Source organism: Rhinopithecus roxellana, chromosome 8 (assembly GCF_007565055.1).
Source record: "Rhinopithecus roxellana isolate Shanxi Qingling chromosome 8, ASM756505v1, whole genome shotgun sequence".
Taxonomy (NCBI): Eukaryota; Metazoa; Chordata; class Mammalia; order Primates; family Cercopithecidae; genus Rhinopithecus; species Rhinopithecus roxellana.
The window spans coordinates 90,993,679-91,137,857 of record NC_044556.1 but is presented as its reverse complement, the minus strand read 5'-3'; the positions used below and the strand labels follow the sequence as shown (position 1 = coordinate 91,137,857).

Here is a 144,179-nt window from a genome sequence, read left to right as displayed (position 1 = left end):
TCTTTTCTTCTTTATTAGTCTTGCTAGCGGTCTGTCAATTTTGTTGATCTTTTCAAAAAACCAACTCCTGGATTCATTGATTTTTTGGAGGGTTTTTTGTGTCTCTATCTCCTTCAGTTCTGCTCTGATCTTAGTTATTTCTTGCCTTCTGCTAGCTTTTGAATGTGTTTGCTCTTGCCTCTCTAGTTCTTTTAATTGTGATGTTAGAGTGTCAATTTTAGATCTTTCCTGCTTTCTCTTGTGGGCATTTAGTGCTATAAATTTCCCTCTACACACTGCTTTAAATGTGTCCCAGAGATTCTGGTATGTTTTATCTTTGTTCTCATTGGTTTCAAAGAACATCTTTATTTCTGCTTTCATTTTGTTATGTACCCAGTAGTCATTCAGGAGCAGGTTGTTCAGTTTCCATGTAGCTGAGCGGTTTTGATTGAGTTTCTTAGTCCTGAGTTCTAGTTTGATTGCACTGTGGTCTGAGACACAGTTTGTTATAATTTCTGTTCTTTTACATTTGCTGAAGAGTGCTTTACTTCCAATTATGTGGTCAATTTTGGAATAAGTGTGATGTGGTGCTGAGAAGAATGTATATTCTGTTGATTTGGGGTGGAGAGTTCTATAGATGTCTATTAGGTCTGCTTGCTGCAAAGCTGAGTTCAATTCCTGGATATCCTTGTGAACTTTCTGTCTTGTTGATCTGTCTAATGTTGACAGTGGAGTGTTGAAGTCTCCCATTATTATTGTATGGGAGTCTAAGTCTCTTTGTAAGTCTCTAAGGACTTGCTTTATGAATCTGGGTGCTCCTGTATTGGGTGCATATATATTTAGGATAGTTAGCTCTTCCTGTTGAATTGATCCCTTTACCATTATGTAATGGCCCTCTTTGTCTCTTTTGATCTTTGATGGTTTAAAGTGTGTTTTATCAGAGACTAGGATTGCAACCCCTGCTTTTTTTTGTTCTCCATTTTCTTGGTAGATCTTCCTCCATCCCTTTATTTTGAGCCTATGTATGTCTCTGCATGTGAGATGGGTCTCCTGAATACAGCAGACTGATTGGTCTTAACTCTTTATCCAGTTTGCCAGTCTGTGTCTTTTTATTGGACCATTTAGTCCATTTACATTTAAGGTTAATATTGTTATGTGTGAACTTGATCCTGCCATTATGATATTAACTGGTTATTTTGCTCGTTAGTTGATGCAGTTTCTTCCTAGCCTTGATGGTCTTAACATTTTGGCATGTTTTTGCAATGGCTGGTACCGGTTGTTCCTTTCCATGTTTAGGGCTTCCTTCAGGGTCTCTTGTAAGACAGGCCTGGTGGTGACAAAATCTCTAAGCATTTGCTTATCTGTAAAGGATTTTATTTCTCCTTCACTGATGAAAGTTAGTTTGGCTGGATATGAAATTCTGGGTTGAAAATTCTTTTCTTTAAGAATGTTGAATATTGGCCCCCACTCTCTTCTGGCTTGGAGAGTTTCTGCTGAGAGATCTGCTGTTAATCTGATGGGCTTCCCTTTGTGGTAACCTTTCTCTCTGGCTGCCCTTAAGATTTTTTCCTTCATTTCAATTTTGGTGAATCTGGCAATTATGTGTCTTGGAGTTGCTCTTCTGGAGGAGTATCTTTGTGGGGTTCTCTGTATTTCCTGAATTTGAATGTTGGCCTGCCCTACTAGGTTGGGGAAGTTCTCCTGGATGATATCCTGAAGAGTGTTTTCCAACTTGGTTCCATTTTCCCCCTCACTTTCAGGCACCCCAATCAGACGTAGATTTGGTCTTTTTACATAATCCCATACTTCTTGCAGGCTTTGTTCATTTCTTTTTCTTCTTTTTTCTTTTGGTTTCTCTTCTTGCTTCATTTCATTCATTTGATCCTCAATCGCTGATACTCTTTCTTCCAGTTGATCGAGTCGGTTACTGAAGCTTGTGCATCTGTCACGTATTTCTCGTGTCATGGCTTTCATCTCTGTCATTTCGTTTACGACCTTCTCTGCCTTAATTATTCTAGTTATCAATTCTTCCACTCTTTTTTCAAGATTTTTAGTTTCTTTGCACTGGGTACATAATTCCTCCTTTAGCTCTGAGAAGTTTGATGGACTGAAGCCTTCTCTCATCTCATCAAAATCATTCTCCGTCCAGCTTTGATCCATTGCTGGTGATGAGCCGCACTCCTTTGCAGGGGGAGAGGTGCTCTTATTTTTTGAATTTCCAGCTTTTCTGCCCTGCTTTTTCCCCATCTTTGTGGTTTTATCTGCCTCTGGTCGTTGATGATGATGACATACTGATGGGGTTTTGGTGTAGGTGTCCTTCCTGTTTGATAGTTTTACTTCTAACAGTCAGGACCCTCAGCTGTAGGTCTGTTAGAGATTGCTTGAGGTCCACTTCATACCCTGTTTGCCTGGGTATCAGCAGCAGAGGCTGCAGAAGTTAGAATATTGCTGAACAGCGAGTTTACCTGTCTGATTCTTACTTTGGAAGCTTCCTCTCAGGGGTGTACTCCACAGTGTGAGGTGTGGGGTGTCAGTCTGCCCCTAGTGGGGGATGTCTCTCAGTTAGGCTACTCAGGGGTCTGGGACCCACTTGAGCAGGCAGTCTGTCCTTTCTCAGAGCTCAACCTCCGTGTTGGGAGATCCACTGCTCTCTTGTAAGCTGTCAGACAGAGTCGTTTGCATCTGCAGAGGTTTTTGCTGCTTTTTGTTGTTGTTGTTGTTGTTGTTTAGCTGTGCCCTGTCCCCAGAGGTGGAGTCTACAGAGACAGGCAGGCTTCCTTGAGCTGCTGTGATCTCCACCCAGTTCGAGCTTCCCAGCGGCTTTGTTTACCTACTTAAGCCTCAGCAATGGCGGGTGCCCCTCCCCCAGCCTTGCTGCTGCCTTGCAGTTAGATCGCAGACTGCTGTGCTAGCAATGAAGGAGGCTCCATGGGCGGCTCCGTGGGCATGGGACCCTCCCGGCCAGGTGTGGGATATAATCTCCTGGTGTGCCCGTTTGCTTAAAGTGCAGTATTGGGGTGGGAGTTACCCAATTTTCCAGGTGTTGTGTGTCTCAGTTCCCCTGGCTAGAAAAAGGGATTCCCTTCCCCCTTGCATTTCCCAGGTGAGGCGATGCCTCACCCTGCTTCAGCTCTTGATGGTCGGGGTGCAGCAGCTGACCAGCACCGATTGTCCGTCACTCCTTAGTGAGATGAACCCAGTACCTCAGTTGAAAATGCAGAAATCACCTGTCTTCTGTGTCGCTTGCGCTGGGAGTTGGAGACTGGAGCTGTTCCTATTCGGCCATCTTGCTCCGCCCCTGTCTACTAACTTTTAATGATGGTTCACACTATGCTGAACATCTGTCTGCCACAGCTTATTTATATACATTCTTCAGTAAGGGATAGTTAAATTTTTCCCAATTATTTATTCTTGCAAATAATATTGCTATAAATAATGTTACACATGTGCACTTGAACAAAGGTGAGGGCAACTCTCTAAGGGATGTATTATCTAGAAGTGGAATTGCATCTTCAACTTTTCTGTGAGTGACCAAATAGCTCTAAAGTTAGTAAACCATTTTATACTCCAATATTCAGTGTATTCTTATAATTTTAACACTTTCTTTTACAAATTTTGAGACTTTTATGAGGTACATGAGTGCATATAAATGTATAACTATTATGTTCTTGGAAATGGGATCTTTTATCATTTTGAAGTGACCTTCTCTGTAATAATTACTTTTATCTTAAAATTAATGTGTTTGTGATACAATTATAAAGATTTTTTAAATTAGTATTTGCCTGGTATTTCTATCTTTCTGCTTTCAAACAGTCTATATCCTTATGCAGGAGGAGTGACTCTCATAAACAGCCTACAACTAGGTTCTTTTAATCCAAATTTTTCATTTTCAAAGACTACCCTTTTCTAAGATGGCAAATTTTACTTCTTTATATTTGCGATTACTGATATACTTGAATATATTTCTAATATTTCTGCATTGCTATTATCCCCTTTCCCATGTATTTTCTTGCAAGTTTTAGATTGATCATTTCCTTTATGTACTTTTTTTAGAAATTATAAATTCTATTGCTACCCTTTAGTGGTTATTCTTAAAGTTTATTTTATTATGTATGCTCAAAACATTCTAAAGTTTATTTCCATGTTTTCACTCCTACTGAATAATACATCTACTGTAGAAACCTCCTGTCTTACATCTTAGCATGATTTTGGTCTTTGTTTTGATTTTTTTTTTTTTTTTTTTTCTGAAATAAGGTCTAGCTATGTTGCCCAGGCTTGGGTGCAGTGGCATAATCAGAGCTCACTGCAGCCTCTAACTCTGGACTGAAGCCTTCCAAGTAGCTGGGACCACAGACACACGCCACCATGCCTGGCTAATTTTTTAAAAAGATTCGTTTTGTTGTAAAGATGAGGTCTCCCTGTGTTGGCCAGGCTGTTTTCAAACTCCTGGGTTCAACAACCCTCCCACCTCATCCTCCCAAAGTGCTAGGATTACAGGCTTGCGAGACCATGCCTGGCCAATATTTTGAATTTGAATACTGGTCTTAGCTCAAGCTACTGTCACAGGATCTTTAGGGTGTTGCTTTGCCAGCCAGAAACCTCTGTGGCCCACGGCACCTCTGCTTGGGTTGTGGTTGTGCCCACTGGGCTCACTCTGCACACTTGGCCCAGCAGTCTGCGCTCGGCTTGCACTGCCAGCCTGGATCCCACACCTACCAAGGGTGAGCCAGGTACAGAGCAATGAGAGGTGTGTGAGCAAGTGAGGGTGGGGTCCAGACATTGTGCATAGCCAGGCATGCTGGCTGTGGTGGAGTGGACAGGTCCAGGCACCGGCACAGGTGCTGGCTCTGTATGAGGCAGCGGCTGGACCAGACATACTGCAAGCAGCATCTGGGGCAGGCACCAGTGTCTGGAAAAGTGGAACACAGTGGCATCTGAAAGCTCACAGATGCCAGGAACCACAGAGCCCCACAGATGGTGTTATAACATGTCACAGCCCTGGCTCAGGGATCTCTGAGGTCTGGGCTCCCAGTAGGGCCATAGCTCTTCTCTCATCACCCACAATGTGATGAGTGGGTGACGAGGAGAGAAGAGCTGCGGCCTCAGAAGGGCCTTCTGGGAGTCGGGGACGTGTTTCAGTTTTGTGTTACAGCTCTTTCAGTCTCACTATTCAGTGGGTCCTGAGTTCTTGTCCTGCGCCCCGGAAGAATGAGGTAAGCAGGCAACGGGAGAATGAGCAAGGTGGAGAGGAGCTTCAGAACAGCAACAGAACAGCTGTCAGGAGACCTGAAGTGGGTAACTCCTTTCTGCAGGAAGGTCATCCCAATAAGCATTCAGCTCTCAGTGGAGAGGAGACCCATGATGAGTAGTTCCTTTCCACAGGCAGGTTGTCCCAAGAGTCAAGGAGACAGCAGCTGGTAGTCCTGAGGTCTGTCTGACTCTGTCTGAGTCCATAATTTTTATGGGCTCAGAAGGGAGGAAGTGCATGCTGATTGGTCCATGAGTGGCTATGGGCAGGCCTGGAAAAAGCACCATCCGATTGGCTGAACACTGACCAATGAAGTTCTCACTCCTGGCCACAGACTTCCCCCAGAACTGGCCGCCTGGCCCACAGGCATCAGGCCCTCTCTGGCTTGAAGGTGAGGTTTCACTGAGGAACAGTCCCTTTCCACCTAGGAGCCTGTGTGGCTCCTGCCACCATCAACATGTCATTCATGGTGCCCATGCGGTTCATCGTGAGGGGTGCCTGAACATCTGTGCCCAGCCATCCTCAGTTCCCCAGCCTCCTACCTGTGCTTGTCAGTGCTCAAAGTCTGGAAGGGACCAAGGCAGCAGTTGAGGGGTTGCTCTATCAGCACTGTCCAGAGCATGCACACACCTGGCCTGGTTGTGACAGTGCCTGGACTGGGCTACAACTTTGCTCTGCACCAGAGTGGGCATCAGGAGTAGGGAGAGGCCAAGGAGTGGGGCCAGCCACTTCTTAGCCTGCAGGGGCAGTGGAGGTTTCCGGGGCCTCTGAGAGTGCAGAGATGCATAGGTCTGGAGCCGTGGCTGGGTGGCTGCAGCTGCACCTGGGAGTGGAGTGCTCCCATGTGTTCTCCCCTGTTGGCTCTTTGGAGCATACAGCCCCAGCCACACCTCCTCTGCTGCAGCTGGCATCCCTGCAGCAGCTGCTCCAAATGGGCCACCGCCACCATCACTGCTGTAACAAAATACTATACACTGAGTGGCTACCCACAACAGAAGTTTATTTCTCACAGTTATGAAGGCTGGAAATCTGATATCAGGGTTCCTGCATGGTCTGGTTCTCATGAGGGCCCTTTTCTGGGTTGTGGACTGCCTGTCCTCACATAGTAGAAGCAAAATCCTCTGATCTCCTTAGCTCCTAACAATAAGGGCACTGATTCTATTCATGAGGGCCCCATACTCATGACCTTATCACCTTCTAAAGGAGCTACCTCCTAATACCACATCACATTGGTGGTTGGGATTTCAACATGTGAATTTGGGGAGAAAACAAACATTCAGTCCACTGCAATGCTCAATAAAGAGTCATTAATATTTTAAATAATTAGTATGGTTTAGCTTTACATGCCTGTTTAACAATTTATTTACTTTCCATACTCATTTATGTATCTGGTTTTCCAAGGATCTGCTGGCATAAATTGTTTTTATTTGATTGAAAATGACTATGTTTCTCATCCGTTGTTGAACAAAAGTCTAAGAATTCAATTAGATATATAATATACTTATTATCCTCTTTATGTCTTTTAACTGCTGTTTATCATTTCCATCTGTTGCACTCAATATAATTTTTAAAAATCAATAATCTCTTCAGCTATCTGTTTAATAAAACCATTTGACTTTTTGTCATGTATTTGACTGTCAGAAATTTATTCCCTTCCCAATTCCATTTAATTTTTGATATGATGTTATTTTTTACTCATGCTTTTTATGCTTGTTTAAAAATGTTTTGGGGATTTATATAGTTTACTTTATCTGAGAAATCATTGTCTTACATTTTTTGGAAGTCTAGTTCTGCTATTGTGGTTTCTCCTGTCTCCCATTCATTGCTCTTGTTTCCCTGTGTGTTTCTGGGATTTAAAATCCTGAGCTTACATTTGGTAGTCTTAAACTGTTAAAATCTTGTAACTCCTAGTTTAAGGGTGAGTCCCTCCTGACTGCGTTTGTGTTTGCTTTTTCGAGGCACTCTGGCATGCTATCAATCAAAGGCTTGTTTTAGATTGGTTTGTTGCCTTAGTATTTTCTGGACAGGCATGTGTTTTAAGTCTAAACTTCAAACTTGAGGGAAGAATTGTGGTTATAAACTCTTAAGGGGAATGCTTTTCCTAGCCAGCAATTACTCCAAAATTGTTAAATGTCCCAAGCACCAACTTTTGCCAAAGATAGATTATTTCCAGTCTCCAATTTCATTTTGAACCTAATCTTTTTAGGATCTCAGCATTATAGTGGGATGGGATTTTATCTTGACCTAAAACCTGAATGCACAGCTTATCTCTCCTTTTCCCTGACCCCATTAAATACCATCTTGAGATTACCAATACTGGCAAACACCTTGCAGATGTTGCATTCTTAACATGAGTTTACCACTTTGGCTTTCAGCTGCATTTTTGTTTTTTGAATCTTGAGGGTTACTTTTACTTTTTTTTACAAGTTTAGATGATTGTTGTTCACTTCATTTTATCCAGCGTAATAGGTGTTTTTTACGGGGCCTTTCCCCCACCCCAGGATATGGAGTGTGTACCATGTTGTCAGAAATGAAAGTAACTATATGTATAATTTTAAAGATGTAAAAAAAAATATTTTTAGTGAATGTTCACAGTCATCAGGAAAAATTTCCTGAATTTTCTTTGCAGTTCAACAAAACATGATGTACTTTTCCCTCTAGTTTGAATAAACACAATCTATTTTCACATATTGCAAAGAATTTAGAAATAGTTCATTTTGGGCAACATATAAATATGTATAATTGATTAAATAATAAAGGTCAAATATTAGCTCTTTAGATTTTTATCTTAGTCATCTTGGACTGCCACAAAAGACCACAACTTGGTGGCTTAAACAATAGAAATGAACTTTCCCATAATTCTGAAGTCTAGAAGTCCAAACTCAAGATGCTAGCATAATTTGTTTCTGGGCTCTTTTCTGGATTGTAGATGGCCACCTTCTCACTCTGTTCTCACAGGATGGGCAGGAATGGAGGGGAGTGAGAAAGTGAGAAAGTTCTCTGGTGCATCTTCTTATAAGGGCACTAATTTCATCATTCCCTGAAACCTCATCTAAACCTTATTATCTCCCAAAGGCCCTATATCCAAATATTGTCACACTTCAGGTTACGGCTTCAATATGTAAATTTTAGGGAAATACAATTCAGACCTAGCAATGTTTGAATGTATTTCATAAGTTCAACATATACTTCTTATTAAATAAGACTAGAAAAATATTTTCTTAAGCTAATACAATGTATTTATCTCAAAACAAATGTCAACATCATGTTTAATACCAAAACAATAAAATAATTTCAATTGTAGATAGAAACAGAAAAACAGGCTGGGCGCAGTGATGCATGCCTATAATCCCAGCACTTTGGAGGGCTGAGATGGGTGGATCACCTGAGGTCACGAGTTCGAGACCAGCCTGGCCAACATGGTGAAACCCCATCTCTACCAAAAATAGAAAAATCAGCTGGACACGATGGCAGATGCCTGTAATCCCAACTACTTGGGAGGCTGAGGCAGGAGAATCACTTGAACCTGGGAGGGAGAGGTTGCAGTGAGCCAAGATCATGCCATTGCACTCCAGCCTGGGCAACAAGAGTTAAACTCAGCCTCAAACAAACAAACAAAAAAAAAAACAAAACAAAACAAAACAAAACAAAAAAAAAAGAAAGAAAAACTGTATTTAATGTCACCATGTTTTTTTCAAATAAATAATTTATATAAAGAAAATGCTCATCTTTTAAGTTCAAGATGTGACAAATATATACACCTGTTTCAATCTTTTGTCCTCTACTATTTGCTTTCCAGCTTCCAAAATTTTTTATCTTGTCTATCCTTCCTATACCTGATTTCTATCCCTGTGGATTTATGCACTTCTAAAATTATCATTTACTCTAAGTTTATTGAGGACAAAGAAAAGATGAAAGCAGATGTGTTTGCTCAATCCACCATCTTTACTTGAAAGTTTCCTGGGAAAGATTTCTAAAAGGATCTAACTCTACTTATGTATCAATTACCATTTGGAACCAAATAAACTAACCTCTAATCTAAAGGCTTAAAACAACAACCATTTATTTAGGTTATGATTCTGTAGGTCATTGCCTTCTCTTCCCTGAAACTTCCTCTTGCTCCTATAGTAGAATCTGTCAGTGGTTGGTCCTGTCTTAGGCTGTTCTCTGCCAAACCCTTGCCTGACACTGGCAGCCACCTCGGTGGTGTGCCTCTCATTTCTTAAGTTCTGGTCTTAAAAATAAAATGTAGAAAGAAAACTGTTTTTTTTTCTCATATACTTCATAATAATATATTTGTATGTGTTTTAAAAATGTAAGTTTAATTAAAAATATGAATCAAATTCTTTATAACCAATCCCAGCAACTCCAAGCAACTTCTGACCTAAACACGTACAATTACCTTTTCCATTTCACATTTTTGAAAAACTGTGAAATATTTGAGGAGCTCATAGTTGCCAAGAGTGTTAATATTTTCCAAATAAGCAGCATATCTGAGAAATGTGAAAGGCAGCCCTGTCCTAAAGCTTCATTGGATAAGGCAACTCTTGAGTTTCCACAGCTGCTGGCTTCAGCCTACCCAGAGAAATAGTTTTAGAGATATATTAATTTCTGAGAAATCCACAGTAATTCATAGAATGCTTGCACAGTGATTCAAGCAGCATGTGTAAAATTTATTTAGTGTTTGGCCAGGAAGAGTTTTAATTATGTGAAAGTCTTCAGAATGAGCAGAAGGTGACTAAAGATGTTTGACTAAATCAGTTATGGAGGACCTGGATTCTCCCAGACCTCCCTCCAATTTTGTTTTATTTCTGCAAACCTCAAACCATAAATGCAAAGCTCTAATGGAATTGGATGATGGCACTGTTAGAACCAAGATGCAACTAGTAGAAACGTCATCCAAGACAGGAGATAAGAACAGCAGCAGTCTTGAGCCCTCCAGTGTAGCAAAAAGGTCGAGTGTCCAGTGGTGGGTTATCTACAACCAGGGTAGGCTCAGAGGTGAAAAATTATGGGATTTTTGAAAACCCAAGAGGCAGGATGCAAGATGCGTCCATCAAAAACCTCAAGTAAGTGCAAGGTGGAGTGTGACTACCTGCTGGTCAGCTCACACTTTCTGAGTTCCTGGCATAGTGTGGTGTTGAACTTGAAGTAGCACCTGCAAGTGGAGAGAGGGCCAGGGTCCATTTCTGAGGATGATACAGGCATGGGGACTGGGCCTTGCAGGAAGAAGAGTTGAGCCAACCCTATTGGGCTTAAAAATGGTTAATAATCAGAAGCCACAAGATGCACCTAGACTGATGGAACAGTTAGAAAACCGCAGTTATCTTTAAGGATGACTTTTCATCCTCTAGATTTTGTCCATGGATATTAGGACCCCAGCACAAGACTTGGGGCAGGGGCTTTTGTCCCAGGAGACTGTATGTGTCAGAACCTCAGAAAGGGGACAAGAATTTTCAGAGACAATCAAAAGCCAGTCCTGTGAGGTAGAGCACAGAAGCTGGAGTGAGGCTGCAAGGTTCTCATAATCATCCCCAGACTGACCCACAGCATGAAGGTCAGGGGGAGCTGCTGAAGTATTTACTCCCTCAAGTCACACAAGCCTGGGCACCAAAGTAGGCTTTTCCTAGCTGAGAGGAGTATGGAAGGGAACCAGACCGACCTGACCTGGAGTTCAAAACACTGAGGTTGAGGCGATGATGTGAGTAGGAGTCTCCACCTGGGTTTCCCAGAGATCCCATCAGCACCAACATGTCCTAAATTTATTCCCCCTGCTCCCCTGTTTTCTTTTCTCTATACTGTTTATAGTACCCTGAGCCTCCCAATCACTCAGGCTGAAGCTCATTATGGGTCCTTCATCTTCTCTGCCCTGAAAATTCTACCTCATACCTTTCTAACTCTCTATCCCCACTGTCACTCCCCTAACTCAGAAATTTCTCCCGTTTCTTCCCACTATTGTTCCCCAATCTCATATGGTGGTGGCAGGCTGAACATTCAGGAACAGGGTTCTAATAATGTCATTGCTCTGTTCTAAAATCATAGAAGTATTCACATCACCTGGAATAAAATTCAAATTAAGCCTGTACATCAAAGCCCTTCCTGAGTTTTTTTCAATCTACCTTTCCAATGTCAGGCAAACAAAACCACTCTCTTCTCTGTACACTTTTTACTCTGTTCTACCTTTGCATTTTGCTCTGCATGGAATGCATTGCTCTGCATCACTGCATTTCTGAATCTTACCCATCCTTCAAGATCACCTCCTGCATGAATGTTCTCTGATTTTTCTCTGCAGGCAGCTCTTTTGGACTCCTGGAACCACATGTCCTATTTTTTTACATTTAAAAACAAGATATGCTACTAACATTTTTTCATTAAGTGATAAGCTCCTTGGAAATAAGGGCCTTGCATCAAATTCACCTTTATGGAGGCATAGGGAGAGCCAAGAACACTGAATTTGACCAGTTCGTAAGAAATGTAAAGAAGTTTGGTGGAATAACTTTGAAAAGGTAGATTGGAGTCGTATTGTGACTCCAGAGTCATAGCTAAAGGTGGTTGGGAATAATCAGCAGAAGTATAGAAATAGATGCGGTAACCCTGAGAAAGAATATCAAATATGAAGGGAAAAGATCTACGGCTGGAAGCTCAGGGAACATCACCCTGCAAGTGTTGGATGGAGAATGAAGAATCCCTTATGCAGACTGGCAAACAATGATTGTATAGGATAAAAGACAGTCACAATACTCATACTACACTGGGCATGAAAAATAATTCAGCCCTATTGGTCCGTCACACCAATATGTGCATGGATAAGTCTGATGAAAATGTGTGTTTTTTTTTCTCTAGAATTGCACATAGGGCAGAATTGCAAATATGGAAGGACACCCTAACAGACTTTTAAACCCTTAATTCAGAACATTAGAAAAATTGATTTTAGCATGGGCAACATGGCAAGGTCCTGTCTCTACAATTTTTTTTTCTTTAATTTATAGAGTATGGTGGCATGTGCCTGCAGTACCAGCTAGCTGGGAGCCTAAGGCAGGAGGATTGCTTTAGCCCAGGAATTTGAGGTTCCAGTGAACTATGATGGCACCACTGCACTCCAGTCAGAGCAACAGAGATCCTGTCTTAAGAAAAAAAACTGATTCACTCATTGCCATAATTTTCCTAACAAATGGAACCTCCCAAGCCCAGTAAACCTGAGACATCTACAAATATGAAAATGTCACACATAAAAAAAATAAAAAGCCTCACAAGAAGGAACACACAAATGGGAATGAGAAGGACTCCTGGTGGTCTGATTTTGTGTTGGCCTCCCAGTTCCAGAAATTATTTTAAAGTTGAACATAATTATTAAAACCAGAATATAAGCACAGAGACCCTGAGGCAGTAAATAGGGGTTGAATGGGGGCTTAAAAATCCTGACTACAGGGAACCTGAAAGACTAGGTAAGCCTTTCACAGAGCTGGATAGAGAAGTTCTAGGTGGGCCGAGCGTGGTGGCTCAAGCCTGTAATCCCAGCACTTTGGGAGGCCGAGGCGGGTGGATCACGAGGTCACGAGATAGAGACCACGGTGAAACCCCATCTCTACTAAAAAATACAAAAAACTAGCCGGGCGAGGTGGCGGGCGCCTGTAGTCCCAGCTACTCGGGAGGCTGAGGCAGGAGAATGGCGTGAACCCGGGAGGCGGAGCTTGCAGTGAGCTGAGATCTTGCCACTGCACTCCAGCCTGAGCGACAGAGCGAGACTCCATCTCAAAAAAAAAAAAAAAAAAAGAAAAGTTCTAGGTGAGGGGTGTCCAATCCTTACTGGATAGGAACTGTGTAGACTCTTGGGACAGTGAGCAGGGGAACTACTGCCACTGACACACAGGACCTCCTCTGTGTCAGCTAAATTTAATTCTGTGCAGACAAACTGCTGAGCTCCTGGGAGGTAAAAAGCCCTCAGCCAGGCAGACATTTACCTGATCAAAGCAAGGAAGCCCCCTGAAGCCCAGCCTGGTAAAGGTCCTACCTGAGACCATAATAATCTTACACTTCATTCCAATACAATGGAGGCCAAACTACTTGTTTAAATGGTTCTACAAATATTTGGTTGAAATTACATTTTATTCTTTATTCAGATTTATTAAGGTATAATTGCCAAATTACAATTATATATACTTGTGGTGTACAATGTGATATTTTAAATTTCAGCTTTTATTAAATCAGGGGGATACATGTGTAGGACTGTTACATGGGTATATTGGGCCCACATAGTGAGCATGGCACCCACAGGTAGTCTTTCAACACATGTCCATCTCTCTTCCTACTCTCCTAGGAATCCACAGTGCCTATTCATTTAGCTTCCACTTCTAAGTGAGAACACGTGGTATTTGGTTTTCTGTTCCAGAGTTAATCTGCTTTAGATTATGGCTTGCAGCCATATGTTGCTGCTGAGAACATGATTTTATTTTTTTATAGCTTTATAGTATTCCATGGTGTAAATGTACATTTTCTTAGTGCAATCCAGCATTGACAGGCACCTAGATTGATTTCGCTTCTCTGCAACTGTGAGTACTCCAGTGATGAGTATATGAGTGCATGTGTCTTCTTAGTATAATTTATTTTCATTTTGGTATATACCCAATTATGGTATTGCTGGGTCAAATGGTAACTGTGTTTTAAGTTCTTTGAGAAATCTCCAAACTGCTTTCCACAGTGGCTGAACTAATTTACATTCCCACCAACAGCGTATGGGTTTTTAAAATCTGCAGCCTTGCTAGCATGTGTTGTAGTATTTCATTGTGGTTTTAATGTGCATTTCTCTGGGGATTTGTGATGAGTATTTCTTGATATGTTCATTGGTCACTTGTATGTCTTACTTTGAAAAGTGTCTGTTCATATCTTTTGCTCACTTTTGTATGGCACTATTCATTCTCTAGTTACTGACTTAAGTTTCTTATAGATTCAGGGTATTAGACCTTTGTTGGATGCACAGTTTGTGAATATTTTTTCCCATTATGTAAGTTGTTTGTTTACTCTGTTGGTGTTTTTTCTTTTTTCCACTTTGCAGAAAATCTTTAGTTTAATCAGGTCCCATTTGTTAACTTGTGGTTTTGTTGCAATTGCTTCTGGGGGCTTGGTCTTAAATTCTTTGCCAAAGTCGATGTTGAGTAGGATAATTTCTAGGTTTTCTTTCAGGATTTTTATATTTTGCAATCTTACGTTTAAGTCTTTAATCCAAATAAGAGAACAGAATAGAAAACTTGGAAATAAGGCCATACACCTACAACCATCTGATCTTTAAGAAGGCTGACAAAAACAAGCAATGAAGAAAGGACTTTCTATTCAATAAATGGTGTTGGCATAACTGCCTGGCAATATGCAGAAGAATACAACTAGATCCTTACCTTTCACCATATACAAAAATTTAACTCAAAGTAGATTAAAAATTCAAATTATATTTTAAACATATTTTTAAAACTGTGAACACAGTCAAGTGTTTGATGCCAAATGTGAACTCTTGTAGACCCCAGTGGTTTACATAAGCCACAGGTTCATGTACTCATGCCCAACTCAGAATAAATGTTCTCCTGCCAAAACCATGAATGTATTTGAACACGAGAGACCAGCTGTGAATCAGAAAACATCTGAAGACACTCTATCCAGCTTGGCATTTTATCTTTACAATGATGGACCATATATGTGTGTGGACTGTTACAAATTTTACTGAGAATGTTTGCTAGTCATAATTAATGGAATTTGTTTTTAGCTGCAATACCAAAGCAGATCAAAACACATTTTAATAAATGTAATATCTTCAGAACCTTTATAAGCCTGATACTAGTTTTAATTCAACTTTGGTTGAATTATGTTTAATTATAGAAATTAAATTGTTAATTATAGAACTGGTATCAACAGGTTAAACTATTATCAAACCTATGGATATATTCACAATTTAGTAGCTACATAATTGTCCCAAAACTTCAGGCATATGATTTCTTCCTGGGGAATACAAAACACTTTTACTCAAATATCTACACTGTTAGAGCTACCGTTTAGTGTTCTGAATCTCCTGAGGTTTCCCTTTCAAGAGTTGCAACAGAAACTTTAAAAAATAAATTGAGGGGGGGCGGAGCAAGATGGCCGAATAGGAACAGCTCCAGTCTCCAATTCCCAGCGCGAGCGACACACAAGACCGGTGATTTCTGTATTTTCAACTGGGCAAACAGGGTCTGGAGTGGACCTCAATCAATCTCCAACAGACCTGCAGCTGAGGGTCCTGACTGTTAGAAGGAAAACTATCAAACAGGAAGGACACCTATACCAAAACCCCATCAGTACATCACCATCATCAAAGACCAGAGGCAGATAAAACCACAAAGATGGGGAAAAAGTAGGGCAGAAAAGCTGGAAATTCAAAAAATAAGAGCACATCTCCCCCTGCAAAGGAGCGCAGCTCATCGCCAGCAACGGATCGAAGCTGGTCAGAGAATGACTTTGACGAGATGAGAGAAGAAGGCTTCAGTCCATCAAACTTCTCAGAGCTAAAGGAGGAATTACGTACCCAGCGCAAAGAAACTAAAAATCTGGAAAAAAGAGTGGAAGAATTGACAGCTAGAATAATCAATGCAGAGAAGGTCATAAACGAAATGACAGAGATGAAAACCATGACACGAGAAATATGTGACAGATGCACAAGCTTCAGTAACCGACTCGATCAACTGGAAGAAAGAGTATCAGCGATTGAGGATCAAATGAATGAAATGAAGCGAGAAGAGAAACCAAAAGAAAAAAGAAGAAAAAGAAATGAACAAAGCCTGCAAGAAGTATGGGATTATGTAAAAAGACCAAATCTACGTCTGATTGGGGTGCCTGAAAGTGAGGGGGAAAATGGAACCAAGTTGGAAAACACTCTTCAGGATATCATCCAGGAGAACTTCCCCAACCTAGTAGGGCAGGCCAACATTCAAATTCAGGAAATACAGAGAACCCCACAAAGATACTCCTCCAGAAGAGCAACTCCAAGACACATAATTGCCAGATTCACCAAAATTGAAATGAAGGAAAAAACCTTAAGGGCAGCCAGAGAGAAAGGTCAGGTTACCCACAAAGGGAAGCCCATCAGACTAACAGCAGATCTCTCGGCAGAAACTCTCCAAGCCAGAAGAGAGTGGGGGCCAATATTCAACGTTCTTAAAGAAAATAATTTTCAACCCAGAATTTCATATCCAGCCAAACTAACTTTCATAAGTGAAGGAGAAATAAAATCCTTTACAGATAAGCAAATGCTTAGAGATTTTGTCACCACCAGGCCTGCCTTACAAGAGACCCTGAAGGAAGCCCTAAACATGGAAAGGAACAACCGGTACCAGCCATTGCAAAAACATGCCAAAATGTTAAGACCATCGAGGCTAGGAAGAAACTGCATCAACTAATGAGCAAAATAACCAGTTAATATCATAATGGCAGGATCAACTTCACACATAACAATATTAACCTTAAATGTAAATGGACTAAATGGTCCAATTAAAAGACACAGACTGGCAAACTGGATAAAGAGTCAAGACCCCTCAGTCTGCTGTATTCAGGAGACCCATCTCACATGCAGAGACATACATAGGCTCAAAATAAAGGGATGGAGGAAGATCTACCAAGAAAATGGAGAACAAAAAAAAAGCAGGGGTTGCTATCCTAGTCTCTGATAAAACAGACTTTAAACCATCAAAGATCAAAAGAGACAAAGAGGGCCATTACATAATGGTAAAGGGATCAATTCAACAGGAAGAGCTAACTATCCTAAATATATACGCACCCAATACAGGAGCACCCAGATTCATAAAGCAAGTCCTTAGAGACTTACAAAGAGACTTAGACTCCCATACAATAATAATGGGAGACTTCAACACTCCACTGTCAACATTAGACAGATCAACGAGTCAGAAAGTTCACAAGGATATCCAGGAATTGAACTTATCTCTGCACCAAGCGGACCTAATAGACATCTATAGAACTCTCCACCCCAAATCAACAGAATATACATTCTTCTCAGCACCACATCGCACTTATTCCAAAATTGACCACATAATTGGAAGTAAAGCACTCCTTAGCAAATGTAAAAGAACAGAAATTATAACAAACTGTCTCTCAGACCACAGGGAAATCAAACTAGAACTCAGGACTAAGAAACTCAATCAAAACCGCTTAACTACATGGAAACTGAACAACCTGCTCCTGAATGACTACTGGGTACATAACGAAATGAAGGCAGAAATAAAGATGTTCTTTGAAACCAATGAGAACAAAGGTACAACATACCAGAATCTCTGGGACACATCTAAAGCAGTGTGTAGAGGGAAATTTATAGCACTAAATGCCCACAAGAGAAAGCTGGAAAGATCTAAAATGGACACTCTAACATCACAATTAAAAGAACTAGAGAAGCAAGAGCAAACACATTCAAAAGCTAGCAGAAGGCAAGAAATAACTAAGATCAGAGCAGAACTGAAGGAGATAGAGACACAAAAAACCCTCCAAAAAATCAATGAATCCAGGAGTTGGTTTTTTGAAAAGATCAACAAAATTGACAGACCGCTAGCAAGACTAATAAAGAAGAAAAGAGAGAAGAATCAAATAGATGCAATAAAAAATGATAAAGGGGATATCACCTCCAACCCCACAGAAATACAAACTACCATCAGAGAATACTATAAACACCTCTATGCAAATCAACTAGAAAATCTAGAAGAAATGGATAATTTCCTGGACACTTACACTCTTCCAAGACTAAACCAGGAAGAAGTTGAATCCCTAAATAGACCAATAGTAGACTCTGAAATTGAGGCAATAATTAATAGCCTACCAACCAAAAAAAGTCCAGGACCAGATGGATTCACAGCTGAATTCTACCAGAGGTACGAGGAGGAGCTGGTACCATTCCTTCTGAAACTATTCCAATCAATAGAAAAAGAGGGACTCCTCCCTAACTCATTTTATGAGGCCAACATCATACTGATACCAAAGCCTGGCAGAGACACAACAAAAAAAGAGAATTTTAGACCAATAGCCCTGATGAACATCGATGCAAAAATCCTCAATAAAATACTGGCAAACCGGATTCAGCAGCACATCAAAAAGCTTATCCACCATGATCAAGTGGGCTTCATCCCTGGGATGCAAGGCTGGTTCAACATTCGCAAATCAGTAAACGTAATCCAGCATATAAACAGAACCAAAGACAAGAACCACATGATTATCTCAATAGATGCAGAAAAGGCTTTTGACAAAATTCAACAGCCCTTCATGCCAAAAACGCTCAATAAATTTGGTATTGATGGAACGTACCTCAAAATAATAAGAGCTATTTATGACAAACCCACAGCCAATTTCATACTGAATGGGCAAAAACTGGAAAAATTCCCTTTGAAAACTGGCACAAGACAGGGATGCCCTCTCTCACCACTCCTACTCAACATTGTGTTGGAAGTTCTGGCTAGGGCAATCAGGCAAGAGAAAGAAATCAAGAGTATTCAGTTAGGAAAAGAAGAAGTCAAATTGTCCCTGTTTGCAGATGACATGATTGTATATTTAGAAAACCCCATTGTCTCAGCCCAAAATCTCCTTAAGCTGATAAGCAACTTCAGCAAAGTCTCAGGTTACAAAATTAACGTGCAAAAATTACAAGCATTCTTATACACCAGTAACAGACAAACAGAGAGCCAAATCATGAATGAACTTCCATTCACAATTGCTTCAAAGAAAATAAAATACCTAGGAATCCAACTTACAAGGGATGTCAAGGACCTCTTCAAGGAGAACTACAAACCACTGCTCAGTGAAATAAAAGAGGACACAAACAAATGGAAGAACATACCATGCTCATGGATAGGAAGAATCAATATCGTGAAAATGGCCATACTGCCCAAGGTTATTTATAGATTCAATGCCATCCCCATCAAGCTACCAATGAGTTTCTTCACAGAACTGGACAAAACGGCTTTAAAGTTCATATGGAACCAAAAAAGAGCCTGCATTGCCAAGACAATCCTAAGTCAAAAGAACAAAGCTGGACGAATCATGCTACCTGACTTCAAACTATACTGCAAGGCTGCAGTAACCCAAACAGCATGGTACTGGTACCAAAACAGAGATATAGACCAATGGAACAGAACAGAGTCCTCAGAAATAATACCACACATCTACAGCCATCTGATCTTTGACAAACCTGAGAGAAACAAGAAATGGGGAAAGGATTCCCTATTTAATAAATAGTGCTGGGAAAATTGGCTAGCCATAAGTAGAAGGCTGAAACTGGATCCTTTCCTTACCCCTTATACGAAAATTAATTCAAGATGGATTAGAGACTTAAATGTTAGACCTAATACCATAAAAACCCTAGAAGAAAACCTAGGTAGTACCATTCAGGACATAGGCATGGGCAAGGACTTCATGTCTAAAACACCAAAAGCAACAGCAGCAAAAGCCAAAATTGACAAATGGGATCTAATTAAACTAAAGAGCTTCTGCACAGCAAAAGAAACTACCATCAGAGTGAACAGGCAACCTACAGAATGGGAGAAAATTTTTGCAATCTACTTATCTGACAAAGGGCTGATATCCAGAACCTACAAGAACTCAAAAAAATTTACAAGAAAAAAACAAACAACCTCATCAAAAAGTGGGCAAAGGATATGAACAGACATTTCTCAAAAGAAGACATTCATTCAGCCAACAAACACATGAGAAAATGCTCATCATCACTGGCCATCAGAGAAATGCAAATCAAAACCACAAAGAGATACCAGCTCACACCAGTTAGAATGGCAATCATTAAAAAGTTAGGAAACAACAGGTGCTGGAGAGGATGTGGAGAAATAGGAACACTTTTACACTGTTGGTGGGATTGTAAACTAGTTCAACCATTATGGAAAACAGTATGGTGATTCCTCAAGGATCTAGAACTAGATGTACCATATGACCCAGCCATCCCACTACTGGGTATATACCCAAAGGATTATAAATCATGCTGCTATAAAGACACATGCACACGTATGTTTATTGCGGCACTATTCACAATAGCAAAGACTTGGAATCAACCCAAATGTCCATCTGTGACAGACTGGATTAAGAAAATGCGGCACATATACACCATGGAATACTATGCAGCCATAAAAAAGGATGAGTTTGCATCCTTTGTAGGGACATGGATGCAGCTGGAAACCATCATTCTTAGCAAACTATCACAAGAACAGAAAACCAAACACCGCATGTTCTCACTCATAGGTGGGAACTGAACAATGAGATCACTTGGACTCGGGAAGGGGAACATCACACACCGGGGCCTATCATGGCGGGGGAAGAGGGGAGGGATTGCATTAGGAGTTATACCTGATATAAATGACAAATAAATGGGTGCTGACGAGTTGATGGGTGCAGCACACCAACATGGCACAAGTATATATATGTAACAAACCTGCACATTATGCACATGTACCCTAGAACTTAAAGTATAATAATAAAAAAAAATAAATAAATAAATTGAGAGTTTCTTCAAAATATCTAAATGTTCCATAAATCTGTATTCCTAATAAACTCAGGGCAGTGGGATAAAGAAAAGTACACCCATTTGAATCTGAATACCTTAGCTTTTCTCAATAAATTAGACATCCTTTTTTCTTCCCTATAATATCATGGTTAATGTGTTCATATGTTTCATCACATTATTAAAGATATAAAATTCTCTCACCCATTAGGAGCCTGATAAATAAGTTTGGGGTATATTTATTTCCCAAAATAATTGATAGTAAACCTCTCTGACTACATTAAATACAACAAACTTATATTTTCTGCTTCAAGTTATTAAAGTATCCCTCAAACAAGAACTGATAGGTCATAGTTCTGAGAAATATTTGATCTTGCTTACTTTCTTTATCTAATTATGTGAGAAAACAGCTATTAACATTCCCAGGAGAAAGTTCCTGGAGAGGAGATTAATGGAAGCTAGGGTCACCAATCTCCTTGTCTTCTCAGCAAAATTGTAGATGCCACTTCTACTTTTAATTGTAGTGGCTTGTCTGTAGCCTGTGAACCAAGTTTTTCCAAGGTATTTATATATCAACAGGGGGAAAGAGCAAGGCCCAGTAGCTATTATCGCAGAATCAAATAACACATTGACTGAGATATAGAGTAGACCTTTTTTTATCTTTTTCTGTTCTCAGTGGGGCGTGATGTCTCATGACTGAAATCCTAGCACTTTGAGAGGCCAAGGCGGGGGGATCGCTTGAGGTCAGGAATTTGAGACCAGCGTGGGAAACATGGCAAAACCCTGTCTCTACAAAAAATTAGCTGGGTGTGCTGGCATGCACCTGTAGTCTCAGCTACTTGGGGGGCTACTAAGGAAGGAGGATCGCTTGAGCCCAGGAGGTCGAGACTGCAGTGAACCAAAATCGCTCCACTGCACCCCAGCCTAAGTGATGAAATGAGTCTCTGTTTAAAAAAAAAAAAGAGGAGAGGCTGGGCATGGTGGCTTATGCCTGTAATCCCAGCACTTTGGGAGGCTGAGGTGGGTGAATCATCTGAGGTCTGGAGTTCAAGACCAACTGACCAATATGGTGAAACTCCATCTCTACTAAAAATACAAAAAATTAACTGGCCATGGTGGTGCATGCCTGTAATCCCAGTTACTTGGGAGGCTGAGGTAAGAGATTCACTTGAACCCGGGAGGCGGAGGTTGAGGGAGCCAAGATCCTGCCATTGTACTCCAGCCTGGGCAAAAAGAGTAAAACTCCATCTCAAAAAAAAAAAAAAGAAAAAAGAGGGTGGATGCTTTACAGTAGCACAAGGGAAAGGAGAAATTAAGGGATGCTTTTCAAGCCTGCAGTTCATGAGCAGGATATTCCCTGTCCAACCGCAGCAAGGCCTCCTCAAGGAGAAGTTGCAAGGGCACATACCTGTCACTGAGCATAAGAAACTTTGAAAAATATTTCCCCTAAGCCACAAGCCAAGGCTGCCCTGTGTAATTTATGGCCTGTTTGATTCCAGTTACCTCAGTCAAGCTTGTTAAATAACAGTTTAGTTCTCAGAGGATTCATTAGTGAACGGTGACTACAGAACTTTCACAACTTTTATAAAAAATGACTCAGATATGAATATGTAAATAGTATCCAGGCACAATAGATTAATGCAGCTCAAAAGTCAGGATGGGGCCTTTAGTAAAATTCCATTAGATAATACTGTCAGTGATAAATTTGAAGATAGACTTTTTATCTTTTTGGGCTCCCTTTTTTGTTTACCCTCTTTAGCTTAATAATCAGTCTAGCACAATTATGCCAAGATGAGTATACATTAATGAGGCAAATCCTCCAATATTCCTGTGTTCTCTCTTGCCAAAGAGAAGCATTTACCATTTCAGAAGTATCTGACTTAATAGTGCAATATACAGCAGATAATTTCTGATCTTCTGATTTAAGATGGCTGACAGGTCATCTGTGGCAAGCTTTCTTTACCACAAATTCTTAGAAAGAATAACTCACTCTGAAATACAAGATGTATCCTCACTGAACTAGAAGTCAGGAAAAATCATTAAAACATGAAATATAGATAGGACTGGATTGAAGAAGAAAACCACAGCCAAATGGCATACAGGATAAGGGAGCTACAAAAAGTGAGGCAAACCCGACCAGGCACACCCTCCCAGGAGAGAGCAGTTGCCTAGAGGATAATGGGACCCTGGATTAAATAATAATCACAAGATTATTAACTAGAAAAAGATAACCTACAAAATAGAAAAATTGGCAAAACATATGTTGTAGTTCACAAAAAATGTTAATAGCTTTACATACATAAAATATGCTCAGGCTTAGTCATGACATAACTGTCTAATTCATATTTTGACATCTTAAAGCTGAGGAAATGGGAGGCAATTATATTGTAAGGCTGAAGCCCACATAATTGGATTTACTGGCTTTATGAAATAATTCTTAAAGAGCTCTCTCTTACTCTCTTTGCCAGGTAAGTGTACAACCTTAAGTCTCCAGCCTACAACTTGAGAGCCCTCACCAAAACTCAATTATGCCAGACTCTGGTCTCCAGCCTGAGGTGAAATAGAAGTGATATCCCATTGTCTTTGTTGAATTCTGTTGGTCAGAAGTAAGTCATTAGTCTCACAGTGCTCTGAGCTTTTGTGGATGCTGCACACCACATGATATGCAGCACAAGGGTCTGATTTTACATATAATGGAAAGTCATTGGAATGTGTAATTAGTAGGAAGATGGCAATATTTGGATTTTAACCTCTTACTAATTCAGAATGAAAAATGAGGCCCAGAGAAGTGACTTTCCAAAACCACACTGCTGGTTCCAGGTCTGAGTTGTATTCCATGCTACCTCCCACCCATTCTTGTAATTCTTTCATCTCTAAATTTGTGCATTATCTTCATGTGACACTATGCCATGAGTTTTGTCTCATTTGTACCTGATGCATTTTCTAGAAGATGCTGGTATAATCCCCATTGGGTAGGTTAGGAGGCTGGTAGGCACCAAAATACACAATGACTTCTAGGTTCACATAACTGGTTAGAAAAAAGTAGTTCTGATCCAGCTGTGTCACCACAAACCTGGGGCCCTGACTGCGTCCAGTCTCTGTAGGGGACTGAGAGGCTGTGCCTGCATAACTGTGTATAGGCAAGGAGTTGACATTGTGGGGAGCATGAGAAATCAGTATCCTCAGTAGGGCCTTTGGGTAAGTCTTATGGAAGGAAGGGGTCCTGGGGCTAGAACCCTGAAGTGACCTTACTTTCTCAGTGACAGACCCCAAGATAACTTAGAACCCTGGTAACCAGGCACCTACATTCTAGAGACAGCCCCAGTAGTCAACTCACTCAGTAGGAAATGCTCAAGAGAGCAAGATATTCTTTTGCTATATCCTGACTTTCCAAGGCTCTTGATTTAGTAAGGCCTGACATGAGAATGCTTTTCAACAATGCAGGAATTGGCTCAACTCTCATCACTGATGTCTCTGGCCATTTGGCAGAGGGCATGCAAAGGTAACACAGGGCATCTCAGGAGAGGCCCATGCAGGTGAGGCCTCACCTGTGATCCTATTAAATAAGACTCACATGTCTTTCTGACACCATGTGTTGGGGAAAGCAAGTGCTGAGGAGGCTATTTCTGGACAGGAGCAGATCATCAAGTGTTGGAAGCCTTAGTGAGTTGGTCAGGTTCATAACTGAGGGCATGACAGGACAGGGAGGTGAGTGTTGAAAAACAATTTTGTCTTCTTGGATGTGAACCCTAAGACTTCAAACCATGATCTGGTTTCCTCCCTGGCTGAAGGTCTATGGGAATTCTCTTTTATGCCTGATATAGGGATAATTACTTTTGTTTTTTATCTAGGGTCTCACTTTTGTCTTGCAGGCTGAAGTGCAGCTGTGTAATCATAAATGAAGCCTCAACCTTTGGAGAACTTTTAATGGAAGTGTTCCCCTGTGATGACAACCAGGCAACCACTGATGCCCCCTGGTCTAGCTGCAAGGCACTCTCTTTGCAGAGCTCCATGCAGGAGATCAATAAAAAGCTGTTTGATGGGTCCAGCTACTCCATCTCTTTGGATAAAGGGCAGGTATACCATGCCACCAACCATATCTAGCTCTGGGCTTGGGTGGGAGTGGGCACAGAGAGGTCTTTGCAGACAGGGATCAGAAGAGACAAAAGTGGGCCCAGGACCAAGAACCGAGTATGTAGGCACCCTGGGATCTGTCCTAGGGCTTTCCCACTAGGGTAACTCACCATTCTTTCCCAAAGGAGTCTGGCTTTCATGAATCCTAAATGGCAAATGGTTAGGCACAAATCCCTGTTCACATACTTATAGGAATATCAGAGAAGACATTTTTCTGTTGCTTTTACTTCATACTAGGCCATGAGTATCTTTGCATGCTGCTGTTTTTATTAAATAACTGCACCCAGGTATCTCTTATAGCAGGCAGCTCCACTGCCCTGCCAGACTTTCTCTATACCTTACACACCAGTACTTTTATGAGGGAAGTGTTTACAAAAGGGGAGCTGGGGGTTAACCCAAAAAGGTTAAGGTATCCTATGCATTTCTCTGCAACGTGTCATCTCAGAGAACTCATGCCTACAGTCCCATCAGGGCAGGAGCTCTGCCCTTACATGTCTTGATATCATGTCTTTATGTTATTTCATAATCAAAGCTGTTTCCCACAGTGGCTCAGCCTTTCAATGCTGGTGGAACCTGGCATGAAGAAATTTTATTTCCACTTCAGTCGTGCTGCAGGAAACATTTTGTATGTGTCCTAACAGACTGTAACGGTTTGCTACGCTGTCATAACACAGTATCACAAACTCAAGGCTTTAATAACAGAATTTTTTCTCACAATTCTGGAGGCTAGGAATCTGACATCAAGCTATGGCTGGGGGGTTTTTTCTGAGGCCATTTTCCTTGACTTGTAGATGGCTGTCTTCCATTGCTGTGTTCACAGGATCTTCTGTTTCTGTACCTTTACCATCACTTCTTACAAAGGCCCCCGTCATATTGGATTAGGGCTCACTCCAATAAACTCACTTAACCTTAATTACCTCTATAAAAATCATATGTCCAAATATACTCCCATTCTGAGGCACTGGCTATTAAAACATGTGAACACATACATTTTTGGGAGAAAATGCAATTCAGCCCATAATATATAGTAATCACCTGCAGAAAGGGGTAACCTGGTGAAAGAATATGCATGGGTAAAACTTTAATAGGTACAGCCAGATTACTTTCCAAAAGGACTGTGGCAAGTATAATGTCCCCAGCAGTCTCTCAATATCGCTGGTTCCCTACATCCAGCCTCCCTTGAATGTTAAGATTTAATTTTTTGCCAATCTGGTGTCTGTGTGACAAAGAAATTCATGTAATTCCTTGCATTTCCAGTTGTTTAACAGATAAGTTTGAGTCACCTTTCAGTTATTTAATACTTATTTGGGGTTTCTCTTCCCTGCATCATCTGCTTCCATTATTGGCCCTGCAGTTTCCCAGCCTTTTTCTCTTTGCCAGGTGAGAAACTGCTGTAGCTGTTACTTAAGACTACCCTTAAAGAAAACAAGTATGTGCATTAGGTCAAAAGGGTTATTGTAAATCATCTTGCTCTATGTATTCTTTCCAAACAAAGAAAAAAATAAACCTTCTCCAAGGCTCTTTTCCTCCACATGACAGCAAACAGAACTTCAGGTAGCTTACAAGAAAATTCATACCACTCTCACTCTGTACGTTCTCAATTCTGAACCACATGCTTTGAGTAGCCATTTGATGTGCAAAAGCCTGTGTTTTCTCATCTCTACAATGAGTACGTTTTTCAGGATCCACAGTAGTCTCTTAATACAGGCTATTAATACAGATGTGTGCTGTTGCTCCACAGCTGACAAATACCATAGAAATGTCTTGAAAGTATTAATGTTTGAATCAATCCCCAACCTCCACATCCAGTTTTACTTTGGAAGCCTAGAACCTTCTCCATAAATACTCATGCCCTCCACATGCACTGATGTACTGGGATTTCCTGGTCTGAATTTCAATCCCCAAAACACCTGAGGCTCATGCTGCTATTACTGACTGTAGTTCCCTCCTTGTCCCCTGCGTAGTATAAAAATGAGTCTAAGCTGAATCTAGAGTAAATCTGCATGATGTGGACCACCAGGCTAGGGAGAAGGGAGATGCTGGTGGAGTTCCTGACTTCAGCTTTGCAGGCTGGGACCATCTTTTCCTTCACCATTTTCCTAGGCTCCTAACCAGGACTTCACCACAGCACCATAGTTCCTGGTGTAGCTGTTCAGAAGCTCAATGTTTGTCCCTTCTAAGACACACTGATGACTGCCACCTATTGGCTGTGTCTTGGAGATGTCCCCAATGTTCCTGCAGCTCTCTGAGCTGAACTTTTCTTTTCTGAAAATGGGCGAAAAGAAGATAAACCTCATAGGGTTCTTGTAGGGACTCATGTCTTGAGACATGGAAAGCAGGTCAACCATGCCTGGCTCCATAAAAAGGCTCCTGCACATGCTGTGGCTGTTCATATTTATTATTTTTTTCTGAATTTTACTGAAACTCTCTGTAACATGCCCCAATGACTCATGTCCCTTATTGTTGGGAAAACCATATCAAAAGCAAGTCCATTTTTGCATTTGTAAATGCGGTTTGATATTTCTTTTGCCTAGTCTTTGTTCTTGACATAGACCAAACAGGGGTCCCCTGCTGGTAAAAAAAAAAAAAAAAAAAAAAAATATCTGAGACGGTTCTGGTTGAGATTTATTTAGTCAACACACACATTAAGCATCTAATCTGACTTGGCATTATTCAATGAACAAAGCAGTTGAGAGTTTCTGGGCCTCAATTTCATTTAGGGAGTCAGAAACTTACAGTAGACATTATCAGCAGTAGACATTATATGTCACGAGAATGTAACATATGATGCCTTCATGTCCTCCTCTAGGTATAGATGTATCCTCCTAGATTCTGACAAAGATGAAGGATCTCAGAACCAATTATAACTTTTTTTTATTTTTTATTTATTTTTATTTTTATTTTTATTTTTTTGAGACGGAGTCTCGCTCTGTCGCCCAGGCTGGAGTGCAGTGGCCGGATCTCAGCTCACTGCAAGCTCCGCCTCCCGGGTTTACGCCATTCTCCTGCCTCAGCCTCCCGAGGAGCTGGGACCACAGGCACCGCCACCACGCCCGGCTAGTTTTTTGTATTTTTTAGTAGAGACGGGGTTTCACCATGTTAGCCAGGATGGTCTCGATCTCCTGACCTCGTGATCCGCCCGTCTCGGCCTCCCAAAGTGCTGGGATTACAGGCTTGAGCCACCGCGCCCGGCCTCAATTATAACTTTTAAGTGAATGCAGAAAAAGAATTTTAGAAAATTCAACATTATGACAAAATTTCAAAACAAATTACATATAGAACATACATACCTCAAGCCAATAAAGGCCATATATGATAAATGGATATCTGACATCATGCTAAACCTTCAAAAGTTGTAAGCCTTTTTTTAAAGAGGCAAAGATAGTAGATCGATAGTAAGGCAAAGATACCTAATTACATCACTCTTCTTTAACATGCTACAGAATTTCCAAGCCAGAGCAATTAGAGAACAAAACCAAAGACAGCCAAATTGGAAAGAAAGAAAATAATTGTCCCTGTTTGCAGATATCATAGTCTTATGAATAGAAAACTTTAAAAACATTTAGAATAAATTCACTAAAGTTGCAGGACACAAAATCAAGATATAAGAGTGAGTAGCATTTCTATATATTAACAACAAACTATCTGAAAAAGAAATAAAGAAAACAATTGACACCTGTAATAGTTACAAAAAGTTTACTTCCCAATAAAATTATTCAAAAATGTTAAAGATCTCTACATTAAAAGCTAAAGAAAATTGAGGTATAAAATTAAACACAAATAAATGAAAAGTTATCCCTTATTCATAATTGGCCAAATTAATATTGCTAAAAAGTCTATGTTACACAAAATGATGTATATATTTAACATAGTGTCTATAAAATATCAATAGAATTTTTCACAAACACAAAAAAACCTAAAATTCATATAGTACAGCAAAAGATTCTGAAAGCTGGAAGCATTGTACTACTTGACAGTCGAATATACTGAAAGCTACAGTAACTAAAACAGTCCAATACTGGCATTAAAAATAGACAAATAGACCAATGAGCAGAACACAGAAAGATGAATACCTCACAGTCTCACTCATGTGGAATCTAAACAAGTTGATCTCATTAGAGACTAGGAAGAAGGTTAAGAGATGCTGAAGTTTTAGGAGAAAGGGGCTTAGAGAATTATCTGTTAAATGATAAACAATGCCTGTTAAGCTAGGAGGAATTAGTTCAAGAGACCTATTGTAGTGCAGAGTGACTACAGTTACTGAGAATATATTGTATTTTTTTTTAAAGTGCCAAGACAGTGTTGAACATTCTCACAATAAAAATAACTATTGAGGTAAAGTGTTTTTAATTAGCTAGAATCAAGCATTTCAAACATCATGTGTTACAAGATATGTATATATATAATTATGTGTATATATGTCATTATAATTACATATATAATTATGTATATATGTATATATATAATTTTGCCAATTTAAAAATAATTTTTAAACACATCATGGAGCGAAAGCAATGCTCCAAATACCAAGTCTGCATCTTTTTCATAAACTTAGCTGAACTATATAGAAAATATAGTTTTTATGATTTTTAAAAATGTCCACTTATCAGCCATAAGCATAGAAACTCTAATATTCACCAGCATGTTCTAGAACCAGCACAGAACATGGGAGTCACCAATGAACTCTACGGCTTTCACTTTAAGTTTGGGACACCTGGAGTTTCTGGTGCTGATGCTAATCACATGGACAACATTAAAGAAGCAGGTGGTGCTAACAGTCCCATCTCTGGTCATGGTGTGAACACAGAAATCAGGTTTGCATTCAAAATCACCAAGGAAATACTTCAATCCAAAAGCTCTCTAGATCTCCGAGTTTTTTAATACAGAAAATGACTAAGGAATTGGCGAGTTATGTGATTATTTATATAAACTCTGCAATGTAAGCTGCACCCATTTAAATAAAACATATTGTGATATGAGTAAGAAACTTCCCAAGAGTCCAGTATCAATGGGGAAGAAAAGATTATTCCAAAATTTAAATCCACAGAAGCATTTAAAAATTTAAATTAAATTCAAAAAAATTAAATGTAAATGTAAACATAAATGTAAATGTTTATTATCTAATATATTACATAAACACTAAAAACTAAAAAATTCTACATGTACACATAAAGTGTGCTATATGTAATTTATAAAAAACTAAATTTAAACTTTTTTGCTTGCCATTAAGTATCTTTAAGATTTCTAAGATATATTTTTGCTTAAGGGGTTTCCAAATTCTGATGTTTCTTTATATAGTGATTATGATATATAGCCTACCATTATTAATGCTTTACCTATTCTAACTGATTTCATGTTTACCACATTTTGTGGTAGAATCTAATAACATTTCTTTCATACAAACATTACTAACTCACTAATTTAATTCTATAAACTGTGTAGAGTACATTCCAATTATGCCAATTAAATTATTCAAATGGTGCATTTATAACTTAAAAATGTCCTCAAACTCTCCAGTTCAATCCAATTTTTCACTATATTAAAAATTTCAAATTTCTTATCACAACCTACAAAATACTATGTGAAATTACATGGGCTGCAGAGAACAGTGAGAAATCTGTAGCCATAATAAGCAAAGAAGGGAAAGGGCTATGACTAAATATAGATGGGGGTGAAAATAAAATAATAGTGAAGTACTGGAGATAACTATGAAATAAACACAATTCCTCTTAATTTCAGAGGCAGTTGTACACCCTGGGTATACATGTGTTTTCTTTACATGCAGAGTTAATGCCATCTCTTCATGTTGAATATTTCTAATCTTACTTGTAGCCAAAAAGTGACTTCAACAAGAGTATTTACTGCTAATTATAGAGCATCTATTATACCCCCAGGAACCTAGCACGTTCCTGTGTTTGTTCACCTCATTTATATGTCAAAACAACTTTGTGAATTATGAAGCCTTCCCAGTGCACATCTAAACAAATTGGCTCAATAAAGTAAATAAATTCAATTAGGTAAAATATTAAAATGGAAACAAAAACCAAGTAAAAATTGTCTGAAATAAGGTCTTCCAATTGAAATACAAAAATAGAATGTATTCATTAAATAAAATGTAGCAACACATACATTGTAGAATTACATCTTAAAATTATCTTGTGAACATTAATAAATTTTATGAAGGTTATTCTTGGAATTTCTCAGGAATATAGAGAAAATTTCATGAACTTTGGAATGAGAAAACTATACATTAGGTTTAGGATGGTCAACAGACAAGAAAAAAACAGGATCTGCATGAGAAGATTCTGAGCCAGGAGCCATAAGATTTTTCAGAAGTAAATTCAATACAAATCAGAGAATAAATATTTACTTTCAGAATCTTTGAGATTCCTAGTTTGCTAGTAAATTACCAATACTTTTAAAATTACGTTTTGTTCCAATATTTTTGTTTTGTTCTCAAAAAAGTACACACCTATACTCAAACACAATTACATGCTCCATAATTCTCTTAAAGTTAACACTTATGTTTAGAGTGATAGACTTATAAAATTAACTCCACGTTAATCAAAACTAAATGTATGTATGTGTTTTTACAGGCCAGAGAGGTCACAGGCTCAAAGAAAAATGTAGTATGACATTTTGTAAATAGTCATTCAGGATTCAAAATACATGGCTTTTCATTATACTCCTTTATAATTATCATCATAGTGGGCAATTATAATGGTTATATTGAAGATTATATAAGAGTATCATTGTCCAGTATTTACAAAAGAAAAAAATTAAAATATAACCTATGGTATGTTAGTCCATTTTGTGCTGCTAGAAGGGAATACTTAACACTGGCAAATTAAAAAGAGGTTTATTAGCCTCAGTTCTGTTGGCTATACAAACATGACATCAGCATCTGCTTAACTTCTGATGAGGCCGCAGGGAGCTTTTACTCATGATAAAAGGCAAAGGGGTATCATGGCAAAAGACAAAGCAAGAGGAATATCAGCTTTTTTTTTTTCCTTTTTTTAACAACCAGCTTTCACATGAACTGACATAGGACTCACTAACTGCAGTGGAAAGAACACCAATCTATTCATGAGGAATCTACACCCATGACCTAAACACCTTCCACTAGACCCTGCCTTCACCATGAGGAAACACATTTCAACATGAGGGTAAGGTACAAAAAACCCAAAGCATATCATATAAAAAAAATTTCCCAAGTTGTTTGAAATTAAAAGCCACTGGGAAAAGAGACTACTAGAGGTATCCTTTCACTGTTACCCAGTAGTGTATTGTTACTATCTGTTACCTACAACTTTGGGTAAAGTGGTATAGGTTAATTATTATGGCAAGATGTACTTCATTCAAGGCAAAATATTCTTAACACATTAAAAATCATTTTGTTTTATTAAAAGAAACTGCATTCTAAAAATAACATTTCAAAAGCTACTGTATTTTATTATCTTAATGTGCAACTCATAAAACAATTTACTACTAAAATTCAAAATGTTTCTCTATTACTATAATGCAAAATACTTCTCTGAATACCTGTGTTACTTAAAACACTGTTATATATCAACAAAAAGCATTTCTACTTATATTTTCCTTATAAATGTTACATTTCAGTGCCCTTAATCACTCATGAAAAAGCATATAAATGATGGTCATCTAATATAGAAGAACTTCTCATAGCTCTTATGCAGCAACAAATGACCACATGCTTTAATGTAAACAATAAATATAATAAAATCAAGTTATCTGAAATTTGAATTACATCAATATTAAAATATATAATAAAAAATATAAAAACTTTTAATGTGAAAAAGTATAACATGAATGTAACTACTTCAAAAAGACATCATCTCTTGACTCATTTAAATTTACATACAACTAAATTATCTATTTAAACTTTGAATTATTCTCGACAATCAACACTGCTTTAAAGTAACATCTGAAACTGTTAGTGCCTTAGTACTTTCTATAGTAAATTATGTAATGTTTTATTTAGACTTAATTTTGGACATTTGTTTGTATTCACTGTATTTGTAAAATATATTCTACTATATTATAAACTCTGGTGTTTTCTAAGGTATATATCTTGAAAAAATGTTTTTCCACATTTGTAGGAGGTTTTTTCCCCCATAAAATCCTCTAAAGTTGAATAAAGTCTGAATAATTGTTTAAGGGTTTTCCTCTGGTACAGATTCTATTTACAGGATGATCTTTGAAATAAACAAAGGTATTGTAACATTCTATATTTATACATTTCATTCAGTATAGTTTGTGCACCATGAAGCTTATATTTTGTGAAACATCCTTAAACAGTCATGATGCTCATACAACTTTTATTCAGTATGAAATTACTGAAGCCATGTATAATGTAAGCAGTTTTTAAAGACTGCCACATTTTTCACATTTGTCAGGTTCCTCTCCAGTATAAGTTCTCTTATACTTACTATGGATTGAGGATTGGTAAAACCCTTTTCCACATTCTTTACATGTGTAGGGTTTCTCTCCAGTATGAATTCTTTTATGACGAGTAAGGCTTGAGAACTGGTTAAAGGCTTTGCCACATTCTTCACATTTGTAGGGTTTCTCTTCAGTGTGAATTCTCTTATGCTTACTAAGGATTGAGGACTGGTAAAAAGCTTTGCCACATTCTTTACATTTGTAGGGTTTCTCTCCAGTATGAATTCTCTTATGGCTAGTTAGGTGTGAGCACTGTTTAAAAACTTTGCCACATTCTTCACATTTGTAGGGTTTCATTCCAGTATGAATTCTCTTATGTTGAGTAAGGCTTGAGAACTTGTTAAATGCTTTGCCACATTCTTTGCATTTGTAGGGTTTCTCTCCAGTATGAATTCTTTTATGCTGAGTGAGGTTTGAGAATTGAGTAAAGGTTCTGCCACACTCTTCACATTTGTAGGGTTTCTCTCCAGTATGAATTCTCTTATGGCTACTTAGATGTGAACACCGATTAAAAGTTTTGCCACATTCTTCACATTGGTAGGGTTTTTCTCCAGTATGAATTCTTTTATGACGAGTAAGGCTTGCAAACTGTGTAAAGGCTTTGCCACATTCTTCACATTTGTAGGGTTTCTCTCCAGTATGAATTCTCCTATGTCTAGTTAGGTGTGAGCACTCATTGAAAAAGTTGCCACATTCTTCACACTTGTAGGGTTTCTCTCCAGTATGAATTTTCTTATGTTGAGTAAGGTTTGAGAACTTGTTAAAGGCTTTGCAACATTCTTTGCATTTGTAGGGTTTCTCTCCAGTATGAATTCTCTTATGTTGCATAAGGTTTGAGAACTGGGTAAAGGCTTTGCCACATTCTTCACATGTATATGGTTTCTCTCCACTATGAATTTTCTTATGGCTAGTTAGCTGTGACCACCAATTAAAAACTTTGCCACATTCGTCACATTTGTAGGGTTTCTCTCCACTATGAATTTTCTTATGGTTAGTTAGTTGTGACCACCAATTAAAAACTTTGCCACATTCGTCACATTTGTAGGGTTTTCCTCCAGTATGAATTCTTTTATGTTTGGTTAGGTTTGAACATCGATTGAAAACTTTGCCACATTCTTCACATTTGTATGGTTTCTCTCCAGTATGAATTCTCTTATGTTCAGTAAGGATTGACCTCCGGCTAAAATTTTTGCCACATTCAATACATTGAAAGATTTTGCTTTTAGTTGATGAACAGTGAGTAAGTCTATTATAACATTCTTTCTGCCCCTTACCCTCATTCACAGTTCTCCAGTCTTTCACTAAGTGCAAATTGTCAAGGCCCCAGCTTCTATGTCTTGTCAGTGTCACTTTTTGGCATAAATCTTTCATATCCTGCTCTGGCAAAAGGTCTTGAATGGAATAAGATAAAATAGCTGAAAGAAATAAAAATAAAAAGTTATTCGGCTTACTAATCTCGAGTAAATACACTTTACAAATCTAATAAATATAATTATATCAAAGACATTAACAAGATGGCATAATAAAATACCACCGGCCCTGATTCCTTTTTGAACATATAAACTTAACAAAAATATACTGACCAAAATGCCTTTCTGAAAACTATAAAATCTAGTTAAGAGTTTGCAACACCCTAGGTGAGCACAATTGCAAAATCCACATAGAATAGAAAGTAAAGTTTGTTACATTTATACATACAACCTTTCCTCCACCCCAATACAGCATGGTGTCTTTAAGAGTAAACTTCAAACTCCTGGCTTCTCCCTCAAAGCAAAAAAACAGAAAAACAAAACATTGTACATGTGCCCATACTTCTGGCTTTTGGGGGCTTTCCAAAGACTGGTTTCTGTCTCCCATAACAAAGACTGTTGAAAGAAATGGCGGTATGCTTTGAATGACAGCTTTGGTCTGCTAAGAAAAAGGTAAATAATTGTTACTGCAGCAGGGAGAGCACAGTGCCACAGACAGACACCAGGTGTAGCACATGATTACAGGTTTTTACAAAGAAACATCAACAAATCACTTTAGCTGAACAGTAAACACACAATTCCAGAGAACACAAATCATAAGAAGAGGTTTGAGAGGCTACAAGGATCTCCAGCCTGGCAAATAGCTAGTAGCCTCCTCCAGGACAAAGCCACTTATAAAGAGTGTGACAGGTGGCATTTTATTAATGCCCAAATATGAACCAAAGATTACAACATATGCAAAGTTATCAGGGTAACATGGTCCAATCAAGGAAATAAAATAAATAAAAAATTAATTCTAAGAAAATAAATATGTATAAATTATCTAAAAAATTCAAATGACTCAGTAAGTGAAATGGGAACAAAGACAACTAAATACAATCAGGAAATGTGAGTATCAACAAAATAATAAAATGTATAGCAAGAAACAAAGTGTGGGACTAAAGAATACAAGAAAATAACAGAAATGTTTATACAAAAGATGTAAAAAAATCAAGAATAAACACAAAAAGACCCATAAGAAGACACATTATAAGCAAGATTTTGAAATCACAGAGAGGAATAAGATGTTGAAAGCAGCAAGAGAAAAGTGATATATCATTTATAAGCATTCTCCTATGGGATTACCTGTGAATTTATCAACAGAAACCTAGCAGGGAAAAAGGAAGTTAAGTGATATATTCAGGGTGTTGAAAGAAAAAACAAAAACTTTCAAGCAAGAATACTATTAACAGTAAAACTGTCCTTCACAATTAAGAGAAGATGAAGACTTTCCAAGACAGCCAAATGCAGAAAAACTAAATCACCAGTACAACTGACCCACAGAAAATGTAAAATGGACTCCGGTCCATTGAAAATAAAATGCGTCGTTAAACAAAAAAATTATATACAAATACATAACTCTCTGGGAAAGATGTACACATACACAAAAATAAAATTCTATAGTTTTATAATGATGGTGCTGAAAACACTTTTACTTATGCTCTACAATTTGAAAAATGCATGAGAACAATAATAAACATCTGTTGATGTCTATATAATATGAAAAATATAATTAGTGATATCAATAATATGAAGTTTAAGGTAAATATAATGAAAAAAAATTCTGTATGCAACTGAAATTAAGCTATTACCAGTTCATTATATGTTGTTGTAACTTTGGAGGTTTTATAATTCTCATGGCAACCACAAAGAAAATACCTATAGAGATACATATAAACACACACAGAAGAAGAGAGTAGAAGCATGTTGCTAAGCTCAGAAAACATACTGGAAGACAGAGAGAAAAGGAGGAAAAAATGGCTACAAGAATCCGATAAAACAATAAATGACAATAGTAAGTAATTATGTATTAGACAGCTATTTAAATATTCATCAACAAAACATCCCAATCAAAAGACTGAATAAAGAGATTTAGAAAAAATTTTAAAAACCACAAACTATGTCTTGTCTCCAAGAGACTAACTTTAGACGACTGGCATAATAGACTAAAAGTGGGAGGAAGAAAAAAGATTCCATGCAAATGGTAACCAAATGACAGTTGGAAAGGTAACAATTATATTGGGAAAAGTACATTATATGTCAACAACTGTTATATTTCACAAAGTATACTTTAAGCCAAACTTGTCACAAGAGAAAATATGAACATCAAGTAATAATAAAAGTGTTCATTTATTGGAAACATATAATTTATAAGCACGCATGAATACATATAAGATTTAATGAGAACATAGATTCCCCACCAGGTTTCTCAAATACATATGTTTATTTAAAAATCCCACACAAATTTGAAATGCAAAGAGAAAAATAAACGGAAGTGCAACTATATAGGAAGAATAAAATCAGCAAGTTGTTGGAACAGGAGGTCCTCTTCTTGTATATCTCCCAAAGCAACAAAAACTTATCAACCATCTATGGACATAAGTGCCTTTGTGAGAGAGCCGGGCACCAAGGCTCATATTTGTAATTCCAGCTATTTGAGAGGGTGAGGCAGAAGGATTACTTCAGGCCAGGTGTTTGAGACCAGCCTGGGTAATAGAGCAAGACCCTGTCACACAAAAAGTACATTTATGATTGCTTTGTGATTCAGGGAGGGAGTTGTAATACCCTGCCAAAAGCACAAGACCAAGGAAAGCCTTTTTCAGAAAGCAAGTTTACCTTCAGATGGCAAACTTGAGGACCGCTGGTCTTGGCTACAGATGAGGAAATGGCCCATTTAACATGATTCCACTTAGAATTCTGAAGTAACACCTGTAACTGTCATTAACTCCTTCCAGCCACAGTCAAGAAGAGGTCCTGCCCATTCAGAGAGCTAGGGTCAGATGCTCATTCATGGCCATAGATGCAGAACTGCAGACCTTGACATTTACTGTGGTCTCTGAAGCAGGTGAATAACTCAGTTCTAGACCTTTAAGCTATATTCCATGGCCAGTCCTGCCAACCTAGAGACCTGTGACCTGGTAAAAACCTTGCAAGTATTGGGTGGGAGCCTCACACATACAAACACTTGGTATTAGGCCAAGTGTCTGCCCTACAGATCAAAGTGCTTAAGGCAACTCAGTTGGCCAAGTAATAAGACAGAATTCATAAGCACACAAGCCCCTGGTAATAAGCCCACTAAAGATAGACCCCATTGTGGACCCTGCAACAACCTTAGGACTCAGGTATATCCCCTCTCTACTGTGAACCCAGAAAAGATCTCATCAGCTGGGGACCCAATAGGATAAAATCTTTACCTGTATAAACCAGTTTATAAAAACTGGTAGAGGTATTTGCTCCTTCAAATGCACAGACACCAGTGCAAAGTGATATTGTGCCCATTATCAATGCTTCTATTTTAACATAGTCCTGGAAGTCCTAGACAGAACAATTAGGCAAGAAAATTTTTTAAAAGCCATAAAAATTGAAAAGAAATAAGTAAAAATATTGCTGTTTGTTGATGACATCGTCTTATATGTAGAAAGCCTAAGAAATAAACCAAAAATCTTAGTAAATTAGCAGAATATAAAAGGTTATACAAATAGCAGTTTTGTTCTAGTACACTAACTACAAACCAGTTAATAAAAAAACTCATTTACAGTAACATCTAAATTTCCTAGCAAAAAATTTAAACAATGACATGAAAAATCTTTACATTGGGAAAGAAAATATTGATAAAAGAAACAAGAAAAAACAAATAAATGTAAAGATACCCAATGTTTATGAATTGGAAGACTAATTATTGTAAAGTGCCATATTATCCAAAGCAATCAAGAGATTCAATAAACTTCCTATCAAAATTACAATGGCATTTTAAAAAATAATAGAATAAAATTTTAAAATTTATATAGCATTACAAGACATTGAATTGTGAAAGCAATCTTGAGAAATAATAACAAAGCTGGGGGCATCATACTTTCCGATTCAAAGCTCTATTTGAAAACTATGGTAATAAGAGTAGGATGGCATAAATACGAAAACTGATACAAAAATGGAACAAAATAGAGAGCTCAGATATAAACCCATGCATATAAGGTCAATGAATCTTTAACAAGGGCGTCAAGAATACACAGTGTACAAAAGATCGTCTCTTCAATAATTGATGCTGGGCAAAAAGAATATCTACATGCAAGTGAAATTAGACCATTTTTTTCTTACACAATACCAAGAAATTAACTCAAAATAAAGACTTAAATGTCAGACAGAAAGACTTAAAAATCTTAAAAGAAAATATATTTTAAAAACTACTTGATATTGGTTGTGGTAATGATTTTTTGGATATGACATCAAAAGTACAGGCAACAAAAGCAAGTATTAACAAGTTGGACTTCATGAAACTAAAAAGCATCTGCACAGCAAGAAAAACAATAAAATAAGAAAATCTGCAGGATGGGAGAAAATATTTGCAATCCATAAATCAAATAAAAGGTAGATATCAACAATATATGAGGAACTCATAGAAATCAAAAGGAGCACAATAATAATGATAATATTAATAATAAAATTGAAAAACAGGCAAAAGACCAATAGATACTGTTTCAATGAAGACATACAAATGCCAACAGATATATCAGAGGGCTATCACCAATCATCAGGCAATCACAAATCAAAACCATGATGAAATATCACTTCACACTTAAGATGACTAATACATAATATATTAAAAAGTGAGATAATGGTTTGACAATAATGTGAAGAACGGGGCTAAGAGCAGTGGCTCATGTCTATAATCCCAGCACTTTAGGAGGCTGAGGTGGGCAGATCACCTGAGATCAGGAGTTTGAGACCAGCCTGGCCAACATGGTGAAATCCCGTCTCTTCTAAAAATACAAACTTAGCTGGGTATGGTGGCACATGCCTGTAATCTTGGCTACCTGGGAGGCTGAGGCAGGAGAATTGCTTGAACCTGGGAGGTGGAGGTCATAGTGAGCTGAGATCGTGCTATTGCACTCCAGCCTGGGCCACAAGAGCAAAACTCCATCTCAAACAAAACAAAACAAAACAAAACAAAACAAAACACAACAAAACACACAATGTGAAGAAACAGAAATCCTGTACTGTACACTTTAAAAGTTGTAAATTGGTGAAGTCATTATAAAAATTGGTATGAAGGCTCTTAGAAAAAGATACAAGTATAAAATTCAGCAATCCCAGTTCTGTGTATATAACCAAAGGAAATGAAATCAGTATCTCAAAGAAATATCTGCATCCTCATATTTATTACAGTATCATTCACAATTGCCAAGATATTATAATAACCTAAATGTTTTTAGACACTAGATGGATAAATATGGTTTACATACATAATAAAATATTATTTGGTCATAAAAATAATTTAATTCTGCCATTTAAACAACATGGATGGACTGGAAAGACATTATGCTAAGTAAAATAAGCCAGACACCAAAAGGCAAATACTGTATGATCTCACTTGTATAGAGAATCCAAAATGGTGAAACTCACAGAAGCAGAGAGTACAGAGGGAGTTGGCAGGGCCTAGAAGTGAAGAAATTGGGAAGGTGTTTTTCAGTTTTGTTTTTTTGAGACGGAGTCTTGCTCTGTCAGCCAGGCTGGAGTGCAATGGCAGGATCTGGAGTGCAGTGGCTGCTCGCTGCAGCCTCCACTTCCCAGATTCAAGCAAATTCTCCTGCCGCTGCTTCCCGAGTAGCTGGGATTACAGGCACCCGCCACCATGCCCAGTTAATTTTAGTTTTTTTAAGTAGAGATGGGGTTTCATTATGTTGGCCAGGCTGGTCTTGAACTCCTGACCTCAAGTGATCCGCCCACCTTGGCCTCCCAAAGTGCTGGAATTGTTGTTTGGTTTTAAGATGAACAAATTTAAAAGATCGAATGTGTAATTTCATGAATACAGTTAATAATGTCTTGTAGGCTTAAAATTTGCTAAGGTAGTAGACATTAGGAATTCACACTCCAAATCAATTTGAGTGTGTTAATTATAGTACAATGTGTACACATCAAATTTTTATGTTGGACATTCATAATTTTTATTTGTAAAAGAGTTGTTACACACACAAATAAATATATATGCATGTATGTATATGTATGTATACCCCAGTAAGCTTTATAGTAAATAAAAACAAATTTAAAATATAGTTATTTAAAAATAAGGTAAAAGGTGGGAGTTTAATATATGCTCAGCAATCTTCCAAGCTCCCTAATAAAATAGTATTTTTTTTAAATGTAGGGAGTAGATATATTAAATTATATTACTGTTGATACTGTAACAATGTGGGCATAGAGTTTAAATTACCAATCTCAGTTTTTACTTAGATAATAAAATTTTGAAGTAAAATAAGTTTAGATTTTCCTATATTTAGTGTTCTGATAAAATCACTGAGTATGAGCTTCTGTAAAATCACATTTGAAACCTCCATAGGATAGAAAATCATAAAGCTGAAAACACAACATATGTTTGTGGTGTTCCTGGGATTTCTGAACCAAATGCCAATATACCACTACTCTCACAAATTTCAGACAAGATGCAAAAACAGAATTAAATGGTATAAAATAGAGTTCCTCAAAAATATGTAGATATTCCTATGTTCCACAAAGCAATGGAAAAGCAGTCAGATTATATAGTGCCTTATAAACCATGAAGAGGACTTTGCTTCACTCTGTAACCTCAAAGGAAAATCACTTCATGGTAGTGGAATCCTTAGAGAACTTAAGAGCATGGGGCAGAAGATGCTCCTGTGAGAGGAAGACAAAGAAACTCAGGCTTTTCTGAAGCAGAGCTGCCCAAACCACATTTTCATTTCCGGCTTTCTCCTTGACATTTGGGCCTCTAACCTGTGTCATCTGCTTTATTTACTCCTACCTGCCTTGAAATTTGGCTACTATCACCTGTCTCTTCAAACTCCCAGGCTGTTTTCTTTGCTCTAGACAGGTGATCAGGTCTGGATTAGACATAGCAAGACCTGTTTCATTAGAAAAAATAACATGACTCTTGCTGGCATGCTCCAATTACCAACCTAGTACGGTGCTTGGTAGGAAAACAATTTTTTAGAAGGTTCTAGAAAATTACTCCCAAAATACTATTTTCTGACATTAACTATACAGTATTTAGAAAGGACTTTAAATGTATAGGTTCTTTTTGTTTGTTTGTTTGTTGAGACGGCGTTTAGCTCTTGTTGCCCAAGCTGGAGTGCAATGGCATGATCTCGGTTCACTGCAACCTCTGCCTCTCAGGTTCAAGTGATTTTCCTGCTTCAGCCTCCCAAGTAGCTGGGATTACAGGCACATGCCACCATGCCCATCTAATTTTTGTTTTTTGTATTTTTAGTAGAAATGGGGTTTCACCATGTTAGCCAGGCTGGTCTTGAACTCCTGACCTCAGGTGATCTGCCCACCTCGGTCTCCCAAAAATGTATAGGTTCTTAGCTCCACTACCCAATACTACTGAATCAAAACTTGGTAGTGTAATTAGATTTTGGGGTGTGGGCAACAGTATCTTATACCACTAAAGTTCTGGAATTACCAGTCATCTAGACTGAAGAATTTAGATCACCTTAAAATTTATGTCAAGATGAAACATTTTGAAGATTTTATTTTCTACACCAACAAGTTCCCAAGTTTTCCTTAGAAGCAGAGATCAAAAACTCATTCATGCAAATGACAAACTCTCAGGTAACATTTCAGGAGTGAAAAATATGAAATCCATAGTATGAAATATAAATTGTGTATTGAAGTTATCCTCACCCAGGGAGACCAGGTTTCTGTAGTTCTCGAACATCACATCCCTATACAAATTTCGCTGGGCAGCGTCCAGACATGCCCACTCCTCTGGAGAGAATTCTATGACCACATCACTGAATGCCAATAGTCCCTGGGGGGAAAAAATACACACACATTTACAAAATGTGCCATGGGCAGAGTTCTTAATTTGACTCCAACTGAATTGAAGAGAGTAAAGTGAACTTTTTCTGGCATAAATTGTCCAGTAAGATACTGTTTAAAACACAAAGATTCTCATTTGCATTCTGTAACTCTAAGGAAAGAGGATGGCATAAGATTTACAAAACCAGTGGAGATGCTATACATTTGTTAAGTGTTATAGTATAAAAATAAGGGTGCCAATACAGGCATTACATATTGGACAGCTATATTTACATTACACAAGATAAGTTGGATAAATTTCTCAGAAGGAAAAATCATCTGAAGTGCCTCTCAGATTTTAATGCATATGACAAGAAATTGGAAATCTGTTTAAAATGTAGATTGTGATTCAGAAGGTCTGGGCTGAAACCTGACTTTCTGAATTTTGAACAAGTTCACCTGTGATGCTAATGCTTCTGAACCAAGGAGAATATTCTGCCAAACATTAAGTGGCAGAGCCTGCATTTATCTCAGTTCATTTGACCATTAAATAAGAGCCTTCATTTTCCAAGGTCAAATAATCTAAGAAGGAGAACTTCCAAATTAAATGTGATGGTTCATGCCCATCAGTTATTAAATCTCCCCAATGTACTTAATAATACAGAGAAAACTAATTTGCTTTATAGTGAAGAAATCTGTCAGAAAGCATCTTAACCTAGTGAATAAAATTAACACCAACTGTAACACAAAAAACTGGTATCACGTGTAAAAATGCACAGGAGGAGGTTACAACATCATTGCTATAATAGCATAGGTCAAGAAGGCAAATCTGAATCTAATCATAAAGAAACATCAGTTTCATGCAAAATTCCATCAACTTTCTTTTAACTAATCCAAGGACTCAAATCCATCTCCAGTGGGAATCTTGGGCATCCACACCTTCCCATGTTCAACAGATACAAAAGAAACATTCCTTTTGCAGGTCAAAAATTTATAGTAAAGATTGCTTATGGCACTTAAAAAGCCTGAATGGATATAAAACATTGATATATAGGAAATAAATATTTTTCAGAGCCTCTTGACTATCATAAGAAGAAAAATTTAAAAAGTACTTGAAATAAATTTATTAGGCAGAAACATTACAAATATATAAATAAAAGTCTGCAAGTTTTAAACACATGACATTTCTGGAGAAACAGCTGATCCAGCCCCTGACCTAGTACTCATTTACCCGAGAACCAGCCATTTCTTACTCTTTTTCTGATTTCTGTTCAGATGAGATTATCTGGACAAATCACACATCTTGAGAATATGCCTTTAGAGATGTCAGCACAACTCCTTCACCTGCTATGACCACACACACAGGCAGAAGGACCTTGAAATGCAGAAAAAGCTACTCTCCTGTTTCTTCATCGTACAAGACAGGAACAGTGAGCTCCTACATAAAGGTCAAAATGTGAGTTTTCATTTTCCTGCCATCAAGTGCCCTTCTCTCCCATGGAAGCCAGCAATTTTGGCTACAATAATAAAAATATTGGCTGCACTGACTTGACCACACCAAACCAAAGGAGAGCAGGCCCTGTGACCTTCCTCTGGAACAAAGGCTGAACTCAACTCTCACAAATGTATCTAAGGGCCCTCATGCTTGACCCTGGCCTTACCTTAGGATCACGTGGGGTATGAAACTAAAACACCACCAATGTTCTTACCCAGACCAACAGACAGAACCTGTGGGGTGGGTACAAGTGAGAGTATTTATTTAAACTGGCCATGTGATCCTAATTGGAAGCTTGGGCTGAGAGCCACTTAGCTAAGCATTGCTTCTGAAACTTCAATGTGCATATATCATTTGCTATTCTGAGCCCCACTTTAAGTAATGTGATTCTGTAGGTTTGGAAGAGCTCTATTAACTGGCTCCTGTAAGAAATCCCTGTTCATGTTAATGTTGCTCCTCCTAGGTCCATCATGAGTAGCACTTAGGTAGAAAACTACAGGCACAACAAACAGAGTCCCTTTACACAATACTCTTAGCCCAATACAAATATTTTTGGTCCAAAGTGAAGACCACCAATCACAATTCTGAAACATGGCATTGTCTTGCTAGCCCTTTAAAGTTTAAAGAGGACCACAATGTCTAAGCAAATCTCCATTTGGGAAACAACTTGTGCATATACATTAATGCAATGTTTATGGAGCACGTACTATGTGCTGAGAAGTACATTACAAAACAGTATGTGGGGAACCTCACATTATGTGAGTTTATCTTCATAAAACCCTGGGGGGTAGATGCGAAGTGTCTCATAATTGCCAGGATGTGAATACAGGGCATACCCTTTCTATTTCTTTTTCCATTTATCTATCACTGATTTTAAAAATAAAACGTATAGGCCGGGTGTGGTGCCTGTAATCCTAGTACTTTGGGAGGCTGAGGCGGGCGGACCACCTGAGGTGCAGAGTTCGAGACCAACCTGGCCAACAAGGCGAAACCCTGTCTCTACTAAAAATACAAAAAATTAACTGGGCATGGTGGTGGGAACCTGTAATCCTACACTTGGGAGACTGAGGCAGGAGAATCGCTTGAACCCAGGAGGCAGGGGTTGCAGTGAGCCAAGACTGTGCCACTGCACTCCAGCCTGGGTGACAGAGCAAGACTCCGTCTCAAAAAAAAAAAAAAAAAAAGAAAAGAAAAAAAAAAAAGGAATAAAATAAAGCTAAATATAGATGGAAAACACACAGAAATAAGTGTGGCATATAGGTTAGAGGAATTTTTTATTGTTGTATTTATATTTACTGTTTTATAACTTGGAGAACAACTACTAGATCCGAAGAAATAGAGAACAGGTTACTGAGTAAAATGTTTTTAGAAACACAGACTTTAATTAAAAAATAAAAATTAAGGCCCCAAAATATAGTCTTTGGCTCCCATTTATCTGTTTGGATTTGGGGAAATTGTGGGAACCAGGTTTGGGGAGGCAGCAAGAGCAGCTACTGAAAACTCTGATCTCTCCTAATCAGTTCTGTGAGGGCAAATTCCAGGGTGGAAACATATTTAGACAAGGTTTCGAAGAGCGTGAATCTGGGCAGGGCTGGGACCCTGGGCTTCACACCTTTATACCACTAGCTGATTTTCAGTTATGTCTTTCCTAAGGTTGCCCATGAGAAACTTGACTTTCACAGTTTATGTGATTTCAATTGTTTAAGCCAATTCTCTATTCTGTAATGTAACAACAAATAATTAGAAGCTAAATATTTTATTCCTAAGAAGGTAAAAGCATCTACTGCCACCACCACTGCTGTACTACTACTACTACTACTACTACTAACTCCTTCTCCTCCTCCTCCTCCTACTAATAATTCTGTTCAAGAATGGCCATTCAGGCCAGGTGCGGTGGCTCACGCCAGTAATCCCAGCACTTTCGGAGGCCGAGGTGGGCGGATCACGAGGTCAGGAGATTGAGACCATTCTGGCTAACAAGGTGAAACCCCATCTCTACTAAAAATACAAAAAAATTAGCCGGGCATGGTGGCGGGCACCTGTAGTCCCAGCTACTTGGGAGGCTGATGCAGGAGAATGGCGTAAACCCGGGAGGCAGAGCTTGCAGCTTGCAGTGAGCTGAGATCCTGCTACTGCACGCCAGCCTGGGCAACAGAGCAAGACTCCGTCGCAAAAAAAACAAACAAACAAAAAAAAAAAAGAATGGCCATTCAGGTAGTGACATCAGAACTCACAATAACAGGGAAGTAAGGAGCTCAAATGAAGCCCAAGTTCCCTGTGCACCTATATCTCTACTTTTTAAAAAAACTGGCCACATACTTCCAAATTCAAGCATTTACCTACATTTTCTAGACTGAAAGTTCATGCATGATGGAGCCATGACAGCTCCATTTGCTTTTCTAATAGCCATACCAAATGGAGGCAATTGGTCTATATATTAGTTTGCATCTCCAGATCGCCTCTTGGTTCTTCATCCAAGTACCAGAAAACTGAAGAAACCCCCATCAAGGTACCAACCAAGAAGATTCATTCTGTGAGGGGAGAAACAAACCCTAGATGCCTTATTTCTCTTCCACTGAGATGAAAGCAGAATACCCCATCAACAGTCTTCACAGGACATCCCTAAATGTCTCATAGAATCTCGGATGCTGATGAGACGGGTTCCAGTAAGCCTAGGCTGATGTCCCCATGATGAATCAGGCAGGACCAATTCAAGGTACTTCTATGAGGCCAGGAAAGTAAATTAAACTGCCCTTGTAAAGCAGCCAACCATGTTGGATACTACCTATCTCTGATCAGCTAACTCTTGGGTAAGAGGAAAGATAAAACTATCCTACTCCAGTAAGAGTTCACAGGTGAGGTGTAGTTGTGGTCATGACTGGATGTTTTGTGGTGCTGACCTCTCATTGCTAAGGTACTTGTTTATACTTACAGATTCTTCCAGGTTTTGCTGAAGGTAGGCTTTACTCTCCAAAAGAAACTCTGAGACAGGGTGCTCTACTTTTTGCTATTTGTACAACTGCAGCAGATCACTGGACAAAAATCTACAAACATGGAGAAACCCACTCCAAAAGAGGGACTTTACAAAGTCTATGTTGATGTCTCACAAGGTAGATTTCTCCCCTGAGTTTTCTATCCATCCTCAGTTCAAAGTCTAGCCCTTTATTTTGCATCTTAGGCAAATGACAGCCCCTCTGTGTGGACTCTAGGCAGAGTTAACCTGGTTTACTATTTCTGGGAGCTACAGAATGGGGAGAAAATCTAGAGGAGATATGCCCTCATGGAGGCTTCTCTAACAGGTGCTGAAGAACCCCAGGACCTAGATTCAAAAGTTTAAGCTACAGATTTAGGTCTCTGAGGGGCAGGAATGTGACAGGTGCCCTCTGCAGATTCCTGGGCATTTGGACAGCAGGAGAAGGAATGAAGTTGAGGGTCTTAACACCTACTCAATGCACAGATGTGAGCCCAGTTGTTTCTGGGCCCCATTATCTCTGACTCAGTTTTGGGTCTGAAGATAGCAGGGGCATTAAAAGAAAGAACTGGAATATCTGGTTGTTGTTTTGTGAAGTTATTTTTGTAGAAATATGGTCTACTTGCTCTGAAAGAACTGTAGATTCCAAATAGAGAGACCCTTCTATCTAAACATTGTGCAATATTTTGCCGTACAATTGCGAGATGTGACTAGACGCTCAAAAAAAGAAAGGCCCTTTACAGTGAAGCTTTGTGGGTAACTTATATGTTTATATCATGTTTGGTAATTCTGGACAGCGTTTAAAAAGCAACTAAAAACAAAATTATTTTCAACTCCAGAAAAACTCTCCACAATGGTAGAACAAAGAGAAAACTGTTGCTTTTTTTTTTTTTTTTTTAATAAAATTGAATCACAATGTGACATATATCACAGGTCATCTGCTAACAGACTGCAAAAACAAAAATAAAAGTAATGAAAACTAGTCCTCAAGAAGAAGACAGAAACTTTTTAAAAATATATATTGTTCAAGCTGACCCCATTTTAGGCCTCAGCCCACCTGCACCCAGGCGCTCATTAAAACAGCATGTTGCTCCACACTGCCTTGTGTGTTTGCACACTCTTGGGGTTCCAACCAATACAAGAACCTTACATTTGGTGCTGAGACCCAGGAGGGGCTCAGGTCTGCGTCCCCTGTGGACCCTACCCCTCTATCCTGGAGAGCAGGCCATAGTAGCCGGACAAAGGAAGCTCCTCAGCTTCCAATCGCCTCTCTCTGCATGCACATCGGTCACTGATCTCACCTACTGGTAAGCTTCCCGGGAGCCCAGTTAGCAGGGGAAACTCTGCATGGCCTCTCTTGGTTTCTCCGGTCTGAAAATCCAATGTTGGTCCAAGAAGGCTCTGGCATGTGCCAGGTACTCGCTGATCATCTGGTCTCAGGAGGACGCCTCCAGGTCATTTGATCCCATTCCAGGACAAAAAAGGCAGCGGTGAGGACCGCTCCTTTTATCATCTCCCTCCAGCCATCCAGGATGGTCTCCTTTTCCCTGCTCTCCCAAGCCTACCCTCCATTATGGGAAACTCCCAGTCCTCCATTCCAAAAAACAGCCCTCTAGGCTGCCTCATAAAAAACCTGCAAACCTTAGGCCTCAGTCAAGATATCTGCCCTAAGCGCCTTGTCTTTTTTGCAATGCAGCCTGGCCGCAGTACGAATTAGATAATGGGTCCAAATGGCCTGCAAATAGAACGTTCAACTTAACAATTTTAACTGACGTAAGCAACTATTGTCGACAACTGGAAAAATTGGAAGAAATTCCTTATGTCTAGGCCTTTTTGCACTCAGATTACAACCCGACCTCTGCAATTTTTGCTCACCTGTTCAAATCCTTCTCCTTCATTCTTGCCGCCTTGATCACCTTTCTCCTCCCAATCCTACCTCTTTTTCCTTGTTAGATCCAGCAGACTGCTGTCCACCCCTCCCAGCCCCTACCTCTTCCTCTCAGCCGTCTTCTTTAACCCCCCAAGCCTCCTCATTGTCTTCTCAGCCACCTTCCCAGTCAGCTGTATCTACTTCTTTTCCTACACCATCCTCTCCTCAGAACAATTCTAGCATTGCCTGTACTCATTCTCCTTTCTCACCGCCCTCTCCTGAAGCCTGTAAACCCATCCCACCACCTTATGCCCCTATCTATCCTCCACTGCCTGTTAACTCAACCCCCGTTTCCCCTTCACATCCTCAGCAGGAACTGCTTCCAGGTTCTTCCTTCTCTCCTGCCCATACTCGCTCAGGCACCAACTTTGGCATGCCCCAACCTTACTTCAGCACCTGTGCTAGAATGCCCCCTTCAGGAAGTAGCAGGAACCAAAGGTATTATTAGAGTTCATGTTCCCTTCTCCCTCACTGATCTCTCTCAAATTAACAAAAGACTCGGTTCATTTCCAGAAGGCCCTGCCTCTTATATTAGGGAGTTTCAGTATTTTACCCAGTCTTAAGAAGTAACCTGGCATGACCTCTATGTTATCCTCTCTTCCACCCTCACCCCAGAAGACTGGGACTGTTATTTGCACCCTAGCTCAGGCGCATACTGATACAATTCATCACCAAGCTCCTGCCCAGCCTACTGGTGCAGAGGCAGTCCCCAAGCAGGACCCTCACTGGGATTATCAAGACGGGGCCTCTGGACGCCGCATTTGAGACATGATTGTGTGTCTCCTTGCAGCATTCAAAAAGGGTGCCCATAAAGTGGTAAACTATGAAAATCTTTCAGAAATCACCCAAGGTCCTGACGAAAACCCAGCCCTTTTTCTCCCTTGTTTAACTGAAGCCATGAGAAAATATACCAACCTAGACCCATCCAGGTGAGAAGGAACCACTATTTTAAACCTTCAGTTCATCTCCCAATCCAACCTTGATATTTGGTGCAAGCTTCAGAAGCTTGATGATGGCCCTCAAACCCTACGGTGAGATCTTCTTAATTTACCCTTCAAAGTCTTTAACAATCATGATGAGTAAAGTAAAAGGCAAAAACAGGCAGAGTTTCAAAGGCTTGCCTCCGCCATCAGGGGCCCCCTGCTGGCCCACGGGGCGGCAGCTCCACACAGAAGCCTCCTAGCAATTCACCTCCTACCTGGCACCTGTTTCAAGTGCGGCAACGAAGGCCACTGGTCCAGACAATGCCCACACCCAGGTAAGCCCACAAGGCTGTGCCCCTCTGCAGAGGACCCCAATGGAAGTCGCACTATGAGTGGCCCCAGCAAGGACTGCCCCCATCCCTTCCCAAGCAGGCCAAAACCTCCTGCTTGGATCTCATTGGCCTTGCCACTGAAGACTGATGGTGCCCTGGAAAGGACATCCCGGAAACTACCATCGCTTCATCTGAGCCAAGTGGTAACCCTGATGGTGGCAAGTATGCCAGTGTGATTTTTAAATTAATACTGGGTAGTCTACTCTGCTTTACCTAATTTTTCAGGACCCACCCAGTCCTCCCAAGTCTCTGTTGTGGGAATTGGTTGACAAGTCTCCAAACCCTGAGTAACCGCTCCACTCTTCTGCTCCCTACACACCTTTTCCTTCACTCACTCTTTCTTAGTCCTGCCCTCATGCCCAACTCCGCTCCTAGGCAGAGACATCCTTTCAAAACTCATTACTCTCCACTTCCACGTTCCCCATAGTACCCAAGACATCACCTAGATCCCTCTGGCACTTCTAACTCTCTTCTACTTCTCCAACCTCCCACGTTAAAACATGCAAGTTTTCCTTATCCCCCATCTGTAGTTAACCCCGCTGTTTAGGCGCAAAACACCACATCCCCGTCCGCATTACCCTTAAAGAGCCCACCCAGTTTCTATCACAGAAGCAGTATCCCATCCCCCAAGCAGCTCTTTAGGCCTAATCGTTTCTCACCTCCGCGCCAGTCACCCATCCGCCCAACAAACTCCCCTTTTAACACACCAGTTCTACCTGTTAAAAAGCCAGGAGCTCATCACTTAGTCCAGGACCTCAGGCTCATTAACCAAGCTTTCCAGCAGTTCCTAACCCATATACTTCACTTTCCGCAATTCCCTCCAATACCACCCATTTTTCTGTTCTAAACCTAAAGGATGCTTTTTTCTCCCACAATTCCTTTAGACTCTGATTCCCAAAACCTCTTTGCCTTTACGTGGGAAAACGCTGACACCCACCTTTCACGTCAGCTCACCTGGTGTGTACTACCTCAATGTTTCAGAGACAGCACCCACCTTTTTGGACATGTCCTTTGCTCATGACCTCTCTACCTTATCCCTAAAACCGTCCACTCTCCTTCAATATGCTAATAATCTGCTCCTGTGTAGCCCCTCTCAAAGAGACTGCAATGCCCATACTCTCTCTCTCTTTTAAACTTCTTGGCAGAATAGGGGTATTGGGTCTCCCCTAAGAAAGCACAAATATGCACCCCCTCAGTCACCTATTTAGGCCTAGCTCTTAGCCCGTGAACCCGAGGGCTCACAACTGACTGCACATCCCTCCTCTAGTGCCTCCTGCCTCTGTAAACTAAGCAAGAAATTCTCTTTTCAAGAACTAGTGGGATATTTTAGGCTCTGGGTTCTCTCCTTCGCTTTACTTGCCAAACCGTTATACCAAGCTGCTAAAGACCCTCTCCATGAGCCTTTAAAACCTGCACAGCCTACTCCTTATACGAAGATTAATTCAAGATGGATTAGAGACTTAAATGTTAGACCTAATACCATAAAAACCCTAGAAGAAAATCTAGGTAGTACCATTCAGGACATAGGCATGGGCAAGGACTTCATGTCTAAAACACCAAAAGCAATGGCAGCAAAAGCCAAAATTGACAAATGGGATCTCATTAAACTAAAGAGCTTCTGCACAGCAAAAGAAACTACCATCGGAGTGAACAGGCAACCTACAGAATGGGAGAAAATTTTTGCAATCTACTCATCTGACAAAGGGCTGATATCCAGAATCTACAAAGAACTCAAACAAATATACAAGAAAAAAACAAACAACCCCATCAAAAAGTGGGCAAAGGATATGAACAGACATTTCTCAAAAGAAGACATTCATACAGCCAACAGACACATGAAAAAATGCTCATCATCACTCGCCATCAGAGAAATGCAAATCAAAACCACAATGAGATACCATCTCACACCAGTTAGAATGGCAATCATTAAAAAATCAGGAAACAACAGTTGTTGGAGAGGATGTGGAGAAATAGGAACACTTTTACACTGTTGGTGGGATTGTAAACCAGTTCAACCATTATGGAAAACAGTATGGCAATTCCTCAAGGATCTAGAACTAGATGTACCATATGACCCAGCCATCCCACTACTGGGTATATACCCAAAGGATTATAAATCATGCTGCTATAAAGACACATGCACACGTATGTTTATTGCGGCACTATTCACAATAGCAAAGACTTGGAATCAACCCAAATGTCCATCTGTGACAGACTGGATTAAGAAAATGTGGCACACATACACCACGGAATACTATGCAGCCATAAAAAAGGATGAGTTTGCGTCCTTTGTAGGGACATGGATGCAGCTGGAAACCATCATTCTTAGCAAACTATCACAAGAAGAGAAAACCAAACACCGCATGTTCTCACTCATAGGTGGGAACTGAACAATGAGATCACTTGAACTCGGGAAGGGGAACATCACACACTGGGGCCTATCATGGGGAGGGGGGAGGGGGGAGGGATTGCATTGGGGAGTTATACATGATATAAATGATGAATTGATGGGTGCTGACGAGTTGATGGGTGCAGCACACCAACATGGCACAAATATACATATGTAACAAACCTGCACGTTATGCACATGTACCCTAGAACTTAAAGTATAATAAAAAAAAAAAAAACAACAATAAAAAAAAAAAAAAACCTGCACAGCCTATTACCCAACCTTTCCATCTACTCCAAAAGGCTCTCATTTCAGCCCCCGTCCTCACTCTTCCAGACCTCACCAAACCTTTCTCCCTCTATACCGATGAACAGCATGGAGTTGCACTAGGTGTTCTAACCCAGTCTAAGGGATCCACCCTCCAGGTTGTTGCCTACCTCTCTAAACAGCTTGAAGCCACAGTTCTCAGATGGCCTGCCTGCCTCCAAGCATTGGCAGCAGCTGCTGTCCTCACCCTTGAAAGTCTAAAACTATCTCTCCATGCCAACCTAACCGTTTATTCAATCAATAACATCAAAGACATGCTAGTTCACCGCAGTGTACTAAGTCTCATCTCTGCCTCATGGCTCCTCCAACTGTATTCTCTATTCATAGAAACCCCCCAAATCACTGTGCTAACCAGCTTCCGTCTAAACACAGTCATGGTCTTACCTGAAGCTACAACTGCCCAAGACCCTTCAAACTTCAGTGTGAACACTGTTCAAACCTTTCTTATACCTTTTCCAAGCCTAACAGACCAACCCCTTCCAGATGCCTCCTTTACTTGGTTGGTAAATGGCAGCTCCTTACTACATCAAGGACGCTGGCATGCTGGCTACACTACAGTGTCACCACCCCCCAGACACTATTAAAGCCAATCCACTCCTTCTAGGCACCACCTCCCAAAAAGCTGAACTCATCGCCCTCACTTGAGCTCTCACTCTAGCAGCCAGAAAACAGATCAACATATATTCAAATTCTTGTTATGCGTTCCACATAGTGCACTCACACACATTCATGTGGAAAGAATGGGGTTTATCTGCCAACCCGACCCTCACCAAAAGCTACAACCAAAGTGGACAGGCCCCTACACTGTGATATTCAGCACACCAACTGCAGTGAGAGTCCAAAGACTCCCCCACTGGGTCCATCGCACCAGGGTCAAGCTCACCCCAAGGCTACTCCTTCCTCCAAAACATTAACAGCGGGCAGCACCTTTGGAGTCCCTGTATATAATAATCTAAACAAAGAAAAACTATCCTTAAAGGTAGGAGAAAGCCAAAAAATGGCAAAGGGACAAATGACCTCCGCAATGGATCATCGAATGTTAGGTCTTGCCACTTGGGCTGAGGATGGTTCATAGGGTTATTGTACATCTATATATATGCTAAATAGAATAACTAGACTACAGACTGTTCTAGAAATAATCACTAACCAAACTGCCTCAGCCCCGGAAATGCTCAGCGCCACAAAACCAAATGTGTGCAGCAATTTATCAAAACAGGCTAGCACGAAACTACTTATTAGCAGAAGAGAGTGGAGTCTGTGGTAAGTTTAATATCTCTAAATCGCCATCTTAACACAGATGATAAGGGAAAAGAGGTTCTAGAAATCGCTTCTAACATCAGAAAAGTAGCCCATGTACCAGTCCAAACCTGGAAGGGATGGGACCCAACAAACCTTCTAGGAGGATGGTTTTCTAATTTAGGAGGATTTAAAACACTGGTAGGGGCAGTAATCTTCATCAACGGGCCCCTCCTGTTTCTCTGGTGTGTTATCCTACTGATAATAAAAGCCACTGAAACTCTTGTTGAAACCACAGTTAATCGCCAGACAATCCAGACAATGCTCCTGCTACAATGACATGATGGATACCAACCCGTCTCTTCAGAATAACCCCAAAATTAAGTTTTTCTTTGTCCAAGGTGCCCACGCCACCCCTATGTCACGCCCGAAGTAGTTGTTGAGAAAGTCGTCTGTTTTCCCTTTTCTATAACCAAATAGACAGGAATGTAAGATTCTTCCCCCAGGCCTGAAAGCTTAAGGAGATGAATAACTCCTCCCTTCTCAGGCCCAGTCCCAAGGTGCAAGGCTACCTGCACCAGCAGCGTGTGCCAGCAAGATAGCAGAAGCAGCAAGAGAGCCTGCCAGAAGACACGTACCCCTGAAGATCTAGAGAGGCCATCCGGGTACAACAACATAGCAGTTATGTCAGACTAGGACACTTCCTGCTGATAGGAGACTATAAAACCTTTGCCCCACCCTCACTTGGTGCTGACTCCATTTCACGCCTCAGCCTACCTGCACCCAGGTGCTCATTAAAACAGCATGTTGCTACACACAAACACACACACACACATGCACACACACACGTTCACCCTAAATTCACCTGGTAACTGGGGAGGCCATCTGTGTTTTGTCTGTAGTCAACGGAAAATTGAATTGCCTACATTCAAAAGAAATACAAATTTTCTATTTCTTCATGACATAAGATAGTTTTGGAACTTGGAGCCAGGTCCTGCTGAAGGTAGGCTCTACTCTCCAAAAGAAATTCTGGAATAGGATGCTCTACCTTTTGCTACTGGTATTTCAAAACAATGATTTCCAGGTTTACAATAAAGGTACACCTGAGTCAAATGAAACGACAAAAGACATATTTAGCTTTTTAAATGATGTGCATACATTTCGAAGAAAATAATTACATATAAAAGTTTTCTAAATTAAGTGCTTTATAAAAAGGGAGGAGAGCATAATCTCTTCACTTACATATTCAACTTGGAGAATTAAGATTTTTTTTTTCTTTTTTGATCACCAGGCAGATACTCTTGTTCTCTTCCCTCACTTTCTCCAAAACAAACAGAGTCTCTGCCTCTGGGCTGAGCTCCCTGGAGCTGGAGGAAGGGTGACACAAGCACCCCTGTGGCCAAAATGACTAGAAATGCAGTGGCTCAGACATGAAGCCAGCAAAGCACTGAGTCTCACCCAAAGCCTGTTGGAACCACTCCCTGGCTACTACCACCGATGTTTTCTCAAAGCCCTGGGGTTCTAAAATTAGCAGGTACCCAAACTGGGACTCATTCTTCAGGGCAGGGTGTTTCCCTTTTCCCAAGGGAAGGTCCAGAAATGCCATACAAGAACCAAGTCTGGAATCAGGGACCTCAAAATTTCACTTGGTGCTATATTTCCCTGTGGCCAAGCTGGTGCTTCACATGCACGACAAAATCCTCTTTACTTTTTCCTCTGCTTTTCTCAAGCAGAAGTATCACCCTGTAGCCACCACACCTGGGAATGTGCTGAGTCTCACCTGAAGCCAGCAAGTCTCAAAAAGTGTCACCTAAAGTCCTCAGTATAGTAACTGGGAATCACTGATAGTTATTCAGGACCCAAGGGCTCTTTAGTTAGCAGGTAAATTCTGCAAGGACTGGGTCTTTCCCTTCAAGGCAGTAGGTTTCCCTCTGGCCCAGGGTGTGTATAGAAATGTCATGACAGAGCTAGGGTTTGTAAAGGGAGCCTCATGACTATGACCACTGCCCTATTCTGCTGTGGCTGAGCTGGTATACAAAAATGCAAGACAAAGTCGTCCCTGTTTTTCCTTCTCCTCACCTCAAGTGGAAGGAAAGGGTCTCTTTTTGGAGACATGAGCTGTGAAGCCTGGGGTTAGGGGATGGGTGATGTCAGCATTCCCTTAGCTGCCCTAGCTCATGTATCAGTGGGCCATGTGCCCCACTAGTCCACTGGTTCTGGGCCCAGTTCAGCACTAGAACTCACCTAGGAGTTGTAGTCTTTGTGGCCTAGACTGCTTCAAATTTGTTTAGGGTCCCAGAGCACTTTAGCCCACAGCCGCAAGGCTTCTGGGAACTCAAGTTCTGACTAATGGGATCAGAAATTCCCCTCTGGCTAGGGCTTGTTTAAATGCTCACTCCATGGGTGGATGTCTGCTGAGTTTGGTTTGGTTTGGTTTTCTGCTGTAACAGGGCAGCACTGAGTTCAATGCCTCACAATTGCTGTACTCTGCCTCTCTGTGAGAGACAGGACTAGCTGGATTTCCTAGGCCAATGAAGAATTTCTAAGCCTAGCTAAGGAAGGTGACTGCACCCACCTTTAAACACGGTACTTGTAACTCAGCTCACACCCGACCAATCAGGTAGTAAAGAGAGCTCACTAAAATACCAATTAGGCTAAAAGTGAAAGGTAGAGAAATAGTCAATCATCTATTGTGTGAGAGCACAGGGGGAGAGACAACAATTGGGATATAAACCCAGGCATTTGAGCTGGCAGTGGCAACCCCCTTTGGGTCCCCTCCCATTGTATGGGAGCTCTGTTTTCACTCAAATCTTGCAACTGCACACTCTTCTGGTCCATGTTTGTTCCGATTCAAGATGAGCTTTCTCTTGCCGTCCACCACTGCTGATTGCTGTGCCAGGCCCGCCGCTGACTTCCACCCCTCTGGATCTGGCAGGGTGTCCGCCACACTTCTGATCCAGCGAGGTGCCAATTGCCATTCCTTATTGGGTTAGAGGCTCACCATTGTTCCTGCATGGCTAAGTGCCTGGGTTTGTCCTAATCAAGCTGAACACTAGTTTCTGGGTTCCACGGTTCTCTTCCATGACCCACAGCTTCTAATAGAGCTATAACACACATTGCATGGCCCAAGGTTCCATTCCTTGGAATCCATGAGGCCAAGAACCCCCGGTCAGAGAATAAAAGGCTTACTGCCATCTTGGGAGCGGCCCGCCACCATCTTGGGAGCTCTAAGAACAAAGACCCGCCGGTAACATTTGGTGGCCCGTACGGGGATTCTCCAAAGCGGTGAGTAATATTGGACCATTTTCACTTGCTATTCTGTCCTATCCTTCCTTAGAATCAGAGGAAAATATCGGGCACCTGTCGACCAGTTAAAAATGAATAGCATAGCTGCTGGACTTAAGACCCAGTGTTAAGCTTTCTGGGAAAAGGCTTTCTAACAACCCCCAACCCTTCTGGGTTGGGAGTATTGGTTTCCCTGGCACCAGCTTCCACTTTCTTTTTCTTTTTTCTTTTTTTTTTTTTTTTTACATTTCTGCAATTTATTTTATTTTTCCATTAGCATAATTGAAAATAGCTCCTAGCGACACAATCTTGGCTCATATGAGTCACAAAAGAGTTAAAATAAGTATCTTATGAACTAGTTTCTGCACAAAAACCAGGGTGAAATGACAGGAGTATGCACCCTGCTTGTTTTCCTGTGCTCATTCTGATGCTATTCTCCGAGTTTGGTGGAAAAATAAAGACCCATTGTCTACTGTGTTAGCAGCACAGCACTGACGCTTCAGTTCTTTTCTGTCTATTTCTTGATAATTGGGTCACCAACCATATGGTTAGGCCAACCATTTAGCATACAAAAAAAATATATCACCATAGTGACAGGAAGCAGCATGTAAACTATATATGGAAAAGCCCAGAGTTCCTCTCCACAGAATACAATAAAGGAGAATAGATTAACCTTTACCTTTCAGATTATTTCCATTAAAGTCCCTAAAGGCTCTCCTTCCTAGTCTAGTTCTCTCTGTGTCTCATTTCTCATGTTATGTTCCATACATCGGTTTAATCTACTCCTATCATCAGTACCAAACAGTTACTTTCTCCTCTTTCCTCCAAGAATCTATGTGAATTTTTTTTTTTTTGTCAGTTGATGTTGCAAGTTTTCCACTGGTTTCTCATTTATTAAAGTTTCCCTGTGATATCTTTTTTTTATTATTATTATTATACTTTAAGTTCTAGGGTACATGTGCATAACGTGCAGGTTTCTTACATATGTATACTTGTGCCATGTTGGTGTGCTGCACCCATCAACTCGTCAGCACCCATCAATTCATCATTTATATCAGGTATAACTCCCAATGCAATCCATCCCCCCTCCCCCCTCCCCATGATAGGCCCCAATGTGTGATGTTCCCCTTCCCGAGTCCAAGTGATCTCATTGTTCAGTTCCCACCTATGAGTGAGAACATGCAGTGTTTGGTTTTCTGTCTTGTGATAGTTTGCTAAGAATGATGGTTTCCAGCTGCATCCATGTCCCTACAAAGGACGCAAATTCATCCTTTTTTATGGCTGCATAATATTCCATGGTGTATATGTGCCACATTTTCTTAATCCAGTCTGTCACAGATGGACATTTGGGTTGATTCCAAGTCTTTGCTATTGTGAATAGTGCCGCAATAAACATACGTGTGCATGTGTCTTTGTAGTAGAATAATTTATAATCCTTTGGGTATATACGCAGTAGTGGGATGGCTGGGTCATATGGTACATCTAGTTCTAGATCCTTGAGGAATCACCATACTGTTTTCCATAATGGTTGAACTAGTTTACAATCCCACCAACAGTGTAAAAGTGTTCCTATTTCTCCACATCCTCTCCAGCACCTGTTGTTTCCTGACTTTTTAATGATTGCCATTCTAACTGGTGTGAGCTGGTATCTCATTGTGGTTTTGATTTGCATTTCTCTGATGGCCAGTGATGATGAGCATTTTTTCATGTGTCTTTTGGCTGTAAGAATGTCTTCTTTTGAGAAATGTCTGTTCATATCCTTTGCCCACTTTCTGATGGGGTTGTTTGTTTTTTTCTTGTACATTTGTTTGAGTTCTTTGCAGGTTCTGGATATTAGCCCTTTGTCAGATGAGTAGATTGCAAAAATTTTCTCCCATTCTGTAGGTTGCCTGTTCACTCTGATGGTAGTTTCTTTTGCTCTTTAGTTTAATTAGATCCCATTTGTCAATTTTTGCTTTTGTTGCTGTTGCTTTTGGTGTTTTAGACATGAAGTCCTTGCCCATGCCTATGTCCTGAATGGTACTACCTAGGTTTTCTTCTAGGGTTTTGATGGTATTAGGTCTAACATTTAAGTCTCTAATCCATCTTGAATTAATTTTCTTATAAGGAGTAAGGAAAGGATCCAGTTTCAGCTTTTTACTTATGGCTAGCCAATTTTCCCAGCACCATTTATTAAAGAGGGAATCCTTTCCCCATTTCTTGTTTCCCTCAGGTTTGTCAAAGATCAGATGGCTGTAGATGTGTGGTATTATTTCTGAGGACTCTGTTCTGTTCCATTGGTCTATAGCTCTGTTTTGGTACCAGTACCATGCTGTTTTGGTTACTGTAGCCTTGTAGTACAGTTTGAAGTCAGGTAGTGTGATGCCTCCAGCTTTGTTCTTTTGACTTAGGATAGTCTTGGCAATGCGGGCTCTTTTTTGGTTCCATATGAACTTTAAAGCCGTTTTTTCCAATTCTGTGAAGAAACTCATTGGTAGCTTGATGGGGATGGCATTGAATCTATAAATAACCTTGGGGAGTATGGCCATTTTCACGATATTGATTCTTCCTATCCATGAGCATGGTATGTTCTTCCATTTGTTTGTGTCCTCTTTTATTTCACTGAGCAGTGGTTTGTAGCTCTCCTTGAAGAGGTCCTTTACATCCCTTCTAAGTTGGATTCCTAGGTATTTTATTCTCTTTGAAGCAATTGTGAATGGAAGTTCATTCATGATTTGGCTCTCTGTTTGTCTGTTACTGGTGTATAAGAATGCTTGTGATTTTTGCACATTAATTTTGTATCCTGAGACTTTGCTGAAGTTGCTTATCAGCTTAAGGAGATTTTGGGCTGAGACAATGGGGTTTTCTAAATATACAATCATGTCATCTGCAAACAGGGACAATTTGACTTCTTCTTTTCCTAACTGGATACCCTTTCTTTCTTTCTCTTGCCTGATTGCCCTAGCCAGAACTTCCAACACTATGTTGAATAGGAGTGGTGAGAGAGGGCATCCCTGTCTTGTGCCAGTTTTCAAAGGGAATTTTTCCAGTTTTTGCCCATTCAGTATGATATTGGCTGTGGGTTTGTCATAAATAGCTCTTATTATTTTGAGGTACGTTCCAAAAGCGTTTTTAGCATGAAGCGCTGTTGAATTTTGTCAAAAGCCTTTTCTGCATCTATTGAGATAATCATGTGGTTCTTGTCTTTGGTTCTGTTTATATGCTGGATTATGTTTATTGATTTGCGAATGTTGAACCAGCCTTGCATCCCAGGGATGAAGCCCACTTGATCATGGTGGATAAGCTTTTTGATGTGCTGCTGAATCCGGTTTGCCAGTATTTTATTGAGGATTTTTGCTTCGATGTTCATCACGGATATTGGTCTAAAATTTTCTTTTTTTGTTGTGTCTCTGCCAGGCTTTGGTATCAGAATGATGTTGGTCTCATAAAATGAGTTAGGGAGGATTCCCTCTTTTTCTATTGATTGGAATAGTTTCAGAAGGAATGGTACCAGCTCCTCCTTGTACCTCTGGTAGAATTCAGCTGTGAATCCATCTGGTCCTGGACTTTTTCTGGTTGGTAGGCTATTAATTATTGCCTCAATTTCAGAGCCTGCTATTAGTCTATTCAGGGATTTTACTTTTTCCTGGTTTAGTCTTGCAAGAGTGTAAGTGTCCAGGAAATTATCCATTTCTTCTAGATTTTCTAGTTGATTTGCATAGAGGTGTTTATAGTATTCTCTGATGGTAGTTTGTATTTCTGTGGGGTTGGAGGTGATATCCCCTTTATCATTTTTTATTGCGTCTATTTGATTCTTCTCTCTTTTCTTCTTTATTAGTCTTGCTAGCGGTCTGTCAATTTTGTTGATCTTTTCAAAAAACCAACTCCTGGATTCATTGATTTTTTGGAGGGTTTTTTGTGTCTCTATCTCCTTTAGTTCTGCTCTGATCTTAGTTATTTCTTACCTTCTGCTAGCTTTTGAATGTGTTTGCTCTTGCTTCTCTAGTTCTTTTAATTGTGATGTTAGAGTGTCCATTTGAGATCTTTCCAGCTTTCTCTTGTGGGCATTTAGTGCTATAAATTTCCCTCTACACACTGCTTTAAATGTGTCTCAGAGATTCTGGTATGTTGTATCTTTGTTCTCATTGGTTTCAAAGAACATCTTTATTTCTGCCTTCATTTCGTTATGTACCCAGTAGTCATTCAGGAGCAGGTTGTTCAGTTTCTATGTAGTTGAGCGGTTTTGATTGAGTTTCTTAGTCCTGAGTTCTAGTTTGATTGCACTGCGGTCTGAGAGACAGGTTGTTATAATTTCTGTTCTTTTACATTTGCTAAGGAGTGCTTTACTTCCAATTATGTGGTCAATTTTGGAATAAGTGCAATGTGGTGCTGAGAAGAATGTATATTCTGTTGATTTGGGGTGGAGAGTTCTATAGATGTCTATTAGATCCGCTTGGTGCAGAGATGAGTTCAATTCCTGGATATCCTTGTGAACTTTCTGTCTCGTTGATCTGTCTAATGTTGACAGTGGAGTGTTGAAGTCTCCCATTATTATTGTATGGGAGTCTAAGTCTCTTTGTAAGTCTCTAAGGACTTGCTTCATGAATTTGAGTGCTCCTGTATTGGGTGCATATATATTTAGGAGAGTTAGCTCTTCCTGTTGAATTGATCCCTTTACCATTATGTAATGGGCTTCTTTGTCTCTTTTGATCTTTGATGGTTTAAAGTCTGTTTTATCAGAGACTAGGATTGCAACCCCTGCTTTTTTTTGTTCTCCATTTTCTTGGTAGATCTTCCTCCATCCCTTTATTTTGAGCCTATGTATGTCTCTGCATGTGAGATGGGTCTCCTGAATACAGCAGACTGATGGGTCTTGACTCTTTATCCAATTTGCCAGTCTGTGTCTTTTAATTGGAGCATTTAGTCCATTTACATTTAAGGTTAATATTGTTATGTGTGAACTTGATCCTGCCATTATGATATTAACTGGTTATTTTGCTCATTAGTTGATGCAGTTTCTTCCTAGCCTCCATGGTCTTTACATTTTGGCATGTTTTTGCAATGGCTGGTACCAGTTGTTCCTTTCCATGTTTATGGCTTCCTTCAGGGTCTCTTGTAAGACAGGCCTGGTGGTGACAAAATCTCTAAGCATTTGCTTATCTGTAAAGGATTTTATTTCTCCTTCACTGATGAAACTTAGTTTGGCTAAATATGAAATTCTGGGTTTAAAATTCTTTTCTTTAAGAATGTTGAATATTGGCCCCCACTCTCTTCTGGCTTGGAGAGTTTCTGCTGAGAGGTCTGCTGTTATTCTGATGGGCTTCCCTTTGTGGGTAACCCGACCTTTCTCTCTGGCTGCCCTTAACATTTTTTCCTTCATTTCAACTTTGGTGAATCTGGCAATTATGTGTCTTGGAGTTGCTCTTCTGGAGGAGTATCTTTGTGGCGTTCTCTGTATTTCCTGAATTTGAATGTTGGCCTGCCCTACTAGGTTGGGGAAGTTCTCCTGGATGATATCCTGAAGAGTGTTTTCCAACTTGGTTCCATTTTCCCCCTCACTTTCAGGCACCCCAATCAGACGTAGATTTGGTCTTTTTACATAATCACACATTTCTTGCAGGCTTTGTTGATTTCTTTTTCTTCTTTTTTCTTTTGGTTTCTCTTCTCGCTTCGTTTCATTTATTTGATCCTCAATCGCTGATACTCTTTCTTCCAGTTGATCGAGTCGGTTACTGACCAGCTTCCACTTTCACAATGTTCCTGGGGGAAGCCGAGGACCAACTAGAGGCAGAAAGCTGTTGTCCCGAACTCCTGGCATTCGCCAGTCAAGATCATGGTATAGCCAGAAGCCTCTACTCAACAGTCGCCCATGGGTGCACCCCTACCTGTCCTAGTGACCCATACCTCCTGGGTCCCAACCATTGCTCTCTTGAAAGTGTACCCCCAAATTCTCCTTACCTCTGAATCTACTTCCTCTGATCCCTGCCTCCTAGGTACTAATGCTTCACACTTTCACTTCCTCTCCCACGTATTAGAGCAATTTGTATCTCCAAAGGGATCCAAGAAAGCTCTACGCTGCATCCTTAGGCACTAGGCTATGAACCCAGGGAGTCTTTCCCCTGGTAGCCCTCCCAATTTAGGTACACAGCTCTTGACATAGGCAGTTATGTGGGCCCAATTCCCCAATACCCTTGCCAGGGTCCCAAGTTTGTAAATGGCTAGGCAGATTGCTCTCCCATTGTGTAAGATGCTCTACTTCCCCAATTTCTACCCAGCTTACCCCCCCCTGCAATACAATCTCCAAGTCTTGGCTCCTTGGCCAGGGCCTTAGAACTGATGATCCAGTACTTTAACAACTGGAACTGGGTCTACAACAACATATCAGGATGAAAATGAATTGAGTAAATTAAAGTGAGGTGCACATTCCTATAGTGGCAAATGAGGGCAATGAGCAAACATCCTTCTGCTGTGTTTCCAAAATCCATGAGCAAACGTCCTTCCACTGTGTTCCCAAAATCCATCTGCCAAGAGAGGAATTATCTCTCTCACAGCTTTGCCTAGGGATCCTACATAAGTCAATACTATTGGAAGTATCCTTCCAATATTATTGGAAGGATAACATAGTGCCCAGAAGTTTAACAACTGGACTTCAGCACATAAAAACCAGCAAGCCCATGTTTTTCTCCTCATTCTCCTTCTCGCAGGAAAAAGGCACATAGGATAAATAGGATCCATCTCTCATATTTCATACCCAAAAGGATTTAATCCAGGGGAAAAAAAAGTTTAATATCAATAATTAGAGCATATTCCTACAAAGGAAAAGAAGGACAAAGGCCCTAGTCGGCAAAAACTTTGTCTCAATCCTGACTCAAAAGGTTACCTACATCCTCTCTGAAATGAATTTGCATAGGAACTGTTGTTTATGGGAATGAACCTTGATGGGACAATTGGGTTGTTATGAAATACTCATGAACCCAGCTGAGATCTAGAACTCATCCCTGAGTGCAAAGGCAATTTTGGGCACACTGGTAAAGGACCATTAGAATCCAGCAGCCCGGATCCCTTTCTTTGTGGTCAAGAAAGGCAGGAAAATGGGTGCAGGACTGTTACATTGGTGAGCATAACTAATTCGATAAGCAGAGGTCCATGGGTGGTTATGCACCCTGGAAAGGAATAAGCATTAAGAACCATAGAGTACACTCTAGGACTAATGCTCATCAGAAAATGACTAGGGGTGCTGGCATCCCTATGTCCTTTTTTCAGATGGGAAATCTTGCCTCCAAACATTAGGGCCAAAAATGCCCCTAAGATGTATTCTGGAGAATTGGGACAATTTGACCCTCAGACGCTAAGAAAGAGACAACTTATATTCTTCTGCAGCACTGCCTGGCCACAATATCCTCTTCAAGGGGGAGAAACCTGGCCTCCTGAGGGAAGTATAAATTATACCACCATCTTACAGCTAACCTTTTTTGTAGAAAAGAGGGCAAATGGAGTGAAGTGCCATATGTTCAAACTTTCTTTTCATTAAGAGACAACTCGCAATTATGTAAAAAGTGTAATTTATGCCCTTCAGGAAGCCCTCAGAGTCTATCTCCTTATCCCAGCGTTCCCCTGGCTCCTTCCCCAACTAATAAGGACCCCCTTCAACCCAAACAGTCCAAAAGGAGATAAACAAAGGGGTAAACAATGAACCAAAGAGTGCCAATATTCTGAAATTATGTCCCCTCCAAGTGGTGGGAGGAGAATTCGACCCAGTCAGAGTGCATGTACTTTTTTCCCTCTCAGACTTGAAACAAATTAAAACAGACCTAGGAAAATTCTCAGATAACCCTGATGGCTAACAAGGGTTAGGACAATCCTTTGATCTGACATGGAGAGATATAATGTTACTGCTAAATCAGACACTAACCCCAAATGAGAGAAGTGCCACCGTAACTGCAGCCTGAGAGTTTGGTGATCTCTGGTATCTCAGTCAGGTCAATGACAGGATGACAACAGAGGAAAGAGAACAATTCTCCCAAAGGCCAGCAGGCAGTTCCCAGTGTAGACCCTCACTGGGACGCAGAATCAGAACATGGATATTGGTGCTGCAGACATTTGCTAACTTGCGTGCTAGAAGACTAAGGAAAACTAGGAAGAAGCCTATGAATTATTCAATGATGTCCACTATAATACAGGGAAAGGAAGAAAATCCTACTGCCTTTCTGGAGAGTCTAGGGAGGCACTGAGGAAGCATACCTCACTGTCACCTTACTCTATTGAAGCCCAACTAATCTTAAAGGATAAGTTTATCACTAAGTCAGCTGCAGACATTAGAAAAAAACTTCAAAAGTTTGCCTTAGGCCCGGAGCAAAACTTAGAAACCTTAGTGAACTTGGCAAACTTGGTTTTTTGTAATAGAGATCAGGAGAAGCAGACAGAATGGGACAAACAGGATTAAAAAAAAAAAAAAAAGGCCATCACTTTAGTCATGGCCCTCAGGCAAGCAGAATTTGGTGGCTCTGGAAAAGGGAAAGGCTGGGAAATCAAATGCCTAATAGGGCTTGCTTCCAGTGCGGTCTACAAGGACACTTTAAAAAGACTGTCCAAATAAAAATAAGCCACCCCCTTGTCCATGCCCCTTATGTCAAGGGAATCACTGGAAGGCCCACTGCACTCCAGGGTATGAAGGTCCTCTGAGTCAGAAGCCACTAACCAGATGATCCAGCAGCAGGACTGAGGGTGCCCAAGCGCCGGCCCATGCCATTACCCTCACAGTAAGGACGTAGGTAAGGTAATTTGCTTTGTCATATTGAGAGGCAGGACTTTACTGGTGTGAGCCTAGACACAGTGAATAAAAATAGACCGTGTGGCACAGATATCAGCACTATTCCACCAAAGGGAGGCACCCCACAGTGCCTGACCATGAATTTTCCAGTTTGTGACCACCAAACAGTGATTACCCATTAGTGATGGCCTTAGAATTGGTGAAGATGTGGGTTTCAGACTGGCCTTGCATGGCAGACTGCTCACCAGCCAGGAGGATGAAAAGATAACCAAGAGGAAGAGGTAAGATGGGCCCTCACTTTGAGAACCAACCTCATGACCTAGTGGAAATGGGCCATCAGTTCTGCATACTGAGTGGTCCTTTTTCTGCAGCTGGAAGGGTTTATCTGACACTGGATGATAGATGTTGCCCATCCAGATGTGACTTGGGCACCTCTGCATGTCCATCAATAAAGTAGGTACACCCCTGTTGCAGCAGTGCAGTAGCTTTCCAGCTGTTGGAAAGGACCCAGCTAGCTAAAGGCAAAATGGTCTCTGGTTGTTGATCATCTTCTGGCATGCTGGAGGAACAGAAACTGACAGTCTTGTGAAGTACAGAAACACCTGAAACTCCAGGCTTGTCTGAGTTCTGCAAGTATTCCTTCCATTTGACAAGAGATGCTTGGTAGCCGCACCTGGTTTTCTAGAATAGGGTTCTTAGATCAAAGGCACAATGTACATCTCTGTTTTCAGTAGATGAATTAAAATCCTGTCAGTGTCTTGGTCTCAGGGAGAACTAGATAAACTGCAACCAACTGTGTCTTGAGAAGCATATATTAACCACAGGCATACACTAAAAGCCCACTGGGAGTCAAGAGCCACAGTGAGTAGTCTAAAGACTCCATGAGTCAAGAAGTATTATTATTGAAACCTATTACCTACCATTGCAAGTCCTTTCCCCATGGGACTAGTGGAAGAGCCTCCTGGACGAACCACTGGGTAACTCTTACAGCTTCTTCTTGAGAAGAACACAGATGAAGGTGCATGTCTTGTGAGCGGCCTGATGCATCTTAGAAAGCATTAGAGGTGATGAATGTGTTATCTCAGTAAGACACAAATGCCAACAATGTGCTGGGCCTCTTTGGCCAAGAAAAGAACCCTGTGAGTGAGAAGTTTCAGGGATGCTGATTGTGAAGTTTCTCTGCCTTCCTTACTCTAAATATAGCCCCCAAAATTGATGGAGATGGCAGGCCCTTGTATCTTGTGTAAGGTGATGGCCCATCCCCATGGGTCATGAGGTTGGTTCTCAATATAAGGGTCAATTTTACCTCTACCTTTGGGTTATCACCCAGAAGGGCACCACCCACATAATGCCACAGGTGGAAGTCAGAGGGCAGCTAGGTCCTCTCTACACAGATCATGAGCCAGTGGCGGACTACTGAGGTAGCCTATTGGAAGCTTTATAAAAATGTATCTTTGGCCTTTAAATGTAAAAGTGAACTGCACCTGAATTTCTCTACAAATTGAGACAAAACAAAACAAGTTTGCCAGGTCAATAACAGTAAACCAAGTTGCAGAGGAATTCTGAACTTCTTCCAAGATGGTGATAATGTCTGATGTAAAGAGATTTAATAAGTATAGCATTGATGAAGTTGTGGTAATCAGCAGTAAGCCTCCATTCCTTTCCCTGGCCTTGAAAAAGGGCCAGACTGGGAAGTTAAAAGGTAAGATAGTGATTTCAGAAAACCCCCTTCTATCCTGTCATATGTAACAGGATGAATCCCTTCTATGCCCTACTTGAGTTGATATTATAGGGTGTTGATCACCTTAGAGGGATTTGGAAAGCTGTACTGGTTTCTTGTTGGATTGTATAGTCATCAGTACAAAAGACTTGGCCTTGGTCCAGGTGGGGATCCAAAGTGGGGATCCAAAGTGCCAGAATGTCCAGGCCAATGACAGGAAATACTCACTGAGAGGTGAGCAAGAGTAACACCAGGGCTTGTGAAAAAATGATGGGTCCTCCCTTAATGATGATGATGACCCTGGCAGGTATTCTAAAGACTTGTTCTTCTCGAAGTACATTCATGGGCACAACAAGACTGGTGAACTACACTGGGTATGTGTAAATCAGAGTAACCTATGATCAGTGTGAAATTAGGCCATAAATGCCCATGAGTTTTGAGGCACACACTTCTGGATTTAAAACTACACTAACAAAGCTATAGTAATCAAAACAGTATGGTATTGGGAAAAAAAAATATATATATATGGGGAAAAAATAGGGAGCACACAAATAAATCTAAAAATATATGGTAAATGAATTTTTGACAAGGGCACCAAAAGGATACAATGCAGATAGGATAGTCTCTTTAGTAAATGGTGCCGGGGAAAAAAAATTAGCCAGGTGTGGTGGTGTGTGCCTGTAATCCCAGCTACTCGGGAGGCTGAGGCAGGAGAGTCACTTGAACCTCGGAGGCGGAGGTTGCAGTAAGCTGAGATCACACCACTGCACCCCAGCCAGGGCGACAGAGTGAGACTCCATCTCAAAAAAATAAGTAAATTAATTAATTTAAAAAATAGTAAATGGTGCTAGGAAATTTGGATTTCCACATTTAAAACAATGAAATTGAACCCATATCTTACACTATACACAAAATCAACATAAAATTGATAAAAGCTCTAAATGTAAAACCTGAAACTATAAAACTCCTACAAGAGAACATAGGGGAAATGCTTCTTCACATTAGCCTTGGCAATAATCTTTTGGCTGTCACACTAAAAGTCAAAATATCAAACCAAAAATAAATAGGACTATGTAAAACTAAAAAGCTTCTGCACAGCAAAGGGAACAATCAACAAACTTAAAAGGCAATCTACGGATTAGGAAAAAGTAAATGCAAACCACATATCTGGTAAGAGGTTAATATCAAAATTTACAAAGAACTCTTCCAACTCAATAGTAGAATTAACAATCCAATTTAAGAAATGAGCAAAGGATCTGAATAGGTATTTCTCCAAAGAAGAAACAAAAAATGGCCAACAGGTATAGGAAAAAGTTCTTGACATCATTAATTATCAGGGAAATACAAATTAAAAGCACTATGAGATATCACCTCTCACGTGTAAGAATGATTATTTTAAAAAGACAAGATATAACCAATGTAGGAGAGGATGTGGAGGAACGGAAATCCTAGCAATCCTGTTGGTGGGAAAATGTAGCCTGGTATAGCCATTATAAAAAACAGGATGGAGGTTCGTAAAACATTAAAACTAGAACTACCATATGACCCAGCAATCCTTCTTCTGGGTATACCTAAAAGGGAGAAAATCATCACATAGTTAAGGTATCTGCACTGGCATATTAACTGCAGTATCACTCATCTTAGCTAAATATGGAATAAACTTAAGTGTCCATCAAAGGATGAATACAGAAAATACTATATTTGTGAATATTATTCAGCCTTAAAAAAAGGAATTCAATTCTGCTATTTGTCATAACATAGATGAAACTGAAGAACATTATGCTAAGTAAAAGCCAGACACAGAAAAAAATATGCAAAATATCTTAAAATCTCTCAAATATGCAGAGATAGGAAATGAAACAGTGCTTACCAAGGGAAGGAGAATGAAGAAAAAGAAAATTGGGAGATGTCTGTAAAAGAATACAAAATAGCAAATATGTAGAATGAACAAGTTTAGAGATCTAATATCCAACATGAGGACTAAAGTAAATAAAATTGTATGGTATTAGAGATTTTTTATAAAATAAGTATACTGTGCATACTCTTGTCACAAAAACTATATGAGATGATGAATATGTTAATCTGATTCTCTATAGTAACCATTTTACTATCTGTAGGTATCCTACAACATTTTGTAAAACTCAAATGTGCACAATTAAGTTTATTTTAAAAATGTCACTAAAAATCACATGTAATGCTAAAGCTTTTAAAATAGAAATAAAATAAAGTACTACGATATATAACCTGGGTTTTAACCTTTCATAACAAAATTTTAAGACGTGACCGTATAGGTTATTTTGTTTTATTCCGTTGCAATTAATGCCGATAAAAAGGTTTTTGTTTATCTTGTTTTCTGGCTACCACAAAAGTATGTGGAAATATTATTCTGTGCTATTTATAAAATCCTTGTAATGTTATTGACCAACTTAGTGATGATAGGGGCTGGAAATATTCACCATGAGCTTAAATATATTTATTAGCAGTATGTCAGGTTTTCTATTTTTAGGGGACAGTCTCCATTTGAAAAAGTAGAATAAGAGCTCCCTAGGTCTTCTGTATAAACTCATAAGTACTAGAACACTCTGTATGTTACTTTGTGCGAGACTTGTTTTCTAAAGAGATAAAAACTTTTTAAAAAGTGAAAGAGGGTCAGGCGTGGTGGCTCATGCCTGTAATCCCAGCACTTTGGCAAGTGGAGGCGGGCAGATCACGAGGTCAGGAAATTGAGACCATCCTGGCTAACATGGTGAATTCCTGTCTCTACTAAAAACACAAAAAATTAGCTGGGCATGGGGGCGTGCACCTGTAGTCCCAGCTACTCAGGAGGCTGAGGCAGGAGAATCGCTTGAAGCCAGGAAGCAGAAGTTGCAGTGAGCCGAGATCTTGCCACTGCACTGCAGTCTGGGTGACAGAGCGAGGCTCTGATTAAAAAAAAAGGAAGGAAATAATGTTCCATTCAAAGAAAATCCTGTTAGTATTTTTGCTGTTTAAAGGTTTCAAATATTGATGCTGGATTAAAACATATATTCAAAAAAAGTCACAAGTAAATTTTAATGTAATTATTGAATCATCATAAATTTTATGGTAAAATCAGCATTCAATAAACCTATTGTTATGAAGTATCTACGTGTCTTAAAACAGAGGGGAGAAACACATATTGGAGCCTATTGGAGGGTGAAGAGTTGGAGGAGGGAAAGGATTTAAATAAGTAACTAATGTGTACTAGCCATCTGTATTCATATTTCTATTTCATTGTCCATCTGTAATGCATTTTGGCAGCTAAATCTTACAGTTCACTAATCCTCTCATTAACTTATTTTAATGTTTTGCCTGTGCATTGTATAGTAACTTTATTATATTTTTCAAATGTTTATATTTGATTTAGTTCTTTTCCAAATATGGCTTATAAAGTTTGTTGTTCCTTGATCTTTATGCATTAATGTTTTGACTGTGCATTGTATATTAACTTTATTTTATTTTTCAAATGTTTACATTTGGTTTAGTTCTTTTCCAAGTATGGCTTATAAAGTTTGTTCCTCCTTGATCTTTATATATCACTTCAATTTCCCATTTTTTCCTTTTTATACATTTAAATATTTTAAAAATTTTAGTATTTGACATTTTGGAAATATCTAGTTTATCTGAACCTTTATTCTGGTGGTTTATTTCCTATGTAACTTATAAATTCTAATTTGGAGGGGTGCCCAAGATGGCCGAATAGGAACAGCTCCAGTCTCCAGCTCCCAGCATGAGCAACACAGAAGATGGGTGATTTCTGCATTTTCAACTGAGGTACCAGGTTCATCTCACTGGGGTGTGTCGGACAGTAGGTGCTGGTCAGCGGCTGCAGCCCAACCAGCAAGAACTGAAGCAAGGCGAGGCATCTCCTTACCTGGGAAGTGCAAGGAGGAAGGGAATTCCTTTTCCTAGCCAAGGGAAACTGAGACATACAACACCTGGAAAATCAGGTAACTCCCACCCTAATACTGCACTTTACCAAGAGTCTTAGCAAACGGCACACCAGGAGATTAGGCATCTGGCCCACGGAGCCTCCCTCATTGCTAGCACAGCAGTCTGAAATCTAACTGCAGGGAGCAGTGAGGCTGGGGGAGGGGCGCCCGCCATTGGGGAGGCTTAAGTAGGTCCGGGAAGCTTGAATTCGGTGGAGCCCACTACACTCAAGGAGGCCTGCCTGCCTCTGTAGACTCCACCTCTGGGGACAGGGCATAGCTAAACAAAAAGCAGCAGAAACCTCTGCAGATGTAAATGTCCCTGTCTGACAGCTTTGAAGAGAGCAGTAGTTCTCCCAGCACGGAGGTTGAGATCTGAGAACGGACAGACTGCCTGCTCAAGTGGGTCCCTGACCCTTGAGTAGCCTAGTTGGGAGACATTCCCCACTAGGTGCAGACTGACACCTCACACCTCACACGGCTGGGTACACCTCTGAGACGAAGCTTCCAGAGCAAGAATTAGACAGCAACACTCGCTGTTCAGCAATATTCTATCTTCTGCAGCCTCCACTGCTGATACCCAGGCAAACAGGGTCTGGAGTGGACCTCAAGCAAACTCCAACAGACCTACAGCTGAGGGTCCTGACTGTTAGAAGGAAAACTAACAAAGAGAAAGCACACCCACACCAAAACTCCATCAGTACGTCACCATCATCAAAGACCAAAGGCAGATAAAACCACCAAGATGGGGAAAAAGCAGTGCAGAAAAGTTGGAAATTCAAAAAATCAGAGCACCTCTCCCCCTCCAAAGGAACGCAGCTCATTGCCAGCAATGAAACAAAGCTGAACGGAGAATGACTTTGACGAGTTGAGAGAAGGTGGATCCAGTCAATCAAACTTCTCAGAGCTAAAGGAGGAACTATGTAATCAGAGCAAAGGAACTAAAAACCTTGAAAAAAGAATGGGTGAATGGATAACTAGAACAATCAATGCAGAGAAGACCATAAAAGAACTGATAGAGATGAAAACCATGACATCAGAACTATGTGACAAATGCACAAGCTTCAGTAACCGATTCGATCAACTGGAAGAAAGAGTATCAGCGACTGAAGATCAAATGAATGAAATGAAGCGAGAAGAGAAGTGTAGAGAAAAAAAGTAAAAAGAAATGAACAAAGCCTCCAAGAAATATGGGTTTATGTGAAAAGACCAAATCTACATCTGATTGGTGTGCCTGAAACTGACGGGGAAAATGAACCAAGTTGGAAAACTCGCTGCAGGATATCATCCAGGAGAACTTCCCCAACCTAGTAAGGCAGGCCAACATTCAAATTCAGGAAATACAGAGAAAGCCACAAAGATACTCCTCGAGAAGAGCAACTCCAAGACACATAATTGCCAGATTCACCAAAGTTGAAATGAAGGAAAAAATCTTAAGGGCAGCCAGAGAGAAAGGTCGGGTTACACACAAATGGAAGCCCATCAGACTAACAGCAGATCTCTTGGCAGAAACTCTCCAAGTCAGAAGAGAGTGGGGGCCAATATTCAACATTCTTAAAGAATTTTCAACCCAGAATTTCATATCCAGCCGAACTAAGTTTCATAAGTGAAGGAGAAATAAAATCCTTTACAGATAAGCAAATGCTTAGAGACTTTGTCACCACCAGGCCTGCCCTAAAAGAGATCCTCAAGGATGCACTAAACATGGAAAGGAACAACCAGTACCAGCCATTGCAAAAACATGCCAAAATGTAAAGACCATCGATGCTAGGAAGAAACTGCATCAAATAACGAGCAAAATAACCAGCTAATATCATAATGACAGGATCAAGTTCACACATAACAATATTAACCTTAAATGTAAATGGACTAAATGATCCCATTAAAAGACACAGACTGGCAAATTGGATAAAGACTCAAGACACATCATTTTGCTGTATTCAGGAGACCCATCTCACATGCAGAGACATACATAGGCTCAAAATAAAGGGATGGAGGAAGATCTACCAAGCAAATGGAAAACAAAAAAAAGCAGGGGTTGCAATCCTAGTCTCTGATAAAACAGACTTTAAACCATCAAAGATCAAAAGAGACAAACAAGGCCATTACATAATGGTAAAGGGATCAATTCAACAAGAAGAGCAAACTATTCTAAATATGTATGCACCCAATACAAGAGGACCCAGATTCATAAAGCAAGTCCTTAGAGACTTACAAAGAGACTTAGACTCTCATACAAGAGTTATGGGAGATTTCAACACCCCACCGTCAACATTAGATCAATGAGACAGAAAGTTAACAAGGATCTCCAGGAATGGAACTCAACTCTGCACCAAGCTGACCTAATAGACATCTATAGAACTCCTCACCCCAAATCAACAGAATATACATTCTTCTCAGCATCACATCGCACTTATTCCAAAATTGACCACATAGTTGGAAGTAAAGCACTCCGCAGCAAATGTAAAAGAACAGAAATTATAACAAACTGTCTCTCAGACCACAGGGAAATCAAACTAGAACTCAGGACTAAGAAACTCAATCAAAACCGCTCACCTACATGGATACTGAACAACCTGCTCCTGAATGACTACTGGGTACATAACGAAATGAAGGCAGAAATAAAGATGTTCTTTGAAACCAATGAGAACAAAGATACAACATACCAGAATCTCTGGGACACATTTAAAGCAGTGTGTAGAGGGAAATTTATAGGACTAAATGCCCACAAGAGAAAGCAGGAAAGATCTAACATTGACACCCTAACATCACAATTAAAAGAACTAGAGAAGCAAGAGCAAACACATTCAAAAGCTAGCAGAAGGCAAGAAATAACTAAGATCAGAGCAGAACTGAAGGAGATAGAGACACAAAAAACCCTCCAAAAAATCAATGAATCCAGGAGCTGGTTTTTTGAAGAGATCTACAAAATTGATAGACCACTAGCAAGACTAATAAAGAAGAAAAGAGAGAAGAATCAAATAGACGCAATAAAAAATGATAAAGGGGATATCACCACTGACCCCACAGAAATACAAACTACCATCAGAGAATACTATAAACACCTCTACACAAATAAACTAGAAAACCTAGAAGAAATGGATAATTTCCCGGACACTTACACTCTCCCAAGACTAAACCAGGAAGAAGTTGAATCCCTGAATAGACCAATAGCAGGCTCTGAAATTGAGGCAATAATTAACAGCTTACCAACCAAAAAAAGTCCAGGACCAGATGGATTCACAGCCGAATTCTACCAGAGGTACAAGGAGAGCTGGTACCATTCCTTCTGAAACTATTCCAATCAATAGAAAAAGAGAGAATCCTTCCTAACTCATTTTATGAGGCCAACATCCTGATACCAAAGCTTGACAGAGATACAACATCGTTGCAAAAGTCCTCAATAAAATACTGGCAAACCGAATCCAGCAGCACATCAAAAAGCTTATCCATCATGACCAAGTGGGCTTCATCCCTGGGATGCAAGGCTGGTTCAACATATGCAAATCAATAAACGTAATCCAGCATGTAAACAGAACCAAAGACAAAAACCACATGATCATCTCAATAGATGCAGAAAAGGCCTTTGACAAAATTCAACAGCATTGCATGTTAAAAACTCTCAATAAATTCGGTATTGATGGAACGTATCTTAAAATAATAAGAGCTATTTATGAGAAACCCATAGCCAATATCATACTGAATGGGAAAACTGGAAGCATTCCCTTTGAAAACTGACACAACACAGGGATGCCCTCTCTCACCACTCCTGTTCAACATAGTGTTGGAAGTTCTGGCTAGGGCAATCAGGCAAGAGAAAGAAATAAAGGTACTCAGTTAGGAAAACAAGAAGTCAAATTGTCCCTGTTTGCAGATGACATGATTGTATATTTAGAAAACCCCATTGTCTCAGCCCAAAATCTCCTTAAGCTGATAAGCAACTTCAACAAAGTCTCAGGATACAAAATCAATGTGCAAAAATCACAAGCATTCTTATACACCAGTAACAGACAGAGAGCCAAATCATGAATGAACTTCCATTCACAATTGCTTCAAAGAGAATAAAATACCTAGGAATCCAACTTACAAGGGATGTCAAGGACCTCTTCAAGGAGAACTACAAACCACTGCTCAGTGAAATCAAAGAGGACACAAATCAATGGAAGAACATACCATGATCATGGATAGGAAGAATCAATATCATAAAAATGGCCATACTGCCCAAAGTACATCCCCACTAAGCTACCAATGGCTTTCTTCAGAGAATTGGAAAAAACTGCTTTAAAGTTCACATGGAACCAAAAAAGAGCCCGCATTGCCAAGACAATCCTAAGCCAAAAGAACAAAGCTGGAAGCATCACGCTAGCTGACTTCAAACTATACTACAAGGCTACGGTAACCAAAACAGCATGACACTGGTACCAAAACAGAGATATAGACCAATGGAACAGAACAGAGCCCTCAGAAATAATAACACACAGCTACAACCATCTGATCTTTGACAAACCTGACAAAAACAAAAAATGGGGAAAGGATTCCCTATTTAATAAATGGTGCTGGGAAAATTGGCTAGCCATAAGTAGGAAGCTGAAACTCGATCCTTTCCTTACTCCTTATACGAAAATTAATTCAAGATGGATTAAAGACTTAAATGTTAGACCTACAACCATAAAAACCCTAGAAGAAAACCTAGGTAATACCATTCAGGACATAGGCATGGGCAAGGACTTCATGTCTAAAACATCAAAAACAAGGGCAACAAAAGCCAAAATTGACAAATGGGATCTAATTAAACTAAAGAGCTTTTGCACAGCAAAAGAAACTACCAGCAGAGTGAACAGGCAACCTACAGAATGGGAGAAAATTTTTGCAATCTACTCATCTGACAAAGGGCTAATATCCAGAACCTACAAAGAACTCAAACAAATGTACAAGAAAAAAACAAACAACCCCATCAAAAAGTGGGGAAAGGATAGGAACAGACACTTCTCAAAAGAAGACATTCACATAGCTAACAGACACATGAAAAAATGGTCAGCATCACTCGCCATCAGAGAAATGCAAATCAAAACCACAATGAGATACCATTTCATACCAGTTAGAATGGCAATCATTAAAAAATCAGGAAACAACAGGTGCTGGAGAGGATGTGGAGAAATAGGAACACTTTTACACTGTTGGTGGGACTGTAAACTAGTTCAACCATTGTGGAAAACAGTGTGGTGATTCCTCAAGGATCTAGAACTAGAAATACCATTCAACCCAATCATCCCATTACTGGGGATACACCCAAAGGATTATAAACCATGCTGCTATAAAGACACATGCACACGTATGTTTATTGCGGCACTATTCACAATAGTAAAGACTTGGAATCAACCCAAATGTCCATCAGTGACAGACTGGATTAAGAAAATGTGGCACATACACACCATGGAATACTATGCAGCCATAAAAAAGGATGAGTTCATGTCCTTTGTAGGGACATGGATGCAGCTGGAAACCATCATTCTCAGCAAACTGTCGCAAGAACAGAAAACCAAATACCGCATGTTCTCACTCATAGGTGGGAACTGAAAAATGAGATCACTTGGACCCAGGAAGGGGAGCATCACACACCAGGTCCTACTGCGGTGAGCAGGGAGCGGGGAGGGATGGCATTAGGAGATATACCTAATGTAAATGACGAGTTAATGGGTGCAGCACACCAACATGGCACATGTATACATATGTAACAAACCTGCACGTTGTGCACATATACCCTAGAATTTAAAGTATAAAAAAAAAATTCTAATTTGGAATACCTTAATTCTTGTCAAGAGTCTAGTTTTTATGTGTCTTTGTTTATTCAAATTTACCTGAGGGCAAGTCTGAGGACCCATACAGGTTTGATGATCACAAAATTATCAACTGCCCTGAGGGCAGTAACTGCATCTCTGTTTCATTCCTTTTCTAGATCCTTCTCTAGATTTACTTTTCTTTCTTGAAGTTTCTGCATTTTTCTTTCAACTCTACTAGGCATTTTAAGCACTCTTGAAACTTCCTGAGCATTTTCAGCTGTTGCCTCAGAAGAAACTTGCTGTTATATAGAATATTATTTCCAAAAATACATAAGTAGCTGACAATAGTGCTTCATGAGAAATCTACGGTTTCTTATTCCAGAATAGCTTCTGATCCCAACAGTGTACCATATATTAGTAATAATTTGTAGAATTTGATGATTTTTAATATGTAAATAATAACTTTATGTGTTTAAGACATTTCTATACATATTCACCAAATAATTTTCAACATTAAAAAAATAATTTTATGTGTTGAATAAATTTGTAAAGATATCAGTCTCTACTGAATATGATCCAAATGAGTATTTATTTACCTATTTTAAGACAGCTTTGTTGAAATAATTGGATTCCAATCACCATGCTTCCTTCTTAGTACTTACCTAAATCCTTAAAAAAAAATCAGTTTGAATTTTGTACCTAACCCAAATGCTATTTTAAATAACCTCAAATTATATTTGCATGTGGCTAGATGGCTAGACAATACTTTTCGGTTACAGTTTACAATTTTAACTGGTAGATTTTATTGTTATTCACAGAAAATGCAACCTGTAGGAGTTCTGCTTTCATAACATTATTTATACTTTTGGAGCCTTAAACCTTAAAGTTTTAAGATTTTTTTTTTTAATAACCAAACATAATCTGTATACCCTGGTTTCCACAGTAATTGTTGTTCACGTGTCTATCTTTCTAACTAATCAATGTTTCTAATAAAGTTAGTTAACATTTGTTGTTAATTTTTCCTATATACTAAAACAAATTATTTTATAGTTTTAATGCCCCCTATGAAAACTGTAAAATCTGCCAATTTATTTTCTAAATGAACCTATGTGCTATACATAAATGTGTATTTGAATATATAACTAATATAGCATATGTAAATTAAATATAGAATATATAATAAATGTATATTATAAAATAGATAAAATATATATTATAAAATATAAATATATTTAAATATATAACTATTTAAAATTATATATAGTTCCTTTAAATAGCTATATATTTAAGACATACATGTACATGGCTTGGAAATATACATACTCTGTGCTACATAAGTGTTAACCAGTGAGTCATCAAATGATCAACAACTGATACCATTCTTTACTTACAATGTTATTTTGTATTTTTCTCATTACAAGTTACATTTTCTGTGTTATCTAAATACTGACACAAAAGAGGACAGTAGGCTGCCAGCCAACATTTGATAAAACTTAAAGTCAAACGACATAATCTTCTAGTTTATTTTAGGTGCACTTTTGTCTTATGCAAAATGACATGTCTGAGTGGTAGGTATGAAGTTGTAGCCTTGTTTTATTTTCTACAAAGACCCTCAGAAAGACGGTATTAACAGACAGCTCAAAACCTCATTTTTCACATTATTTTAAAATATCAACTGCCATGAGAATCTAGAGATACAGAACACTAGAAATTATAAACAAATATATATATGAAGACGAAAATTACAAAAACAAATTCTAGACAAAATAGGATGTGTTAATAGACTTCTAACAAATAAAGAGATTAAATCAATTAAAAATCTTCATGTATAGAGTATCTCAGATCTGGATGGCATCACTGATGTATTCTGCCAAATTTTTTTGAGAATTAATATCGATCCTTCCCAAATATTTTCTGTGGGGAAAAGAGAGATCAGATTGTTACTGTGTCTATGTAGAAAAGGAAAACATAAGAAACTCCATTTTTATCTGTACCAAGAAAAACTATTCTGCTTTGAGGTGCTATTAATCTATAACTTTAGCCCCAACCCTGTGCTCACAGAAGCATGTGCTGTACTGAATCAAGGTTTAAGGGATTTAGGGCTGTGCAGGATGTGCCTTGTTAACAATATGTCTGCAGACACTATGCTTGGTAAAAGTCATCGCCATTCTCCATTCTCTATTAACCAGGGACACGATGCACTGCAGAAAACCGCAGGTACCTCTGCCCAAGAAAGGCTGGGTATTGTCCAAGGTTTCCCCCCACTGAGACAGCCTGAGATACAGCCTCATGGGAAGGGAAAGACTTTACCGTTCCCCAGCCCAACACCCATAAGGGGTCTGTGCTGAGGATGGTTAGTAAAAGAGGAAGGCTTCTTTGGTTAAGAGGAAGGCCTCTGCTTCCCACATGTCCCTGGGAAGGCAATGTCTCGGTGTAAAGCCAACCATTTGTTCTATTCTGAAATAGGAGAAAAACTGCCCTGTGGCTGGAGGCGAAATATGCTAGTGGTGATACTGCTCTGTTACTCTTTGCTACACTGAGATGTTTGGGTAAAGAGAAACATAAATCTAGCCTATGTGCACATCTGGGCACAGTACCTTCCCTTGAACTTATTTATGATGCAGATTACTTTACTGACATGTTTTCCTGATCTTCTCCCACCATCACCCTGTTCACCCTGTTCTCCTGCTGCACTCCCCTTGCAGAGATAGTGAAAATAGTAATCAATAAATACTGAGGGAACTCAGAGACCAGCACTGGTACAGGTCCTCACATGCTGAGTTTGCTGGTCCCCTGGGCCCACTGTTCTTTCTCTATACTTTGTCTCTGTGTCTTATTTCTTTTTCAGTCTCTTGTCCCACCTGATGAGAAATATCTACAGGCGTGGAGGGGCAAGCCCCTGCACTTTCAATAAAAAGGAGATAATAAATAACATATAAAAAGAGTTATACACAAGTGGGATTGTTTCAAAAACATGTAGTTTTGAGAGGTGACAACATGCTAGCAGCCCTTGCTCTCGGCACCTCCTCTGCCTTGGCGTCCACTCTGGTGGCGCTTGAGGAGCCCTTCAGCCCATCAGAGCACTGTGGGAGCCCCTCTCTGGGCTGGCCAAGGCTGGAGGCGGCTCCCTCTGCTTGCGGGCAGGTGCGGAGGGAGAGGTGCAGGTGGGAACCAGGGCTGTGCTATAGGTGCTCACAGGCCAGCGTGAGTTCCGCGGGCACAGGCGCGGGCTTGGCGGGCTCCTCACTCCAAGCGGCTGGCTGGCCCTGCCGGCCCAGGGCAGTGAGGGGCTTAGCACCTGGGCCAGCAGCTGCAGTGGGTGCGCCAGGTTCCCCAGCAGTGCCGGCTGGCTGGTGCTGCAGTCGAGTTCTCACCGGGCCTCAGCTGCCTCCCCGCTGGGCAGGGCTCGGGACCTGCAGCCCGCCATGCCCGAACTCCCCTGTGGTGGGCTCCTGCGTGGCCTGAGCCTCCCCGACGAGTGCCGCCCCCTGCTCTGCAGCACTGGATCCCATCAACCACCCACAGGATGAGGAGTACAGGTGCAAGGTGCAGGATTGGCAGGCAGCTCCGCCTGCGGCCCTGGTGCGGGATCCACTAGGTGAAGCCAGCTGGCTTCCTCAGTCTAGTGGGGACTGGGAGAACTTTTATGTCTAGCTAAGGGATTGTAAACACATCAATCAGCACTCTGTATCTAGTTCAGGGTTTGTAAATACATCAATCAACACTCTGTGTCTAGCTCAAGGTTTGTAAATACACCAATCAGTACTCTGTATCTAGCTAACCTAGTTGGGACTTGGAGCACTTTTATGTCTAGCTAGGGGATTATAAATGCACCAATCAGCACTCTGTGTCTAGCTCAGGGATTATAAATGCACCAATCAGCACTCTGTAAAACGGACCAATCAGCTATCTGTAAAATGGACCAATCAGCAGGATGTGGGTGGGGCCAGATAAGGGAATAAAAGCAGCCTGCCCCAGCCAGCCAGCCAGCGCAACTGGGTCCCCTTCCACACTGTGGACGCTTTGTTCTTTTGCTCTTTGCAATAAGTCTTGCTGCTGCTCACTCTTTGGGTCCACGCTGCCTTTATGGACTGTAACACTCACCGTGAAGTTCTGCAGCTTCACTCCTGTTAGTGAGCCCACGATCCCACCAGAAGGAGGAAGCACCAGACGCATCTGAACATCTGAAGGAACAAACTCCAGACACACCATCTTTAAGAACTGTAACACTCACTGCGAGGGTCCCTGGCTTCATTCTTGAAGTCAACGAGACCAAGAACCCACCAATTTGGGACACAGTTTTAACATCTAGAGAACAATTAATTTATCCATTTATGCTTACACTTCCACAAGTTTCCCCATTTGTGTGTGTGTGTGTTTTATAAGTACACTTAACATGGCTATATTTATTATTCTCATAGTGGTGAAGTGTCACAGGAATATATCCAATCTCATGAAATTGAGTATGTTGAGCTTGAACTTTTTCGTATATCAAATATTTTAATAAAGCTGTTAATATCCATAAAATATATCACAATAAAATAAAGATCAAGATGTGATAATATCATTGACAGAAAAAAATTTTGGCTAAATGTACTTTATGATTGTAATCCTGAACAAACTAGGAGTTGAGGAGAACGTCCACAACCTGTTAAAGGGCATCTATATAAAATGTGCAATAATTATTACTTAGTGAAAAAAAGTTTTCTCCATAACATTGGGAACAAGACAAATATTCACTTTTGCCACAACTATTAAATATTATTCTGGAAAATTTAGCTTTAAAAGTCATATATGAAAAGATAAAGAAGGTGTCTCTACATTGTCTTAGAGTAAAATTCTTTTAATTTCTGAGACATTATTTCATATATGAAAGAAATCTTGCGGAACTGTCTAAAAACTCAAATAAATTTAGCAATGTTGCAGACTATGAGATGAAGATCCAAATATTAATTGTATTTCTGTACACTAGCTATGAACTTTCTGAAAATACAACAAAGAAAACCAACCATTCAAAATAAAAATGAATGAAAACTCCCACAAGAAAAAACTTTTTTAAAAAGTGCTGGCTGGGCGCGGTGGCTCAAGCCTGTAATCCCAGCACTTTGGGAGGCCGAGGCGGGGGGATCACGAGGTCAGGAGATCGAGACCCTCCTGGCTAACACGGTGAAACCCCGTCTCTACTAAAAATACAAAAAACTAGCCGGGCGTGGTGGCGGGCGCCTGTAGCCCCAGCTACTCGGAGGCTGAGGTGGGAGAATGGCGGGAACCCGGCAGGCGGAGCTTGCAGTGAGCCGAGATCGCGCCACTGCACTCCAGCCTGGGCGACACAGCGAGACTCCGTCTCAAAAAAAAAAAAAAAAAAAAAAAAAAAAAGTGCTAACTGGGTCAGGCGTGGTGGCTCACACCTGTAATCCCAGCACTTCGGGAGGCTGAGGCGGGCAGATCACGGGGTTAGGAGTGCAAGACCATCCTGGCTAACATGGTGAAACCCCGTCTCTACTAAAAATAGAAGACATTAGCTGAGTGTGGTGGTGGGCCCCTGTAGTCCCAGCTACTTGGGAGGCTGAGGCAAGAGAAAGGCGTGAACCCTGCAGGCGGAGCTTGCCGTGAGCGGAGGTTGCGCCTCTGCACTCCAGTCTGGGTGACAGAGCGAACCTCCATTTAAAAAAAAAAAAAAAAAAAAAAGGTGCTAACTGAACAAAAATGGTAATAAAAAGATAAAAACTACGCTTAACATTAGTCATCAGAAAAATGCTAATCAAAACCTCAGGGAGGCCGGGTGCAGTGACTCATGCGTTTAAGCCCGGCACTTTGAGAGGCAGAGGTGGGTGGATCACTTGAGCCCAGGAATTTGAGATCAGCTGTGCAACATGGTGAAACCCCATCTCTACTGAAAAACACAAAAATTAGGTGAGCATGGTGGGTGGTACATCCTGTAGTCCCAGCTACTCAGGTGGCTGAGGCAGGAGGATCATTTGAGATTGGGAGGTGGAGGCAGCAGTAAGCCATGAGCATGCCATTGCACTCCAGCCTGGGTCCCCAAGTGATATCCTGTCTCAAAAACATAACCCTCAGGGAGATACCCCTTCTTATGTAGTATAATGATTTAACAACAAACAAAAGTAAGTGTTGGCAGAGACATAAACATAGAATCCTCACAAACTGCTGATAAACCTGTAAAACAGCATATCCGCTTTACAAAACAATTTGGTAGTTTCTTGAAATGTTTAACATAGGTTTACCATATTGGTGCATCAGCTCCACTCTCACTTATGTGCCCCAAAGATATGAAAATGTTGGTTCACACAAAGGCTCATTGGAACATTGTTTGTTATAACCACATATGAAAAATGGAAACACTCAAATGCCAACCAGTTAATATAAGGAAAAACAATTAAGTATATTTTATATTGGAATACTATTTGGCAATCAAAATGAAATAAATAATGCTACATGCTACAACGGATATGAACCTCAAACAAACTAAACTAATAGAAACCAGAAGCAAAAGACTGATAATGTATGGTTTCAATTATACAAGACATGTCCAGAAAGTGAATGTCTACAGATAGAATGGAGATTAATGGTTGTGTAACACTGAGATAAGAATGAGAAATAGCCTCAAATTGCATTAAGTTTTGGGGGAGTTAATGGAATTGGACTTCTAAGAGGCACTTGAAGTCCACTGAATACATCCTGGAAGTTCAAGGTTAGTGGCTGCCACTTACTGCTTTGTCAACAGACCTGGAGCACCTGCAAGAGCTCAAGTGGACAAGGCACCAGCTCCGCATCCTCCCACAGCTGGCATGAAGCAGCAGAAGGGGGCTGGGTTGGGGTGCCAAGACCCTGGAGCCCAAGAGCAATGGTGGATGAGGAATCAGATGACTTCCTACATACCAGTAGGACTGCAGCACCTGGAGTGGGACTCAGTGGGTCACACTGGGGTGGCCAGATACACCTGGGGCTGCCAAGTACACTTTCCCAAGTCAGCAGCCCTCCTCTCTGCTGGTGGCAAATAGTATCTACATGCCAAGTTTGAAAGTGAACCCTCATTGTATGGTAGTAAAACAAGTAACACAGTGGCAGGGCATCTGAGTACCCCATACAAATAAAGGCAGACCACCTAGTACTTCCCCCAACCTGGCAACAGAAAATAGCAAAATAGATTCATCCTTTCAGGGATTGTACCTGATTCCTCTGAAAACACAATGCAACATTCCCCCGGCACCATGCCCATCATGACGTGGGAGGAACAGATTTGGAGCTCTGGAGACAATTAGCTGCCTGTGGAGCTGCTCTTTCTCCCCACAAAGCCTGAGACTTCATCCACACGTGGAGATGCTGAGGCAGCCAGGCAGTACCTGCAAAAGGGAACCCGGCACAACCAGCAGCCCATTCCAGGAAGATGCACATGCATGTATGGGTCACAGGTTATGTTTTATTTTCCCTCCCCTCCAGGAGATCTTGGTATGTTGCCTCAGGCTGAGGCTCAGTGGCTACTCACAGGTACAATCATCACACATTATAGCCTTGAACTCCTGAGCTCAAGCAATTCTCATACCTCAGCCTATGAAGAAGCTGGAATTACAGGCACATGCAACTGTGCCTGGATCAAAAAGCATTCTTTAAAGTGCAACCAACAAGTACTATTCAGCCATATGCAAACTTCATTTATGACCTTTTTAAGTTAACACCTGGTTTAAATGAAATATTCAAACTGATATTTTTACACAGTCAGGAAAGTGCTAGGAGGAAGAAGGATGTTTGGAGCCCAAATACCTAAAATAATTCTACCAATTCTAGCCTTGTGTTATAAGCAAACAGTAATTCTGGCTATAGTCAGATACTATTTCTGCAGTGAAGCACTATTATTTCAAAAATTTATGCAAAACATAAAATAAATTTTCAAGTATTAAAAATAATTGCACTCTACAAATTACTGTTATCTTATGGTATATGGGACAGGGTGTGTGGTCCAAATAAGAGACTTGAGATCTCTGATGAAACACTACTGTCCGTCAAAAAAGAATTGTGAAATATTTTACTTATGTGTACAATGTGGATAACTGTGCTTCTGAAAAGTACTGTATATTACACAAATCCTTAATGCATACAACTAAAAATTCTCAAAAATTTACTTGTCACAGTAAATATAAATTTTAACTGATAAGTAATTTGAAACTTTCAGAGAAAACAGCAGGATTTTTATTTTAATAATCTGGCAAATTGGGCCTGGCGCGGTGGCTCAAGCCTGTAACCCCAGCACTTTGGGAGGCCGAGACGGGTGGATCACGAGGTCAGGAGATCGAGACCATCCTGGCTAACACAGTGAAACCCCGTCTCTACTAAAAAAAAAACCAAAAAACTAGCAGGGCGAGGTGGCGGGCGCCTGTAGTCCCAGCTACTCGGGAGGCTGAGGCAGGAGAATGGCGTAAACCCGGGAGGCGGAGCTTGCAATGAGCTGAGATCCGGCCACTGCACTCCAGCCTGGGCGACAGAGCGAGACTCCATCTCAAAAAAAAAAAAAAAAAAAAAATCTGGCAAATTATCAAATTTAGCATTATCTCATTACTAATCTGTCTCAGCCAAACTGATATGCAGAAAACTTTATAAGTTTTTGTTTTGTTATTGAAAACCAGCAGAAGACAAGGATGCTCTCTCACCACTCCTATTCAACATAGTATTGGAAGTCCTGGCCAAAGCATTAAGCAAGAGAAAGAAATAAGAGCATCCAAGTAAGAAGAGAGGAAGTCATGTTATCCCTGTTTGCAGATGGTATGATTCTATATCTAGAAAACCCCATAGCCTTGACTCAGAAGCTCCTTAAGGTTATAAACAACTTTAGCAAAGTCTCAAAACACAAAATCAATGTACAAAAATTACTAGCATTTCTATACACCAAAAATTATAAAGCCAAGCCAGGCATGGCGACTCACACCTGTAATCCCAGCACTTAGGGAGGCTGAGGCAGGCAGATCATGAGATCAAGAGTTCAAGACTAGCCTGACCAACATGGTGAAACCTGTCTCTACTAAAAATACAAAAATTAGCCAGGCGTGGTGGCACGTGCATGTAATCCCAGCTACTCAGGAGGCTGAGGCAGGAGAATCGCTTGAACCCGGGAGGTGGAGGTTGCAATGAGCTGAGATTACACCACTGCACTCCAGCCTGGCCAACAGAGTGAGACTCAGTCTCAAAAAATAAAAATAAATAAATAAATAAATAAATAAATAAATAAATAAATAAATAAATAAAATTATAAAGCCAACAGCCAAATCAGGAATGGAATCCCATTCACAACTGTCACAAGAAAAAGAAAAGAAAAAAGAAAGAAAAACCTAGAAATACAGCTAACCAAGAAGGTGAAGGTGAAAGAGCTCTACAATAAGAGCTACAAACACTGCTCAAATAAATCAGAGATGACACAAACAAATTTAAAAAACTCCAAGGTCATGCATTTAACAAATCAGTATTATTAAAATGGCCACACTCGTGGTGGTTCAGGCCTGTAATCCCAGCACTTTGGGAGGCCGAGATGGGCGGATCACGAGGTCAGGAGATCGAGACCATCCTGGCCAACACGGTGAAACCCCATCTCTATTAAAAAATACAAAAAACTAGCCGGGCGAGGTGGCGGGCGCCTGTAGTCCCAGCTACTCAGGAGGCTGAGGCAGGAGAATGGCGTAAAACCCGGGAGGCAGAGCTTGCAGTGAGCCAAGATCCGGCCACTGTACTCCAGCTTGGGTGACAGAGCGAGACTCCGTCTCAAAAAAAAAAAAAAAAAAAAAAAAAAAAAAAGAAAAAGGCCATACTACCCAAAGCAATTTACAGATTCAATGCTATTCCTAACAAACTAACAAAGTTCTTCACAGAACTTTTTAAAAAAAGACTGAATAGCCATGAAAATCCAAAGCAAACAGAACAACGCTGGAAGTATCACACTACCTGACTTCAAACTATACTATAGTATAGACTTCAAACTATACTATAGTAATCAAAGTGGCATGGTATTGATACAAAAACAGAAACACAGGCAAGTGAAACAGCATAGAGAGTCCAGACACCTACAACCATCTGATCTTTGACAAAGCTTAACAAAACATGCAATGAATAAAGAACTTCCAATTTAATACATGGTGCTGGAAGAACTGGCTAGCCATATGCAGAAGATTGAAACTGGACTCCTTCCTTACACCATATACAAAACTCAAGATGAATCAAAGACTTAAATGTAAATTCCATAACTAAACCCTGGTATACAACCTAGGCAATATCATTCTGGACATAGAGAGAGGCAAAGATTTCATGACGAAGATGCCAAAAGCAATTGCAATGAAAGCAAAAATTGGCAAATGGGGTCTAATTAAACTAAAGAGCTTCTGTAAAGCAAAAGATACTACTGACAGAGTAAACAGACAACATACAGAATGGGAGAAAATTTCTGCAAACTATGTATCTGACAAAGGTCTAATATTCAGAATCTATATGGAACTTAAATCTACAAGAAAAAAACAACTCCATTAAAAAGTGGGCAAAGGAGATGAACACTTTTCAAAAAAAAAAAAAAGATATACATGCAGCCAACAATCATTTTTAAAAAGCTCAACATAACTGATCATTAGAGAAATGCAAATCAAAACCACAATGAAATATCATCTTACACCAGTTGGAATGGCTATTACTAAAAAGTCTGAAAATAACAAAACAAAACGCTTATACACTGTTGGTGGGAGTGTAAACTTGTTCAAACATTGTGGAACACAATGTGGTGATTTCACAAAGACTGAAAAACAGAACTGCCATTTGACCCAGCAATCCCATTACTGGGTAAATACCCAAAGAAATATAAATCATTCTATCATAAAGACACATGCACACATATGTTCACTGCAGCACTATTTACAATAGCAAAGACATGGAATCAACCTAAATGTCCATAAATAGTAGACTGGATAAAGAAAATTAGTAACCTATATGCCATGTATTATGATGCAGCCATAAAAAAAATGAGATCATGTCCTTCACAGAAGCATGGGTGGAGCTGGAGGCCATTATCGTTATCTGCTAATGCAGGAACAGAAAACCAAATATTGCATTTCCCTAAGTGGGAACTAAATGAGAACACATGGACACACAGAGGGGAAAAACAGAGTGGGGTGCCTGCTGGACAGTAGACAGCAAAAGGATGGAGAGAATCAGAAAAATAACTAATGTGTACTAAGCTTAATACCTGGGTAAATAATCTGTACAACCAACCAACCCCCATTACACGAGTTTACCTATATAAAACCTGCACATGTACCCCTGCACTTGAAATAAAAAAAAGAAAAAATAATAAAGCTGAATTTATTTTTAAGAAGGTATATAAAAATCATGCTGGATATTAAAGCAACATTCATGTATGGTGCTTATTAATTCTTCAAAGATTCGATAAACAGCAAAAAGTTCTATTTTCAGATATGTGGCAGCCAGGAAAAAAATTTCTCTCATAGCAACTACTATGGCATAATAAAACTAAATGGTCTTCATAGTAATCTAAAATCTAATTAATATAAAATGTAAAATAATCTCATATTTTGACATAATTTTAATCAGTCTTAAAATATAATACATAAAGTGCCTCTAAACTTTAAAAAAAAGAAGCATAACTCAGTCATTCTGAATTTAGATATCTGTTGCTTTCAAAGATAAAATTCAACGTAATTACATACAGTATTTAAAAGAAAATTATAGGGGGAAGTGACAGGAGGACCTGCAGCAGGCCCGCTTTGGCCTTCTCTCCGGCCTGGTTTCCCTCTGTGTGTGACTGTGCGCTCAGCCCAGCACCATGGGGAAGTGGGACAATCACGTGGTACTGCCAAAATTATGACATGACACCAAGGGAATTAGAATGAGATCAATATTGTTAAAAACAAAAACCTGAAACCAGTTAAATTTAACAAAGGTTATTTGAACAAGAAAATGATTCTAGAACTGGAGGAAGATGTTCTACATCCTGGACTACATGAACCCAATAGCAATGGCGAGATCAAGGGGTCCAATCCAGTCTTCAGGGCCAACAATACCGGATTACTTGAATCGACCAAGGCCTACCTGGGAAGAAAAGAGCAACTAGAAGAGGAAAAGAAAGGCTCCAAGACTTTGGCTGAATTTGAAGAAAAAATGAATGAGAACTGGAAGAAAGAACTAGAAAAACACAGGGAGAAATTGCTAGGTGGAAGTGAGAGCTCATCAAAAACAAACAAACAAAAAAAACAAACAAAAAAAAACAAAAAACAAAAAAAACAAAGAAAAAAGAAAAGAATAAATCTGGCAGGTATTCATCTTCTTCATCAAGCTCTAATTCTTCCAGCAGTTCTTCTGATTCTGAAGATGAGGATAAGAAACAAGGAAAATAGAGAAAGAAAAAGAACCGTTCACATAAATCTTCTGAAAGCTCCATGTAATAAACTGAATCAGACAGTAAGAATAGTTTAAAAAAGAAAAAGAAGTCAAAAGATGCAACTGAGAAAGAAAAGGACATTAAAGGACTCAGCAAAAAGAGAAAGATAAATACTTAAGATAAAACTTTATCATCCAAGTCCTTGTCAGAATCACAGTATATTGAGGAGGTATGAGCAAAAAAGAAGAAAAGCAGTGAAAAATGAGAAAAAGCAACAGAAAAAAGAAAAAGAAGCATAAGAAACACAGTAAGAAGAAGAAAAAGAAGGCTGCTAGTTCAAGTCCTGACTCACCACAACATTAAGAAAAATCAGGATTCCCTTATAAAGAAAGTGCAATGTCTGAGGAAATTTCAACTGTGAAAACTACAACATATTTACTAAAATGCACGAATTTTCTTGTTTTTAGAATTATTCCTGGACTATTCAGTAGCCACTCAGATGCCACTGTGTGAAAGGGCCATAAATGTTGCCTGCTGCTTGAACATCTATTTTTTCCTCTTCCAGTGCTTCATAACTCTGGGAGATAATACTCTGCAGTCAGACTAGTGGTTATTTGGTAATAAAATTAATACTTTTAACTAGAAGTGTCTAAGGATAAACCAACAGAAAGTGAATCTGGATACATCTTTAAGATGTAATCAGAAATGACCAGATGACTCCAGTTAAAATTTTTGAAGGAGGGATTACATTAATATTTCAAAACCGTTACTCTGTAGAGAAGTGTATTTTAATTTTTTCCCCTCGTATACTTTTATTTACCTGGGGAAGGAGCTTTTAGGGTTGCAGGGCTGGTTTGCTATCTCTTTAGCTAGTAGATTAGTGTGCCTTTGATCCTCACACATCCTGACTGTATTATGGACATGGTAGCCATGCTTCACTGGGATGTCAGAGCTGGGTACCAGCAGTCTTGCCCTTTACTGAGCTTAGTGTCATCCTTGGATGCTGTCATACGCTGCTTTGAGTGAACCAGAGAAGCAGTCATTTGCAGCATGAGAAAGCCCCAAAAGCTCTGGGATTTACCTCTTCAATAATAAAGAATATTTTTTAGCATTAGAATATGTTATGTCATTTGAATTAATTTTGATTACACTTTGGCTTGGGAGAGGAATTATTTTAAATAGACACTGGTACTTTTTGAACTTGATAGCTGGAGATTCTAAAATGCATGTTTTATACCAAGTTTTATGTTGGGAACAGGCCCCCAAAATCTGGCCATAAACAGGCCCCAAAACTGGCCAAAAACAAAATCTCTGCAGCACTGTGACATGTTCGTGACGGCTATGACGCCCATACTGGAAGGTTGTGGGTTTATCGGAATGAGGGGCAAGGAACACGGGGCCCACCCAGGGCAGAAAACTGCTTAAAGGTATTCTTAAACCAAAAACAGCATGAGGATCTGTGCCTTAAGGACATGCTCCTGCTGCTAACAAGCCAAACCCATCTATTTCAGCCCATCCCTTTGTTTCCCATAAGGAATACTTCTAGTTAATCTATAATCTATAGAAACAATGCTTATCACTAGCTTGCTGTCAATAAATACATGGGTAAATCTCTGTTCGAGGTTCTCAGCTCTGAAGGCTGTGAGACCCCTGATTTCCCACTCCACACCTCTATATTACTGTGTGTGTGTCTTTAATTCCTCTAGCACCACTGGGTTAGGGTCTCCCCGACCAAGCTGGTCTCGGCAGTTTTAAGCAGTCAGGAAAATTTTATGTAACCAGTGATAGTTTTTTTTTTTTTTTGTATGGATTTTGTTTAGGCTGCAATGTTTAGCTTTTGTTAACTCCTCCCTCTTGCTGTCATTACCATGTTTAATGGCCTACTTGCCAAGATATTTAGCATGCAAAAAGCAGGATTTTGATTAAAAAAAAAAAAAAGCTTCATATTGAAGCTGAGACTTACCATAAACAAGTTGAGTGGCAAGCTTGGTATGCTATGTCTTATTGCCAGAATCTTAGTAAATGTAATGTTTTAAAAGTTTGCTGTCTTTGTATATTAGTAACAAATCATGATAAGTTAAATTTAAGAGATACATTATTGCTCTTCCTGTGTCATATTTTACTAAGATTTTGTGCCTCATATCTACTGCTGAATTGTTTACTAGGAATGTTAAAAGAAATTGATAATTCATTTTCATTTTACATTTTTATATAATCAGGTAACATGAAATATAACTTGATGTACAATTTTGCCTGTTACAAAGGGTGTGCTAATTATAGTGGTATATGCACAGAACATGTTGGCATAACAATTGGCTGAATAAATAGCTATTTTACTTAAAAATAAAAATAAAAAAAGAAAATTAAAAAATAAGGAATATCAAACACAATTAAAGTCCAAATTCAACAGCATACAATAAAGGTTTTTTTCCAAAATCTAGTTTTCTCTTGAATTCCTGAAATTAATATTCTTTTGAAAACATCTACTGTATTTAGTCATAATTAACTAAGATATGACTGAAATTAAAGAATAAAATCCTCCTACCACTTCATTGAGAAAATCCTGCCTCATCCTATCCACTCACCAAAGTCTTGAGCTCTCACTGTCAATGAAGCTGAGACACAGACACTCACCCAGCAGAGTCTTGGAAGTGAGTCTGTGCATGTGAGATAAGCTACCTAAAACGTAATTATAAGGAAAGGATGCCATCAGTCCACCTCCTTTCAGGCCTATAAGTGTCATGTCACCTATAGAGGCAGGATAATCCTAGCCCTAGGAGTGGGCCTAGCTGGGTTGCAACTTGTTCCACATATGAGTTCATTTTTCTGCCACCTTGTCCTGTGTGGTTTGTACGGTGTCAGTCCTTGACAACAAAACAGATGTCTTTTAGTAGCTCAGCCTTCAAAATCATAAGACACCATGCCAGATTTGTTTGGCAAGGATGTGCTCTCTCATCACTTCTGTTCAACATAGTATTGGAAGTCTGGGCCAGGGCAATCAGGCAAGAGGAAGAAATAAAGGGTAATCAAATAGGAAGAGAGGAAGTAAAATTGTCTTTGCAGATGACATGATCCTACATTGAGAAAACCCCATTGTCTCAGCCCAAAAGCTTCTTAAGCTGATAAGCAACTTCAGCAAAATCTCAGGATATAAAATCAATATGCAAAAATTGCTAGGATTCCTATACATTAACAACATGCAAGCCAAGAGTCAAATCATGAATGAACTACTATTCACAATCACTACAAAGAGAATAAAACACTTAGGAATACAGCTAACAAGAGAAGTGAAGGACCTCTTCTTTTTTTTTTTTTTTTTTTTTTTTTTTTTTTTTTTTTTTTTTTTTTTGAGACGGAGTCTTGCTCTGCCACCCAGGCTGGAGTGCAGTGGCCGGCTCTCAGCTCACTGCAAGCTCCGCCTCCCGGGTTCATGCCATTTTCCTGTCTCAGCCTCCCGAGTAGCTGGGACTACAGGCGCCCGCCTCGTCGCCCGGCTAGTTTTTTGTATTTTTTTTTAGTAGAGACGGGGTTTCACCATATTAGCCAGGATGGTCTCGATCTCCTGACCTCATGATCCGCCCGTCTCGGCCTCCCAAAGTGCTGGGATTACAGGCTTGAGCCACCGCGCCTGGCCAGGACCTCTTCAAGGAGAACTATAAATAATTGCTCAGAGAAATCAGAAAGGACACAAACAAATGGAGAAACATTCCATGCTCATGGATAGGAAGAATCAGTATTGAGAAAATGGCCATACTGCCCAAAGTAATTTATAAAAGAATTCAATGCTATTCCCACTAAATTATCACTGACATTCTTCACAGAATTAGAAAAAACTACTTTAAAATACACATGGAACAAAAAAAAGCCCAAACAGCCAACGTAATCCTAAGCAAAAAGAACAAAGCTGGAGGCATCATACTACCTGATTTCAAACCATACTACAAGGCTACAGTAATCAAAACAGCATGGTACTGGCACAGAGAGAGACACATAGACCAATGGCACAGAATAGAGAACACAGAAATAAGACTGCACACCTACAGCTAAGAGAGAAGAGCACCCCTCATATTGTCTTATGCCCAATTTCGGCCTCCAAAGAAAGAAGTAAAAACTAAAAGGCAGAAATGAAATCCACAAGCAGACAGCCTGGTGCCACCCTCTGGGCCTGGTAGTTAAAGATCAACCCCTGACCTAACCAGTTATATTATCTATAGAATCCAGACATTGTATGTAAGAGCATTGTAAAAATCCCTGTCCTGTTCTGTTTCATTCTGAATACCAGTGTGTGCAGCCCGCAGTCACGTACCCCCTGCTTGCTCAATCGATCACGACCCTCTCATGTGGACCCCCTTATAGTTGTAAGCCCTTAAAAAGGACAGGAATTGCTCACTCGGGGAGCTCCGCTCTTGAGACAGGAGTCTTGCCGATGCTCCCAGTCGAATAAACCTCTTCCTTCTTTAACTTGGTGTCTGAGGAGTTTTGTCTGCGGCTCATCCTGCTACATTTCTTGGTTCCCTGACTGGGAAGTGAGGTGACTAACAGATGGTTGCCGCAGCTCCTTAGGCAGCTTAAGCCTGCCCTGTGGAACATCCCTGTGGGGGACTCTCACCAGCCTGAGCAACGCAGATCCTGAGAGCACTCCCAGGTAGGCATTTGTCCCAGTGGGATGCCTTGCCAGAGCAGTGTGTGGCATGCCCCCTGGAGGATCAATGCAGAGGTTGAACACTAGGAAAGAACCAGTACTTGGAGTCTGGACATCTGAAACTTGGTAAGACTAGTCTTGAGAACATGCCCACTCCATTTGAGTGGAAGTGTGGCCTCATCACCCACAACATGCCTTTGTTGGCACTTTGGTTTGGTTTTGGTTTTGGTTTTGACTTGGTTTGAATTACCTGACAGGACTGGTTTTAGGAACTTGCCTACTCCATTTGAGTGGAAGTGGCCTGATCACCCACAGTGCACCTGTACCGGCACTTTGGTTTTTGTTTTTGACTTGACTTGGATTGCTTGATACTTTGGTTTTGGTTTGGACCTGGCTTAGATTTCTTGATATTCTGATTTTGGTTTTGATTCTGGTTTGGCGTAAACTGTAAAAGTGTGTGTGTGCCCTTTTTACCCGTTCTTTATTTTGTGGTGTGTGTGTGGTGTAAGCGTGGTGTTTTGTCTCAAAGAAGCATGGGTCAGGCACAAGTAAGTCAACTCTACTAGGAACTATGTTGAAAAATTTCAAAACAGGATTTAAAGGAGACTATGGAGTACTATGACACCAGGAAAACATAAAACTGTGTGTAAAACTGTGTGTAATGGGCCAGCATTAGAGGTGGATTGGCCATCAGAAGGAAGCCTAGACAAGTCCCTTGTTTCAAAGGTATGGCACAAGGTGGTAACCTGTAAAGCCAGAGCACCCAGACCAGTTCTCATACATAGACACTTGGTTACAGCTGGTTTTAGATCTCTCCACACTGGTTGAGAGAACTGCAACATAAGCAAGGCAGAGAGAGAAAGAGAGAGAAGAGAGAGAGGAAGAGACAGAGGCAAAAGGAAAGTCAAAGACAGAGAAACAAAGTCAAAGAAAGAGAGAGAGATATATACAAGTAAAGAAAAAAAAAACAGTGTAACCTATTCCTTTTTAAAAGCTAAGGTAAATTTGAAACCTGTAATTGATAATTGAAGGTATTCTCCATATCCCTATAACACTCCAATACCGCTTCATTGTCAGTGTAAACAAGGGCATATCCCAAAAGCACTGAGGGCTTCCTATCAAAAATCCTTAACCCAGTAACCTGTGGATGGCCCAAAAGCATTCAATCTGTAGCGGCAACTGATTCGCTAACAGAAAAAAGTAAAAAATAACTTTTAGAGGCAACCTCATTGTGAGCACACCTCACTAGTTCAGAAGTACCCTAAGGAAAAAAAGGGGCGGGGGCAGAATTTATGTAAAAAGAGTATTATATGGTAAACTCTTGTCCTGAAATAAATTAACTGATTGTTTAAAGAAAGAAATATTTGTAATAAGTCAGAAAGTTGAGGCATGTCGAAGAATTGTCTGTAAAAGTTGTGAAAGAGAAAAATGTTATTAAAAAAACAGTTTATGTGCAAGGTGTATAAGGAAAGTAAAATATACCTTTGGTAAAAGAATTATAAGGAGGAATAACAATATAAATTTTTACCTACATTAAAAGGTTAAAAATATGTATATTTTGTTTTAAAGGTTTAATCAAGTTTTAAAATGTTAATTGGAAAGGAAATTCTGTGTGTAAACATTGGCTAAAGTTAAAGAGGTAACAACCAGTTTTTCTGTAAACTGGACATTAAAATAAAAGCATAGTAGGTTTTTCTTAAAGCACCAACCTGCTCTTTAGCAAAAATTATAAAAGGTTAAAAAGAGTCTATAAAATCTTACCTTATGGTCGCTCAAACATTAAAAATTGGATAAATATGTCTATAAGGTTTATTAAAATTAGGTTTAACATTAATAATACACTAATATAAAGGTAAAATTTAGCTTATCTGGTACAAAAATCACACAAAAAGCATTATTAAATGTAGAATGGTATTTGGCTTTCTTTGGTTTAAAAACTAATAAAAACAGGTGCTAAAGGAAATTTCTCAGTAAAAAGGCACTAAGGACTATAAAGTCCACAGCTAAGGTCTCCACATTTAAAACAAAAGGTCTATTTCTTGAAAATTATATACTTGGTTTATCTTCCACTTTCCTTTCCCTCAAACACTAAAAGTCTTTTAGTACATGTATCACCCCTAGAATTTCTGGTAAACCAGCACCAGCGGGAAGATCACATTCTCATCAAAGCGTGGAAAGAAGAAAAACTCGAGCCAGCCTGGGAAGGACCCTACCTTGTGCTGCTAACCACCAAGACTGCTGTTCATACAGCAAAAAAAAAAAAAAAAAAAAAAAAAAAAAGAAAGGGATGGACTAATCACACCCGAGTCAAGAAGACACCACCCCTTCCAGAGTCGTGGACCATAGTCCCAGGTGAAAACCCTACCAAACTAAAGCTAAGAAAACTTTAACTCTTTTCATCTATTCTATTACTCTTTCTTCTTTCCTTGTTCTATTGCTGACCATCTAGTTATTAGCATAACCAAGTCAATTTCACCTCAAACTATTGCATTTCATGCTTGCCTTGTTATATCCTGTGGAGACTTGCCAAGTCAAAGACAGCTTTCTACTTCAGAAAAGTACTTCTGTCCCTCAGACTGGGCATTAGTAAACTAGGACCATTTAATCCGAGGAGATTTCGATAAAGACCCTAGTGCCAACCAGAAGTCTTGCCCCCAGTGTAGAGCTTTCATGCCATAGTTGGTCCAACGTTCTGTGGAGCACTAAAGAGCAAGGATGGACTGTCCCAACCAGTTTTTGTAATTTCCTAAAATCATACATTCATATTACTAGAGGATCATAGAAGTTAAATACTTAAACTTTAACAATAAAGACAGGATATCAAGATGCAAATGCCTGGTTAAAATGGATCAAATATTCCATCTGCAAATTAAACAAAAGCAATTGTTATGCTTGTGCACATGGCAGGCCAGAGGCCCAAATTGCCCCCTCCCACTAAGGTGGTTCTCCAGTCGACCAGGCGTAGGCTGCATGGTAGCTCTTTTCCAGGATTCTACAGCCTGGAGTAATAAGTCATGCCAAGCTCTCTCTGCTATATCCCAAAGTCTGGCACTCTGCGGGTCAGCCCCTGAGGGCCATCCAGCTTCTGTCTCCCAACACTAAGTTCACTTTGTGTCTCTCACTACAAGGAGAAAACTTAGCATTTCTTGAAGACCTGAAAGGGATGTGATGAGCTTAAGAATTTTCAAGAGCTTATCAATCAATCAGCCCTTGTTCATCCCCGGGCAGATGTGTGGTGGTATTGTGGTGAACCTGTACTGGGCACTCTGCCAAATAACTGGAGTGGCACTTGTGCTTTAGTCCATTTGGCTATCCCTTTCACCCTGGCATTTCATCAACCAGAAAAAAAAAAAAAAAAAAAGACATCGTAAAGCAAGAGAAGTCCCTTATGGGTCTTTCAACTCTCACATCTATTTAGATGCAATTGGAGCCCCGCAAAGAATACTGGATCAATTTAAAGTTTGAAATCAAATAGTTACAGGATTTAAGTCAATATTTTAGTGGGTGACAGTTAATAAAAATGCAGACTAGATAAACTACACTTATTACAACCAACAGCAACAAGTTTTTCATGAGTTTAAAGAAAAACTCATGTCGGCCCCAGCCCTGGGTCTACCTGACCTGACAAAACCCTTTACACCCATGTGTCAGAAAAAGAAAAATGGCAGTTGAAGTTTTAACCCAGACTGTAGGGCCCTGGCCAAGGCCAGTGGCCTATCTCTCAAAACAACTAGATGGGGTTTCCAAAGGCTGGCCCCCATATCTAAGGGCCCTGGCAGCAATGGCCCTGTTAGCACAAGAAGCAGATAAGCTAACTCTTGGGCAAAACCTAAACATAAAATTCCCCCATGCTGTGGTGACTTTAATACCAAAGGACATCATTAGCTAACGAATGCTAGACTAACTAGATACCAAAGCTTGATCTGTGAAAATCCCTGCATAATCACTGAAGTTTAAAATACCCTAAACCCCACCACCTTGCTCCTGGTATCAGAGAGCCCAGTTGAACATAACTATGTAGAGGTATTGGACTCAGTTTATTCTAGTGGGCCCAACCTCTGAGACCATCCTTAAACATCAGTAGACTGGGAGCTGTACATGGATGGGAGCAGCTTCGCCAATCCCTGCAAAGTGACTCTGAAGAAGATGACAAGCCTTGCTCCAGTCACACACGGAAGCTGACTGGTCCATGCATGACTGAAGCATGAGGAAACTCATCGTGGGACTCATTTTCCTTAAAATTTGGACTTGTACAGTAAGGACTTCAACTGCTCTTCCTCAGACTGAAGGCTGTTCCCAGTGTTTATATCAAGTCACTGAGGTAGGACAAAAGGTTGCTACAGTCCTATTATTTTATGGTTACTATAAGTATACTGGAACTCTAAAAAGAACTTGCTTGTATAATGTTATTCTATGCAAGGTATGTAGCCCAGGAAATGACCAACCTGATGTGTATTATGACCCATCTGAGCCTCCCAAGACCACAGTTTTTAAAATAAGATTAAGAACTGAAGACTGGTGGGGGCTCATAAACGATATGAGAAAAGTGTTAGCCAAAAAAGAAAAAAAAGAAGTGCCCAAACAAGTCACCTTAAAATTTGATGCCTGTGCTGTCATTAATAATGATAAGTTAAAAATAGGATGTGGTTCTCTTAATTAGGAAAGAGGTTATATGGCAGAAAATAAGTACATTTATCATGAATTAGGACTGTGTGAAAATATAGATAATGGTCTTGTGTCATTTAGGCTACTTAAATTTTAAAAAATGAAAAAATCCTGTCTACCTTCAGCAAGGGAAAAGTGGCCCTTCCTGTACCACTGGTCCTGTACCCTTAGAACTAGTAATAATCAACCCCCTTAATCCTCGCTAGAAAAAAGGAGAACGTGTAACCCTAAAAATTGATGGAGCTGGACTGGATCTTCAAGTGAATATCGTGGTTTGAGAAAAAGTTTATAAACGGTCTCCCGAGCCAGTATTGCAAACCTTCTATGATAGACTAAATGTGCCAGTACCAGAAATTCCAAGAAAAAACAAGAAATTTGTTTTTGCAATTAGCCAAGCATGTAGCCCAGTCTCTCAATGTCACTTCATGTTATGTACGTGGAGGAACTGTAATAGGAGATCAGTGGCCATAGGAAGCCTGAGAGTTAGTACCTACAGACCCAGTTCCTGATGAATTCCTGGCCCAAAAGAATCACCCTGATCACTTCTAGGTCCTAAAAGCCTCAATCATTAGACAATACTCTATAGTAAGAATGGGGAAGGACTTCACCCTTCCTGTAGGAAGACTACATGGTGGAGTTCAAACGACACAGAGAAAAATCCATTCAGTAAATTTCCAAACTTGCAGACCGTTTAGGGCCACCCAGAATCCCACTGGGACTGGATGGCCTCCACAGGGCTATACTGGATATGTGGACATAGAGCCTACACTAAGCTGCCCGACCAGTGGACAGGCAATTGTATTACTGGCACGATTAAACCATCTTTCTTCCTACTGCCCACAAAAACAGGTGAACTCCTGGGCTTCCCTGTCTATGCTTCCCCCAAAAAGCAAAGCATAGCCATAGATAATTAAAAAGATGATAAACGGCCTCCTGAAAAAATTATACAATACTATGGGCCTACCACTTGGGCACAAGACGGGTCGTGGGGATACCGGACCCCCATTTACATGCTCAACCGAATCATATGGTTGCAAGCTGTCTTGGAGATCATCACTAATAAAACTGGTAAAACCCTGACTGTTCTGGCCTGGCAAGAAACTCAGATGAGAAATGCTATCTATCAAAATAAATTGACTCTCGACTACTTGCTAGCAGTTGAAAGAAAAGTCTATAGAAAATTTAACCTTACGAATTGCTGCCTGCAGACAGATGATCCAGGGCAAGTAGTCGAAGATATAAAGACATGATGAAACTGGCACATGTGCCTATACAAGTGTGGCAAGGATTTGACCCTGAGGCCATGTTTAAAAATGGTTTCCAGTGCTAGGAGGATTTAAAACTCTTGTAAATAAAATTATAGTAGTAATAGGAACCTGCTTACTGATCCCTTATTTACTACCTGTACTCAATCAAATAGTAAAATGTTTCATCGCTACTCTAGTTCACCAGAATGCTTCAGCACAAGTGTACTACATAAATTACTATCGATCTGTCATGCAGGAAGACATAGGCAGTCAAAATGAAGGTGAGAACTCCCACTAATAAAATGAGTGAGAGTCTCAAAGTGGGGAATAAGGGAGACCACCCCTCATATTGTCTTATGCCCAATTTCTGCCTCCAAAGAAAGAAGAAGTAAAAACTAAAAGGCAGAAATGAAATCCACAGGTAGACAGCCTGGCGCCACGCTCTGGGCCTGGTAAAGATTGACCCCTGACCTAACCGGTTATGTTATCTATAGATTCCAGACATTGTATGGAAGAGCACTGTAAAAATCCCTGTCCTGTTCTGTTTCGTTCTGATTACTGGTGCATGCAGCCCCCAGTCATGTACCCCCTGCTTGCTCAATCAATCACAATCCTCTCACACGGACCCCCTTAAAGGGACAGGAATTGCTCACTTGGGGAGCTCAGCTCTTGAGACAGGAGTCTTGCTGATGCTCCTGGCCGAATAAACCTCTTCCTTCTTTAACTTGGTGTCTGAGGAGTTTTGTCTGTGGCTTGTCCTGCTACACAGCCATTTGATCCTTGACAAACCTAACAAAATCAAGCAATGGGGAAAGGATTCCCTCTTTAATAAATAGGGCTAAGACAACTGGCTAGCCATATGCAGAAAGTTGAAACTGGATCCCTTCCTTAGACCATATACAAAAATTAACTCAAGATGGATTAAAGACTTAAATGTAAAATCCAGAACTATAAAAACCCTAGAAGAAAATCTAGGTAGTATCATTCAGGACACAGGCACAGGTAAAGTTTTCATGATGAAAATGCTAAAAGCAATTGCAACAAAAGCAAAAATTGGCAAATGGGATCTAATTAAACTAAACAGCTTCTGCAAAGCAAAAGAAATGATCATCAGAGTGAACAGACAACCTACAGAATGGGAGAAAATTTTTGAAATCTATCCATCTGACAAAGGTCCAATATTCAGAGTCTACAAGGAACTTGAACAAATCTACAAGAAAAAAACAACCCTATTAAAAAGTGGCCAAAGGACGTGAACAGACACTTCTCAAAAGAAGACATACATGCAGCCAAGAAACATATGAAAAAAAAAAGCTTAGCATCACTGATCACTAGAAAATTGCAAATCAAAACCACAGTGAGATACCATCTCATGCCAATCAGAATGGCCATTAAAAAGTCAAAAAACAGTCTGGGGCAGTGGCTTACACCTGTAATCCTAGCACTTTGGGAGGCTGAGGCAGGTGGATCACTTGACGCCAGGAGTTCAAGACCAACCTTGCCAACAACAGTGAAACCCTGTCTTTATTAAAAAATAGAAAAAAATAGCTGGGCATGGTGGTGCATGACACCATGTAATCCCAGCTACTCAAGAGGTTGAGGCATGAGAATCACCCGAACACAGGATGTGGAGGTTGCATTGAGCTGACATCATGCCACTATATTCCAGCCTGGGTGACAGAGTGAGACTGTATCCACCCCCTCTGTCAAAAAAAAAAAAAAAAAAAAAAAAAAAGTAAAAAAACAACAGATGCTGGTGAGGTTGTGTAGAAAAAGCACTTGTACACTGTTGGTGGGAGTGTAATTAGTTTAACCATTGTGGAAAACAGTGTGGTAATTCCTCAAAGACCCAAGGGCAGAAATACCATTTGACTCAATAATTCCACTACCAGATACACACCCAAAAGAATATAAATCATTCTTTTATAAAGATACATGCAAATGTATGTTCATTGTAGCACTATTTACAATAGCAAATTCATAGAATCAACTTAAATGCCCATCAGTGATAGACTGGATAAAGAAAATATGTTATATATACACCCCATGGAATACTATGCAGCCATAAAAAGGAATGAGATCATGTCCTTTGCAGGGACACGGATGGAGTTGGAAATCATTATTCTAGCAAACTAATGTAGAAACAGAAAACCAAACACTGCAATTTCTCACTTATAAGGGGGAGTTAACTGATGAGAAAACATAAACATGTTGGGGGAACAACACGTACTGGGCACCTGTTGGGGTGTTGGGGGGAGGGAGAACATCAGAAAGAATAGCTAATGGATGCTGGGCTTAATACCTAGGTAACAGGATGATCTGTACAGTAAACCACTATGGCACATATCTATGTAACAAACCCACACATCCTGTACATGTACCCCCGAATTTTTTTTAAAATCTTGAAAAAAAAAAAAAAGGAAAGGGTGAATTTCAGGGTTTCCACAGTGGCTAAAATGTAGAGATGTTCCAGGTAAGAAGGCACGGAGTAGAAGCTCCAAATTTTACCCATAACCTGCCCTAACATCTTTGGCTGCATTGTGCACTTTGTAAATGCAGTGATGATACACAAAATTTCAGGAGTCTGCAGCAGTTTGAAGGCATAAGAACTGACAGGCTACTGCTTCATGCAGGAAATACAAGACAAAATGGATTTAAATGTCTCAAAGTTTTCTTGAAACACCAAAAGTTGAAACTTTTGGTTCTAGACAAGATGGGATAAGCAAACTCTATTCTATTCTCAAAAATTATAGCAACGGGCTTGTAAAAACTTATAAAGCATCAGTCTAAAGACTCTGAAAGGTACAGAAAAGAAGGCAGACTAACTTGGAACAACAGGAGTGGTTTAACGGCTACTGCCCTGGGTATGTCTTTTGTTTTGTTTTGTTTTGCCTCCTATATATCCTGGTTCAATAGTGGAGAACACAGTAATCTGGAAAAGGCAACTGAAAAATAATGAAAAAAAAAATTCTAACATGCTCTCTCTAGCCAAAGAAGTATGGGATAAAGATGGCCTATGCAGAAAGTGATTACTGGATGACACTTCTTCATATTCTGGCAAACATCACACACAAGTAAGACATAACACTTCTCTTCCCACAGTGCTAGTGTTACAAAAACTAGGAGCAGAACTCTTTCATCCTCACCCTGTAATATTGAGGCCTAGCTTCTCCCAACCCAAACTGAATGCACTGTCAAGGCAAATACTGAACAGGGCTCTGTCTTCCATTCTCATCCTGCCATTTAGGTGCAGCCTATCACCCCATCCCCATGGGCTTTGCATTCAGGAAGACCGTAAGTGGAGCTCTCCCTTACATTCCTGCCCCACAGTAATTAGGGAATGCTTTGTTTCACCTACCTACTGATCACCTTGATGAGGGAAAAATTGCCTGTTAGGGTTAAGAATATGACCAAACACATGACGCCTGGCACTAATAAAACTGACTTTAGCTTATTAACTACATATTCTCACATGCCAAGGAAGAAACACCTTGTATACCACACAGAACCGCAGAGGAAATAGTGCTTGCAAGCAGAGTTTAAATGTTGGTGATAATAAGAGATCCTGAAAGTTTTGTTTCTAAATTTCTGCATTACCTTTTTCTTTTGTGTTTACTTTTTAGCAGACTCTTAATTACTTATTTTTAAGTTTATCAGTTCTTTTATATGCTTGCTCAAGTGTTCTGTTAAAGCCCTCTATTAAATTTATTTCAGTTAGTATACATTTGTTCTAGAATTTCTATTTGGTTGACTTTTTTAAAATCCCTATTTGTTTAGTGATATATTCTATTTGGCGGGACATTGTTTTACTCATTTGTTTTACTTTTTATTCATTTTTCTTTTGGCTTTTAAAATGTGCTTATAAAAGTTGATTTAAAGGCTTAGTTTAATAAATATTATGTCTGTGCTTCCTAAGAGTTTCTGTTAATTCATTAGTATTTTCCTGTGAATAATATTTTGTTGTTCATTTGAATGACTATGTTTTTATTTGTTTATTTATTTTTTAGAGATGGGATCTTCCTATGTTGCCCAGTCTGCAGTACAGTGGTTATTCACAGACTCAGTCATAGGGCACTGAAATGCCTAGGCTTAAACAATTCTTCCATCTCAGCCTCCTAAGTATCTGGCACCTGTAGTGCACATCATCTCACCCGGCTCATCATTTTTTATTGTTGAAAAGTGGACATGTTGAATACTATACTGTAGTAAATCTGGAAATCAAATTCTCCTCCCTCCCTAGGCTTTGTGACTGTTTGCTGTGAGTTGTCGTTACTCATTCAGTGATCATTTCAGTTTATTTTTAAAGCTCTGTTCTTCATCATAAGTGGTCACTGATATCTATGTTTCATTAGTTGTTGGCTCTTGATTTGAGAGAGGATTTTTCAAATGTCTAGAGAATATACATTCTTTTTTTTCTTTTGAGACTAAGTCTCCCTGTCACCAGACTGGAGTGCAGTGGTATGATCTCAGCTCACTGCAACCACCACCTCCCAGGTTCAAGCAATTCTCTTGCTTCAGCCTCCTGAGTAGCTGGGACTAAAGGCGTGTGCCACCACATTCAGCTAATTTTGAATTTTTGGTAGAGATGGGGTTTCAACATGTTGGCCAGGATGGTCTCGATCTCTTGACCTCGTGATCTGCCCACCTCGGCTTCCCAAAGTGCTGGCCAAGATACCATCGTGCCTGGCCAGGATCTTTGAGCATTTTGTTTTCTATTTCTAAGCTTTTTTGTTTAATGTATACTTTCTTAGTTTGCTTGATTTCTCCACAAAATTAATTGACATATTCACTTATTAGCCATTTAAGGTTCATAAATATGTATTACTTTAATTCATTTTTTTCTACTTATTTGGGACTAAATTTACCCAATGATACCTTATGTTTTCAGCTGTGCTAGCTTTGGCACCTGCAATAGTTTTGCTCCACTGACCATGCATATTCAAATTGGATGTCCATGAGCCCATGTTTAACATAACAGATCTAGATAGAAAACGATAAACTGGCCATTTCCTTTTCATGGATGCAGGCTGTATCCTTTTCTCATCTTCTACTACTCTACAGTCTTAAATCACATTTTCAAGTAAAACATAATAGAAAAAATTTGTGTCTTATCAAGCAAGTAATTCAAATTCTAGGTTCTAGTTTCAAGTCTCTCTCAGAGTGACTCCTGTTCTGTTATTGCTTTTGTCAGACTTCTGTACCTTCCTCTAGGCCAATCTATAAACTTTCTTGTAAAATTCAGTTGTAGCAAATTACCTTGCAAAGTCAGTTTAGCAAGAACACGTCATCCTTGATATCTGATCAGCCTCAATGTTTCATAAGGTTTCTCACTGTCCGCCATCCCACAAGGTTGATCACCCTGACTGTCCCCAGCAAGAACTGGTTTGGTCACTTTAACCAGAATACCCCTCATCCTTGTTTCCTCTTAGTAAGTTTCCATCCATCAACCCTTAGCCTGCTCCTTGGCTATAAGTTCTTACTTACCCATACTGTATTTAGAGTTGAGCTCAATCTTTCTCCCCAACTACAAAATCTTACTGCAGTGGTATCTATACCCATCTTATTATTCCGACTAAAGTGTTTCTTATTATGCTTTAACCAGTATCATGGAATATTTTTTAACATGTTTGACATGTAATTTGTAAATAGTGTTCCTCACACATGGACAGCCAAAAGTGATCAGCCTTAGCTGGAGATAGAGCAAGGTAAATATCTAGCTGTGTTTTGTTCAGAATTCTCAGCTGTTAGCTCATCTCAGTTAATAGTCATATTTGTTTATTTGTGCATATTTTAAATATTGATGGCTTGAGTGGAGAGTGGATAAATAGTTAGTTTAAGGAAGTTCTTGCATCACTAAGGTAGCCATTGATTTTCCTATTTGAGCCTTGAATATTTCCATGCCTGAGAACAGGTACCTGGAAATCATGCATTCATTCAACAGTGAGCTGGTCTTTAGGTCTTGTGACAAATGAACAAATGATTCAATATAAAATATCCTGCACCAATGGTAGTATAAAGCTCTGCGACAAAATGTTAATTCAATTGGTGAGGACTTCCCCAACCATGTACATTTTAAAGGTCTTCAGAACTGGTTCTAGACTTGCCCCTAGAAGGTAATCTCCATGACCTTGGAAAATTCTACCTGATAAGAAAGCGTGTCTTAGTTCACTTGAGGTCTTGGGTAAAAACATGTATATGATTGTAACCATGTAAGTGATATAGTGAATATCTTGTTTTTGTATGCCTGGGTCTCTGGGCCATGCTGTATTAGTATGAACCCTACAGTAGAAACGGCAATTGAGTAGCTAGAGCCAGTCATGCGCCCACTGCATGCCTATACAATTGAACCCCAATAAAATACTTTGGACACCAAGACTCTGGTTGGTTTCTCTACCTGGCAAAACTTTGCACATGTCACATTAAGACTGGGAAAATTATGTACTGCTTGTGTGATTCCACTGTGACAGGGCAACTGGAGGTGTGCACTTGGTCTCCTTTGAAAGCTTTCCTACCTCCTACTTTCTTTCCTAAATATAATCTGTATCTTTTCTATTTAATAAATTGTAGCCATAAATGTAACACTTAGTTTCTAAGTGTTTTTAGTTTTTCTAGTGAGTAATCAATTCTGACAGCGGTCAAGGAACTCTTGACAAAGTTAAATCAGAAGTGGAATTGCCTGTAATCCCAGCTACTCAGGAGGCTGAGGTATAAGAATTGCTTGAACCTGGGAGGTGGACATTGCAGGGAGCCGTGATTATGCCACTGCACTCCAGCCTGGGCGACAAGGCAAGACTCCGTCACAAGAAAAAAAAAGAAAAAAGAAAAAAAAGAAATTTTCTAAAATGGACTTACTGAATTGTTGCAAAGTTATCATTATAGAAGAGGAAGAATTAACAGTAGGGGTTCATAAATATAATATTTGTTGCCTGGATGTCTACTGAATCACACATGAAATAAGACAGCAGGTGTGCTGTGAACAGTTATTAGATGTAAAGGTTACCAATAGAACTTAGAAATAATAGACCCAACTTTAAGGAGTCAGACCAATGGATACATAATATGTAAAATAAATAAAAACAAGTGTTTAAAAATCTTAACAGGGAGGCCATTATAATGGCAGTCCCTGTGCTTTAGGTTTCTAAGAAAGCCAGAATGCAATATAAACAGAACAAACAAAACTAGAGACTTTACCTATCAGAAATTGCCAATTAACCTTCAACTAAAACATAATTCTTTTAAAAACTATGTTTGCAAAATATATATGACCAACTTATTAATGACAAAGTTGACAGTGCAGTAAGTAAATAATGTCTTACACTGGCACTAGTGGTGCCAAGCCTATTAGACATTCACAGACACACAGACAGAAAAGATCTTGATTCTTATCTCAGGCTACACACATAAATTGATTATAGATTATTGTAGCTCTGAATGCAAAAGTTAAAATTTTAAAGCTCTTAGAAGAAAACAGAGATATATGTATTATAATTCGCAAAACTTTAAAAAATTGAAACCAGGACCAGGTGTGGTGGCTCATACCTATAATGTAAGAACTTTGGGAGGATTAGGCAGAAGAATCACTTGAGGTAAGGAGTTCAAAACCAGCCTGGACAACATAGTGAGAACTCGTCTCTACAAAAAAAAAAAAAAAAAAAAATTAGCTGGGCAGGTGGCATGCCCCTGTGGTCCTAGCTGCCTAGGAAACTGAGATGGAAGGATTGCTTATGTCCAGAAGTTTGAGGACATAGTCAGCTATGACAATGTCAATGCACTTCACCAGGGGTGACAGAGTAAAACCCTATCTCATACATACATATATACATACATAATAACAAATTAACAAAAATAACCAGAAAGTCATAAAAAAGAAAAATTGATGTGTGACTACATTCAATTTAAGAAATTATTATTATCAAAATTAAGAAAATAAAAAACTAGAGTGGGAGAAGATATTCGTGTGTGTATGTGTCTATATATACACATATGTGTGTGTATACATGTGTGTATATATACACACATATGTGTATATATACGTATATATGTGTATACATATATACGTATATATACACATATATATATATCTGACAATATACTTGTATCCAGAATGTAATAAGAAATAGACAATGCAATATAACGATGCAAAAGTCTTAAACTGATACTTGAAAAAAATTACCTTCAGATGGGCACTAAACATATAAAATGGCTTCAACTTTATTAGTTATCAAGGAAATGCAAATTATATCTCAATGCAGTTCAGTTACATAGCCACCAAAATAACTAAAATGGAAAAAGAAAATATAACAAATGTTTGCCAAGATGCAGAACAAACGAAACTCTCATGCACTGCTGGTGGAAATGTAAATTGTAAGGACCACATTAGAAAACCATTTGGCAGTATATACTAAAGCTGAACATATGCATAACCTATAATCTAGCACTTTTTCTAGGTTTCTAGCATACAGAAATGTGACTATCTTGGCACCAAAGACATGTACTAAAAAGTTCAAAGCAAGAGTTTTCGTAATAGTCCCAAACTAGACAAAATCGAAATTTTATCAACAATACAAGTTGATTTTATACAATGGAATACAATACAGCAATAATTATAGATGGATTAGATTATGGATGAAAAAGAAGCAACGCCACTAAGAATGTTGAGCGACAAAGCCAATCATACAGTATATATTTTATGACCATAAAGTTCATAAATAGACAAAACTACTTAACGGTTTTAGAAATCAGGGTAATGTTTGCACTTGGTGGATAGGCAGAAACTACAAGAGGGCATCTGGATTTCTAGTAATCCATGTTTCCTTTAATTTTTCCTTTCTTTTTTACCTTCCTTCCTTCTTCCTTCCTTTTTTTTATGCTCTCCTTCTTGAACTAAGGGCTAGTTATGTAGGTATGTTGCAGAATTTTGTAACATTTAACAAGCTATATACTTATAACTTATGTATATTTGTATATATATATAATATACTTCAATATAATTTCAATGACAAGGCCTAATACTTTTCTTGGCAATTGACAGCATACAAATTATAAATAAACCTCTATAAGGATTTTATATTTCTAAGAAACCATACTACATTTTCTATTTTTTCCTCCTTTTCTTCCTGCTTATTAAACCTTTCTACTTTCAGTATTCATATTGAAGACTTTGAAAATTATCCAATGAAAATTGCACATGACCTTTACATAGAAGTCCATACTCTAAATGTATCACTCTTACAATATTAATTTATCAATTTTCTGTGGTAAATTTTTTTTTTTTTGAGAGGGAATTTTGTTCTTGAGGCTGGAGTGCAAAGGCACGATGTCAGCTCACCACCACATCCGCCTCCCGGGTTCAAGCAATTCTCCTGCCTCAGCCTCCCAAGTAGCTGGGATTACAGACATGCACCACCACGAATGGCTAATTTTGTATTTTTAGTAGAGACGAGGTTTCTCCACATTGGTCAGGCTGGTCTAGAACTCCTGACCTCAGATGATTCGCCTGTCTCGGCCTCCCAAAGTGCTGAGATTACAGGCATGAGCTACTGCACCAGGCCTTTTGTGGTAATTTTTGGCCTAAATAGACTTAGAAGTTAGATAAATTATAATATACTTTCATTCCTCATAAAAGAATGATGCTATTGTTCTTGACAGAAAGACTAGAGACTCAAGGAAGCCCTTAGTTTCATAAAGGCATCAAAAGTAATGATAACAAAAATTCATTGTTTATCAGGACAGTAACAGCTTTTCCAGAAATATGGATGTAATTTCTGTCAAAAATATTTAGGTTTGAATAACTTCAATTTAATAGCATTTGCTTTAGTATTAAAGGTGAAAGTATAACTAATGAAAGTCAATTTTGCTTTATTTTAAAAAGCAGGAGGGGAGGGCAAGATAGCCAACTAGATGCAGTGAGGTAGAACAGCTCTTACCGCGGGACTGAGATGACAGGTATGCTTTTAACAGATCTTCAGAGGAAAGGCACTGACAGTGGACAGAGGGAAGACACAGAAGCTGGTCTGATGCAGCAGAAAGATGGAAACAATGCATGGGGCTACTGTATACTGGGACTCATTTTTGGACCACAACAGCTCCAGAAGAACGAGTTGAACTGTCAAGAAGCAACCCACTCTCGCCATAGGCCTCTGGAACCTTCAGCAGGAAGAGACCCGTTGACCACCAGAGACACTTTGAGTTAGCAGGGAGAGCTTCTGTCCCTTAGAACTGCAACCCCTACTTGGTAGAGATAGCAAGCCAGCTGATGTAGAGCTCAAAGGGTTTGATAAAGAAGTACCTATAGCGAGGTGTGGACTTGGCCAACCATCCCCATAGGCTCAATTTGCTCCGAGACTTTAGCAGCCCAGAGGAACTGTCAGATCTGATCTCCACAGGGCTGTCTTGCCTATCAGATGGCACTGGTCTGACCTAAGCATCCCTTGGTCTGCTGGCCTATCCTGGGGCCCAAGCCTGGCCATGTCTGCTTACAGGGCAGTCTTGGGTGTCCTCGGGGCCCACACTGTAGCTTTTGCACTGATGCACTATGCCTGACTGGTGAAGAGTTCCAACGAGATGATCGCTATGACCACATACAAGCCTGTCTGCTCCCTCCCCATACTGCAGCTTCCCCCAGGGCCATGGTAACTTCCCACATTGCTTTGCTGGTGCATGTCTATATGGGCAGCTTTTACTTTCACTGTCCACCAGCACAGGAGCATAATTCACTCTCCCGCACCCCCCCACCAACCACCACTGCAGATTCAGCCTTGGCAGGCACAGAACCAGCAAGCCCTACCCATACTAGCACCCCACCCTTGCACTAACACTGCACAGAGAACAGTGGGTCCTTCCCTGAGCAATCACTCCTGCTTGTAAGGCACAGATTAGGCACCCAGACCTGCACCACTAGCATTCTGGCCCTAGGCCAACACCACCTCCAACACAACGGCACACACACTCTGCAACAGGGGTTCCCGCCACTCATAACCCCCTGCTGTACTGCCTTCACCACTCCAGTGAATGCCTGTAGCAGGGCAAGCACTCCAACACCCACTAGCACTCTGCTGCAGCTGCTGCACCTCACCCACCACCATACACACAGTGCAGTGGATTCTAAACCTCCAGGAGCCAGAAAACAAACGAGGTTCAATACAAGTCTCCCAGAGAGCACAAAGTCCAAGATTTGGGAACTGAGTGCTGGCTCTCAAAATCTTCCAGAAACAAAACCAGTTGGCTGAAAACACATTTTACCACAATCAAATTCTCAAGGCAATCAAATACAATAAAAGAAGAAGAAAAATGCACATCCAAAGGTCAGTTACCTCAAAGATTTAAGGTAAATAAACCAACAAAGATGAGAAAGAATCAGTGCAAGAATGCTGAATGCCCAAAAAGCTAGAGTGCTTTCTTTCCTCCAAACGGCTGTGTCACCTCTCCAGGAAGGGTTCTGAACCAAGCTGAGATTGCTGAAATGACAGAAATAGGATTTAGAATATGGGTGCAAATGAAGATCATCTGAGCTACGGGCATACATTGAAACCTAATGCAAGAAAGCTAAAAATCATGACAAAACAATGCAGCAGCTGAAAGACAAAATAGCCAGTATATAAAAGAACATAACTGATGTGATAGAACTAAAAAACCCATTCCAAGAATTTTGTAATGGAATGAAAAGTATTAATAGCAGAATACACCAAATGGAGAAAAGAATCTCAGTGCTTAAAGACTGACTTTCTAAAATAAGACAATCAGACAAGAACAGTGAAAAAAAAAAAAAAAAAAAAAGAGTTAAAAGGAACAAATAAAACATCCAAGAAATATAATGTAAAGAGAATGAATCTAATTGTCATTGGTGTCCCTGAAGGAAATGGGGAGAATGGAAGCAAGTTGGAAAACATATTTCAGGTTGTCATCCATGAGAACTTTCCCAACCTAGCTAGAGAAGCCAACATTCATATTCAAAAAATGCAGAAAGCATCAGTAAAACACATCAAAACAAAATCATCTTCAAGACACATAATCATCAGATTCTCTGAGGTTGAAATAAAAGTAAAAATGTTAAAGATAGCTAGATAGAAAGGTCAGGTAACCTACAAACGGAAGCCCATCAGACTAAAAGTGGACCTCTCAACAGAAACCTTAAAAGCTGGAAGAGATTGGGTACCAATATTTGACATTCTTAAAGAAAAGAAATTTGAACCCGCAATTTCATATTTGGCCAAACTAAGATTCATAAGCAAATAAGAAATAAGATCCCTTTAAGACAAGCAAATGCTGAGGTAATTTATTACCAACAGATCTGCCTTACAAAAACTCCTGAAAAAAGTGCTTAATATGCAGAGAAAAGACTGTTACCAGCCACTACAAAAACACACTGAAGTACACAGACCAATGACACTATAAAGCAACCACATAAACAAGTCTGCAAAATAAACAGCTACCATCATGATGGCATGATCAAAACCATACATTTTAATACTAATCTTAAATGGAAATGGACTAAATGCCCCAATAAAAAGACACAGAATGGCAAGATGGATAAAGAACCAAGACCCACTGGTATTCTGTCTTCAAGAGACCCATCTCACGCACAATGACACATGTATGCTAAAAATAAAGGGATGGAGGAAAATCTATGAAGCAAATAACAGAAAAAAAGCAAGGATTGCAATCCTAGTTTCTGACAAAACAGATTTTAAACCAACAAAGATCAAAAAAGAAAAATAAGGGCATTACATAATAGTAAAAGATTCAATTCAATAAGAATATATAACTATCCTAAATATACATGCACTCAGCACAGAAGCACACAGATTCATAAAGCAAGTTCTTAGAGACCTTTAAAGAAATTTAGACTCCTGCACAGTAATAGTAGGGGGCTTTAATACCCCACTGACAATATTAGATCATTGAGACAGAAAATGAACAAAGATATCCAGGACTTGAACTCAGTACTGGATCACATGGACCTGATTATAGATATCCACAGAACTGTACACTCAAAACCAACAAAATACATATTCTTCTCATAGCCACATGGCACATACTGTAAAATCAATCAGATAATCAGAAGAAAGACACACCTTAGGAAATGCAAAACGACTGAAATCGTAACAATCTTTCAAATCACGACACAATCAAACTAAAAATCAAGACAAAGAAATTCACTCAAAACCACATAATTACATGGAAATTTAATAATCTGCTTCTGAATGACTTTTGGGCAAATAATAAAATTAAGGTGGAAATCAGGAAGTTCTTTGAAACTAACAAGAATACAGATACAACATACCAGAATTTCTAAGATACAGCTAAGGCAGTGCTAAGATGGAAAATTATAACACTAAATGCCAACATCAAAAAGTTAGAAAGATCTCAAATTAACAACCTAACATCACAACTAAAATGACTGGAGAACCAAGTGCAAATCCCAAAGCCAGCAGAAGGCAAGAAATAACCAAAATCAGAGCTGAACTGAAGAAATCTGAGACATGAAAAACCATTCAAAAGATCAGCAAATCCTGGAGGTGTTTTCTTTTTAATTAATAAAGGAGACCATGAGCTAGCCTAATAAAGTAAAAAAGAGAGAAGATTCAAATAAATACAACAGGAACTGACAAGAGGGATATTACCACTGATGCCACAGAAATACAACCATTAGAAAATATTATGTATGCCTCTATGCACATAAACTAAAAAATCTAGGGAAAATGGATAAATTCCTGGACACATACACCCTCCCCAGACTGAACTAGGAATAAATTCAAACCCTGAAGAGACAAATACTGAGCTCTGAAATTAAGTAATATCTTCCCAACCAAACAGCAGCACAGGACAAGGCAAATTAACAGCTGAATTCTACCAGATGTACAAAGAACAGCTGGTTCAATTCCTGTTGAAACTCTTCCAAAAACTTGAGAAGGGACTGCTCCCTAACACATTCTCTAAAGCCAGGATCATCCTGATACCAAAACCTGGTAGAAGCAGACAAAAGAAGAAAACTTCAGGCTGATCTTTTTGATGAACATCAATGCAAAAACCTCAGCCTCAACAAAATACTGACAAACTGAATCCAGTAGCACATCAAAAAGCTTATCCACCATGATCAAGTAGGCTTTATCCCCAGGAGGCAAGTTTAGTTCAACATACGGAAATCAATAAATGTGATCTATCACATAAATAGAACTATAGACAAAAACAACATGATTATCTCAACAGATGCAGAAAAGGACTTCAATAAAATTCAACAATCCTTCATGATTAAAACTCTCAATAAACTAGATATTGAAAGAACATACCTCAAAATAATAAGAGCCAAATACAACAAACCCACAGCCAATATCATACTGAATGGCCAAAAGCTTGAAGCATTCCCCTTGAAAACGGACACCAGACAAGGATGACTTATCTCACCCCTCCTATTCAACATAGTAATGGAAGTCCTGGCCAGGGCAATCAGGCAAGAAAAAAAATAATGGGCATGCAAATAGGAAGACAGGAAGTCAAACTATACCCGTTTGTAGATGACATGATCTTACACTTAAATCCCACAGTATCACCCCAAAATCTCCTTATGCTGACAACTTTAGTAAAGTCTCAGGATACAAAATCAACATGTGAATATAACTAACACTGCTATATACCAACAACAGCCAAGCCGAGAGCCAAATAAAGAACACAATCCCACTCACAACTGCCACAAAAAAAGAATAACATTCCTAGAAATACACCTAACTAGGAAGGTGAAAGATCTCTACAAGGAGAACTATAAAATGCTGCTCAAAAAATTCGACAACACAAACAAATGGAAAAACATTCCATGCTTAAGATAGAAAAAAATCAATATTGTAAAAATGGCCATACTGCCCAAAAACAATTTATAGATTCAATGCTATTTCTATTAAACTACCAATGAGATGCTTCACAGAACTAGAGAAAACTATTTCAAAATTCATACAGACCCAAAAAATAGCCTGAATAGCCAAGGCAATGCCATGCAAAAAGAATAAAGCTGGAGGCATCATGCTACCCAACTTCAAACTATACTACAGGGCCACAATAACCAAAACAGCATGGTATTGGAACAGACACATACAACAATGGAACAGAAAACTTAGAAATAAGGCTGCACACCTACAACTATACAACTACTTGATCTTCGACAAACCTGATAAAAATAAGCAATGGGTGCCACTGCACTCCAGTCTGGGCAACAGAGTGACACTACATCACAAACAACAACGACAACAATAACAACAACAACAAAAACCCCACAAGCAATGGGGAAAAGATTCCCTATTTAATAAATGTTACTGGAATAACTGGCTAGCCATTTGCAGAAGATTGAAATTGGACCCCTTCCTTACATCATACACAAAAAACTAACTTAAGATGGATAGAACACTTAAATGTAAAACCTGAAACTATAAAAACCCCAGAAGACGACAGCCTAGGCAGTATCATTCAGGACATGGAAATGGGCTAAGAGTTCATGACAAAGGCGCCAAAAGTAATTTCAACAAAAGCAAAATTGGCAAATGGGATTTAATTAAACTAAAGAGCTTCTACTACACAGAAAAGAAAAATATCAACAGAGTAACAGACAACCTACAGAATGGGGGAAAACTGTTGCAAACTATGCACCTGGAAAAGATCTAATATCCAGCATCTATAAGGAACTTAACAAATTTACGAGAAAAAAAACCCAAAACACAACTCCATTAAAAAGTAGGCAAAGGAAATGAACATTTTTCAAAAGAAAACATCCATGCAACCAAAAATCATATTTCAAAATGCTCAACATTCTCTAATGGTTTTCATTAGAGAAATGCAAATGAAAACCACAATGAGATACCATCTCACACCAGTCAGAATGGCTAGTATCAAAAAGTCAAAAAGTAACAAATGCTGGCAAGGTTGCAGAGAAAAAGACCCTTATACACTGTTGGTGGGAGTGTAAATTAGTTCAGCTATTGTGGAAGACAGTGTGGTGATTCCTCAAAGAACTAAAAACAGAAATACCATTTGACCCAGCTATCTCATTACTGGGTATATACCCGAAGGAATATAAATCATTCTATTATAAAGACAAATTCATGTGTATGTTCACTGCAGCACTATTAACAATTGCAAAGACATGGAATCAACCTAAATGCCCATCAATAATAGCCTGAATAAAGAAAGTGTGGTACATATACAACATGAAATCCTAGGCAGCCATAAAAAAGAATGAGATCATGCCCTTTGCAGGAAACTGATTGAGGTGAAGGCCATTATCCTTAGCAAAATAACACAGGAACAGAAAAACAACTACTGCATATTCTCACTTGTTAGTGGGAGCTAAATGATGAGAACACATGGACACATGGAAAGGAACAAAAGACACTGGGACTTATCTGAAGGTAGAGGTGGGAGGAGGGAGAGAATCAGAAAAAGTAACTAATGAATACTAGGCTTAATACCTGGATGATGAAATAATCTGTACAACAAGCTCCCATGACACAAGTTTACCTATGTAACAAACCTGCACATGTACCCCTGAACTTAAAAGTTAAAAATAAAAAACAAAAATAAAAAGCAGTACCGAGTGCTAACATTTGTATTAAGAATATGGTTTACTGGGAAAAAAAGAGATATTTACTAAAACTGTGGACCAATGCTAAAATAGCTGCATTTTAAGATAAACTGTTTAATTTTTTAAATTCATACTTTTATTGACAAGCACACATTATGCACGACCTGAAATCATATCATGTATAAATTAGTGTAAGCATTATGAGCTCAATCTGTCAATGGGCTTTTATTCATAAGTGTTGCTGCTCTCTTCCCAACATAATAATAGTGCTACTTTCATTATTTGAGGAAAGTACTGTTTGTACATGGAATTAAAAACAGACAGTGACACACTTGTGGGGTCCTAAGAAAAATATTGTTAAAAGGTGGCATTTTCAGCCCTGAGAATTACATTAATGCACCACCCCACTCTGTGTCTCCTTCGATGAACTTCTCTCCACTGACAATAAATATGTCTGTGAGTCGGACTGTTTCCACTCTCTGATTGCCTTCTGGTTGCCGCACCTGGGTAGTTCAGAGTCACAAGAAACCCCATGCCACGTGACAGAATACACATTGTTCCCACCTCACTACATTCTACTCTCTCCATCCAGCACTAGCTGCAGCCAGGCTGTCTCACAGTCCAGAATGCTAGCCAGCGATCAAGCTTTCTGAAGTGCCTTGGCTGGGGCCCATAGATAAGGACCACCAGGCAGTGCTCCAGAAGCCAGCAGATGCCATCAATCAGTTTCCCACCTCCCAGACACTGAGAATCTCCAGACACCAGAGATGTCCTCTGTTGCCAGAGCTGAACTCTCACATGAAGACTCCAGAAGGCCCTGCAATGTAGGCATGCTTCAGTCATTGCCTCTGTGTGGCCACAAGGACACAGGCTCTTCCCATGGCTAGTGAGTTGTCCAGCACACTTGGGGCTCTGGAAAGGCCCCTTAGCAACTATAGGCCTTAGCTGAGCTCTCCATTTACATAAGGCCAGGCAGTGCACATTATGGGAGACACCCCTGGGTACTGGGATGAGGATGGCACTTGGCATGTGAGCTAGGATTGGGTGCCCACTGCTCTATCTCAGCGAGGCAGCGGCCAGCCAGTCTCTGTCCCCTTACCGACCTCCTTTGCTACAACTGCATTTCTGGCAGGCAGTGGATCAGGGAAGCATCCGCAGTTTTGGACCATGCAGAGAATGACTACTGGCCAAGCATTCCCAATCTGACAACAGAACAGCACAGCACTGCTGAGGTGAACTTGGCAAAGAACTTTGAGACCACAAAGGCAACCAATACTTCCAAGTCATCACAACCTGCCTCTCCCGTAGATTTATTGTAGACCAGCTCAACCATCTCCATGTCAGCAAGAAATGGTCCTCACTCTAAGCCATCACTCTTGGATTTCGATCATTCGGCTGCTTTGGTATGGAACTGAAAAGCTTTAATTTCCATAAACACATAAGGTTTTGCACCACAGCTTTATTAAAACAAACATGAGCAGAGTTGTCTACATATGGAATATCTGGGATAAACTCCTACTTGAAAGTATAATCACTGTTTGTTTGTTTCTCCTTTTCTTTTTTTTTTTAAGACGGAGTCTTGCTCTGTTGCCCAGTCTGGAGTGCAGTGGCGCAATCTTGGCTCACTACAAGCTCCACCTCCCGGGTTCATGCCATTCTCCTGCCTCAGCCTGCTGAGTAGCTAGGACTACAGGTACCCGCCAACATGCCCATCTTTGTGTTTTTTTTTTTTTGTTTGTTTGTTTTTTGAGACGGAGTCTCGCTCTGTCGCCCAGGCTGGAGTGCAGTGGCCGGATCTCAGCTCACTGCAAGCTCCGCCTCCCAGGTTTATGCCATTCTCCTGCCTCGGCCTCCCAAGTAGCTGGGACTACAGGCGCCCGCCATCTTGCCCGGCTAGTTTATTTTGTAATTTTTAGTAGAGACGGGGTTTCACCATGTTAGCCAGGATGGTCTCGATCTCCTGACCTCGTGATCCGCCCGTCTCGGCCTCCCAAAGTGCTGGGATTACAGACTTGAGCCACCGCGCCTGGCCATTTTTTGTATTTTTAGTAGGGATGGGGTTTCACCCTGTTAGCCAGGATGGTCTCGATCTCCTGACCTCGTGATCCACCTGCCTAGGCCTCCCAAAGTGCTGGGATTACAGGCGTGAGCCACCGCACCCGGCTTTTTGTTTCTTTAGCCTGATAGGACAATATCAGAAATTTCCTTGGTCACAGAGGATATAAAACATAGTTTGAACAAAAGCAGCAATAAAGCTACAAACTATTATTCGGTGTATTTGCTTAAGTATAAGATAGCTGATTGGGGCTTTATCATGTAACATTAGTTTGCTTAGTTTTCATTAACTGTTGAACTTCAATTGTGAATACATATATGGCTAATTCATATTGTAAGTAAACTGCAAATTGACATAAACTGTACATAAAAAGCTGCGCATTGTCATCCAAAATAATACTTGGGTAAAACCAAGAATACAATAAACCAATGTCAAGGAACCTACCCTAAAATAAAAATACAGTTAACATGGAATTGCAAAACTAGAATGAGAGAAACATTTACCCATAAAATGTTGTTTGGAACATCGATATAACACTAGAAAAGAATTTTTCTAAATAACTACAATGTTCATCTGTGAGTGTGCATCTATGAAGACCAGGCATTCTGAATCATTGCCCTGTGGTGTATGGCAGTACAATTTTACAGAAAATGCACTACAATAATTAATAAACTTCTCTAATGAGAGAATTTTAATAAGTATTTACATTACAAATAACTATTTATATTACTAATATATTGATGCTATTATTTTACAAAACAAATAACCTGTAATAGTCTTTAAAAGGAAATAAGAGTCTCACATTTCTAAATTTAAAAAATACAAATTGTGTGAAATATGGTTAAGAGTAACTGATAAAATAAAAATTTGGGCATAAACTATATTATAGTTTGGACATATGTTGAAAAAAGTGGATGAAAATCTTAATGAGCCCTTTTGTCTGCACTAAACTTAATCTTACAGGTGAATATTATAATATATAGTGTACCTACTAGCTATCTAATTTATTTTATACACAATGTATAAATTCTACCACGTCGTTCTTAATGTTTGAACCTAAAATAACACACAAACGTACAAGAGAACAAAATAAGGCAGAAATGCATGGAGACAGTGACATTATCAAGATAATGTAATAGGAGTTCCCTACTTTTATTTTATTTTTTTAAATTTTTCTTATTATACTTTTAAGTTCTAGGGTACATGTGCACATTGTGCAGGTTTGTTACATATGTATACGGGTGCCATGTTGGTGTGATGCATGCATTAACTCGTCATTTACATTAGGTATATCTCCTAATACTATCCCTCCCCCTGCCCCCACCCCACGACAGGCCCCAGTGTGTGATGTTCCCCTTCCAGTGTCCAAGTGTTCTCATTGTTCAGTTCCCACCTGTGAGTGAGAACATGCGGTGTTTGGTTTTCTGTTCTTGCAATAGTTTGCTCACAATGATGGTTTCCAGCTGCATCCATGTCCCTACAAAGGACACAAACTCATCCGTTTTTATGGCTGTATAGTATTCCATGGTGTATATGTGCCACATTTTCTTAATCCAGTCTGTCATTGATGGATATTTGGGTTGGGTTCCAAGTCTTTGCTATTGTGAATAGTGCCACAATAAACATAAGTGTGCATGTGTCTTTATAGCAGCAAGACTTACAATCCTTTGGGTATATACCCAGTAATGGGATGGCTGGGTCAAATGGTATTTCTAGTTCTAGATCCTTGAGGAATCGCCACACTGTCTTCCACAATGGTTGAACTAGTTTACAGTTCCACCAACAGTGTAAAAGTGTTCCTATTTCTCCACATCCACTCCAGCACCTGTTGTTTCCTGACTTTTTAATGATCGCCATTCTAACTGATGTGAGATGGTATCTCATTGTGGTTTTGATTTGCATTTCTCTGATGGCTAGTGGTGATGAGCATTTTTTCATGTGTCTGTTGGCTGCATAAATGTCTTCTTTTGAGAAGTGTCTGTTCATATCCATTGCCCACTTTTTGATGAGGTAGTTTTTTTCTTGTAAATTTGTTTGAGTTCTTTGTAGGTTCTGGATATTAGCCCTTTGTCAGATGAGTAGATTGCAAAAATTTTCTCCCATTCTGTAGGTTGTCTGTTCACTCTGATGGTAGTTTCTTTTGCTGTGCAGAAGTTCTTTAATTAGATTCCATTTGTCAATTTTGGCTTTTGTTGCCATTGATTTTGGTGTTTTAGTTGTGAAGTCCTTGCCCATGCCTATGTCCTGAATGGTACTGCCTAGATTTTCTTCTAGGGTTTTTACAGTTTTAGGTCTAACACTTAAGTTTCTAATCCATCTTGAATTAATTTTTGTATAAGGTGTAAGGAAGGGATCCAGTTTCAGGTTTCTACTTATGGCTAGCCAATTTCCCCAGCACCATTTATTAAATAGGGAATCCTTTCCTCATTTCTTGTTTCTGTCAGGTTTGTCAAAGATCAGATAGTTGTAGATGTGTGGTATTATTTCTGAGTGCTCTGTTCTGTTCCATTGGTCTATCTCTATTTTGGTACCAGTACCATGCAGTTTTGGTTACTGCAGCCTAGTTTGAAGTCACCTAGCATGATGCCTCCGGCTTTGTTCTTTTGGCTTAGGATTGTCTTGGCAATGCAGGCTCTTTTTTGGTTCCACGTGAACTTTAAAGTAGTTTTTTTTCCAATTCTGTGAAGAAAGTCATTGGTAGTTTGATGGGGATGGCATTGAATCTATAAATTACCTTGGGCAGTATGGCCATTTTCATGATATTGATTCTTCCTATCCATGAGCATGGAATGTTCTTCCATTTGTTTGTGTCCTCTTTTATTTCACTGAGCAGTGGTTTGTAGTTCTCCTTGAAGAGGTCCTTGACATCCCTTGTAAGTTGGATTCCTAGGTATTTTATTCTCTTTGAAGCAATTGTGAATGGGCGTTCACTCATGATTTGGCTGTTTGTCTGTTACTGGTGTATAAGAATGCTAGTGACTTTTGCACATTGATTTTGTATCTTGAGACTTTGCTGAAGTTGCTTATCAGCTTAAGGAGATTTTGGGCTGAGACGATGGGGTTTTCTAAATATACAATCATGTCATCTGCAAACAGGGACAATTTGACTTCCTCTTTTCCTGAGTATCCTTTATTTATTTTTCTTGCCTGATTGCCCTGGCCAGAACTTCCAACACTATGTTGAACAGGAGTGGTGAGAGAGGGCATCCCTGTCTTGTACCAGTTTTCAAGGGGAATGCTGGAGTTCCCTACTTTTATATTCCCCTGCAGCAAAAACAAAAACAAACAAAAAAAACTAGTCAGCCATCCATCAACCAAAGTAACTTTATGAGAGAGCCAGGCACATGAGAGGCACAAAGTAACTTTATGAGAGAGCTCATGACACTAATCTCCTCCATTCAGGAGCCTGAGGCAGGAGGACTGCTTCAGGCCAGGAGTTCAAGAACAGCCTGGGCAATATACTGAGCTTTGGGATACAGGGCATTAGGAAACTGTGCTAAAACCCAAGATCAAGAAGAGTCACTTTGAGAAGACAGGCCCTTTGATTAATAAAGTGTCATATTATCCAAAGCAGTCTGTAAGTTAACTCAAATCCCTATCACAATTCCTGTGCCACTTTTCATAGTAATAGAAAATGCAAGCCTACAATGTACATAGAACTACAAGAAATACTGAATGGCCAAACCAATCATGAGGAATAACAAAAAAGCTGGGGAGATCATACTTGTGACCCACACAAAACAGTTCAAAAGTCACTGCTTGTAGATAACCTGGGGAAACCCTGCTAGGTACTCAGTGGGAGCTACACTCATCCATGCATCTGGTATTAGGCCCACCATACAGCAGAAACCTGCCCTAGTGCCTGCTCCACAGAAAGTCCTGAAGACAATCCAGTCTGCCCAAAAACATGACAGGACTCACAACCACATGTGCTCCTCGTAACAAGCCCACTAAAGGTAAAACCCACTCCAGACTTGGCAGCAACCTTGTAACCCAGCTACAACCCTTTTTACTGCAAGCCCAGAAAAGATCTCATCTGTCTTGAGACCCAAAAGATGAAGATCTTTACCTACTGAAAACAGTTTATAAAAATAAAAAGAGGTGTTTGCTCCTTCAAATGCACAAACACCAATGCAAGTCTATATTATGCCCATTCTAATGGTTCTGTTTGAACATAGAACTGGAAGTCCTACATAGAATAATTAAGCAAGAAAACATAGAAGATCCAAATTGAAAAGAAGAAAAAAAGTCACTGCAGATGGCATAATCTTATATATGTAAAACCACAAATAGTACACCAAGAAATAGCTTAAAATAATAAATGCACTCAGTAAAGAAGTAGAAAATATAATTAACATACAAATATCAGTTTTGTTTATATAGAGTAGCAATAAACCAGTAAAAAAAAAATCTCATTTACAATAGCAACAAAATAATAAATTTCTTAGCAACAAATTTAACCAATGTGGTGAAAGATCGTTAAACAAAAAAATAAGGTATTGATGAAAGAAATTAAAGAAGATACAAATAAATGTAAATATATGACTTGTTTATGGATTGGAAGAATAAATATCATCTAAGTGCCATATTACCTGAAGCAATCTGTAGATTAATTCAAATTCCTATCAAAATTCTTGTGCCACTTTTTAAAGTAACAGAAAATAAAGTCTATAATGTATATAAAACCTATAAGAAACATTAAATGGCCAAAGCAATCATGAGGAATAAAACCAAATCTGGGGACATTATACTTCATTATTTAAAACTACATTTCAAAGCTACAGTATAAATAATAGAATGGTATGTTTATAGGAACCAACACAAAAATCAATGGAACAGAATACAGAGCCCAGAAGTAAATCTATGCATCTAAAGGTAAATCTTTGACAAGGGCATTATGAATACACAATGCAGAAAGTACAGCATCTTCAATACTTGGTGCTGGGAAAACTGGATACTCACAAGCACAATAATAAAATTAAATCGCATTTCTTGTACCATACACAAAAATTAACTCAAAATAAAGACTTAAATTTAATACATACTGAAATGTAAAATAAAGAGATGAGAATTATTTGTCATCTATTTCTCATTAATTAATTAATTATTCTTATTTCCAAGAATCTGGCACCAATAGCAATATATAATTAGATGTTATTTTACTTTGACTAGTGATGGCTTGTAAAATAGTAACTTAAAATAGCAAACAATTATTTTAAAATATGTTTAATAGATAAAAAGACCACCTAGGGGTGCAACAAGTCATCAATATGTGAGATTCATCAGTTTACTTTCAGATTATTTTTCATATTGAGAGATGTAAACAATTTCCAAACCACTGAAAAACAAGCAGAGCCAGCAATTTTGGCAAGGCATGAATTATGGGAGGGTTAAGTGAAATAATGTACATAAATCAGTTATGTAGTGCCTGAAACATACCAAGAATTCAAAAATGCTACATGAAAAGGTGATATTTCATAGGAATTCACAGTTATCTTGTGAGGTGTAGCTATTACTGCTTCCTTGTTCTACAGGAGAGAACATGGAGGCATAAAGTGATTAAGAAAATGTTTGAAGGTCACACAGCTAGTAAGTTGCAGAAATTGTGTTCGTAACTACTGCCACATTTCCTCTCCAATGCTATGCTGAAATAGAAGTAGAAAATTCTGTAAAAACAAAACAAAACAAAAACCCACAAAATTCTGAAAAGGGGAATTAAATAGTTAGCTGTGAGTAGTTTGAGGTAAAGTTTGGAAAACAATTCTATAGTGCACAATCAATAAATTAGTTATGTCATTTAAAATATCAATGATTTTCTTAAAATAGTCACCAAAAATGGATATTTGTTGGTTAACATTTTGGTTGTTTTTATATAGAAAACTAATAAAAAGCTGGTAATAAAGTTAATAGTAGCTAAGACTACAAAAATAAGCTGTAAAAATCACAATACCGTATACAAATTTTATAAATATTTGACTTTATGCCTTACAACCTTCACTTTATACCAATTCGTTTTGAAACAATTAATTTAGAGTCTGAAACAAGTTTGAAAAATAATGAATAAAACCATGTAACACAGTAAGAGTGATATCCTAAACATAAATGATTCTTATAAATCAGTAAGAAAAAGACATCCATCCCCATGGGGAAATGTGTAAAATAATACGTAAACAGGTAATTCACAGAAAAGATAGAAACGCTCAATAAACATAAGAAAAATTGTTTAATTCCACTAATAACCAAAAGTTTTAACAGTTAACAATACGCGGTGTTGCTGATGGTGGGTGGAAATGAACACTCTACAAATATGCCTTTGGGATTGTAAAATGGTGACAGTACTGTGGTGAGCAGCTTGGCAGTATTTATTAAAACTTCAAAGCTTCATTCCCTTCTTTTTGCAAATCCATCTTAGACAGTAACTTACGCATATATGAACACAACTGTGTACAGGATATTACTGTCTGTGATGGCCCCGGTTAAATACAGCTGAAATGTTCATCAAGGAAAGAAACGTTTCCTACATCAAGATACACCCGTACTTAGTAATATCAGACAATGGTTAGAAAGAGTGATGCAGATTCACATAGACTGAAGTGGAAAGAATTTAAGACACATTGTTAAGTAAAAGACCACAAAGTATAAAGCAATATGTGTAGTATAGTAATATTATATAGGGGGAAAACTCACAAAGCAAAATTTCTGAATGTGAAGGAGGATACACCTCAAATCTATAAAAGTTCTGACATTGAAAAGGAGAGTAATGGGGTTGGAAATATGTTGATGAAGACTCTTGGTTTATATACATTATTTGTGTTTTCATATATCAAGAAATTACTTGAGCAGTTTTGGTTTTTAAAAATAAAAATGTCATGGCCAGGCGCAGTGGCTCACACCTGTAATCCCAGCACTCCGGGAAGCCAAGGCGGGTGGATTACTTGAGGTCAGGAGTTGAAGACCAGCCTTGCCAACATGGTGAAACGCCATCTCTACTAAAAATACAAAAATTAGCCAGGTGTGGTGGCACATACCTGTAATTGCAGCCACTTGAGAATCAGAGGCAGGAGAATCATTGAGCCTGGGAAGTGGAGGCTGCAGTGAGCCGAGATTGTGCCACTGCACTCCAGCCTGGGCGACAGAGTGAGTGAGACTCCATCTCAAAAATAAATAAATAAATAAATAAACAAATAAATAAATAAATAAATTTAATACATAAATCCTTAAAAAAATCATTTAAAAAGCATATGAAAAGCCTCCATGATACTGACTTGGCAATGATTTTTCAAATATGATATCAAAAGTATGGCAACAAAACCAAACATAAAGTTGTACTGTACCAAACTAAACATATTCTGCACAGCAAAAAATAAGAACCTTTAAGATAGGATATTTGCAAACCATGTATGATGAGAGGTTAGTATTCAAAATATAGCAGAAACTCACACAAATCATAAGTGAAACAGTAACAATAATACCCAAATTATTATTTGGGTACCAATAATAATCCCCAAAAGACTGAAGTTTTTTTCTTTTTTTTTTTGAAATGGAGTCTCACTCTGTCACCCAGGCTGGAGTGCCATGGCACAGTCTCAGCTCACTGCAACCTCTGCCTCTTGGGTTCAAGCAATTCTCCTGCCTCAGTCTCCTCAGCTGGGATTACAGGCACGTGCCACCACGCCCGGCTAAAGACTGAATATTTTTTAAACAAACATATTAAAATGGCCAACAGGTGTGTAGAAAGATGCTAAACATTACCATTTGTCAGAAAACTGCAAATCAAAATCATAATGCGATAGCATTTTACAGCAGTTAGAATGGCTAATAAAAAGAAGAAATACAACAAGTGTTAACAAGGATGTGACAAAATATTTCTGTACACTCTTAATGAGTTGGAAACTGGAAGAGTCATTATGAAAACTAGCATGGAGATTATTTTTAAAAACTAGAACTATCTTACAATCCAGCAATTCCACTTCTGTATATAAACAAAATAAAATCAGTATCGCAAAGAAATATCTGCAACCCTGTATTCAATGCAGCATTGACAACTGTCAAGGATTTTTTTTTAAAAAAATGAAGTATCTGCAGATGTTGAATGGATAAAAAAAATGTGGTATAGACAACCAAATATTATTCTCCCATAAAAAAGAATGAAATTCTACTATTTCAACACAAAAGGACCTGAAGACATTATGCTAAGCAAAATAAGCCAGGCACAGAAAGACAAACACTGTATGTTCTCACTTAAATGGAGAATCTAAAAAGGTTGAACTCAAAAAGCAGAGAGTTACAATGGTAATGAGCAGCTCTAGAGGTAGAAAAAATGATAAGATGCTCAAAGAGTACAAACTTTCAGTTATAAGATAAATAAGTTTTGGGGATCTAATGTATAGCTTTAAAATGTAGTTAATGACAGCGTTTTGTATGGTTAAAATTTGCTACAACAGTAGGAGACCTCAAGTGCTGTCACTACAAAAAAAACATAACCATGTTAAGTGACATAATTTTCATCAACTTAATTGTATTAAACATTTCACAATATATATAACTATCAAATTATTACAATATACACAATACATAATCATGCAATTTTTATTGATCAAAAAATTAATGTTATGCATATATACACATGTGTGTATATGCACAAATATAAAACATACACATACATATCAATGACATGTTACGTATACACGTGTGTATGCATATAAAAACACATACAGTGACATAATCCTAGTAAGCTTCAAACTAAACAAGAAAAATTATAAAATAATAACTATTTAAAAATCAGGAAACAAATGGGAATTTAACACATGCTCAGCAATGTTCTAAGTTCCTCAATGGCACAGTACATTTTTTAAATGTAGAAAGTAGATACATTAAACCATATTACAGTTTAGGAATTAGAGCACACAGCGTTTACAAGATATGCCTCAGCACATACTAAAAAACTTAAAATTTTGCAGTAAGATAACATTAGATTTTATTATATGGGGCAGATGCTTAGTGTTCTGATAAAATTATTGAGTATAAATTTCTGTAGAATCACATTTGAAGCCTTCATAGGATATGAAATTATAAAGCAGAAAACATACAACATCTGGGTGTGGTGTTTCTGGGATTTCTAAACCAAATCCCAGTATCTCCACTACTCTTACACATTTTAGACAAGATTCAAAATGGAAATTAGAAAATGTTTAACACAGAGCTCCTTAAAAATCACAGATAGGCCCATGTCCTGAAAAGCAGTAAAAGAGCAAGCAGCCACGTCCTCCAGTCCCTTGTAAGCCACAAAAAGGACTTTTTCTTTGTAAGCTAGAAGAAGGATTGTGGAAGAGGAAGTCCAGTCCTTAGAGAATTGAAGAGCATGGGACAGAAGATGTCTGTCTCTATATGAGAGCAAGAGAAAAAAACCAGGGCTTCTTAGAAACTATTTCCACTGGAGCGTAGCTTCACAAGCCACATTTTAAGATCTGACTTTCTCCTTGACCTTTGGACATCTCATCTATGTCATCTACTTTATTCACTCCCACCTACTTGGATGTTTGGCTACTGTCTCCAGTCTCCTCACACTCCGGGGCTTTTTTTTCTCCATATAGGTGATCAGGTTTGGCTTAGAGAACAGCCAAGGACTCTTTCATCAGAAATAGTAGTATGACTTCTGCTGGGATTTTCCAATTACTAACTTAGTACTGTGCTCAGTGGAAAAAAACAGAACATTATAAAAGAGTCTAAAAATTTAAAATGAAATACTGTTTCCTCACAGAAACTTTATGATATTTAAAAACTTTTCTAATTTGTGGGTCCTTAGCTCCACTACCCAGTGCTGCTGAATCAAAACTTGGTGGTGGTTGGCTGGGCATGGTGGCTCACACCTCTAATCCCAGCACTTTGAGAGGCCAAGGCAGCAAATCACGTAAGCCCAGGGGTTTGAGAGCAGCCTGGGCAACATGGAGAGACCCAGTCGCCTAAGGAAAAAAACAGGTGGTGGTAATGGGAGGTGGTAATGTGATTATAAGATGTGGGAAACAATATTTTATGCCTCTAAATTTCTGGAATTACCACTAATCTAAAATAAAGGACAGATCAGCTGAAGAAAGAAAAAGGTTAATGTTAAGATGAAGTATCTTCGAGATTTTATTTTCTATACCAACAAATCCCTAAGTTTTTCTTGAAAACGGTGATCTGAAATTTATTCATGCAAAGCAGAGACTCCCTAAAACATATACGAAAGCAAAAAAAAAAAAGGCCAGGCATGGTGGCTCATGCCTGTAATCCCAGCACTTTGGGAGGCTGAGGTAGGCAGATCGCAAGGTCAAGAGATCGAGACTGTCCTGGCCAACATGGTGAAACCTTGTCTCTGCTAAAAATACAAAAAAATTAGCTGGGTGTGGTGGCGCTTGCCTATAGTCCCAGCTACTCGAGAAGCTGAGGCAGGAGGATCACTTGAACCTGGGAGGTGGAGGTTGCAGTGAGCCGAGATCATGCCACTGTGCTTCAGCCTGGCCACAGAGCAAGATTTGGTCTCAAAAAACAAAAGAAAAAAAAAAAAGAAACTCACAGGGTATATTAGAAATTGTGTATTGAAGTTATCCTCACCAAGACAGGCCAGGTACCAGCCTGTAGATGTTTGAAAACTACAGAATAGAAATGTTCTATTAGAACATAGAATAGAAAACCATTTCTATAGTTTTCTAACATCACAAATTCTGCTGAGCATACTCAAGCAATTTCCACTTCTCCAGAGAGAATTCTATGATTGAATCCCTGAATGTCAAGAGTCTCTGAAAAATAAAATAAAATAAAATAGAATAAAATAAAATTAAACCAAAAAACACTACACACTTACTAAGTGGCCATGGGCATAATTCTTAATTTGGTTTAAGGTAAAATGAGAGTAAAGAGAACCAGTTCTGACTGAGTCACTGGAATTATCCAATAAGATAATTTTTTAACTCAGAAATATTTTCAAAGGTTTTCACTAACTTTGAGGGAAAAATGCATAAGATCCATAATCCAGTATATATACAATACCTTTCTAGATGACAAAATACAAAATTATGGGTACCCACACAGGCATTGCACAATTTTGAGTACTATATTTACACTGTACGGACTAACTTGTGTATATTTCTCAAATGGAAAAGTTGTGGTGAGTTAGAAGATACTTCTCACATTTTAATGTGTACAACAGATAACTGGAAACTTCAGATTTTGATTCAGGAGATCTGGGGTGAAGCCTGAGTTTCTGAATTTCTAAGAAGCTCACCAATGAGGCCAGTAATTCTAGCCCAATGAGAATATTCTGTCAAACATCCAGTAAGTGGCAGAGCCTGGGTTCATCCCAGTTTTTCTGACCAGTAAACAAGGATGAGAGCCTTCATTTTCCAAAGTAAGGTACATGCAAAGAGAATAAAAAGAAGAGATCTGAGCTTGCTTACAGAATAAATGTGATGGTTTAAACAAATTAGCCAGTAAATTTACAACAGGTACTTAGTAATGCAGAGAAAAATAATTAACTCTATAGTAGAAAAATCTGTCAGAGAACTCTTTAACCAACTGAGTGAAATTAACATCAACTGTAATAGGACAAATTTTTATCATGTGCCATTGCACACAGAAGAACAAAATATCACTGTTGTAATACACGTAGTCAAAAAAATAAATAATTTAAAATATTTTTCTTTTATTTATTTATTTTTGAGATGGAGTCTCATTCTGTCACCCAGGGTGGAGTGTGGTGGTGCAATCTCAGCTCACTGCAACCTCCACCTCCAAGGTTGAAGCGATTCTGCCTCAGCCTCCTGAAGAGCTGCGATTACAGGCGTGCGCCACCACACCCAGCTCGTTTTTTTTAGTGGAGATGGGGTTTCACAATGTTGGCCAGGCTGGCCTTGAACTCCTGACCTCAAGTGAACCACCTGCCTCGGCCTCCCAAACTGCTAGGATTACAGGCATGAGCTACCATGCCCAGCCAAAAAATAAATAACTTATAAAAATAAATAAATAAATAAATAAATAAATAAATAAATAAAATAAAATAAATAAATCTGAATCTAATCATGAAAAAACATCAGTTTGAGTCTCCAGATATCCTCTCTTTTCTTTTACACCAAGTACCAGGGTACTAAAACAATTTCCACCTGGGTACCAACCAACCAGACTGAGGAGAGAAACAAGTACTAGATAACTCATTCCTCTTACTCTGAGAGGGAAGCAAAATTAGACCCTCTTATCAGCCTGACCACAGTTTGCATAGAACATTTCCAAACTTCTGAGAGACTCCCAGGTGCTGGTGAGAGAGTTCTGGTGTCCCTGGATTGATGCCCTCATTGTGATTCAGTAAATTCACACTCAGGTTGATTCTGAATAGCAAATAAAACTGCCCTAGTGGAGCTGCGGAACCTGAATCCAGGTGTGACAGCACCTGTTCTGATGAGCTAACTCTTGGTTAAGAGGAAAGACAAAAATTATCTACTCCAGTATCACAGTTTAAAGGTAACTGTAGTTATAGTCATGGCTTTCGCTATTATGTGCTGCTAACCTCCCACTGCTCATGTGCTGGTTTACACTTAAAAACTTTGCCATGAGGTTCTGTTTAAACCAGGAGCCTCTCACACAAATGTAGCAGATCATGGGACAAGAGCTGAAATACTCAAAAAATCCCTCTAAAAGAAGGACTTTAAGATGTCTATGTTGATGTCTCAGAATGCAGAACATGTCTCCCACGGGTTTTCTGTTCATCTTCAATCCATAGTCTTGTCCTGTCTTGTAAATCCCAGGCAGAAGTTAGATCTCCTGTGCAGATTCTAAGTGGGATCAACCTAGCTCAGCAATCTTGGATGTTACCGCAAGCGGAGTTAAAACCAGAGGAGAGATATCCTGATGGAGACTGCTCTAACACATTCCATAAAATGTTGACCTTTAGAAAAAAAGCTGAGATGAAAATGATATAATTAAGAGTATTATGGGGCGTCAAGCTTGTGGACTGCTATCTGGGAGTATAGTTTTAAGTTGACCTGAATATACACTTTCATTAGCAGTACTTCCAAGTGGATTTTCAAAGGCAAAAAAAAGGGGATGGGGGAGCGGGACAAAAGACTGAACTGATACAAAGTTGTTTGTCTGAAATTCTCATTGGTTTACAGAAATAACATTAGTGATTGGTGAGTGACCATATAATACAGAGTGTGGGTTATAGTGTCTGGTGTGGCATTATTATGTTAATTTACAGCTACCTGTAACAATAGCAAGCACTTTCAAGGAAAAAATACATTAAAAATGAGGAGTAGGTCATGTTTATGGTCTTATTATAACATCTCTCTGGGCCTGATAAGTAAAACAGCTCAGATTCTTCTGATAAAATTACTTTCTTTTCTCAAATCCTATGACCTAGATTTAGAATTTGGAGCTGCAGATTTAGGTCTTGGATGGGTCAGAAAGCAGCAAGTGCCCTCTATACATTTGTGGGCCTTTGGGCAAGAGAAAAAGGAGGAGTTTGAGGTCTCAAGTCATGTAATTAATACACACGTGTGACCCTGTTTGGGTCTCTGGGTACCAGAGTCTTTTAGTTTCAGGTCTGAAGAAGCCAGGGCATTGAAACACGTTGAATGGTTGATTGCTGCCCTGTGGAGTAGTTTTGGTAGAAGTCTGCTTGAACTTCTCTAGAAGAGACTGTAAATCCTAAACAGGCAGAGACTACACTGCCTGTAGATTTTAGGGGCAGCATGCACTTTGCTGCACAAGTATGAGTTGTGACTAGAAGCCCAAGATGGAAAGCCTCTCTGGAGTGAAGCCTGGCAGGCACCTCATAAGTTTATACTATGTCTGGTAATTCTGGACAATGTTTGGGGAATATAACTAAAAGTAAAATCATCTCCAATCCCAGAAAAACTCTCTACAATGGTAGAACAACAACAACAACAACAACAACAAAACTGGTTTAAATTACACAACTCAACCAGAATGTGACGTGCATTACAGATAATCTGCTAAGAGATTAAAAAGACAGAATGTAAGTCACCTTAATTAGTCCTCAAGTAGCAGACCTGACTGCACCATTTGTCATATATAGTTCATCCTAAATTCACCTGATAATTGGGGGAAGGGAGAGTCATTTGTGTTAGCTAATTTGCTATATTCCAATGAAAAACAAATTACCTTATCTGCAAGGCATGAGGTAGTTTTGCAACTTAGAGCCAGGTGCCCGCTCAAAGTAGGCTTCTACTCTCCTACAGCAACAGTAATGAAAGAATCTATCTTCTTGACTATTTACATTTCAAAGAAATCATTTGTGACGCTCTGAGCACCCATCTTCTGCTGGCCTGTATCCACTTCCAACTCTGGCCCTCTGCCACCAAGCCACAGCTTACCACCCAGAGCTTACAGCCCACGCAAATGCTGACTGCTGTAGTTGTGCTCCCACACCCTGTGTCAGTGCAGGGGCCCCAAGGCTGGAGGAGAGCCTGCAGGACTCCTGGGTAGAATTGCACTTTAGCAATAATGGAAATGGAAAGAGTGTTGCAACCTCAGATTCCATGTATAATGGCAACAGGGAAAAAAAATACTGCTAGATGCCCAGCATGAGTCTGAATAAAATAGCTCCACGAGCTGTCATTATGACCCCCACCTTGCTTACAGACACTGCAAGATACTAATAAAGCTTCTGAAACAGATACCCAAGGCACTGGAGAGAAAAACAGCTCTCAATCAGAGAAAGGCTATATTGAGAGAAGAAAAGAAGTTGAAAACATCTTAAAGAAAAGCTTAGATTAAATATGGGGTTGGTAAATTCAACCAGGAAAATCTACCCTTCCAGGAGTTTCTCCTTAAACACCCAAAGCACACAGCCACTGTTAGCATAAAAAACATGAGCATTATGAACATTATGAGGAACAGGAGCATAGTCTCAAGCAGAATTTCTAAAGGTTTTTTCTGCCAGTTCTGCTGCTTTCTCATCTGCAGGCCATTAGATTAGAGGTCCATATTGGAAGGCGCCTGACAACTTCCACTAGCACCTTTTGATGAAGAATTGGAATACAATTTTATTAATATAGTGGGATTTATCTGAGCTTGTGACACAGCTAACTGAAGAGCTACTGTGATCCTTGGGTGGCTACATCACTTATGTTTATTTGGGCTACAAATGCTACATCCTTAATTTAGTAAAATAAAACACTAGACAATAAAATCATGCTGACCTATAATTATACCTACACAATCAATTAATAATCATGTCAGACTGATTAGTATCTACTGAAACAATTTGGTAGTGAATTTTCTTTATATAGTAGGTATAAATATCTAGCTAAAAATTTTTTCATATACTAGTCATGATGTATACAGTAGTTTTGAGATTATTAATATGACCTTAATTCACTGAAATATAAAACACTTTATATTTCAAAAGAATAAATAGCACTGATGTTAAAAATCACTACTTTAAGGGGTTTGTTCAAAATAAATATTGCAGCCTCTTAAACAAGGCAGCATGAGAAATAAATAATATTGTGGCCTTATTTATACACTATTGTTGAAAACACTGTTTAATTTAAATGAATGCAAGTCATCTACTAAAGACTACACATAACCATGCTAACTTGTCCTAAGTAATAAAAAGAAATCAGGTATAGCTAGAAACTCTGCTGTACAGGTCATACATTAAACTGTTCTTGCTTCTGCACTGTAAGTACTTCAGACTCCAAATGTCAGATAATCACCTTGGATGATCAGTTTTTTGTCAAAGGCCAGCTACTTAATATCTTTTACCCTTTACCATTCTGGCTGCTGAATTTAATTCTACTCTTTGGGCTCAACTTTTGCATGCTCTTAAAATCAACTTTAAAAGACTAAACATTTTAAAAACAATAAATTTCTGCCAAATCAAAAAACAATGCAACAGAATCCAGGTCTTGGATAAAGACAACCATGAGTTGAAAAGAATGATTCAAATTTATTTAGCTGGTAAAATAATTTGCATATATTTCAAGAAGCAGAAGAAAAAATACAAGTTTTCCAGGTCAGGCATGGGGGTTCACACCTATAATCTTAGCACCTTGGCAGGCTGAGGTAGAAAGCACCCTTGAGGCCAGGAGTCCAAGATCAGCCTGGACAACATACTGAGACCCTGTCTCTACAGAAACATTACAAATTAGCCAGGCATGTTAGTATATGCCTATAGTCCTAGTTATTCTGGAGGGTGAGGCAGGAAATCCTTGAGCCCAAGACTTCCAGGTTGCAGTTAGCCATGACTGCATTCCAGCCTAAGTGAAAAAGCAATATCTTGTCTCAAAATAAATAAACAAAAGAATAATAAGACTTTTCTAAATTAAATACTTTAAGAAAATGGAGGCCTGGTGCGGTGGCTCACGCCTGTAATCCCAGCACTTTAGGAAGCCAAGGCGGGAGGATCACAAGGTCAGGAGATCGAGACCATCCTGGCTAACATGGTGAAACCCCACCTCTACTAAAAACACAAAAAATTAGCCAGGCATGGTGGCGGGCGCCTGTAGTCCCAGCTACTTGCGAGGCTGAGGCAGGAGAATGGCACCAACCTGGGAGGCGGAGCTTGCAGTGAGCCCGGATCGCGCCACTGTATTCCAGCCTGGAAGACAGCAAGACTCCGTCTAAAAACAAACAAACAAACAACACAAAAAGAAAAGGGAGAAGAGCAAAATTTCTTCCCTCATTCTCAAGTGGAAAAATTAAGTTTCTTCCTTATAATTTGTATTTGCTCCTACAACAGACAGGTCTTGAACTCCTGGACATTGGAATTCCAGTGGGCACTGGATTAGAAACATGAAAGAGAGTTTGTGGGGAAGAAAGCAAAAAAAGAGAAAGGTGCTCTCAAGGATCCACAGGTGGGGGACAGTGAAGGATTGAAGGAATAATTGGTTTATGCTCAGATACTGTTCCATGTGGGGCTATGCCCTGACTCATTTCTGTGCTGGAAAATGACCTTATAATCAGCTAGTCCAGAAGCCCAGATTGATGAAGTGAGCAGGTTGTGGCTACAGAAACAGTATCTGAGGCAGGGGATATGCCAAGAGTTCTGAAGACACATGTGTGATTTTTGGTTGGAGACTCTAGAAGCAAAGGTGTTGTACGTGAAATTCCTGAGAGTGAAGCCTTGTTCTAGAAGAGGCATGGCCACATCGATAGTGGCTATGTTCTTGAGTCGGTGGGCACCATGTGAAAGCAGCTGTGGGGAGAGGGGGTCTGTTTTCAGAACTCCTTCCCTCTAACTCCTCAGTCCTCTCTCATCTTGGGAGGACACCTGGAATCACAGGACAGTGCAGTGTAACAGCCTGTATGCAGAACAGAACCTCCCTTCACTAAGAAAGGGCATCTGCCTCCAGCTGCTGCTCCTGCACTTTTGACAAAATTTCTGACACCAGATGTGTGCAGTTTCCTGAACACCAACCAATTCTCCAACACCACTGGTTGCTCAACAATTCAATTCTAACACCACTCAGTTTGCACAGACCTTGCAAGGCCAGGGCTCAGTCCCACATCACTGCCCCCACTACAGAGGCCAGTCACATGCACCAGGGACCCATCTATACTTATTGAGTGATTGCCTGTAAGTCTGGGACTCCCATAACCCCATACTCAAGTTCAATAATTTGACAGAACTCCTCACAGAACTCAGCAAAACATGTAGTACCAGTTTGTTATAAAAAGTACATCTCAAAACAGCCAAATGGAAGAGCTATATACAGTAAAGTGGCAGGAGAAGATTGGGTGGGTAGGCATTCCTGGTAAATAGATGTGACTGAGGAAATTCCTCATCCTTCATGTTCTCAAAGAACAGCTGAATGAAAAGAAACACTCCTCTAATTTTGACTTATGATGCTCCCTTTTTTTTTTTAACCTATTACAAAGCCAGACACAGACTGCAAATTCCCATTTTTGTCTCATAAACAATCACCTGAACAATTCTCTTCAGCGGTAAAAAAAACCCAAAAACCAAAAAACAAAAAAAACCTTGTTCACCAACCACTGCTTAACCCATTTATGCTGGAGGTGGCAATTTTTTTTGTGGGAAAAATCAGACCATGGTGATGACCCTGAGCAGTAGGGTCATCTAGTAGTAGAAAGTATAAATAACTCCCACGAGCTTAGTGCTCCAATAATGAACACTAGGCATAAATGGGTTAGCTTCTCTCTTTCTAGCAGGCCCCAGAACTTTGATGCATACTCAGCCTGAGCCAGCAAATAACCCCTCTTTATGCCCCTCCTAAACACACGCTGACCTCAGGGTGAAACATTCTCTGATCTAGGATCTAATTTTGGCAACTTTCATCCTGTCCTCCCGCTTCCACATTCTTTCTAGTCTTGTGTGTTCCCCCTTCAAATAAAGCCCTTTTCTGCCTAACATTTCAGATGATTGCAGATATAGTTGGTATTTTTCCCCTGTTGCAATACTCCTTTAAAATTAAGTAACTTTTTATGTAAATCTAAATTAGCTTTATTTGACAAAGTCTAGAAACAGCCCAGGACGACGAAATTTTATCCTCAGAAAGAGCTTCTGAACCTGTCTTCCAACCCAACCTCATTTGCATCTGCCCATGGATCTCCCACTTTCCAGGGCTCTGTAGCTTCTCTCAATGTAAAGGGCTCTTCCATGCTTGTGTGAGCAGGCTGGGACACCTGCAAGGGAGGCTCCTCAGGAAGAACTAATTGGGCCTTCAATGACCTTCTTTTGCAGGTTCAAGATTGGCCTTAACTTAGAGTCACTGGGCTCAGACTTCTACTTTCCAGTCAGGGCTATTCATTTAGTTTTAAACAAGAAAATGCCTAGTGTTTGAAGAATTCAGCAAAATCAGCCAAAGACAGTGTTTATAAAAGGGAATAAAATTGTAAGACACACTTTACATTTCAAAAGGAAAGGCAAAAGTGTCTATTCCTTTCAGATACAAAAATGTCAACTAAATATTTCTATAACAGATCATTTAGGAAACACTTACTAAATGTGAGCCCTTCTAAGGGGAGCCATGTCCCATCTCCTAAAACTTAGCATTGAATTTGGATGTCCAGATAATTGAATACAGAACATTTAATGTCAAAAATTATCCACCCTGTAAAAAAGAGGAACTGATGTTTCATGAATCTATATAATTTACCAATTAATCTACCATACTGTCTTGTGAAAGTGAATTTCCTATAGGCATAATGAAAAAGAGATGTTTCCTATTTTTTCCCCTGGTAGAATTCCCAAACTTAAGCCCTGAGATTCTGTTTGAAATCACCCTTAGGCCGGGCGTGGTGGCTCAAGCCTGTAATCCCAGCACTTTGGGAGGCCAAGACGGGCGGATCACGAGGTCAGGAGATCGAGACCATCCTGGCTAACACGGTGAAACCCCGTCTCTACTAAAAAATACAAAAAACTAGCCGGGCGAGGTGGCGGGCAGCCTGTAGTCCCAGCTACTCAGGAGGCTGAGGCAGGAGAATGGCGTAAACCCGGGAGGCAGAGCTTGCAGTGAGCTGAGATCCAGCCACTGCACTCCAGCCCGGGCGACAGAGCAAGACTCCGTCTCAAAAAAAAAAAAAAAAAAAAAAAAAGAAATCACCCTTAAAATAGAATAGAACTGAGAAACTACTACACTCACTCTGATGAAGAAAAAGATAAATGAGTTTTTTTAACAAATGAAATACATGACTACATATTTTTTCCTAGAATTCACCACTTTCATGTCCTTTGTAAATATTTTCTAACCTTTCAAGCTCTACTGATAAAGGGATTATATATACTTAATAAAAAACTGATGATGAAATAAGTGAACAGATCTTTTTAAGGTGACAAACTCAGGGAGTAACAGTGCTACCTGGAACACAGACACATCCGACTCAAGCGCCAGGTCAGGCTATCCTATAACCTGGGACATTCTCCCACCCCCATTCTGCTCACTGAAGTGGTCACTGACCACCCTGTCTGGAGACATTGCACTGTGCCTCACTGTGTGCTCCAGGGATGTTTTGCTTTGCATGTTCTCACATCAGCTCACTGGAGTAGGTTTTGCTTGTCCTTTGGACTAGTTTTTCTCCCTTCACAAGTCTGAGAATACAGAGGGCGGGAATTATTTCTGTCTTTTCCCAACTCCACTGACGTGTCTCCAGACAATGAAATTGGGGGTTGGGAGAGAATGTCTAAGAGGTTAGCTTTTTAGATGAAGGGTGCACCAGAAGACTTCTCTCAGCCCCAGGACATCCAGCAGCTCCACTGAGCGGTTCCATCCCCACGCCACAGGCTGTCCTCTGGGAAGAAAAAAAACCCAGCAACTAAAATTCACTAGATACTCCAAGAGACATAGCCACTGTGGGCATCTTGGGTCAATTCTGAAACTCAGGACTATTCTGAAACTCAGGACTAGGATAAGAGTGGCTGACGGGCCAGGCGCGGTGGCTTACACCTGTAATCCCAGCACTTCAGGAGGCCAAGGCGGGCGGATCACGAGGTCAGGAGATCAAGACCATCCTGGCTAACACGGTGAAACCCTGTCTCTACTAAAAATACAAAAAATTAGCTGGGCAGGGTGGTGGGCGTCTATAGTCCCAGCTACTCGGGAGGCTGAGGCAGGAGAATGGCGTGAACACGGGAGGCTGAGCTTGAAGTGAGTCGAGAATGCACCACTGCACTCCAGCCTGGGCGACAGAGAGAGACTCTGTCTCAAAATAAATAAATAAATATAAATAAAAAAGAGTGGCTGAGGATACAACAAGCTGTAAAGTTTCCAAAGTGGAACCTCAACTCAAAGATATTGTACAAGGCATCTGTGCCTAGGAAAGATAAAAGCAGAGTGCCACAAATATTTCTTCACAATAGAGTGCCAGGGGGTTCTCTGCTTTTACAAACAGAAAACAAATCTTTAAAGAGCACTACAAGCATGGGTAACTAGTGAAACCTAATCTCTACAAAAAAATAAAATAAAAAGAATTAGCCGGGCATGGTAGCACACACATTTAATCCTAGCCACTCAGGAGGCTGAAGCAGAAAAATCACCTGAGCCCAGGAGTTGGAGGCTGCAGTAAGCTATGACAATGTCACTGCATTCCAGCAGCCTGGATGACAGAGCAAGATCCTCTTAAAAACAACAACAAGCCAGGCGTGGTGGCTCATGCCTGTAATCCCAGCACTTTGGGAGGGCAAGGTGGGCAGATCATGAGGTCAAGAGATCGAGACAATCCTGGCCAACATGGTGAAACCCCATCTCTACTAAAAATACAAAAATTAGCCAAGTGTGGTGGCGCACACCTGTAGTCCCAGCTACTCAGCAGGCTGAGGCAGGAGAATCGCTTGAACCCAGGAGGCGGAGGTTGCAATGAGCCGAGATCATGCCACTGCACTCCAGCCTGTCAACAAAGCGAGACTCCAACTCAACAACAACAACAACAAAAAAAGCTGGGCGGGGAAAAAAACAACAGGCCAAGCGCAGTGGCTCAGGCATGTAATCCCAGCACTTTGGGAGGTCAAGGCGGGGGGATCACAAGGTCAGGAGTTGGAGACCTGCCTGACCAACACGATGAAACTAAAACACAAAATACTAAAAATACAAAAATTAGCCGAGGGTGGTGGCGCGCGTTTGTAATCCCAGCTACTCAGGAGGCTGAGGCAGGAGAATCGCCTGAACCCGGGAAGCAGAGGTTGCAGTGAGCCAAGATCGCACCACTGCACTCCAGCCTGGGCTACAGAGCGAGACTCCTTCTTAAAGATAAAACAAAAACAAAACAACAGCAACAACAACAAAGAGTTCCCTCCAATGTTCTGTGAAAAAATGATTAATTAAAATACTGTGCCTGGAGTATGCAATAAAAGACAAATAGCTGACAATGTTGTGAATTGAAGAGGTGACGGTGGTTTTTGTGAATTTTGGAAAGAAACTGAAAATTTAGTATTTTATTGCAGGCCAGAGTTAGGCTGGGGGAACAGGGGAGGGGATTTGAGACCCTGCTTTCCATGTATTTGGAAAATGCAGGGGAAAACCAGTCTCTTGTGCAGTGTTAAAATAATTAGCAGGCAATTAGACAGATGTGGCTCTAGTGTCTTGCGTTTCGACATGAAAAATACTAGTAGCTCAAATGCACTTCTTGTTAATGACTACCTTAAGTGGAAACAAAATCCAGGTTCAATCAATCACAAAACTCCAATTAATCTCTAATTAAATAACCAGGAAATTTCCACCTGTACAGTCCAAATAAAGTGACTGTAACTGTCGCCAGTCAATTATTAAATTTGGCTTGCTTCCTCATGCACCTTACAAAAGCCTTTCCTTAAAGCACCTCCTCCATAAACCCACAAGCCACACACCATAGCTGGGTGCTCTCCCATTCCTGAAACTCCCTTTGCTCAAACAAACTCTTCAAAGCTTTAAGAGTGACTCCCTTTATTTTTCACAGGAAAAAGGATGGACTGCACAGCTAAGATTAGCCCTATGGAACAGCTCTTCCCACGCATGTTTGGCACACCGAGTTGGGGTTCTCCCCGATGACCCTCCCCTCCGGACGAAGCACACAGTTTGGGGGACTGGCGGGGTTGCAGCTTCATAGCTGCCCAGAGAGGCCGGGGCGGAGGCCCGAGGGGAAGCCGCGGCACAGCGATGGGAGGAGAATCACGCGGCAGCCCGGCCCCGCCCCTACCCAGAAGTGACAGATCCCACAGGCGCCAGCCGAGACTCCGGGCCGCGGACTCCGGAGCTGACGCGGAGAGGCCGGGCCGCCATCTTGGAATACCCTCCAGGGAACTCTCACCGTTTTCCGGCTTTCGGTGTGTCCTGGCATCTTAGCTACGTAACTCCCAGCACCTGCAGGTCACAGAGAAACCAGACACTGCAGCAGCAGAGTCACCAAGGCCTTCCGCAGCTGAGGATAAATAGGGGAGAAAACGCGACAGAAGCTACACCTGGAGCGCAAGACAAAGGCCCCGCCAGATCCCGGAAACCGCCTCTGCCTCTCAAGCTGCGCTCCTGATTGGACAATTCCCACGTCAATGTCCCTGATTGGACAGGGCTCCAGGACCCTCCTCCTTTGGTTATGAGTGACAGGAGATGAGGTCAGCAAAGGAGTTGAATGAGACTTAATAAAATGGGCAATTTTTTTTTGTATCTTTCTAAAATTGTTCCATGTCTTTACATGCATACCATCTTTAATAAAGGGCGCACTCTTAAGCCAATCTGCAATCTTTGTTCCTGAGTGTCTAAACAGCGTCATCATCATCTTCTGTTGGAGAGAAACCTGAAGATGAGTTTTCCTCCCAAAGCACAGACCAGTCAGAAGCCGAGGCGTGCTTGGGAATGCTGGCGGATGGAAAGGGGAGGCTGCCTGTGCATTCCGGTGCGCCTGTGGGACTGTCCTCGCAAGCAGGACCCAGCTGTAGAACAACTAGGAAATGCATGTGTTTCTGACCAAAGGGGACCTGCTGTCCACCCGCCTCCTCTGCTGGGCAGTGCAGCTAATGGTTGGGGTATTTACATCCAGGCAGGTGTCCCAGGCCAGTCCCCTGTCAACCTATCATAATAAAAAAGTCAGAATCTATTTTCAAAAGTATATTCAAGGGCACATGTTCAGGATACCTACCTGAGAGCACAAAGTTGCCCTGAATATACACTCCAATTAGTAGCCATTACAAGTGGATTTTGAGAAAAGACGCAGTTCCTAAAATTTTCATCAAAAATTTACATTAAAATCCATAAGCCACTGACTGGCTATACATTGTTCTTTGTATCACAAATTCCAGATGAGGCAGGTCGTTAGGAACAACATACCTTTAAACAATTGCCCCTGGGAAAGGGTGTGGAGATGCGTCTCAAATCCCATACTCAAGTCTCTCTGGGCCAGAAAAATCTTTTGTACCTCACAGAGCTTCAGCTGTTCAGAGCGATTCTTCTTTTCTTATTCCCATAGTCAGTACACTTGGACCCTTAACAAGAAATAAGTTCAAACAGAAAACTTGCCAAGCCACAGGAATAATGGCCTGTCAGTGCCCTCCAGGAAGCTGATTGTCACCTTCTTTCAACACCCTTTCCACTGCTTCCCCCCAACACACATATCCTGGATCCCGGGAGAGAGGGGCTGAGGCACACCCAAGACACATCTCACGACCACCAGGAGAAACCCCCCCCCCGCCCCCCCCCCCCCCACAGACACACACTGGCGCACTCGCGCGGGTACACACATACACACACACACACAGAAAGAGACAGATAGCTTGAGGGAGAGCAAGAGAGAAAGGGATGGAGAGAAAAAGGGAGGAAGAGAGAGACAGCGATAGAGAGAGAGAGAGAGACAGAGTGACGGAGGGGAGAGAGAACGCGAAAGAAAGGGCGCAAGGTGGAGGGGGAAGAAGAGAAAGGGTGAGGGAGATAGCGAGAGCCATACAACCTTAGAGAGGGAGTCCTCTGCTCTGGTAGACAGGGCCCCATTGAGCAGGCCTGGGTAGGGTGGAGGGTGCTTGGGCTGGGCCAGAACAGGGTGGCAGGCCGCCCACGCGGGTGAACCAACGGAGCCCTGAAACGTGTTTTTTCTTGGATTGGTTGATTTGGGGGTGCGTTTCTTAGGGTTTTTCCTTTGTTGGCTCCTCCCTGTCCTCTTGGTGCGGTGGGCCCCGAGATTTGTAGTGTGTGCCCATCCATCTGGCTAGAGCGGAGGCGCCGAGCGTGCCCACGGAGCCGGAGGCCTGGGTCTCTCTCGTGTCCTCGGGACTAGAGTTTACACGAAGTTGGTGGCAATGGGATTCTGGGTGCACAGGGACCGTTGTTTTGGTGGCTAATGAAGGCAATGACCTTCCCCGAGGAGGAAGCAGCCCATGCGTTCTGGAGCGGGGGTCTTGGCTGGCGTCTGTGGGACCCGCTGCCCCTGCC

At 39.8% G+C, this 144,179-nt stretch overlaps 1 protein-coding gene and 1 pseudogene across 5 annotated transcripts; one reads left to right on the top strand and one right to left on the bottom strand.

The window, feature by feature from the left end:
• Window positions 1-32,382: 32,382 nt before the first annotated feature.
• On the bottom strand, window positions 32,383-142,277 carry ZNF678 (zinc finger protein 678). 5 transcript variants are annotated; one of them, XM_030937233.1, is made up of 4 exons: window positions 142,072-142,248; window positions 114,564-114,675; window positions 108,251-108,343; window positions 32,383-34,759 (listed from the first exon to the last, which is right to left on the bottom strand). In XM_030937233.1, the coding sequence occupies exon 4, from the start codon at window positions 34,713-34,715 to the stop codon at window positions 33,267-33,269; it is 1,449 nt and encodes a 482-aa protein (XP_030793093.1). In that variant the 5' UTR covers window positions 34,716-34,759; window positions 108,251-108,343; window positions 114,564-114,675; window positions 142,072-142,248; the 3' UTR covers window positions 32,383-33,266. The 5 variants fall into 5 exon arrangements, 4 of the variants coding, with proteins under 4 accessions (XP_030793093.1, XP_030793090.1, XP_030793092.1 ...); XM_030937231.1 differs by lacking the exons at window positions 108,251-108,343; window positions 114,564-114,675 and adding exons at window positions 38,047-38,167; window positions 42,509-42,635 and having other exon boundaries at window positions 32,672-34,759; window positions 142,072-142,277; XM_030937230.1 differs by lacking the exons at window positions 108,251-108,343; window positions 114,564-114,675 and adding an exon at window positions 42,509-42,635.
• LOC104677131 lies at window positions 89,780-90,520 on the top strand (annotated as a pseudogene).
• Window positions 142,278-144,179: the final 1,902 nt, after the last annotated feature.

What these genes read in the sequence shown, in the direction of transcription:
- ZNF678 (XM_030937230.1), bottom strand. Translation starts at nt 142,101, where the DNA reads ATGCCAGGACACACCGAAAGCCGGAAAACG. An exon ending in ACACCGAAAGCCGGAAAACG is followed by an intron (nt 42,636 to 142,071) that starts GTGAGAGTTCCC and finishes TTTTCCCCCCAG; the next exon opens with GGACTATTGGCATTCAGTGA. An exon ending in CAGAAACCTGGTCTCCCTGG is followed by an intron (nt 34,760 to 42,508) that starts GTGAGGATAACT and finishes TATTTCTTTCAG; the next exon opens with CTATTTTATCTTATTCCATT.